The sequence below is a fragment of the Lagenorhynchus albirostris genome, chromosome 16 (assembly GCF_949774975.1).
Source record: "Lagenorhynchus albirostris chromosome 16, mLagAlb1.1, whole genome shotgun sequence".
In the NCBI taxonomy this organism is placed as follows: domain Eukaryota; kingdom Metazoa; phylum Chordata; class Mammalia; order Artiodactyla; family Delphinidae; genus Lagenorhynchus; species Lagenorhynchus albirostris.
In genome coordinates, this window is record NC_083110.1 from 2,450,758 (window position 1) to 2,556,065 (window position 105,308).

A 105,308-nucleotide genomic window follows, 5' to 3' on the forward strand; every position below is an offset into this window, starting at 1 on the left:
AAGTCATACTCTCCTAAGAATCACCTTACCTACTTCCAGAGACGGCTGAGGTCACGTGACTACGTCACAAACTGTGGAACCAAACAGGTTAACCTGCATTCGGTCTAACAGACGTTCCCTGGAGAAGCTTAGACGCTCCAGTGGTGCTTTATTTTGAACCAGGTTGGGAGCGCATCGTCTGTCCTTCCTTCCTAGACCCCATAGCAAAGACCTCCCACCTGCCACAGTGGCAGGACCTGCGCGGACAGGGGTCCCAGCAGTCACGGGATGCAGGGAGGCCACCTGCCTCCCAGCCTCTGCCAGGCCTGTGCTGGCCGCCCCTCCCCTGCGAACCTCGCACTGGGCCCCTTCCTGGTCGCCAGTAACGGCCAGCTTCTCAATGAGCCCGTCCAGTGGGGACCCGCCGGCCCTCAGACCCAGGGAGGTACGGTGCCTGGTGAGGTCACTCCACATCCCATCCAAGGGTGAGGGCCGGGTCCCTGCAGGTTTTCCTAATCAGTGCTGCCTGTCACTCTGTCCCTCCACCTTCCCTGGAAAGGGAAGAGACACTGCTCTCAACCTGAGAGCTGGTGCAGTCGCCGCAGCCTCCGCTAGAACCCAGCTGAACTGCTGTCCCCTCAGTCATTTCTCAGAAACCAGGTGGCCACCGTCTTGAGTTCAGAGCACTGAGATGGTGTAATTACTCTGTAATCACTTGGCGATGTGAAGTCACCTGCTACTGGTCACGGCAGCGCCTCTTGTGTTCAATCAGAGTGACACACAGCCCGGGAGAGGGCGGACCGCCAGGCTGGGGGACAGGCACGACGTGTCTGATGGCAGAGGCACTTGCAATACAACTGAGCACTCACGGGGGGGGGACCAGGCCTCCGTCCATGTGTCTACCAGTCAACACTCTTAGCTGAATTCCTCTTCTAAACTGCTCACGGGCTCATGCTGCTAGAACAGTCGAGATCGTGTACGTGGGATTATACGAGAAATCAAGACTCAAAAAAGGAGCCTGGATTTTTGTCCCTGACCTTTTCAACAAACTCACGTATTAACAAAGAGTCAACATCTAAATAGACTTTTATTTTTTTTCTTTTACTTATTTGGACAGAAAAGAAAATTCATCAGCTTTCGTTAGAGTCTCCCTAAGTGTTGGAGACGCGTTAAACTCGGAAATAGTGGACCTTGTAGAAAAGCATCACAAATTAAAAATAGATTTCTCCACGTGGTAAAAGTGCTTCCAATCCAATTAAAGGACACGGCGAAGGTGTGTTGAGACGCGATTTAAAATTTGGCCTACGATCCGTGGCGGCGGATTAAAACCACAGGCGAGGTGACCGTCATGACCCCGGGGACAGAAATTGAGTTGGGAGCATGCCGCCAGCAACACTTGTAATTAACTGAGTGACAAGGAAGAACGTCCCAAAGCCTGAGTAGAGTAGGTTTGCATCTGTAAAAATAAGGGGGCGACATAAACTGGGTCCAAGGGGGATCACGTAACTCTAGGAATGACTTGCTTCTTATCTGCGGGGACAGCCAGACCAGCCGACCACCCTGGCCGAGGTCTCCCAGGGAGACCTGTGGACCTCGGTTCAGAAAAGGCCCAAGTGTTCTGGGCAGTAAGCAAAGCCCTTGCTGCCAGCTGCTCGTCACATAGGCCTTTCTGGCTGGCGGTGAGCAGGCCCCGGGCCCGCGGGAATCAGGCCCAGCCAAGCTGGTACAGGCGGGTTTGCCAATGCCCACCACAGCGCTCTGAGGGGTGCTGTGAGGCTGGCAGACGCCGCCCGGTGACCATGCGAGGGACAGAGTTAGCCAGTGGTCATCCGCAGAGACATTCTGGTGTCTCAGCCATGCTGTGTGTTTTCCAGAACAGATAGTTCTGCTAATGGTGACAGAGCTCAAGGCCCGCAGGCCCCCGTGCTCTGATGGAGGCGAGGTGGCCTCTCTGGCCCAGGTCTAGGCCTGTGATCATATGCGAGGAGCCACGACGGGGTGGGGTGAGAGGGGGAGGGCAGAAAAGAAGAGGGATATCTCCTTTTACAGAAGATCTGAAGCAACAGTAAGAAAATAACCTGAAGACATATTTAAAAACAAAAAGCAGCCTCACACTTCGCTGTCATCCTATCGCCGTTGTCCCTTTCTCCCTGTCCACCAGCCACGCAGGGATGGGCAGGAAGGCCGCGTGGACGTATCAGAGGGCCCCGCTCCCCACGCCGTCGCTGCCTTTTAATGGCGCCGGGTTGTGTTTCTTCTTCTACGAGCCCCGTTCTAAGCTGCCTGCGCGGGGCAAACGCTGGAAAACCCTCCGGGCTCCCGCACACACCTGAGCGGTCCCGGCTGCGCAGAGCCCACCCGGCTCGCTTCCCGCCCCCTGCAGGCACGGCGAGACGCGGACCACGGCACGGATGTCTCTCCACCTTCACCGAGCAGAGCGCGCTCCGGCTCATCTCATCCCATCCCTGGCGCCCCTGGTGGCAGCAGCCCTCCCAGGTCCCCTGTGCTAAGTGGGCTCTCCCGCGGCCTCCGGGGGGTCGTGAGGGTGCCCTCCATGGCCCCCCGCTGGTGGCACGGAGGGTCTGGTTCAGGGCCACACCTGCCGGGTGCTCGCTCCGAGGCGGTGGCCGCTCTCCGGAGGGAGGCCGTGCTCTTCTTTGCGTGGAAAGCGGGATGACGCCATCCTCTGACCAGGTCCGTCCTGGTCCCTCCAGAGGCCCCGAGCACCCCTCCCGGGCCGCAGCCCCACGCAGGGCGTCTCCGGGTCTCTGGCCGGCGGGTCGGACGTCAGGCTCCCCCTCCCCTCCCTGGACCTGGTCCTTACCTAACCTGGGCCACGCCCCTGGCATCAGAGGCTTGGAGAAGTGTCCTCCAGGCCCAGCAGCTCTCGCACGAGTCTCTCCCCGAACTGGGCCCGGCTGTACCTCTTCACGTGGTAGGCCTCCGACATCTTGTACAGGATGTAGGCGTTATTGATGGCAATGCTTATGGCAAACCAGAACACCTGTTGCCAGGTCTTGTTTGGTTTATGAGAAATGAAATACCTACGAGGACACAACGGCAAGAAAGTCTGGCTCAGACGGTGCCCGGGGACCCGGTGCAGGAGAGACATCCCCAAAAGGCCTCATCGGGGTCAGCGAGATGCTGCAGGGGACGCGGCGTGGGAATCCGGCTGTGGGGAGGGGCAGCCTCGCTCTGAGGCTCGGTCACGTGAACCGTACTTGAACGTGCAAACAACCCCTATCAAAGATCAGGTGGGAGGAGGCGGGTCACCACAGGGGACACCGAGACCAGGAGCCGGGCCTCTGCGGTGCAGCCCGGAGCTCTGGCGGGAACCGGGCCTAGGGGCTCCCCTGCTCGCCGAGGGCCCTGCGCAACTGCGGCACAGCCCAAGCCATCTCGCGCCGCGTCCGCCCGCAGCTCTGTGCGTGTCTCTTCACCACGCCCGCCTGCCCTCAATGGAGGCCTCCTCTGCCCCGAGGCGGAGGACGGCGCTCCCCCCGGACCGCCAACTCAGAACCCATCCCTGCACCGCGCCCTCCGTCTGCACGTGTGTCTCTGCACCCCGGGGGCCAGGAGCCTCGGCACCACCGAGACGCCCAGCCAGGGCGGCCACGGATGTCCATTCGCTCAATCGTGCCGATTCCCCTGGAGCCACTGCGCAGGCCCGCGAGGTGCCAAGCACGCTGCAGGCTCCGCGGAGCCCGTCCAGTGACTCCCTGGGCAGCGGGGCTCCCTCTTACACCCGGGCTTTCCCAGGAGACCCAGGTCCATGTGCTGCCCTCCCCGCCCATAAGCAGCCCCGGAGACGTCCGTGGCCCTCAAGGAGGGCTGAGAAAATGCCCACCACCTTTGGGGTTAGTGCAACCCTGTTTCAGGCTGTGAGGCTCAGGCCCAGTCATTTCATAGGCAGACCGAGGTTCAAAGGCAATCACTTTTTCCCTCCTGTTGTGGACACAGGAGCTCGCCCCGAGACAGCAGGGGGCCGTGTACATGCACACCGTGCGGGCACTTGACGACGACCCCACACCTGAGACCGCGCCCGCACGCGAAAGAGCTCCGTAACCAGTGCCGGAAAACACGCGGCCCGGCCCGACGGCGCCCAGGGCCCAGAGGGTGTGGGGTGAAGGCCAGCGGCTGGGCCGGGGGGGAGGGGCAGAGAGGGCACTGGTGCAGGAGGTGGGGGGCTGGGCGGGCCAGGCCGCGGGCCCAGGATTTTCTCTCTCGGGCTCTCCCGTTGTCAGCTCTGAACCTGGGGAGACTGACCGCCCAGCAGCCGCTCTGCTCTCGGCGGCGAGGCCTCCCGTGCCGGGCGCCGGCTCACTTACTTGCTGTACTTGTCATCGTACTTGCAGATGTAGCTGAGGTGGGCGGCGAAGGCCTCCACGGCCAGGGGGCAGGGGATCTCCCCACTCCTCCTCTTGATGATCACTCCTGCGGGAAACAGACGGGACATCCCCTCTGAGCCGCCCCCCGCAGACCCCCGTGCAAAATGCGCCCCCTCCCCCCTGCCTGCTCGTCAAATAGACGGCAGGGGACGAGATGGAGGAAAACCACCACCAACACCGCCACTGCAGCTTCAGGGGAGTGCAGGACACCAGGCCACGGCAGGGCCACGGCACGGGGGCACGGCATGGGCCACGGCATGGGCCACAGCAGGGGAGGAGATGGAGGGGAACCACCACCAACACCGCCACCGCAGCTTCAGGGGAGTGCGGGACACCGGGCCACGGCACGGGCCACGGCAGGGCCCGCTGCACCCGATGGGGCCTTGAGAGCAGAAGGGGAGCTCAGGACCCACCTTCCCCCTCCCTCCCTCCCTCCCCCGGGCTTCAACCCCTCCCTCCAGGGTCTGAGCGGGGTGGGAGGAGGTGGCCACCAAGGTCAGGGAGCCGGGGGTCCCTTCCACCTGCCCCACCGCCCCCATCAAGGCAGAGGGTGGCACTAGAGGCTCAGGAGAGGCAGGAGCTGCCCCGACCCCAGGCTCTTCCACGCCTCGCGCCGCGCACAGAGTGCTTCACACCCAGCCGCCCCTGGCGCTCCCTCTCTCACACGCTTTCAAACGCCTCTTCCTCCCAAATACACGTGGAACCGCGTCCCAGGGCCACTCGCCAAGGTCACGGCAAGATTCAAACGGCCCACTGACCGGGCATGAGAAGCAAGAGGTCATCAGTCCTCTTCAGCCTGCTGCCCAACAACCTGTTTTCCAAGACCTGCCCCGCCCACCTGGGTGGACGTCCACTGCGCCCACGGAGGTGACGCGGGGGCGGGAAGGACGCTCCTGCGAGCGAGGTCGGGATTACAGAGCGCTTCCTCCGCGCAGCCCGCCCCCCATCCGCGCAGCCCGCCCCCATCCGCGCAGCCCGCCTCCATCCCCGCTGCCCGCAGAACGGTGTGATAGCAGAACAGCGCCATTCAAAGGGCTGTGGGTTTTCAGCACTACTTAAACAGGCGTAACTGAAGTAAAAATGGTCACACGGGTCCATCTGCTGAGGCTGAGCCCTGAGCCGGGATCTTTTTTGTCTCCCACCCCGCTCCTCCAGTACTGAATTTTTGCACTGAAGGAGCACCTGGACATCTTGTGAGAGACTGAGAAGCCAGGCCCCGCCCCTAGAGCTGTGGTCTGGGGAAGCCCGGGGCAGGACCCGGGCAACACACTTCCTAAAACCTCCAAAGCTCAGAGGATCTCCGTGCCCAGCCAGAGGGTCCTGCGCCCTGGTTGCTTAGGGATCCTTTCCCCACTCAGAGAGACGTTCTATGGTCGGGTGATGCAGACGCACGTGCATCCTCCAAGGCTGGGCTCCTGCCCAGAGGGTCCTGGGCCCTGGTTGCTTAGGGACCCTTTTCCCGCTCAGAGAGACGTTCTGTGGTCGGGTGATGCAGACGCACGTGCATCCTCCAAGGCTGGGCTCCTGCCTCCAAGGAGGGCTGTGTCTCTGCGGCACCCTTCCTGAGGGGACCTGTGCTGGTGTCTTTGCTCACCACCCCGCCCGACCTCAAGTCCAAGTGGGCAAACACCCCAGTTTCACACCCCGGCCCAGGCACATGGCCTTGGGAGGTTTCCCACCTCCAGCTCCATTTTAATTTGCCCGACTTTCGACCACAGCCTCCTCTGGGACTAAGGAGGCGCCCGTAGGGCTCCCCGGAGTTCACGTATGTATGAGCAGATCAGACTATCCCATAAGGAAATAAAACCCCCTCCGTTCTTTTCCCAGAGGAAGAGGACAACTCACTCCAAGTCACCCGGGCTCCCAGCGGGTCAGGCCCACTGTCCGCGGGCCTCGGCCAGCGCCGTGCCCCTGGGGCTGCCCGCCTGCAGCTCCGGCTGCCACCTTCTGCACAGCCAGGGCCGCCGCTGTCCCAGCACACCCAGCCGTGCCAGGCCTGCTTTCCTTCTCCGTTTCCCTCCCATCCCTTCGAATGTTTTAACTCAGCATGAGGATTGCAGCTGGAAATCTCAGGGGACTGGTCGCAAAATCCAGGTGTGCGTCAGTCTCTTGAGCATTTCCCCAAGTTCACAAACCAGTCCACGCTCCTCTCTGCTGACGTTTCGGATTTTAGATACTATTCGAGCTGCAAAGGGTAAGACTGCTGTCCTATAGTACCCTTTTCTGAGGACTGAAAAGCTTTAGACATTGGAAATACTGACAAGAGGTGATGTGACATTTATTGTGTCCTCTGGCATCATAACCAGGAATGCCGTGCTCTCCTGGGCGCACCTGTACATTTACAGCCGTGTGGGGGACCCTCTGCGCACAGCTTTATTCCACGTGTCTACCTCTGTGACACTGTAGGTCCACGTGGGCCTATGAGAGAACCACGTTGTCTTCATGTTCCAGTGAGTTCTGTCTTCTGCCTTCCCCAGGCTTTTTCTGGCTGGGCTGACCTTCTTTCCGTCCTTCTGTAAGTCTGAATGAATGAGTCAAGACCTGACTCACAGACCCATGCAGACATTCCACACTCACATTAGCCTCATGGAAACTGAACCCTAAGTGGGCAAAGACGGAGATGGCAACGAGACGGTAGACTCAACATGGATTCTAGAAGAAACGCAAAAGGATGTGGTTCTCAACGGGGATGTCCCTGGATGAATGGAAGCCTGCATGTGCCCACCGTCTCTGAAAGAGGGCTCATTTCCCCTTAGAACCTGGAGTAAAGAATAATAAATCAATCCCTAAAATGTTCATAACTAGTTACATGTTGCTAAAATTCGAAATTCTGCTCATGTTCTAGAAGAGCAAATACGGTCACGGTAGAAGACGGTATAAAGCTGAGATGCAGCCTTTAGAATACAGGAGACTTTGTCATCTGGGTGACGTGTAAAGTAAGTAGGGAATAAAAGAATTATCTGATAAATGGTTCAGGTACACAGGTGGGGCTGCTTGGTCAACCGACCTTTGCCGCTTAACGAAAAAAACCATCGTAGCAGCCCGACTGGTGCCGTGACCAAAATAAATTCCAAGTGGATGGTTGCGAAGAGCGCAAAATCACCCTATGAAACAACCAGGTGAACTGCACTTGCCTGGCCTTGGGACACAGCCGGGGCTTTTAGGCATGAGAGCAAATAACATGATCAACAGCTGTGCCTATGCGGAAATGAAAAACGCTTTTGATGTTAAAATTACTGGCCATAAATAAAAGCAAAAGGAAAACAAATGAAGAAAAATGTCTGCTATAGGCATAAAATCTGCTTTCAATTTCGGAAGACAGATACTTCCAATGAAAAATTGACAAGAACATGAAGAAAGCATTGAAAATTAGCTGAAAACACAGGAAAAGATGTTCAATCCCACCAACAGTCACCGCAATTTATACTTAAAATTCTGCAGCATTTTCAGCCATCATATTGACAAATTTAGAAAAGAAAAACAACTAGTGTTGACAAAGCAGGAGGAATAACCCACTGCAACGGCAGTAAGTACAGGCTTTTGGCAACACAGCATCAAGAGCCTTAAAAACGTTCAGACCCTCTGGCCCCGCCGTCCAACTTTTAGATTTACCTGGAGGAAGTGATCAAAGATGTACCTGAAGATTTACATATGAAGATCTTCACTACATCATTCTTCATATTATGAAAAAAGGATCATTCATAGGGGCCAAGATAAAGAAATTATGACACATCTAAGGATGGAGTACGAGGTGCTTTTTATTATTATTATTTTTTGCAGGCCTCTCACTGTTGTGGCCTCTCCCGTTAGCGGAGCACAGGCTCCGGACGCGCAGGCTCAGCGGCCATGGCTCACGGGCCCAGCTGCTCCGCGGCATGTGGGATCTTCCCGGACCGGGGCACGAACCCGTGTCCTCTGCATCGGCAGGCGGACTCTCAGCCACTGCGCCACCAGGGAAGCCCACGAGGTGCTTTTTAAAAATCATGTCTTTGAAGTACATCGAAAGGAAAACTACCTCCTTCATTAAGAAACGAGGCCCTAGGATGTGGGCCAGGAGAAGGACTCCCGGTGGGGTGCGTGCCGGCCACACGGCCTCCGCTCTGAGCCCCTGGGCCGCACCCAGGGTCTCCTCTCACCCGCCGGGCTCCCAGTGTCCACAGGCCCTGGGGGTGCCCAGGGGCCTGGCGGTGGGGGTCAGTCTGTGGCCAGGCTGTGGACACACTCCATGGGATTTTCAAGGGCGACTAGGATTGGGGACTGCATGATGTATAATAGAGTACGTACTTTAGAAAACTACCACGGAATTGAACACAAATACCAGTTTCGGCGTATTTAAAAATCCCCCCTCCCAATTTTCTCATCTAGCCTCAACAGCCTCCCGCCTCCTTCCCTTGGCGCCTGATTTAAGGGTTCTCAGGTGTGTCATCTTCAGTCCTAGTGCAGGCTTCTCCCTAACCTCCCCAGGTGCGGTCTTTTCTCTGCTACCTCATTTCACCCAGCTCAGACAGGTGCGAAGTCCTTGCTTCGGGACATCGTTTCAGAGACTATCATTTAACATAACTTGGTGGGAAGCAGCTCCCATGCCCTATGCCCACACCTGTTCCTAGAGACACTCTGGCCCCAAGGCCCCAACCGCAAGAGAGCCGAAGTCCAATTCAAACTGGCCTTCAGCTGACAAGGTCAATTCCAAACCTCTCCTCTAAGTGCCCTTGACACAGCACTCGGGGGGGGGGGGCGCTTTCTCCACCCCCTACACGTAAGTAGGGTAATGACACCCACGTGCTTGAGTCCCTCGATTGCAATCCCCACTGAAATGTAACACAACTTAGGTGTGTGTGGGGGGGGTGAAGGATGGGAATAAATGAACAAGAGGCACTAAATACACACCCACATACCACATACACGCACACATACCACGCACACGCAGACACACACACACACATCGCACACCCCTGAGCTCCTTGGCAGTGTTCCTTTAATAGAGAAGAGGAAAGACGGCTTAACGTAAAGGAACACGAGGGACTCTTCAAATACACTACGCAACGATAAATATTTTTGTAAAGGGTCCCTTTGTCACTGCAATTTCCTTTTCTGTTGTTTAATCGTGTTTGAGCTGTAGGTTACCTTAAATATAGGCTCCTTGCTAAATGAATCCCCTTGTTAGCAATGGATTTTAAATCCCAAGGAAAATCAATGATACCAGCTGAACCCCCCAAAAACCCAACGCTAGCGATTAACTTCTAAGGAAGACATCTCAAAGATAAGAATGGTTGACTATTCCCCCGCCTCCCATCAGAACAGATTTTTCACAGAATCCTAGATGATGATCATGTAAATACCGTTCAAACGGAGCCTATTAATCACACCGCGTACGACCTGGGGGACCTGCAAATGCCAGCCTCACGGCTTCTGTTGACGGCTGGCAAGTCCCAGGCAGCGGACAGCCTGCGGGCCCAGGAAGCGCTTGCCGCCCCGTGAAGGGCAGCAGCCGTCACCCTGCGGCCCAGAGCCGAAGAGGGGCAGGGGTCACCCGACGCCAGAGCTCACCCACACCCCTGCCCCGGCGCCCACCGCGTGCCTACCTTGCTGCACGGGCGAGTAGGCATTGGTCAGGAAGCGGAAGTGCCCCTTGTTGTACCAGCAGATCAGGGACATGCTCCCCTTCGTTCGGATGCTGTGCTGGCCCCGGGCGGGCGGCAAGGCCGGGCTGTTCAGCATGGAGGGCGGCAGGCCGGTGCAGTCACTCTTCCTGGGGCTGAGCAGCCCGCAGCAGTAGATCCCTGCGGGGACACGGACCGCACGGCCTCAGGGCGGCTCCCCCCGACCCCCCGGGCTCGGCCCTCGGGGGCCCCCCTAGAAGAGATGGTGAAGTCCGGGGGCTTTCATCCCAGATGTGCCGCCGCCCCCAACTTCCGGACGTACTAAGATCGCAGGGAAGAGCTAACGCAAGCAGGGCGTCGGCAGTAGCAACGGCAGCTCTCGCGGCCAGAGGGCTGGCTACCTGCCAGCACAGGGCTGAGCCCGAGGACCCAACCTCTCACCTGCTTCTAAAAACTTGTGAGCACATGCGATGCACCAGAACTGCAGGCTCCCGGCTGGGCGGGCAGAGACGGGCATCATTAGCACAGATCTGTCTGCCATCTAAGCCTGACCCAGCTAATCACCCCGCCCCCTCACCAAGACTCGCTGGGCACCCGGGCAGCCCCGGTCCCGTGCAGCCAAGTGAAAGGCAGAGGAGGCAGGGAGTCCTCACAGGACACGCGCTACACGGGGTCCTGCCTGTGCTGTACGCCAGGCCCCTGGGGGGGGCGGGGCTTCCTGGGGGGCCTCAACGCCCAGCACGTTCCACGGGGCAGGAGACCCTCCAGGCAGAGACCAGCAGGAACAAGGAGGCTTCTCTAAATTCCACCGGGACTCAAGGTCTTTCCCAGCCCTCCCTGCTCGTGGTCTCCGGCTCTCCCTGAGCCCAGGAAGCCGTGGGGAAGCCCGCCCCTCCCCACACCCGCGGGGAGGGGGACGTGAAGGGACACTTTGACTGAAGGCCCGCGAGCAGTCCGCCCCTCCGGGCTCACTGACACTATGGGCACATGTCCCAGGCCCATGCGCTCCTCTCCACTGCATCCCTCCCAATGGTGGAAGGACGGCTGATGACTTCCTGTCCTCCTTGCCGCCCCAGGAGCAGCAGTGGGTGAAGAATAACACCCGCGGGGGGTGGGGGGGCAGGCCCCGTCTTGCTGCCAGAAAAAAGAGGGCTCCCTGCGGCTCCCATCTCTGCAGATCCAACTACCCAGACTCCGCTGGCCTTGAGATTTAAGAAGAACGTGCCTTCCAAACGGGGAAGAGGATTAGACGAATGGGGATAACGTTTTAAATCGCCCATCGGGCTCGGTGAACCCACCCACCCAAAGGGCAGCTGCATTCTCCTAACAGGGGAGGAAGGGAATCCAGCAGCACACGAGTTTACTTATGAAAACAGCCAATCTTGCGCGAGTATCCTTCCTGGCTGTTGTTTTACAGAGCAGTCTCCGTGCGCCCGGGAGGGACAGCCAGACTCTCAGCTGGGACTCCTGTCTTCAACCCTGGCCGCCCTGCCCGTTAGACGCCCCTGGGGGCACCAGGCCAGACAAGGCAGTCAGAGTCCCTGCGGATGGGGGGCAGCCATCCGTGAGCAACGTGGAGACAGCCTCCCCGCGTGTCAGTCATCACAGGGGAAGCCCAGGAGGTCGTGTGGGAGGGCTCACAGCCTCAGATGCTTCTAACAAACAGGCGAAGAAATCTCTGTCTGCTCTCGGAAAACTTCAAATTCCATGTCTAATTATTTTCTTCCCACTGGAAGATTCTCCTCCATCCTCCGCTAATTCCCCGTGCGGGGAGGGCCCAGGCCAGCGGCCCAGCTCTCAGGGAAGCCTCTGGCGTCCTCACTCAGCACCCCACCAGCCCACATGCTGCAAACGGGTCCTGACTATGTCATGCGGCTCTTGGCCCAGGAGACAGGGACACCCACGGTGTGGGGCAGGGAGCGGGCCTGCAGGGCACACGGATGCTGTGGGGGGCAGTTCTGGGAACCCCGGCGGCCATGCACGTGACACTCACCCTGGGACCCGCACGAGCGGGCCAGCGGGTCACCCCACGCTCTGACACGGGCACCCATTGTGCTGGGTTAAAGTGCGTCAGCGCCAGTTTTCTCCAACTTGACTCCACGGCCCCTCTTCACATAGTCTGACCTCTCCACACGGAATTCTCTCAACAATTAAGCCCTGAGCCCCGTTGGGACCAGCCTTACAGATGAGTAAGACGCAGCCCAGGCCGGCAAGAGCACAGGGTCCAGGCTGAGGCCGTAGGTTGGAAGCTGTGGGCTCCCCATTACTTGAGAGGGTTTGCTTTTTTTCTTTTTTTTGGCTGCGTCAGGTCTTAGTTGTGGCACACAGGCTTCTCTCTAGTTGCAGCATGCAGGCTCTCTAGTTGAGGTATGTGGGCTCAGTAGTTGTGCATGGGCTTAGCTGTCCTGCAGCAGGTGGGATCTTAGTTCCCCGACCAGGGACTGAACCCACATCCCCTGCATTGGAAGGCGGATTCCTTACCACTGGACCAGCAGGGAAGTCCAGAGGAGGTTTGGTTTTAAGGGCAGACATCAGATCTGTTGCTAAGCAACAGGTCTGCAATTCCAGCGTCTGGAGTAGCTGAGTGGGGGCTTTCTGTGTTTCTCCCGAGTGGACTGGATATAAATCCCAGATGTAGGATGAAGTGAAGGCAGATACAACCTGCCATGGGGCTTCCTGACTCGGCCCAGGTCTGTCTCTATAGCCCCATTTCTGCCAGAGCCCTGGAAGGCTTGCCCAGTCTTTGCAACAAACGAACCAGGCATCTTAGCACTGAGGGGAACTAACACCTTTCTGAGGCCCGTTGTACTGCTGCCTGTATTAATGCACACAATTCTCTGCCCAGCTGGAAGGGGCCACATTACAGACTGGGGTGGGGAGTTCAGACTTCCTAAGAGTCTTAGTAGGAGCTGTGCCTTGGTGCTGCGGATTTAACATTTGTGTCCGCTGCACCCCAAATTCCTATAGCCGAAAACCTAATGCCTGAAGTGATGGTATTTGGAGGTGGGTCTTTGGGAGGTGCGTAGGTCATGAGGGTGGAGCCCTCATGAATGGGATTAGTGCCCTTATAAAAGAGGCCCTACAGAGCTCCCTAGCCCCTCCACCATGCGAGGACACAGGGAGAAGTCTGCAACCTGGAAGAGGGTCCTCACCCGACCACATTGGCACCCCGATCTTGGACATCCAGCCTCCAGAACTGTGAGCAGTGAATTCCTATTTAGAGGAACTATAAAAAGGATTTATAGGGTGGTCTATAAACCACCCACTCTGTGGTACTTTGTTACAGCAGCCCGAATGGACTAAAACACTAGGAAGACTCCTCGGATGGCCATGGCCTTACCACAAAGGACACAAAGAGATGTGCCTGGAAGACCTGAACTGACCTGTCCCCCAGACCACGAGTCTGGTCTCCCTCCAGACCTCCAGTGCCCAGCAGGGTGCAGGCAGCCGGCAGGTTGGCATGACCTGTCCCCCCGGGGGAGGGCCTCCCCGCCCGGCATCCTGTGCTCTGTGCTGCCCGCCACACGCCTGCGTCCCCAGCCTTGCCCACCACTTCTCGGGGGCGGGGGACTGCGCTCAGACTCGCTCCCCACTTGCCAAACCTTGCTTTTCAAACTCCTCAAACAGGGTCAGGCTGGTGATGCTGGGCCCCGTGAAGATGATGTAGTTCTTCCCGGCCGCGGTCCGGCACAGGCTCCTGGCCACCATGCTGTGCAGCTGTGGCTTGTTCTTCAGCGCGTCCAGCCCATCAGGGCCCCCGCCTTCCTTCAGGTGGACGTAAATCTGCATCAGAAACGCACAAGGGTCAGTGAGCTCACAGAAAGGTCGGGCAGGGGTCCAACCATTCTGGAAGCACAGGCTTCCGTCTCCAGGCCGGGTGTGTGCGAAAGCCACTCCTCCCCGGGCTTCCGGTTCCACAGTCCCCACTGATCCCAGCATCTCCCTGGCCCACAGAGGCCACCAGTCACTCCCAAGGCTGCCCATCAGCTGGTGCCTCAGCCCCAGACTCTGCAATTTAGAAATGTCAAGGTAAAGAAGGGAAAGGTCAAACTGTTACAAGTAATGAATCTGGCAGCTGGGATCAAAAGCAAACACATCCCCCCATTCGGAAGCACAGGAGTCAGTTCACAGTAAACAGAAGTAAAGGCTACTTCACCTGTAAGAGAGAAATATATCCGTGCACATTCTGTTTGAATACAGCTTTTTAATTCACAGAGCACATCCACAATTACCCCCTTACTCTTTACAGTAATCACCGTGTGGGCAGAAGGGGTAATACTGACTTCGTACTGCAGAGGAGGGGACAGGATCAGGGATTTAAAACTCACCTGACGTCCCAGGACCAGCAAGGATATGCTGCAACTAGTACACAATAATTTTAAATTCTGTCCGTGAACATCCTTGAGGAACATCATCTAAGAGGTGGGTGCAGGAAGTGGGAACGGAGTCAAGAAGCGTGTGGTCCTCCCTACGGCTGACTGAGCCACGCAGAATTATCATATGGGTATTAACCACTGACCTCCTTCAGGGAGAACAGCTCTTCTCATGGAATGTTCTGGGTGCCTTTGCTGGCAGCGGTTCACAGACAGTGTGCCCGTGACACTGATCAGGGACCCTGACTGTCCTCCGAGGCACAGAATTGCTGAGTGCAGGCCCGTCCGTGCAGACTGAGCACAGCCGAGGGCGGGCACAGGGAGGACCGGCAAGTCCACGGTACCGCCCTCGGGCAAACGACTGCGGACAGTCATTCGCAAAATACAGTGTCTCGGGTTCCTGAGGCAGACGAACAGCAGGCGGTGTAGGTCCTTCTCTAAAAGCAGCTCATCCTCCAAGGTTAATTCTGTCCCGAATACTCATCTGAGACGTCCCCAGGGAGGACCGACTTGCCCGCAGCCCAGCAGGCAACAGCGGGATCATGCAGCAGGACCCCAGCACTTCATTTTGGGGTCTTTACGCCTTCACCACCTCATTCCCAGGAGGAACCTCTCTGATAGAGAGTAAAACACCGACACAGAGAAGCCAATCGTCTTGGCCACGTGTCACGCGAGGTTGCGACCGAGCAAGGACATTTCCTCAGAACCCGCCTGCTCTCCTTCAGCAAAGCCCAGTCCTGCGGCTCCCACCACGGGTCCTGCACCAAGGCCAGCTCCGACTCACGGCCCCTCCCAGGTACCCTGCCTGATCTGCTAGCACTGCCACGCTGGGCACTGTGTCCCCAAGCCTACCTGGGGACAGCTAGTTTTGTCCCGTGTGTCCCTCGAAAAGCAATCACCTGGCTACACACACCCAGGATTCTCACCAGGGAATAGAAGGTGTGCTGCTGGAAACTCTCAGGCCAACCCTGATGACACCCCACGTGGCTTCCAAAGTCCCCCCGAGAGACGGGCAGACCGTGGCATACGCGGCCCGAGGCAGGCAATATGTCGTAGGATGAAATGCAAAATCCTACAGCCAAGTTCAAAAACTTAACTGCATCTAGTACAGGATGCAAGAAACGTGACTTAGCAAGAATACTTTTGGAAAACAAACACTAAGCCCTTGGAGATGGCCACCTGCAGGCCTCAGGTACCATGACTGGCCTAAGTGATCATGACCCGCATTAAAAACCAGGGTGGTGAGCATCTCATCCTTCCCTGGTCAGGCGTAAAGAGAAGGGTGGTGGTCGGCATGTTAGTTTGCTAGGGCTGCCATGACAAAGAACCACAGAGGAGCACAGAGGACTCCAAGAACTTTGCTTTGGCTAGAGAGCTGTGTCATGGAATGATGAAGAGCTTTCTAAGGCAAAACCAAGATGAATGTATACAAACAGAAAACAGATCTGCAAGCATCAGAGCCCTTACTAACACTCAGAGCTGTCCAAACACTGAACGGGTGGCCTCAGAGAGGCTCCAGGACAAGCTGGTGGCCGCTCGGGAGGTCTGAGCTTCAAGTACAGGGGGTGTATGCCAGTGTCGGAGGACGGTTCAGAACCACACAGATGCCAAGTTCAGGTGCCCCAACAAAGCGGCACATAAGACCCTGGAGCCAGCAAGGCTAAACGTGGCCATCGCAGGGCGAGCGACACCTAAAGCATAACCTTGCCCTGGAGCCAGCAAGGCTAAACGTGGCCATCGCAGGGCGGGCGACACCTGAAGCATAACCTTGCCCTGGAGCCAGCAAGGCTAAACGTGGCCATTGCAGGGCGGGCGACACCTGAAGCGTAACCTTGCCCTGCGTCAGTCCTAACAGCAAAGGGTGTCGGAGTCTAAATTCAGAGAACACCGCTTCTCTCCTGGATCTAATAATACCCTGGAGAGCATCACGTCTTTCTCACCAACCGCTTTCCCAGCTGAGGCACTGCGTGAGCCAGGGCCTTATAAACTCGTTTCCAGCAATAAAGCCAGTGTTTTGGAAGGTGGGTTATCCAGGCTCCCGGATATGAGATGCTTTCAAAACATCACCCCCCCTGGATTTCCAGACCCGACTCAGCTGCACAGACTGGTGTCCTCCCCCGTCCCGCCCCCGCCCTCTTTGGAAGCGTGGATGTCCTCGGGGTCGGCGGGTGGGGAAGGGGTGGCACGCAGGGGCGGTGAGGACCTGCCACAGTCCCTGTTGGGACAAGGCTGGGAAGGGAACCGGGGCGCCCGGTCAGGGGACAGTGGATCCCTCACACGGCCCCGAGGGACTGGCCGCTTCTGCTCATCACAAGACATGCACCAAGGTATGTGGGCCAGGAACTGAAGGCAAGGGAGGACCGTCCTGTCTCAGACTCACCCATCAGGGCAGAAGAGGGCCGAGGCACCAGCTCCCACTTAGCAGTGATGTGCAGCCCTCCCCAGGACCCAGAGCTGCGAGACATCCCCCGAGGTCGTGTCTCAAAGTACCTCCCCTACTTGCCAGGCCACGGGCAAGGTGACGCGTGCCCCCTTCAGGGCAAACGTCGTCACTCTGCAAAACAGTGTGGCGTCGGGACTGCGTTGTGACTTTCGTGGGCCCTTTTGCTTCCACGGGCCTCTTCCTCCATGAAAAAGTATTTGAAATTATATTTTACAAGTGCATTGGCATACAGAGAAGTATTACACGTCGAAGCACTTCCTGCAACTTACAAGTTCGTTATTTTGTCCCTTCTGATTTTAAGAGAAACAGAAACACCGTCGCAGGCCCCTGAAGTGCTGTGGGCCTCGGCACTGATCCCGTCGTGCTGTGGAGCCGTCGGCCCCGGGCGGGTGGGCAAGGGAGGAACACACGAAGGCCGTGAAGCGGTGGCCCGGGCGGCAGGTGGTGCGGGTGGGATGCGCGGGCCCTGGCGTGGTGGCGCTGAGGGCCGTCCGGGCAGCAGCCACGCACACAGGAAGGTGGAAAGAGGAGACGGTCGGGCGGGCAGATACAGGGGAAGAGTCGGCGCCTGGGGGTGCCAGGGGCTGAGCCGGGCCCCTGGGTCGCCAGCATTGGGGGGCGGGCCGCGGAGGAGGGGCTCACAGGGAGGCGTCGGGGGGATGGGGGGAGGGCACCCGGAAGAGGAGGGAGGGCTCAGGAAGGCCCAACAGCCCGGCTGGAAAGCAGTGACCGGGGGGGGGGGACACCCGAGGACGCTGGTGACTCCTCCAAGGCCACGGGGCTCGACACAGAACTGAAACAGAAATGCTGTTTCTAACTACACGTTATTTAAAATCCGGTCTAAAGGACGATTTCTACCTTCACACACACAACTGTCCTCTCCTCACGCAACTCATTCAGTATTTCTGGACAGATATCCACACTCAAATGTAGACACGTTGTGCACTTGCCGCCTCTTTTCTGCTGGGTCACGAGTCACCACAAGCCAAGTGGCTCATACAACACCCGCCGGCACTCCGGCTCTGCAGGGCACCGTCAAGGTTCTGCTCCGGGTACTTCAGGGCTGCAATCAATCAGCATCGCTGGCTGTGTGCGCCCCGTCCCCGGCTGGCCGAGCCGGGGGGGCTCTCAGTTCCTAGAGGCCCCTGCCCTCTCCCCCCAGGGGCCCGTCCATCCTCAGAGCCGGCAGTGGAGACTCTCCCTTGGGTTGAGTCCCTCCTGTGCTGCACGTCCCTTTGCCAAGGAGAGCCCTGTTCCCTTTAAAGGCTCACCTCGTTAGGTCAGGTCCACCTGGGATCATCTCCTTTTTAAAGTCAGCGGGTTTAGGACCATAATTATACCCGCAAAATCAAATTCCCTCCACAGCAACACCTAGATCAGCGTTTGAGTGAAGAGCTGGGGCCATTACACGGGGGCAGGAATCTGTGGGCGTCTTCAATTCCGCCTGCCACCCACGGGGGCACAGCGTTTCAACAGCCATGTGCCTATGCACCTGACGGACCCAAACACCACAGCTGATGAAGGCAACGCTCCCCCATCTCAGTAATAAACCCAGCAGGGTGCTGATGATGTCATAAAGTTGTTGATGTAAAAGTAAAGTGGATGATGTCAACTTTATTCCCTGAAAATAGACTGATTCCATGTACAACGTACGGAGACCAGCAGTGAGACCTCCCTACCCAAACACCCCACACGGGTGAGGGTTTGGGAGTGTTCATCACTGCTGGGAACGCTGCCTTGGTACAATCTTTGTGTGCGCGTGTGCGTGTGCGTGTGTGTGTGCGCGTGCGCGTGTGCGTGTGTGCATGTAGATACGTTGACTATACCCTTAAATGGCTATTTTTATATGTTGCAAGTATAGATAATTTGAGATTTTTGTTTTGCATGCTAAACACTCAAGTCAATTTAATAAAAAAAGACAAGCTAAATATAATTATAGAAGAGCCCCCCCATCAGGGTTACCCAAGCATAGGCCCACGTGGAACTCTTATCTACTCCCGAGACAGCCCCACCTCAGTTAGCGCTTGTTAATATGCACTGCATTAAGCCCACACCTGGAGGTGATGACAGCCTCTTCGCTGGGATAACACATTTCTCCAAAAGCCATGACGTGTGGTGGTGTTACAGGACCATCTCAGATGACTTAGCTTCGTATGCCCACACAGGCAAGTCTGAACACTGGTGTTTCCCCAGATTCCAGCCAGTCCCTTCCCAAGGAGTAGACACTCAGCTGCTGCATCAGGAGAAGGGGAGAGGTATGGGGTCAGACGCCTGCCTGTTCCTATTAGGAAACCTGGAAGAAGCCTGAGGCCAAAGACTGGCACCAATAGGAGTCCAAGGAGGGTCTTGAATTATGGCACTCGTACTAGAAGGTAAGGTGAGTTTATGTTTGAAGTGAATACAGGGCTTCCCGGGTGGCGCAGTGGTTGAGAGTCCGCCTGCCGATGCAGGGGACGCGGGTTCGTGCCCCGGTCCGGGAAGATCCCACGTGCCGCGGAGCGGCTGGGCCCGTGAGCCATGGCCGCGGAGCCTGCGCGTCCGGAGCCTGTGCTCCGCAACGGGAGAGGCCACAACAGTGAGGCCCGCGTACCGCAAATAATAATAATAATAATAATAATAAAGTGAATATAAAATAGGGTCTAAACAGGGACTTCCCTGGCGGTCTGGTGGTTAAGCCTTCTTCGCCTTCCAATGCAGGGGGCACGAGTTCAATCCCTGGTCGGGGAGCTAAGATCCCACATGCCTCGGGGCCAAAAATAACAAAACATAAAACAGAAGCAGTATTGTAACAAATTCAATAAAGACTTTAAAAATGGTCCACGTCAAAAAGTCTTTAAAATATATATATATATGATCTACAAAAATAGTAACCTCAAAAGTCCCAGCTGAGGGGCACGGTTTCCAATGAAGTGTTAAACTGGGCAGTCAAAAGGCCACACAAGGACTCAACCTGCCTGACCAGCGCCGCTGGGTGAGCCTGGTCCAGCTCCCACTGGTCTGGGTTTGCTTTGACTGAATAACTTTAGCTGGTCTAAGATGTGAACCTGTAACCCTGAGTTGGATGAATGAATCTACGACTCTATGAAAAAAGTCATAAGCTCCCATGGAATCTTACCCCAACTACACGCCATTGCTCCAACTGCTGAAGACAGGCGGCCGATCGTGTGCAGATTTGAAAGCCCGCCTTAGACAATCCCATCACACCCCGACAGAGGCAGCCCCACTGAGCACCCCCACACACCCATACACCGCGCTGGCGGCCAAGGAAACGCCACACGCCTAAATGTGTAATTGCTGCCTCGTTGGCTTTTCAAACTTTCTCTCTCTCCGTCCACGCACGCAGAGAACACCATCACTGTACAACAGCCCCTCCTCCAGCAGGGAGGGGCACGGGGGGGCTCCCATCACTGCGTAAAATGGAATGTGCGGTTGAGACCGTTCCCCTCTGAGCTACAAGCTCGTTTGACAAGTGTCGTTAGGGCAGAAAAATGCATCTTTCAGTTGCCAAGCTTTTCACTTTGCCTGCAAAAAAGTTCTTCTTCCTCCTAGGATTTATTAACTTTTTCATATACAGATTTAGAAAGAGAAGGAAGAAAATTTATTGATATATCATACGGTATTACATTTTGCCCCAGGATGTTATTACTAATGTTGTGTATTTTTTATTGACATCGTAACAGAAAGAATCTTAGGAAACATGGAGTACAGTGGTAACGCCTTGGGAGATGCCTGCACCACGTGACTGTCTATCTCAGCCCTACTTCTGAAATGCCCCAAGACCTCGAGAGGTGGGACCTAGTTCATCACCGCCTCCCCCAAAAGAACACTGGTGACAGCTGCCGTCACGGATGGACTCAAGGGTCATGAAGATGCACCAGCTGACGCCTCCACTAAGCTGTCCCTGGGCTTTGCTGGTCTTGACCACTGGCCCTACTTCTCTCGCAGAACAGACGAGAATCGGGCTTTTCCATGGCTGGTGGAGGGCATACCTGGGGACGGGGAAGTCATTCGTCGGGGACTACGGTGCACAGAGCAGGTGTAGGCTGTAATCCCAGCAGTGGGGCAACAGCACAGGAGTGCAGGGGCCGCACTCATGGAAACCACGCGGAACAAGCACGTGGAGATGGGTGGGGCTGTCACCCATGCGGGGGGACGGCCACGCGTGAGAGCCATCAGGCTTAAAGGATGCTCACTCCTCTCGCGAGGAACGGAGTCTGCCACCAGGAGACGATGAGGGCAGAAGCCCTGGATTCGATGGGCAAAGCCTCTGCCATTTAGCGGCTTATGTGATTTGGGGCCAGTTACTTAATTGCTCTGAGCCTTGATTTCCTCATTTGTAAGGATAGTACTACTCTCTGTACCTCGCAAGGCCACTGTCTTTACGTGCAAGTCGTGTGCACAGAAGTGATTTTTTTTTTATGGCAAAGCTCCATATCTGTGCTGTAACCTCTAGATACATGGGGCTGTTTTAATTTAAATTAGCTGAAATTAAGTACAATGAAAAACTCAATTCCTCAGTCACACTGGTCAGGTACGCACCAGTCACGTGTGGCTAGTGGCTGCCATGGTGGGGCCCACGGGCACAGGACGTTCCATCCTCACGGAAAGTTCCACTGGACGTGCTGCCTTACGCCATCCTTGGCTCACCAGCCTGGTTTTCCAGCAAAGTCTCCATGCCATCACCTTGTGGATGGTTTTTACTACCAGTGTTTTCTCAGGTCACCTCTCGCCACGACCACGGCCAGGAAGGGCTTGCGCACTGAGACCGTTCTCTACCCCGTCTTCTCCAGCACCTTCGGTACTACAGGCCCTTACAAGAACCTTGCTTTGTCTTATCCCAAAGCTCAAATAATCGGTGAGTCCGTCTTTCAAAATGACGGATTGCGGAGGAAACTCTAATTCGAAAAGATACATGCACCCCAATGTTCAGAGCAGCTCTATTTACAACAGCCAAGACATGGAAACAACCTAAACGTCCATCGACAGATGAATGGATAAAGAAGAGGTTGTACCTATATACAATGGAATACTACTCAGGGACTTCCCTGGTGGTGCAGTGGTTAAGAATCCGCCTGCCAATGAAGGGGACACGGGTTCGAGCCCCGGTCCGGGAAGATCCCACATGCCGCGGAACAACTAAGCCTGCACACCACAACTACTGAGCCTGTGCTCTAGAGCCCACGAGCCACAACTACTGAGACCGCGAGCCACAACTACTGAAGCCTGCACGCCTAGAGCCCACGCTCTGCAACAAGAGAAGCCACAGCAATGAGAAGCCCACGCACCGCAACGAAGAGCAGCCCCCGCTCGCCACAACTGGAGAAAGCCCGCGCGCAGCAACGAACACCCAATGCAGCCAAAAATAAATAAATAAATTTAAAAAAAAAGAATGCTTTCTTAAAAAAGAAAAAAAAGAAACACTACTCAGCCATAAAGAAGAATGAAATAATGCCATTTGCAGCAACATGGATGGACCTAGAGATTATCATACTAAGTGAAGTAAGTCAGACAGAGAAAGACAAATATCATATGATGTTGCTTATATATGGAATCTAAAAAAAGGATACAAATGAACTTATTTACAAAATAGAAAGAGACTCACAGACATAGAAAACAAACTTATGGTTACCAAAGGGGAAAGAGGGGGAGGGATAAATTAGGGATAAATTATACATACTACTATATATAAAATAGATGAACAACAGGGACCAACTGTATAGCACAGGGAACTACATTCAATATATTGTAATAAACCATAACAGAAAAGAATATGAAAAAGAATAGATATATAATGGAATCACTTTGCTGTGCTAACACAACATTGCAAATCAACCAACTATACTTCAATAAAAAACAACAACGGATTGGAGGAGAAGGTGGCTCTGCACCCCTCACATGAGTGTAGTTCCTTGGGGAGAGGGCCAGGGTTTCATCTGATCCAGTTAGTGCCTGACGCACCTACACGGCACCTACATCCTTTACTGTCTCTCCTTCCCTATACGGTAAGAAGGGCTGGGCAAACTAAACCGTTCCACAGCATGAGGAAGGGATTAGCGCTCAGCCACTTGCTCAAGGACACTCAGGTCTGTGACAGATGTCCTGTGCCCCGGCCAGTTCCATCCTGGGACACAGCCACATTCAACCTGGACAGGATTGAAGCCAGCATCCCGGCCACTGCACAATTAAACAGATGGGTGTATGCGCTGCCCAGTTTTTGATTCCACAAGCAGAATTCACTCTTGTTAATTAATTCCCTTCTGAGCCTCATTTTTCAAGCTAATCCGGTTAGTTTTAGGTCAGGAGCAATTCACTGGTACACAAAAAAATTAAAAGTCAAATAAGGAAAAAAAAAAAACCTTCAGTGCAAAATCCTCAAGTTCTTTCAATATAAAAAGCATGTCTCAAAATAAGGGAGATCAGTGACAATTTGAGGCTAGAACATCAATCACACAACAATCAAGTTGGGTAAGAAACAGAGACTTGGTTTCTGTCTAAAGGGAGAAAAGTTATCTCCCTGGGGACAGACCATACCCTAGTGGTCCAGAGGGTGGGCTCCGGGGTTGGGAAGGCTGGGTTTAATCCCAGGTCTGTCCCTTTAGGCTGAGACTTCGGACGAGGTAGCGAATCTCTCTGGGCTTTGGCTGCCTTACCGTGAAACAGAGGCAGGAGCACCCCTACCTCCCAAGACGGCTGTGAACAGAAAATGAGCACTGCACGTAGAGTGCTTAGTTGTGGAGCCTGGCCCGCGGCAAGCGCTCCACGGATGCAAACTGTCATTTTCTGAACTGCAGAAGCAGCTCATAATCTACTGATTAGACTGAAGGGAGGAAAAGGCTCCCAGAGCAGCTGGTCCAGCCACACCAAGTGTGCGGCCCCTCACAGATGCTCCCAGGGTCTCCTGGACACCGCCGGTGATGTGCATGGGGTCAGGCGGCAGGGTCCCCTGGCCTGGGGGCTCCATTTGGCTTCCGGCTTCTGAAGCCCAGTGTCTCTGGCGTAGGTGCACTCACTGAGCGGTAGGACCACGCTCGCCATTTAGAACGGCTCTGCCCCCGCTCGGCACCCAGCACTCAACCCTCTAGAGACTGTCCAGTTGTCCTCTGCAGGCAGAGCACCGGCCCCTAACTAAAGCTCCCGCACGGGCCTTCCAGGCCTCTGCTCTGTGCCCCACTCTGCCCGGTGCTCTCCCAGCCGCCACCTCCGGCACGGGGACCCTGGGTCTCACACTGCAGAGGCAGGCAGCCTATTTCAACACATTCAAATGGGAGAATTCGGCGCTTTTGACCATACCGGCTTTTTTTTTTTTCATTAGTAGACTCTTTTCTTTCTTCCCCAAAGAGTCTCAGGGCTGCACATAACCACCGTAGGTCAACACAGCATTAACTAAACTGTGCTCGTTTTCCCCACTTCATTCTCAATCTTTCTGACATGGTAGAGACAGAACAGTCTCTACAGAGAGAGTTTCCTGTGCCCATGGAAGGGTCACAGGCTTCCAAGGTGAGGGACCTCAGTGTCGCCGACTAAGAACCCACGGACGCCCGGTGACATGGCTTCCCCTGAAACTGGACACGCCCTCTTCTGTACAAACCCCTCCTTGCACCCCTCAGCTCACTGGGAGCCATGGACGAGGGCACAGGCGGGGACCTCAGCTCACAGGCGGCACGGGCCGGAGGACCTGCTGGGGTCGGGGCAGCTCTCGGCAGGCCTGTGACTCACCGAGAACATTCGCTCCAGTGTACCACGTGCCTCTGATCTGGAAACGGCGGCGGGCTTGCAAAAAGAAGGCATCAGCCGCGGTCTCAGAGCACAGAGCTTTGTACCCGAGGAGCAAGCGCGTCTCGGGATGGCCAGAGCCTCACGTCACCAGTGATTCCCCCACCTGCTCGTTCCACTGCCATCAAAACCTGGGGTCACAAAGCCTAAAGATCCTCCAGGGGACCCGCGACAGGTACTCCAGGCCGTGGGCGCCTCCGTCAGCCTCGAGGATTCTCCACTGTGGACAGAAACGCCGCGGATCACCTGATTCTCCTGAAATGGACACTTCAAAGGCGAGTCACAGAAACACTCCGATGGGTGTCAAAGACGCCCGCCCGTGTTTGAAAGAAGATACTGCATGGGCACGCACTGGCCCCGAGCCGGGTCACCGGGTGTCTCCTCTCCCTCCCTGAAGGGGTCCTGGGAGCGGAGACCGCGGAGTAGGGGGCCAGCCAGCCCTGTGGCTCACATCCCTGCCTCCATCTATCATCGCCTGGAGATCTGGGGTAAATGACTCAATCTCTTCGGTTTTCCCAGGTGTAAAGTAAGGACAGCAAGACGCTTGTCAAGGTTGCGTCCTCTCAGTGGCCATGCTCAGGGCTGGCCTGTGGCGAGTGACACTGGCTCTCACCTGTCAACCTCAATCCCTGCCTGCACGGTCCACCTTGCCCTCTGGGGCACCCGGGAGCCTTTCTTAGCCCCACAGGCGCCACCCTACAGCCTCACAACATTCCACACACCCCTCACACGCAGGTCACACTGTACTCAGGGATATTTTTTAACTTGCTTTTTTATTGAAGTGTAGTTGACTTCCAGTGCTGTGTTCATTTCTGCTGTACAGCACAGTGACTCAGTTATACACACATATACATTCTTTTTCATATTCTTTTCCATGATGGTTTATCACAGGATACTGAATATGGTTCCCTGTGCCGTACAGTAGGACCCTGTTGTGTACCCATTCTATATGTAATAGTGTGTACCTGCTGACCCCAAACTCCCAATCCTTCCCTCTCCCGCCCTCCCTCCCCCTTGGCAACCACAAGTCTGTTCCCCATGTCTGTGAGGCTGTTTCTGTTTCATAGATGACGTCAGTTGTGTCATACTTTAGATTCCACATATAAGTGATATCATATGGTATTTGTCTTTCTCTGTCTGACTTACTTCACTTAGCATGATAATCTCTAGGCCCATCCCTGTTGCTGCAAATGGCATCATTTCACTCTTTTTTATGGCTGAGTAGTATTCCATTGTATCTATTACTCGTGAATATTTTTCATACTTCCATCTCTCCTATGAGGGAGGCCATTAGGGCTCCATTCACTTCTGGGTCTTCAGTGCTGAGCGCAATGCTAATCCCATAAAGTGTGGTTGGAAAACAACCTGCACTTAGGTTTTCCTTTGTAGACGTCTTGTTTTCCCATCTATTTTGTAAACTCCTTGATTATAGGGATGTCTCTGACTTCAGAAGAAAAAAAAAAAAAGCTGGCAAGCCCCTTAGGCTCTAGAGAGGGAAGGCTGAAGAAGCCGTGGTCCCTGCCCTCCAGGAAGCCAGGGAGTCTCAGACACAAACAGGCTGTGTGAGTTAGGTGGTAGCGGAAATCCCTCTGCAGTGGAACCAGCGGGATGGAGACAGAGATACAGAGAGAGGTCTATCCATCTATCCATCTAGCAAGAGATAGAGGTATTTATTTCAAGAAACTGATTGTGTGATTACGGAGGTTCGTTAAGTCCAAAATCTGCAAGACAGCCTGGCAGCCTGGAGACCCAGGGCAGAGCTGCAGTTCGTATCCAAGGCCGTCTGCTGGCAGAACTGCCTCTCCTTTCAGTGAGGTCAGGCTTTTTCTACTTAGGCCTTCAACTGATTGGATGAGGCCCACCCACACGAGGGAGGGCACTCTGCTTTACTCAAAGTCCACTGATCTAAATGTTGTCACCTAAAAATACCTCCCCCAGGACATCCAGAATAGTGTTTGACCAAATATCTGGGTGCTGTGGCCCAGCCAAATTGGCACGAAATTACCCATCACGCCCTCCGAGCCCTGCTAACGTCAGAGGGTAAAGCCAGAAAGGCCGGGTCAGAAAAGAGGTGAAGCAGAGCAGGCATTCACGGGCACCCCGCAACCGCCCCCTTCCCCTCCCCCCCCACACCAGAGCCACCTGACAACAGACTGCCCGAGAACACTACACGTGACTGCAAGCACCTCTCCTGCACGGAACGCAGACGGCCCACGCTGGGACCAAAGGCCGAGCACATACCCTGTCCCGGCCACTCACCTGCCCGTAACTAGGAGTCCCAAAGGCACAGCAGGTAGAGCAGCCTGACCAGGGGGAGTGGGACCAGAGTTGAACATTCAACCAGACCAGGTGCCAGGTGACCCCGCCTCCGAGCTCCAGAAGCATCTATAGTGTACCTGGAGGATGCCTTTGCTCGGGGGGAATTCACGCTTTCTGTGTGATCGTGTATCATCCCGCGGCTAAGAGAGATGCTCCCAGCTGTTGGGGATGCTGAAAAAGTTCTGGAAATGGATAGTGACGACGGTTGCACAACACTGTGATGTATTTAATGCCACTTAAAGGTAAATTTCACGTACGTACATTTCACCACAATAATAAAAAAAAAGATACGCTCCTTCAGGATAGGCCCACAAGATACAATACAAATTTCATCCCTCAAAGTCCTCGAATGAGTTTGCCAGATTACCTCAGACTCGTGGCCCCAGTCCTACAGGCAGCAGTCTCCTTCCCAGGGCAGTGTGGCTGGCCTCATTTGATGGTTCCTCGGCCCTGAGCACTGCAGGCTGCCATCGTCACATGCTGATTCGGTATTCAGCGTTCGGTGCAGGGGGAGACCCCAAGGTAGACACCTTGGACCCGAGGGCTTTTGTGGTGAGTAGGCCTGCAGGGAAGCTCTACAAGCCAAGTGGGGGACCGGCCCCACCACGATCAAGGCGTCTTATACAAGATTCTGGAAGGAGGGCTGGAGGAGAGAGCTGAGGACAGACGAGGCAGCACCACCTCATCACACGGGACAGCATCTCCACGCGGGTGTGACTCTCTCTGCAGTGACTGCACCTCCTCTGATGGCTTCTTCCTCCTGGAAGAACTCCCTCCCTCCCTCTTGCACCCCCAGAAGTGAAACACATTAACTCCTTCATTTTCAGGGCGACACAGTTCACCTCTTCTCCCACACACCTCCCTACCGTCTCCTCATGGGTTAGATCACCCAGGACTCTTAACCACTTTCATCTGATTCTGAGATTCCCCTTCAGATAAATTCAAGAGTAGAGAACCTATAAAAGTACTGAAAATACCGGGGTTCCTCTGGACACCCTTCCCGTTAGCAGCAGTGTCTGTCGAACTGTGGGTTTTCCTTCCTCGCTCGGGTGCCCTTAGAGAAGCACTCACCACTTCTGAGGCTGGAGCTCCTGGTCAGCTCTCACAATGACCTTTACTGGGACCACTTGAGAAACCACGACCCAATCTGGAATGTTTTTTCCCTCACTTAAACCTTGATCTAGAATCTTTCAAGCGGAGCTAATCCCCAATGCGGCCCTACCTCAGAAGCATGCAGTCCAGTCAGCAAACCTTACAGTCTTGGCCGAATGACACTATAAAGCCAAAGCCAGGCCATGGGTCTCCTGGAATCCACTGTCCCTTCCAGGTATCAGCTGTGTCCATGACAGGGTAACAGGAGGAAAGTTATCTGGTCAGCTTTGCAGACCCTAACTGGCAGGTGCCGGGGCAATTCTGTTACTGTGTCACACACAACAGCAAAGCCTCAGTGGCCCGCTATCACTTTTATGAGTTCATGGTTTCAGGACTCGGCGATCCAGCCAGGACATCTGTCCATGGTCAGGGCAGAGAGGCCAGAGGAGAACCATGCACACGCCCTTTCCAACCCCTTCATGCGCCACATCTGCCGGCCTCCCATCGGCCAGCCTCAGACCTGCTACCAGCGGGAGGGCAGCAGGGGGCGAAGGGCCACTTGGGCAGCAGGATGGCCACAGCCTCTTTAGGCTCAGCAACCGGGATCCTCCAGTGGAAAGTTATTTAGAAGAAGAATTTATTTGACAAACTAAAATGAAGAAAATGGGCTCGTGTACACCATCCCACAGGTGATGTTAAAGAAGAGAAGAATCACAGACCCTTGCAGTAGAAGGGGCCTCACTGATTAAGGCCCCCCATCCTTTCACTCTACAGCTAAGGACACTAAGATCCAGGACAATTTGGGAGCCGGCTTAGTTCACACAGGAAGTAGCAGAGCTGGGCTTGTAGCTGGCCCCCAGGACTGAGGAGGGGGTCCCTAAACATTAGCAGCGCTGAGCCAACTCATCTGGGAAACAGGTATGCACACCACTGCCCCCTGTACCTCAAGGCTGGTGTGAGAACAGAGGAGATGCAGGTGTGAAAGCTCGGGGGTGGGAGGCTCCCCCTGCCCCTCGCCCCATGGCTGGATCTGCCTGGGCCACTGCCTAACCAGGATTAGGGTCTGGGGGACCAAGACAAGGGCCAGGATGCTAAAAGGACAACCGTCCCCAGGCCGTGTGGGTCCTTCTCAGACAGAGGTGTCCCTCCCTGCTTTGCTGCCACCACAAACACCTTCATCTCGACCAACGAACCGGGGAGGCCACGGAAGTCCTCGCTCCACCTGCCACGGGACAGCCTGCAGTCAAGGGTAGGTACCCCTTCAGCACTTGCGTGCACGGGGCTTCCAGTCACCTCGGCGGAGGCCAGACTGCTTGGGACCGGGAGCTGCCAGCTTCCATCCTGACTTCTAAATTCAAACCCTTAAGCTGCACAAAGCTTCCTAGGATCAGAGAGTTTTAGAAATAAAAGGAAATTTCAAGGTACCATCCGAACCTTTTATCTGACAGATGGGGATTTTATAGGTTTCACAGAAACTAGGAGGAACCCGCACAGAGAGGAAGAGAGAGAGAGAGAGAGAGGGGGGCCTTGCAGGTAATGGTCGTGACTCCTCGCTACTCGTTAAGTTTACAGTAAAAAGGAAGTGGTGGGCTTCCCTGGTGGCGCGGTGGTTGAGAGTCCGCCTGCCGATGCAGGGGACACGGGTTCGTGCCCCGGTCCGGGAGGATCCCACATGCCGCGGAGCGGCTGGGCCCGTGAGCCATGGCCGCTGAGCCTGCGCGTCCGGAGCCTGTGCTCCGCAACGGGAGAGGCCACGACAGTGAGAGGCCCGCGTACCAAAAAAAATAAAAATAAAAAAGGCAGTGGTGCCAGATGCACACAGAAGCCACGTGAGCACATTCCTTCAGAGCCCGCACAGGCAGAGCCCTGGGAAGGCAGAGCCATGACTTTGTACCCCGGTGCCTGGCACGACGCTGCAGGCCACAGCACTCAGCAGTAAGTATTTATTCAAAGGATGACTGAATGTCATATATATACAGGGAAACGGGCTCCCCTGTCCCCAGGGCAGTGTCACTGTAAAAGATACTATAGCGATGGCAGGGGTTGTGTGGGGAGGGAGGGCCCAGGCTGTACGTCCAGAGTGTTTCCCGCTCTGGGGTGGGTCTGTCTAGCAACAGCCTGAAGCCTGTGCGTGAGCCCAGCTGGAGAGCCTGGGCCCAGCCCGACCTGAAGCCCCCCGGCCTGCGGGGCAGGGCGGGCTGCTGCTTGGGGCACATGCACCTTCCTTGCCACGGCTCGAGCACATGCGGCACGGAGATGCTCAGCTGAACCTCCCTATGAATCCTTCCCTGGCTCGGGGGAGGGGGGAGGAGGTGTGCAAAGCCCCTGCGCCTTGGGCCTGGGGCTGCAGCCGGGCAGGGCAGTGAGGGCCGCCGAGTGGTCTGAGCGGCAGGGCGGGAGGAACCAGCCCAGCCGGGGTCCGCTTCGCCAGCCCCATCTCTCCCTTCCGTGCGCCCCGCACCCTGCCGCTCCGGCAGCTCGGCGGCACCTGACACTGTTCCCGCAGCAGAGCTCGGCCACCTCTGCAGGGCAGAGCCAGGGAGCAGGCAGCAAGGCCGGCTCAGAGGGCCGGGCTCCTGATGCCGTTGCAGGCCTCTGAAGAAGGTGTCCTTAGGACAGAGCCCCGGCGGGGTCTGGGGGGTGTTTCTGGGGCGTCACACGGCGCGCTCTCGAGAGCCATGGCAGCGACCTCTGTGCCCAGCATTCTGGTGAAGCCTCTGGCTGACACTGTAAGGGCCTGAGCCCTGATCGGTATTTACGGCTGTTGTTTAACCCCAGGGGCCGGAGTGGGCAGGAAGAACGTGCAGCGGACAGCGCCAGCTAGCCCCGTGTCCCAGCAAGGAAGAGAGCAGCGCAGCCCAGCCTAAGCTGCGGCATCTAGTGAGGCGCAGTGAAAAGGGTAAGTGGGCAAGTTCACCGGTTACCAAATCCTCCCTCGGCCTCCAGGGCCAGCCCAGGGCTCACCTGGATGATGAAGCCAGTGGAAGAGCACTGCCGGACCCAGAGGCTGAATTTCCGCTTTTTCCTCTTCCGCAGCTCCCGCTCTGTGCACGTGGCAATGAACACAGGGTCCTCATCAATCAGGGGTTCGTGTAGCACCTGCCGGGAAAGAAAAAGCAGAGATTCTCATGGAAGCCAGCGTGAGCGCAGGGTGGGTCTTCAGGTCTGGGCTCAAATCTAGTCTCTGCCTTTGACCAGCTGTGTGACCTTGGCTAAGTTACTTTACCTCTCTGATCCTGAGTCCCCTTGAGCCTCCTCCAGTCTCCTCATCTGTCTATACCAGTGTTTGGGGGAGGATTAAATGAGAAACTGGCACTTAGCAGGTATTTAGTAAATGGAAATCATCATGACAGTTGTTATTATTGGCCTAAGGTCCTCAGTCCAAACTCTCACTTGGGAGAGGGACCTCCAGCAGGGGTCCTGACTTCCAGCTGGACATGCCTGGTGGGGACACCCACTTCCTTTCAAGGAAGACCTTTCCACTGATGGACGCTCCAACCGTTCACTGACGTAAAGGTGACCTTCATCTAACCTAAACCTACCGACCCAACTTCACACGATTCCTTAGGTTCTTTAGGTTTTCCGGACAGCTCTCATGCTGGCCCATGGCCTTCTTTTTCCCAGGCTAAACATTCTCTTTTTAAAAACTCTTCCTGAAATGACCCAGTTCCCTCATTGCCACGACCGAGCCTCTGGCTCTCCTCTGGGTCATCACGTCCTTTCTGACGTGGGACTCCCCAGGCAATTTTTAAACTTACTTCACCTATTTCCACTTCTACATGGCACGGTGACAGGACTTTTTCAATGACAAGACAATTAAGTAAAAAGAAATGGCATAAAAACAGGTTCCAGGGGTTCCCCAAGTTTTGTTTCTTCAAGCTAAAGCTTTTGGGGGGACTTCTGGGTAAATTTTAGGAAGCTGCTACACTTCCCTTCCAGTCCAGTTTCAAGCTTCCTTACGGATTGGTACGTACATGTGTGGTTCACTGAAATGAAGAATGCTGGAAGTACTATGATTCCAAGAACTCTTCACAATACTCCAGATCGGGGCTGGCCCACTGCCCGCTGTGAATGAAGTTTTCCCAGAACCCGCCGTGCCCCTCACTGACGTGCTGTCAGTAGCTGCTTTTGGGCTACAAGGTCCCAACACAGACCACACGGCCCCCAAAGTCTAATACCTGGCCACTGACAGAAAAAGCGTGCCAATGCCCGCTCTCCATCAGGGCCTTTCAACTTGAATGAACAAACTAGTCACCTGGGAATCTTATGAAATGTGGGTTCTGTTTCGGAAAGCTTGGGGCAGGGCCTGAGTTTCTGCATTCCCAGCGAGCTCCCAGGTGATGTCAGAAAGTGGCCTGACAAGGGCAGAACAGGGGATAACACTGACCGAGTGTGAGATGGGCAGTGGCCTTCCACTCTCCCATCAACGTTACCTCGAATTCCACTTAATAAATAACGGCCCTGCAGTGTTGGGTCTTAGGTGTGCATACCAGCCCCTCCAGTGCTCTGTTGCTGGAAGCGGGGGGCCTTAAGCCCGGCCTCCCCTGCCTTGAGCTCACGAAGGGGAGGCTGGAGAGGCTGACCTCGTGCCCGGTTCCGTGCGGCTCCCCAAACCTTCAAAGCCCACGTGGAACCACTGCAGCAGGATGGCCACGTCCCACACACGGAGGGGTGGGCGGGTGGAGTGGGGAGTGAGGAAGATGCGGCCCTCTCTCTGCTCTCCAGAAAGCCAACGTCCTCTACTCCACCTGCACTTATCACAGAATCCCGTTCAAGTTTCTATTTAATCACATGCTCCACCGAAGCAAAAGAGCCAGCAGGAACGCCTGGCCTTCCATGGCTTCTCCTCTTTTCTACCCTCATTACAGGCATGTGGAACGGGTCACAGCTGAGCGCAGCACGGGGTAGGGCGCTCTTCAGAGCTCCGAAAACTGCCCCCTCCTCTGCCAGGCTGTCGTCGGCCAGCACTGCTGTCGCCCAGCTGTGTGTTCTGAGTCCCTCCCGGGTATGATGAGCTCAGGCTGGGGGGGCAGCGGTTATGCAGGGGAGACACGGCAGCCATGTATTGACTTCCGCAATCCCTCCCCCAACCCTCCTTTAACTAATCTGCCCCCGGGCTTGAGGAGACGCAGCATCTCCCCATTTGGTAGCTGTGTATAAACACTCGTGCCTGGGCGCACCCCACTGCTGGGGTTACTGATGGAGTCTGGGGACTCTGTAAGCTCATCCCAAAGGGTCCCATTTGCTGGAATAAAAAGGCTCCAGAGACTGCAGGGCAGAGGGTGCTGTGTGCCGTGTGCCCAGGTGCGGTGTGTGTGTGGCGGCGATGCAGAGCTGTTCCCCGGAGCCTGGAGCGGAGTCTGCTGGGGGATGGGACGGGGACTGTCCCACTGGTCTCAACAGGCAGAGTGAAGACCGGTCAATGGAGCCCTGAGGCCTCGGGGTGGAGGACTGCCACTTGAAAACACACCTTCTCCTAGGATGGAATGTTCCAGAGCCAACAGGGATTTCAGAAAAGGAGAAGCTGGAAAGCCAGGAAACCTTGAGGGTTTCCTTTATTTTACTTAACGAAGACGTATATGACCCTGATGTTTCTATGTGTAAGAACGAGGCAGCCTCTGCGGCAGCGAGGCAGAGAGGCCAAGGGCGTGCGCGTGTGTGCCCAGAGTCGCCGCTCGACGGCCCGCGTTGGCGGGACCGCCAGCCCACAGGAAGGCCTGAGCATGCTCCAATCCACGCTGCAGTTTCTGGTCTCACGTCCTTTGGCTGGCCCTCCTCACGCAGAGCTGGCTCAATGGGGCCCAGAGTCGGGAGGAAGAGGAAATTCCAGGTGATGACCAGCGCACTGGAAAGCCAGTCCCAGGGACTCGGACTTCCCCTCTGCCTCGTGTTCCTGTCTGGTGGGTGGACTCTACTGGGTACTGTTTGCCCCCCAGACCCCCTTTCCATCTTCCTACCCTGCACTGTGTCCTGGTGGCCAACCTCTTATAAACCGCACACCCCAGGGCCCTGCCCCCAGCACCTGGCTTGTGTGGCCACGAGGGAGGGATGAACAAGAGATGCGAGCCCTGCCTGCCTGCCCACGCCGTCGCCACAGGCTCACGGTGGCTTCCCGCTGCTGCCAGCCCAGGTGTTCGCCACCCTGGCGATGCCCCTAAACCCTGACTGTCCACAGTCCCTGCTTCCAATTCTCTGCAACTGCCCTTCTGGAACATAGCATTTGTTTCCTGCTGGGATCCTGACCGACCTTTAGAGCACGGGATGGAAAATGGTAGCAACAAGAGCACATAAGTTTGCAAATACAAAGGTAAAAATAAAAATTAAATACAAAGTAAAATTTTAAAAAGAAAAAGCGAAGTGGGGGGAACAAAAAAACCCAACGTGAGCAGAGAGCCGCGAGCCCTTCCCCAGACTAAATCTCACGTCAGCCCCTCTTTTCTCGTCTCAACAACTGGACGCAAAGAAAAGACGTGGGCGGCAAGAATAAAGTGACCGTCTCTCGAGGGTCTCCCCTCGCACCCATCTGAGCCGTACGACGCAGGAGGGCAGAGCTGCCGCCCCAGACACCCGCCCCCCTCACGGCACCCATGTCTGGGGTTGGGAAGGGGTGAGCCCACACAGCTCAGAATTCGCTAGTGGGTGCTGCAGTGTGCCCACCGGCTAAACGGACCCTGGGGACACGCACAGAGGCATGGCGATCGCCCGGGACGCAGGTCTCAGGTGTCTGATGCTGCAGTTCCAGAGGGATCAGACCGCCCGGGGCCGGCACACGGCAGGCACACACAGACATGGGTGTAATCACGGCTACAGCTCGTCTAGGGGCTGGAAGGGCCTGGGCAGCCTTATCTTTAGGCTGTTGAATATCAATCATCCAGGGAGTTGCTTGCTCGACTCTGGGAAGATGCTTAGTCTTAGTGAGCTCACAGCCCTCCAGCAGCTCTTCAAATGTTTGATGCCAAGGATGGCCAGAATATTGGTTTTTCCCCTTGCATCCCAGCTGGTCTCATTTTCAACCAAGCAAATATTCAGTGACACACACAAGAAAACCACGCCCAGCCCTGAACTTGGTCCTGCAGGTCCTGTTATAAGGCAGGGCGTGTGCCCCCGAAGACCCCACCTCCTGGTAAGAAGGAAGGTGAGTGACAAGACAAAACGGCATTCGTTGCCCTATAAATAGTTGGGGGTTCGGGAAGCCTGGAGTCACACGGGGACCTGGAGATGGGAAACCTGCAAAGCCAGAGAGGAGGGAACACCTCCCAGGAGTCAGAAGGCGCATCACAGACACCTGGAGACCCTCATGAGCCGGCACACTCACAGGACAGCAGAGCAGAGGCAGGAGGTCCGTGCAGGGACCGCGGACCTGACACAGGACATTATCTTCCCCACAGAAACCCTGTGCTTTCCAGCTGTGCAGAGAAGGGAATTAGGAGAGGATCTCAAAGAGAACAGCGAAAAGAACCTGAGGCTCGTGGCGAAGGCCTTTAAGGAAAAGCACAAGGAAAAGTAGTTGGGTGGGTGGTTCTTTAAAGGTACAAACAAAAGAGAAGTAAGATTTTGTCTCCGTATGGAACAGGTCAAAAGGAACTGGGCTCACGTGGGCCAAGAACCTCCTGATGTTGTCCTTAGAGAAGTTTCTAGGAAGAGCCACCTCCTCAGTTTCCCGACCCGCAGAGCAACTTTGAGGACGATTCTGAGACTGTCTCACCACAGCCAAGTGCGATTGCCTCAGCCAACCAGAAGGCCGGGGCTGGGGAGCTGAGACACACACAGCCTCCATTTAGGAAGCGAGGAAGGTGAGGGGCCGTAACAGTCAGGGCCGGGGCTCTGTCACCTCCAGTCCAAAGGCGCCCCGCGCCAGGGGACCTCAGCACCTGAGCCACTCCGAAGGCCTGAGGACGGCTGCAACCCCAGGTTCGTTCCCTTCACCCCCTAGAAGGCCTCTCGCCTCCTTTCACCACCAGCAGATGAGCACGTACTCGGAGGGTACAAGAAAATTAACATTACCCTGAGCAAACCATCATTTACAAAGAAAGTGCAATTAAAGGAGACGGAGGGGCTTCCCTGGTGGTGCAGTGGTTGGGAGTCCGCCTGCCGATGCAGGGGACGCAGGTTCGTGCCCCGGTCCGGGAAGATCCCACATGCCGCAGAGCGGCTGGGCCCGTGAGCCATGGCCGCTGAGCCTGCACGTCCGGAGCCTGTGCTCCGCAACGGGAGAGGCCACAGCAGTGAGAGACCCGCGTACCGCAAAAAAAAAAAAGAAAAAGAGAAGGGAAACTGCATCTCGGAGCAAAAAGCTGAATGTGGGCTGGAGCTGTCCCTCCAACAGCTCCCTCTGATTGGATGGGGATGGATGGGCTGGTGGCCTGGGGGACGAGCAGGGATACCCCGGAGGTGACCTCGGGGTCAAGGCAGGATGGGAGGGTGCCAAGGGCACCACCCACCGTTTCCCCAAACACTGCCACCCCTGAAGGCCCGGCCCTGGCTGACGGCCTCACCTGGGTTTGAGAAGGCCTGAAGGCGGCGTCGAAGCCATTCTGCAGGGAGTCCAGGAAGGGCTGGACCTTGTAGAGGCCGTGTGTGGTCTGGCTGGAGCGGAAGGCCACGACGTGGAAGTACTTGAGGATCTTCTCGAAGCGGGCCTGGCTCATGACCAAGGCAAGGCTGCGGTTGCTGTAGAAGCCGCCGCTCCAGATGCTGAGGACGGACTCGCAGTGGGAGGTGCTGGTGGAGATCACGTAGCCCAGGAACGCCTTCATCTCCGGCAGCGTCACGTCCACCCAGGCCCCGTCGCTCCCGAACCGCTCCTGGAACTTCTTGGCGTACAGGTTGGTCTGCACCACCATGTTCTTGAGGACGTTGTCAGGGACGAAAAGCTGGAAGAAGTCCACGGCACTGGCGCTGGGCGGCATCTTCCGGATGGGACCTGGACAGGCAGGCCAAGCGCCACTGCTACAGCCACTGGGTCCCCTCGAGGCCTCCGCCCGAGCGCCACCTTCCCTCCCGACTCCCTCCAGGGAGGAGCCCGAACACGCGCCCCGAAGCGTCCTGCTCTCCACCCCTCCCCCGACAGGACACGCCGCCCCGCTTCCCCACTGCGCCCTGCACTCGGCCCCGCCTCAGACCAGAAACACCATCGGAGAGAAAGGCCCGCGGGGTAGGAGGGTGGAGGGCCCCCACCAGAGACACAGCGAATTCGGAACAGAGGAGCTCGGCGTGGCGCTCTGGCTCTCGTCTCCTTGTAAGTTAAGGTGACTTTGGAAATAAGAATCCTTTCACCACTCGGGGCCCGAAAGATTCCGTTCAAGCGAGACGGCAACCTATTAGATACTGTCTGGGTGGTGATTCTTAATTATTAGTAAATAAATCTGAAGGGTCTTGTTTAGATAATTTCACCAATGCAATGAAAACCTCACAGTTTTTTACAAATGCAAGGACAGCCTTTTGAAACACACACACACACACACACACACACACACACACACACACACACACATCCTTAAAGAGACATGGCTTTCAACTCCATGTAAGCCAGGCTAACAGCATGTAGAGACTTGAAGGGGACAAGCTTTGCTTCTACTGCATCCTCATAGTGACTTCTAATAAAAGCTGTGCACGTTCTTTGGAAGCTTAAACTCACCCCCAGCCCACCCCCAACTTTCCTCTACGACTGAATTAGGCAGTCTCTGAAAAACAACTTTTCTACAGCAAAATTAAGACTGACAGTGTACATGAGGCAACCCAGGTCTTAAACGCAGATGGACAGATCTGGGACGTGCAACCCTAAATTTACTGCTCGCTAACTGCACGGCCTTGGATAGATTTCTTCATCTCTCCCGTTCATAAAATGGGCACAGTAATAGCTGCTTTGCCAGGCTGTCGTCTGGGGCAGGCTGAACGGGGGACGCAGGGGATGCCCCGCGCACAGTGCCTGGCCCTACGGAGGTACCTACAACTGGGTAACCTTTACTGAGACGTTATCCACAGAAATCCATTGACGGCGGGCTGAGGGCTTTAGAATGCTCTAACTGCCCTCATTTTACAGAAGAAGAAACCAAGGCCCAGAGAGCAAAGCGGCCACCATGTTCTCTCTCACCAGTCGTTTCTTGGAAGGGCTCCAGGCGGTCCTGGTGCCACGGGCACCGCCCTGGCTGACCTGACAATGAGGCCGGGAAGGCGGCTCCACGGCCGCCCGGACTGAAATCATTTTATTTCCGCGAACCTTGCAGTAGGTGAAGCCATAAATTATTCAGGGGTAGCTTTCAAAAAGGAGGAAAGCCAGCATTTTAATGGCTACATCATGCTGAGTAAGCAGAATGAAATGTTCTCTTCCAAAAGTTATGTTTAAAGTCATTTTGCCTCTCAGACCATTTCAAAATGAATTCACACAGGGGCCTGGCCAACCGCTTAATGAAGAAACCGGGAAGTAGCTGATACCCTCTTATAAACTCACACAGCCGTCTCCCTCCCCTCCCTCCTCACGGCCACCCACCCCATCGTGTCACCACGCCGCTTCTTCAAGGCCCCATCGCCACCACCCACCTGGTTCCCTCGGCCTCCAGGGGATCAAACCCAGGATGTGGCAGCAGGCCTGCAGCCTGGGGGGCCCCGAAAGTCACTCAGAGACTCCCCAGCCCACCGCATGCGAGGAAACCCTAACCCCCCTTCTCAGCAGCGGCTACAAAAGCAGATGTGCTGTTTGGAAAGGGGACGGTCACTCGAGGGTGGCAGGGAACCACCATTCAGTGAAAAACGTCGTGGTGATCCTGGGAACAGAAAGGAATGCGACCGGTATTCCCTCCCCAGACGTTCTCGATGGGGTGAGGGGAGCAGGCCACGGAGAGTGACCCAGTGACGTCAGGCTGGGGAAGGCTGTGCCCACGAGGGGACCCCGAGTCCAGGGCCTGGGGACAGGGTCCGGGAGGCTCCCTGAAGGGGCCACGCGAGCTGGGCTTCATGGGTGGAAAGTCATCAGCCCGTGGGGCGGGGCTGCAGACGTTGCAGAGTATTTCGGGCAGAGAGAACATCTCGTGCAAAGGCCCCGGGAGGAGGGTAAGCGGCTCGAGGCGTCGAGGGGCACGGGACCTGGGCTGGCACCGGGGCCGGGCCAGTGAAGCACCGTGAGCATGACGGACCACACCTCCGGGGGTCCTCGCTGCCGCAGAGTGGGGGAGGTCTGGGCAGCTCCTGAAGTCACTGAGACCCGGCGGGGACCCAACGGAGCGGGAAGCGTGGCCACGGCCCATCCCTGTGCTTCTCGGGCTCCTCCCCTGGTCCCCCTGCAGGTGTGCTGGGCACGGGCACGGACTACAGGCGAGGGGGCAGCGGGGGCGGCCGGAGCCCGGGAGCCTCCACGCAGAAGCGGCCACATCCGCTGGCCACTTCTCCTGGCACCGGGACTGGTACGCAGGCTGATACCGTAAGCTAACGGTGTCTGGACCGAAACCCCAGGCCCCCACTGCGCCCCCACCCTCCACTCCTCCCCACCGGCCCCCTGGTTACCTGGGCCAGACACCTGGACCACCGTGGGTCCTGCGCCTCCTGCAGCCCACGCCCACCCCTGCGGCACATCCTGACACCCTCACCGCCACACCGTGCCCACCAACCAGCGCATGCAGCCCGCCCTCCCACGCGGCCGCCACCTCTGGGCTGGACGATTAAAGCAGCCTCCCGCACGGGCGTCCCCCCTCCCCAAATAACTGACAGCAACAGGGAAGTTATTTTAAAGACACAAACCGGATCACAGTACCCCCTGCGTGAGGAAAACGCCCCCACGAGCGCCCACTGCACTTTAAGCAGAGCCACATTCCTCCCCAAGCGCTCAGGGTTCAGGGCCCTGCGTGCCCCACCCCCAGACTCGCCTGGGCCGCGCTGCATGCCGGGCAGGTGGAGCTGGTGTCAGGCCTGGGCCCCGGCATCTCTCCCCACCACAGGCCCTGCGTCCACGCAGGCCCGTCTGCGGGGACGAAGCCCTCCTGGCCTCTGGATTCACTGAGCATCCCCGGTGGGCTTTCCTGCCCACCCAACTGCAAGCTGACCAGCGCCGGGCTTCTCAGTCTCCCCACTTGGTCTCCCCGCTTATGTTCATCAGCCTACGGTGGTTTTCTTAGGGACTGACACTTGCTGTGGCCTGCCTCTGCTGCCCCACCCTCAGAGGTCGAGGCCGTCGTATCACCCTGCCACCTCGGAGCCCAGTACACGGTATGTTCATCACATTCCCGCTGATGGTGGATGGAACGTGAGTGGCAGGGAGGAAGAAGCCACGCCCGCCAATGAGAAGGGGCATTGGTGCTGAGCCCCCTAGGCAGGGTCTGGTGTCTGGACAGCAGCCCCCTGTGCTAATGCCTGGTGGAGAGGCCAGGTCAGCCAGCAGCTTCTGTGTGCAACAGGAGGCCCGAGTGGGCGGGCAGGGTGGGGCAGAGCTGGTACACCCCTGGCTGCACCTCCCTGAGGACACCAAGCTGGGGTGGCCAGGTGAGCCCTGGGTGGGAAACACTTGGTCACGGACAGCATGTGGGAAGGGGCGCGTCACAGACACCTACCAGGTGCCCAGCTTCGGTGAGCTGGCTTGGGGTCTTGTTGGGTTTCATTTCCTCCCTCCCTCCCTTCCTGGATTGAGGGAAACCACTGCAGAACTCCCCCGGCCCTTCTGCGTCTTCTGATGCCTTTTCCCCCTTCCCTGTCCACAGCTGCTGGCTGTGTGACCTTAGGCAGGCCACATAACCTCTCTGTGCCTCAGTTTCCTTACCAATCCGATTGGAGTAATAACCACCCTAGAGTGAGTGGAAGTCAGACAATGGCCGGTCCCGGCCAGTCCGCCCTGAGGCCCGCTGGGGTGTGGGTCCCGGTCCCCAAGGAGCTTCTCCAGCTGCTCCCTTCCCTCCACGCACTGCACCACCCAGACTCGAGGCAGCGGGCACCCCGCGTGTGGCACTGACCCCCACCTCTGCCCTGTCTGGAAGAAGAGGCTGGCTTCGCGTGCTTTCGAAAGCATAGCCGTTTGGAGACTGAAGCGTCTGTTTAGAGATGAGATGGGCAGTTTGCATACATTGGCACTTTGGGGTACAAACAGTCAGCAGTTTTGCGACATGTATGAGGAACACAGTATTTCGAATTAACGGTTTAAAAATTAAAAAAAAACTTATCTCCAGGTCAAATCAAACGGTATAAAAATATAATGGGAGGACTTCCCTGGTGGCGCAGGGGTTAAGAATCCGCCTGCCAATGCAGGGGACATGGGTTTGAGCCCTGGTCCGGGAAGATGCCACATGCCGCGGAGCAACTAAGCCCACGTGCCACAACTACTGAAGCCCACACGCCTAGAACCTGTGCTCTGCAACAAGAGAAGCCACCGCAATGAGAAGCCCGCGCACCACAACGAAGAGTAGCCCCCGTTGCCGCAACTGGAGAAAGCCTGCGTGCAGCAACAAAGACCCAATGCAGCCAAAAAAAATTAATAAATTAATAAAAAATATAACGGGAACATCCTGCATCATCACAAAAATATTCCCCTCACTGGAGACACTGAAAAACCTTAAGGCAACAGTCCATAAATGGGTAACGCAGAAGACAGGCGGACCCGTTGTTCTCATTGCCAGCTGCAGCTGATCTTCATCTTCGGTGGACGTAATCGTCCTGTCTCTCGCATCCTTCTCTCCTTCCCCCGGTGGCTGATAGGCAGGACAAGCCAGCTGTCTGACAAACACTTGAGGTCTAAGTCTCCACTGCAGGAGGCAGCCAGGCGGCCACGGGAGAGCTCTAAAGCCTCTTCCCTTGCGTAACTTTTGCTCACAGCTAAGTGACAGGTAACAAATGCAATTCACAGCCGGATCAAGGGGTCTCCAGGCAGGGGTAGGAGTCCCGGCTGTGTTCCCAACATCCCTGGATGTGTGGCAGGGGGAAGGGGGATACCCTGCCCTATGTCACTGGGCGGCTGTAGGCAGCACCAAGGCTCCCCTTCTGTTTAGGCCTGATCTGCAACGCTTACCAACATACGGAAATGAGCTCAGATCAGTGCTACAGTCCCCTAAATGGTGTCTTCCAACAGAGGAACATCTAAGGCGTTAGCCGTTAGAAAACCTGCAGAAACCTGGCCGGAAAACCCCAAGAATGGCACCAGTCACGTAACGTATCAACTGTGGGGCTTCCTCGTTAGGGACGCGTAACAGTAAACTGTGCACGTGTGTGCGTGTGCGTGCGTGTGGTCTTCCTCGAGCTGACGCAGCACAGTGGTTGGCAAAGCAGTTGACCACACAAAGAAAACAGTTTTGGCGCCGGGCACCTGAGTTGATGCCGTTCACAGCGAACAGACCATAGAATAGCAGCGTGGAGTCCCTACAGAAAGAGGCCAGTGGGCTAATGGAGACACTAAATCCAGAACCTTGACTAGACGTCATGTGGCAAAGCGCAGGTACACAGAGAAGGGGTGACATGCACCCGAGCCCGACGTGTCACCTTCAGAAACACTCACTGTATGAGGCCCATACACACACGTAAGAAAGCCCTATTTCACACGAAACGTTAAGATTTCTGTGTGACAGCCAACTCGAGTTCCTCCACCTGAAGTCAACCTGCTCCAAGGGGTCTCCTGGGAGCGCTCTGCCGGGCAGAGGTGGCCGTGCCCATCTCCACGTGCACTGAACTAAGACAGCCCTGGAGAGAAAGGACGGCAGTGCCCGCTCCCCTGGGCCCGGGGAACCCCCCAGCCCGACCGTGTCCTCTCTGTCTGGAGCAGCGGTGTCTCTACAGTCGAGCTCACATGCACAAACTATTCTTTGGACTCCGTTCGTGAAGAGAGATCAGGTCAGACATGTTTGTACAGACGGAACAGGAATTCCTCCCCCTCCGACCAGATCTGGTTCTCAGCGTGAGTAGCAAGGTGATGACGCCACAGAGCAGATGCAGAGGTCACACGAACGACAGATGTCACTGTAACTGACTGCTTTATCGGCAGTAGCCCAAAGGCCAGGAGGCAACAAGGCTATTCTGCGACAATTTGTGAGTCTGTGAGTCCTGCCATGCCCAGTGTGCTGTGGCCTTCAACAGTCCACGCTACTGAGAAAGCCTGGACCAGGCTCCCCCTGCACCCACCCTCCCCCCAGGCTCATTCCCGACCCACCACCCGCCCTGGACCAGGCTCATCCCACTAAGATACTTGGGCACCAACACACAGCTTCCACTCTCCCTTAGCGCTGGGGGGTGGGGTGGTGGTAAGGGTGGAGGAAGAGCTGCGCACAGCTGGGGCTGGGGCTGGGGCTGGATCTCTGGGCCTGGCTCTGGGTCTCTGGGTCTGGGTCTCGGTCTGGGGCTGGGTCTCTGGGGCTGGGGCTGGGTCTGCGTCTCTGGGGCTGGGGCTGGGTCTCTGGGTCTCTGGGTCTGGGTCTGGGTCTCCGGGGCTGGGGCTGGGTCTCTGGGGCTGGGTCTAGGGCTGGGTCTGGGTCTGGGTCTCTGGGGTTGGGTCTGGGTCTGGGTCTCTGGGGCTGGGGCTGGGTCTCTGGGTCTGGGTCTCTGGGGCTGGGTCTGGGGCTGGGTCTCTGGGGTTGGTGCTGGGGCTGGGTCTCTGGGTCTGGGTCTGGGTCTCTGGGGCTGGGGCTGGGGCTGGGGCTGGGTCTCTGGGGCTGGGTCTGGGTCTGGGTCTGGGTCTGGGTCTGGGTCTGGGTCTGGGTCTCTGGGGCTGGGGCTGGGTCTCTGGGGCTGGGGCTGGGTCTCTGGGGCTGGGGCTGGGTCTGGGTCTCTGGGGTTGGTGCTGGGTCTGGGTCTCTGGGGCTGGGGCTGGGGCTGGGTCTCTGGGGCTGGGTCTCTGGGGTTGGTGCTGGGGCTGGGTCTCTGGGTCTGGGTCTGGGTCTCTGGGTCTAGGGGTGGGTCTGGGGCTGGGTCTCTGGGGCTGGGTCGGGAGCTGCCCTGCTCCAGGCTCTCGTCTACCTGAACCTCCGGGAAGCTGCTGTTTCTCTGGGTCTCAGCTTCTTATTGGTAACTTGCATCATCTCCCTTCCAAGACTAACGAAACAACAAGACGATGATGTAAGTTATCTTGAGGAATGTCAATAATCGCATAAAAGTCTCATATCGTCATTCTGAAATAGCTGCTGTCCAGACACGCTGAGGACAGCCCGTACTGGGCCCAGGTCCCCATGACTCGCCAGGCGTGGGACCTTGGGCACATTGCTTAACCTCTCTGTCTTGGTCTGTTTGGGCTGCTACAACAGAATACCACAGGCAGGGGCTCAAACAACAGAAATGTACTTGTCACAGTTCCGGAGGCCAAAAGTGCAGGGTCAGATCAAGTGCAGGCAGATTCGATGTCCGGCGAGGTGACGGCCGCCTTCTGGTTCATAGGGGGCTGTTTCCTCGCTGTGTTCCCATATGGGGAGGGGACCAGGGAGCTCTCTGGGTCTCTTTTATAAGGCACACATCCCATCACGAGGGCTCCACCCTCATGACCTGAGCACCTCCCAACACCATCACACTGGGCGTTAGGTTTCAGCGTATGAATCTGGGGGGCACAAACGCTCAGTCTACAGCACTGTGATCTGCAGTCTCCAAGTCGGTAAAGGGAAGATAACAGTATGAAATTCAGGGTTTGGGTGAGGATGAAGTGGGGCGACGTAGGTCAGGAGCCTAAGGTGCGTCGCACACGCCCGACGCCCAGTAACAGCGCCTCGCCACCTGCGGACGGCATCCGTGAACCCCGCATCCCCGGCCCCTGTCCCTCTTCCAGGAGCTCGCGTACCAGATGGCTGTGACAGAACAGCAGGCTTGGCGACCACACTTTGTGTTTCATTTAGACACCGTGTCTATTTTTCACACGAGGCTGTATTTTGAAAGCTCTGCTTGGGTACAGAAAGGACAGAAGGACACTTTCCCACTTGGGGAGCACCTGATGGGGGAGGGACGTGGTGGTGACGAGCAGTCCAAGGCCTGCCCACCTCCAGCCCCAGTTCGTGCAGAGTGGCCAGGGAGGATGGGCCACCCGGATGCCGAGTTAACGTCCCCCATCGCTTCCCAGATCTTCCCTGATGCCAACACACCCACTGCAGCTATTCAGCCCCAGTCGCATCGGGTCCGTGCCCGACTTCCATCCACCCGGGACACTGTTTATTCCTCAGGCTCCTTCCCCAGACCTACCTCCTCCCGTTCATGAGGGCTCAGCTGAGGCCACTGAGGTCCCCAACTTGCTGCCAGCCCTGGCCAGTTCCAGGTAGCATGGCAACCTCACCCGCACCCCCCAGACCACCCTGGACCACGCTAGTCCCTCCTCCACGAGAGGTGACAGAAGCGGACCACGCCGTCAGGCGCCGGGGCAGAAGCAGTGAAAAGGATGTCACCACCCTAGGCTTCTAGAAGGGCGCCCTTGACAGGACAGAAGACCCTGAGGCGCTGGTGGAGGGTCTTCTTGGCATCGAGCACCACGGCAGGCGTGTAACTGGCAGTATTTTCCTCTTGCAACGGTCAACCAAGGAGGCACTGGGCTGCCCACCTCGCAGCTGTGGAGGCTCAGGCTCACGGGAACAACTCGTGTGAGGTCACCTGACCTGGGGAAAGACGCGCCGGAGAACCTCGCTCCGATGCCACTGCGCACGGGGGCACAGACGCCCCACACGGTGGGTCCCTCTGGCTTTGTGGTTGCTTGCGACCCTCCACGTACGTGATGAAGCTCTGACCGTGAGGATGGCTGTGAGACAGCGGCTGATCAGGAGAAAGGAGGGAAAGCTGGAAGCCAACCACCGGCACGCACGTGGGCTTGGGAGGTCTCCTCGTGGCTGAAGGAGATCCGCAGAAAGAACTGTGTGCTGCTGACGTGAAACGGCCCCTCCCTGAACGCCGGCGGGGGTGTACCAACAGGAAGTCGTGGATACTGTTAGGATCCTGTCGGGGAAGTCAGGGTGATTCTGTCACTTACGGTGACTCCCGGGAGAGAGGGTAACAGAAGGGGTGCGTGCAGGGTCCACGGGCGGGGGTCTGTCTCTTCTGTTCCCTGTTGCACCTTCACCGCCTAGAACACCGTCTGGCCCACGGGAGGTGCTCAGCAGATACCTTGTCAGGTGAGTGATGAATGAATGAGGGAACGAGGGAGTGAAAGAGAAACGGCTCTTTAGGATTTGAGGGCAGTAAACAGAGGAGGTCAAGAGCATCGAGGGTTGGGGTTATGGAACCCGATGAAGGAGGGGGAAGACAAAGGGGCAGGTCCTGGAGCCGGGGACCCTTACCAGGCACCTGTGTGTGCGTGCATGCAGTGTGTGTATGTAGCCAAAGAGGTGAGGGACCCGGGCCTCACATTCCTCAGGACCCTAGATGTGGCCCTTTGTGCTTACCTACACATGAGATTAAATACGTGGCTACGGAGACACACACGCTGGGCCGCGCACAGAAAATGCGCCGTTTTGGGAATCCTGTCTCGGCACTGAAAAAATGCCGGGAGCCTGAAGAAGCAGACAAACCAGAAGCAAGTGGCGCAGGCTGGCCCCGAGCCCTGCAACATCGCAGCCACAGGCCAGAGAGGACGAGTCTGGAGAATCCAGAGGCCCTGCAAGGCCCCCCGGGAAACGGTCCGGCCCTTGCCAAGCCAAATGAGAAAGTAACGGTCACGCGGCAGCCTGCCCCAGACAGCGGGCCTCGGAAGGTCAAACCTGGACCTCCTCTCCGGGGCCCAGCCCGGCCTGAGCAGCAGTTGGTCAAGGATGTATATGGACATGATGGCCGGTAGATCACCGATGGGCGGGGGTGGGCGGGGACAGCTGGTCCGTGCTCTGCTGGCCCCTACATTCCAGGCACTGCTGGCTCCCAGGCTCCCCTCCCCAGAGGGCAGCGGGCTCCGCCTGGTCCGTGCACGCAGATGGGGAGGTGGGTGGCACTGGACTCCCTCTGCAGGCAGACCTGCAGGACATGGGTGATAGCCCCCCACCCTGGTTCTCTTGGGCAACGCCCCAACACACACACACACACACACACACACACACACACACACACTCTCTCTCTCTCTCTCTCTCTCTCTCTCTCTCTCTCTCTCCTGGCTTAGAATCACTGGTGCGATCCATTACCCCCTCTTACAGACTCATCAGTCACTTGAGGCCACACAGCCCAGGTCTGCAGACCCGCACACCGTCCTCCTCCTTCTCCACCGTCAGCCCCTCTGGATTTACTCTGAGCGTCTGCGTGTGCTGGGGACAAGGGGGTGCTGCAGAGTAGCTGGGGTTAGGAGGAAGCCGCAACAGCACAGGGCTGTAGCTTCTAGTATCCCAGGGCCCCGCGGCGCCCCACAGACGGACAGACAGCCAGTGCCGGCCCTGACTCAGCGCAAATGAAGGCACAGGAGCCGCTTGGTCCCCGGATGCTGAGGCGATCCCTCTAATTCCCTGCACACCCGCCCACACCCTGGCGGGAGAGAGAACGCAGGAGATAAGGAAAGGGGTGCTGGGATGGAGAACCAGGCCCTGAGGCGGGGGGAGGGAGAAAAAGCCTGGGCAAGTGAGGGACAGCAGCACGGGCCCGGGGTCCCCGCTCTCGGCGTGGAGGCCGGGCGGGGACGGGCAGGACGCTGCAGGTGCAGACGCGGAGGGCGACCCCGGAGACGCTGTGGGCCCAGGCTGACCCCGTCCCGCCGGTCACCCCGTGGCCTCCAAGACAGATGGCACGTCCGCCTCACTTTCCCACCAGGAAACAAGGACCAGAGACGGTCACGGTCACAGTGAGTGAGCTGGGGTGACTCCGGCCTCTGGCCTGCTGGTAGCCTTTCCCCTTTCAGGCCACACTCCGGAGCCCAACTCCACAAACGCTGCCCAGGGAGATATTCATATATTTATCAGTAAGTAGAAATAAATCACGTTTATTTTACTTAACAAAGACCTATATGACCCTGATGTTTCTACGTGTAAGCACAAGGCCGCCTCTGCGGCAGTGAGGCAGAGAGGCTGAGGGTTCGCGTGTGTTTGCCCAGAGCTGCCCCTCGATGGCCCATGTTGGCGGGACCGCCAGCTTCGGCCCAGGGGGCGGCCCTTGGCGAAGGCTGTGTCACCAGGACCTCCTTTCCCCTTCTGGGTCTGGGTGGGGCTGGGCGCCCACAGACCCCGACCTGGGACCGAGCCCTCTCCCTTCACCAGGAGCTCCACCATCACCTGATCAAACCCACGTCCGGGCACCAGTGCCCGGCTGTCCACGGCAGCACGAGCTTGGACAAGTGTCCGCCGTTTTAAACTGCAGTTTGTTTTCCAACACAAATGCTATTCTTGTCCCCCATCTCGTGGCAATGTTATTTTTTCCTCAGCTTTAAATCATGCAGTTTCAGGATGAAGTTTGTACGAAAATTATCGGTAGGACAAATTACCCGGATGAGACCTGCTCTAGAAACACGATCACCTGTGCATCGTGGGCCACTCTGCCTGGAAGGCCCACCTGCTGCCGTGGGCCCAGCCCCTGGCCACTGGAAGGACAACCAGCGACGCCTGAATTCTAAAGGATTCAGGGACGTTTAAGAAATACTTGGTCGTGCTCGCTTCGGCAGCACATATACTAAAAAATTGGAACGATACAGAGAAGATTAGCATGGCCCCTGCTCAAAGATGACACGCAAATTCGTGAAGCGTTCCATACTTTTAGAAACTAACACACCATCGTAAACAAGTATACTCTAATAAAGAAGTAAAAAAAAAAAAGATACAAGGAAATAAAAATTTTAAATAAAAATTACTCAAAACCACCACCCCCCCCCAAAAAAATAGAACTCAGGCTTACCGGACCTACTGCGTCACAATCTGCACTTCTACAATCTCCCCATGTACTTGTGTACCCATGAATAGTTGAAAGGTACATTTCTACCTCGACATGTCTTTTCTGTCTGAGAAATACACACATTTTATCCAATTTGATATAAATAAAACACTCAAAAATGCAGGAAAAAAAAAAAAGACTTAGTCTTTGAGGAACAGAAGGCGCAAAGGTGACCGCCACTGAGGCCCGGCTTCAGAGAACTTGAGAACAGAAACCCAGAGCCAGTTGTCTCGTGCCCAACAGGTCTGTTCAAGCTGGACAGTAGTCAGATTATTCCTTCAGGAGGGGAGCCTCTGAGGTACATCCTTTAATTCCACAACGTACCTAAGTTTGAGGTGTCCGGTATGGGGAGGGGACCTTCATTTAGGGCTGGTGATGTGCCCAGAGCTGCACTGGAGACTCACGTATGTTAGCACCACATTTCTAAGGAAGTTTTACAGATGAGGAAGAAGAGACACAGACCTCGGGCCAACTGTTGAAGGTCAGAGCCCGAGCGTGAGCCCTAGTTGCCTCCTGACTCCATGCCGCTGCCCCGTCACGGAAGCACGCCTCCCACCACAGCGCCCCAAGTGCCACCCAGCCTCGCACCAGCTCCCTGGGCACCGAGCACGAGGACGCGGGCTGGGGGGACGGAAGGCAGTAACAGGTCCCGTTGTGGGGCAGCCCTCCCCAGCCAAGGTGAGTGAGCTCTATCACCTAAGCGTCTCATAACAGAGGAGCGGGTCTTCCAGGCAGGCGAAGGCCCACGGCGCACAGGCAGCTGCACCTGTAACGTTGTGAGCCCAGGAAGAGCAGGTGCTCTCAGTTCAGTGTGCCCTCCGACACGTCACACCACTCAGACCGCGGAGACCCAGCACTTTTGGAGCTACTGCGTTGTTTAGATTTCCTTCCTGTTAAGGGTGACTCCACACCAGAAAGGCCAAGTGCAAAGCACATACACGATTCCTCATTTTCATGCATAAAGATAAAAAACTAGAGTGAATAATCAACAGTGAAAGCAGTTAGGAGACCCAGAACACTATAAACCACACCTAGCAAATGCCCTACGTGTCTTCCCCACCACCGTCCCCCGTTGTCCTCTCATTTGGTAAGGAGCTCGCCCCACATACGTGCTAAGAGCACAGAATGCACCTTTCCAATGGTAGCCCTTCCAATTGGAGCAGATGCAGAAAGGCTGTCCTCCTCCTATAGAAACTCGGATTACGTCATATCTTCCTTAGAGAGATGCTCTCTGCAACAGACTCCGCTGGCTAAATGTCGACGGGGATGAAGTTAGTACTCCACTCACCCCTGTTCATAACCAGACGCCAATCAGCATACACGACGCACAGGTCCCTTCCAGAGAGCCTCACTGTGGTCAGCCGGGTGAGGATGGCCTGCAGCAGGTGGCCTAGGGCCTCCCGGCACCTCCTGCCGGCCCGGCCTTTCTCCATGGTGCGTCTCCCACCCCCGTCTGTCCCTCACGACTCCAGCTCTGCAGCTCTGCCAGGATCTTATTAGAGAACTGAAGTTCCAGCGGAGAACACCTTCAGGTATGACGCTTCCCACGGGGGTTTTCATTTTAGTAAAGGCTTTAGTGACTATCAAAGGCTTCAACTTCCTAAATCACTCCAGTGGCAGAGTGGCTAGTAGGTATGGAGAATGACACAAAGTGGGGCTAAGATCTGTAGCCTTTGTATCGCCCAGGGTGTGTCCAAAACCCATCTGCACAGGTGCCACCCGACACCCAGCACATACACGGGCGCTCACCTCCCCAGGAGTGAACAGAAGAGGACCTCACCCTCCACTTCAGCATAGGTGTCAATCCCTGTCCAGAGCTCGTGTCAATTCCAGTAGTTAGCAGCTGCCTGTACACATGTTAAGGAGGATTCTGAAGCCCTGTCTGGGGCTGGGGGAAGGTGGTGCTGACTCACAAGCAATGCTTGCTGTGGGGGCAGGTGGCCAGGGGCAGGGCCGCCATTATAAGCGATTTCCATTTTTCATACTTTTCTGAATGTGATTTCTGGGACTAATGGATATAATTAAATATATGGCCTTTAAAATTAGAAAAAGAAGAGCAAATGACATTTTAAAGACTGGGCACTTGAGGTCCTGGTGTCCTTCTACCCTTCCTTTCAAGGCAAAGGGTTGGTTTCACTTGTAAAGCTAGAGTGGGATTAGGGGGTTTCTAGAATCCTTTCTACAGTGATACTCTGTGCATCACGGCCTATCTGCCTCGAGCACCAACTTCTACTCCTTAGACAGGAGGCCACATGAGCAGGAGAGAAGTTGAGCCCCAGGCCCCCCTTCTAAAGCCCGCGGCCCCCAGGCTCCAGCTCACTGCCTACAGCACTCCCACTGGGCGGCGAGGGGCAGAGGGCCCTGGGGCCAGAGCTCTTCAGAGGCTTCCAGAGACTTCCAGCCCCTTTTTCCTCTTTGGGATTCCACCTCCCCGACCTAAGTTTCTAAGAAGGAATTAGCGAGCGGACAAGCCAAAACACCCAACTTATGGAGACTGAATGCAGTCCAGACCTCAGGGGGTAAATTTTTTATGGAAAAATATAAGAATCCCTCAAAAGTTAACATGGTAGTCAAACACCTGCTTGTGCTTGCCACTGGTTACAGATACTCCTCTTTGTAACCAAGGGTGTTGTTTGTCAAGACTTGGGGAAGAAAAGGCAGCCTGAGCAGATGTTGGCAAAATGCTAACGCAAGAGCCCCAGCAGGAGCGGGTGTAGCAATGAGGGGAGAGGCGGGGAAGCTCCGCACCCCAGACTCTTGTCTTCCAAGCAGCTGTGCGCTGCTCCCCAAATCAGAAAGCAGGTTTCCAGGTTGACATTTCCACGCTGGACGCCGGAGATGCACTAAGGAGAAAAACTCTCCATCCTCGCAACCCCTTACATGTGAGAGAGATGGCCGCTCGGGCTGGGCTTTGAGTTTTCATCTAGCTTTCCCTTCCTGTTTGTGTGTTTTAAATACAGACAAGGGCTTCCCTGGTGGCGCAGTGGTTGAGAGTCCGCCTGCCGATGCAGGGGACGCGGGTTTGTGCCCCGGTCCGGGAGGATCCCATATGCCGCGGAGCGGCTGGGCCCGTGAGCCATGGCCGCTGAGCCTGTGCGTCCGGAGCCTGTGCTCCGCAACGGGAGAGACCACGACAGTGAGAGGCCTGCGTACCGCAAAAAAAAAAAAAATAATTATATATATATATATATATATATATATATATATATACACACACACACACATATACACACAGACACACAAAGAACCTCACAATGAAATAGCAAAACATCCAGGAGGATGTGAGCAGACCTAAGCAAGAGAGGGCGTCTCTCTTCCCTTTTCCAAACAGGCACCAGTGTCAGAAGCCGTCGTGGGCGCTTCTACATGAGACTTCTTTTTCATCCTCCCACGACCATGGGGGGTTGAGAGTGAAGCCTCCGGCACCAGCAGCGCAGGGGTGAATCTGCCACTTGTTAGCTGTGTGACCTTGAATGCGATGCCTCCTCCGTGGGCCTCAGGCCACCTACCTCACTGAGCTGTTGTGAGGATTAAATGAGTTAGCACTTACCAGGATGCACTCAGGAACCATGGGTCACTCCTCCTCTTGCTGTTGTTATTATTTTCATGGTCGAGCCACAGTCTCTTGATGTGACATGGAATCAATGGAGAGCAGAGCGTGGGCAGAGGGCCGTGGGATGGCCAAGCTGTACAGACTCCTTCCCTTCTAAGGAGGCATCGTTCCAAAGGAACACTTTACAGAGGAGAAGCTTTGTGTAGTTTTATTATTCTTTTTTTAAAAAAAATTTATTTATTTTTATTTATTTATTTTTGGCTGCGTTGGGTCTTCCTTGCTGCATGCGGGCTTTCTCTAGTTGCGGCAAGCAGGGGCTACTCTTCGTTGCGGTGTGCAGGCTTCTCATTGCAGTGGCTTCTCTTGTTGTGGAGCATGGGCTCTAGGCGCGCGGGCTTCAGTAGTTATGGCATGTGGGCTCAGTAGTTGTGGCTCGTGGGCTCTAGAGCGCAGGCTCAGTAGTTGTGGCGCATGGGCTTAGTTGCTCCGCGGCATGTGGGATCTTCCCGGACCGGGGCTCGAACCCGTGTCCCCTGCATCGGCAGGGGGATTCTCAACCACTGCGCCACCAGGGAAACCCTATTATTCTTTTATTATTTATTCTTCGCTAAGGTGAGAATCCCAAGCCACCCAGGAGGCAGGCAGCTCCCACCAAACCTGGAGCTGGCCTGAGTGTCTACGAGAGGCCTTACCTTCCTGGACTCAGCCCGCCCGACCTGCTCCATCCACTGGCCAGGGTTCTTACACTTTGAGGTCCTGGGTGACTACAGAAAATATAACGATCATCCAAACCAGCAGTTCTATTTACAAGTGGGCAATCTGAGGGCCCGGGCCCTGGTTTCCCCTCTGGCGGCCCCTGCGCTCTGCAGAGCGGCCCGAGGGCCGTCACTGTCATCGTTCAACGGTCTGTTTGCGTCACCGTTACTGAGAATTCTTATTCTAACCCCAAGGACTACTTTCGGCACACACTGCAGGGCCGGGGCCTGCTGCCTGCTGGCTGGCGCGGGCATCACGGGAGAGCTCCGACACTAGGGGGCAGAGCAGGGGCGGGGCAGCACGTGGAGACGGATGGGCCCCCGGCCAGCTGCACCGCCCACGAGCGGCCTGATGCCAGGCAAATATTCGTCTGCAGAATAAAGGGGTTGGACTGAGACCACCTAAGGTTCTTTCCAGCTCTTTCAAAAACATAATTGCTGTCCACAGCCAAGAAGCAGGCCCTACGAAATCTCCAGAGACAGAACGTTGATTATTGCCTCCTTGGAAAGTGGAGGCAAGGAGTATGCAGGGGTAGGGGAGCGACAGCTGACAGATAAGGCGTTTCTCCTTGAGATGATGATGTTCTGAAGCTGTGACGATGGCTGCGCGTATTTGCGGCCGTCCTAAAAACCACTGAATTGTCTACTGGAAATGGGTGAACTGTATGGTACGTAAAATATATCTCAAAAAAGCTGTTATCCCCCAGAAAAAAAAGAAGCCGGCTCTGACTTCATTGCTACTGCTCCTGCTGGAAGAAGGGGACATCCCCTCTCCCTCACAGGGCCATCAAGACGGTATCCGAACAGTTCTGAGCGCAGTGCCTGGTGCAGCCCACGTGCTCCGTGCACAGCAGCCAGTGGGGAAGGGCCTGCTCCTACAGGGAGGGCCCTTCTCCCAGGGAAATCTTAGAAGGGAGGTGAGGAGCTGCCCTGCCTTTGGCATGAGGTCAGTCCTCCCGGGCCAGACCAGCCCCTTCCTAATCGCAGGTGCACACAGCCCCCTGCCGCGGGAGGAGAGCCTAAGCGCGCAGGTGCACACAGCCCCCTGCCGCGGGAGGAGAGCCTCAGCGCGCACACAGCCCCCTGCCGCGGGAGGAGAGCCTAAGCGCGCAGGTGCAAGGTGCTGAGTGTGGATCCCTGTGAAGCAAGTTCCTTGAGATAAAGGGGGCGAAGCTCATCTCCCACAGCAGAGAGGGACCAAAGTCCTGCAGACAACTCAGTCTGGACGCTAAAGCTGTGTGCCGCTGGGGCTTGTGGAATCGGAGAAGCGAATGGCGGCTGCAGAAGTGGAGAAGCAATGGCAATCGGTGTGAAATGCTGCCGCCGACGGTGCCAGGCATGTGAGGAGAAGCAGCTGTGGTGCTGATGATGCCAGCAACGCAAGGAGGATGACCCGGTTCCCAGAGATGGAAGGGTCTCGCCAGGGCAGCTCTGCCCGGGAGTGGATCTCTCGACCGCAGACCCTGGCCGAGCACCGAGCCGACCAACTGCTGCTCCTGGCCCTGCAAAGTCTCCGAGGATGCTCTGCACAAATAGGGCCCGGGGGCTGCAGTCAGGCAGAGCTGACCATCAAACAGAGCCCTGGGCAGGGCACATAACCCAACAGAGCCTCGGTTTCCCCGTCTGTAAAATGGGGATGATTGGAGTATCTGCCCCCAAGAGTAACCACGAGGATAAAATTAAACACTGCGCAGAAAGCACAGCGCAGCAGCTGGTACACACTAAAACTGGAAGCAGCACCAGCTACTGCTGTTGATGCTGCCTGCCCAGCGCTGACACGGGGCATGTGCCTCTCGACACTGACACGATGATGAGACTCAAGCCTCTTCCCTAAAGACCAGTGAGGCCGAATGAGGACGCACCCCCGGCTTGATCGGAGTGTGAGGAGGAGGGATGCTACAGCCAGAGACTGAAGATTTAAAAATGCAGATTCCTCATCAAGGTCCCATTGTGGGTGTCCATCCCAAGTCTAAGGCCAGGAACTCATCAGGAGAGCACATCACCGGGTAACGAGAGCACTTTCGCTTTTGGGGATCAAGGGCAACGGAAGTTAATTTGGGGACACCTTGTTTTGGCACATGGGTTTCCGACTATGATTTTAAGCCACCACACACGAAGCGATATTCCTACCTTCCACTACCTCTCGGTAGGGCCAGGATCTAATACAGCACTAAGGAATCACATCATCTCCTGTGCAGGGATTATTAAAAAAAGGGTCCTCTGGTGGTCCTTTCACTCATGAGACATGCTGTCAAGTTGATGCTGTCTGCAATGGGGGCAAAACAGGGTCCCCCACCCCATGGCCACACCTGCCATTCCATCTCTCTCTCGACATTCAAAACCCTCCCAGTCACCTGGAGTCATGCGGCTCGTTCAGATCTGCTCCCCTACGTCCCCAAAGCATGCTTCAGAGTCGGGGAAGAAACGGCACGGGGGGCCCGCGGGGAGCCAGGGTATCTCCCGAGGCTGTGCCGTTCTCCGCAGGAAGATGCTGCTTCTCTCTTAACCTCCCTTGGAACACTGCCCTGCTCCTCGCCTGCTCTACAAACCCCGGGGGGCAAAAATCCCCGTCAAGCTCCGCCCTGAGCACGAGGCTTCCCCGCAGCCGCCGGATCTCGGCGCGGCCACCGCCCCCAAGACCACGATGCCCGTGCGGAACGAGGCCCGCAGGCGGCCCATCTCCTCCGTCAACCCCGAGACGGGGGCCGATTTTATCCTCCTTTGTGGATGAAGACAAGAGAGACAACCCAAGGAGACAGCCGTCGCCCGAGGTCCTGCTGTGATATCCGCACGAGACAGTAAGGCCGCCCGAGGACCAGTGGGCGCGCGTCCACAAACCGCCGCCCACGCCCCACGGCCTCCCGCGCTCACCCCGGCGGCTACGCTCCAAGCTGGCAGCTCCACGTGCGCCCGCGACCCAACCTGCCCGACCCCGGCTCCTCCCCTCCCCGCCCCCTACCTGCCCCGGGACGGTCGTTCGGGCCACCGGAGCCCTCCGTCCACCCCAGCCCTCTGTCCACCCCCTGCCTCTCCCAAGGCAGGCCGTGCAGCTACACACCCTGAACGACGTCTCCCCCAGGCCCCTGCGCAGCCCCTCAGGCCACGACTGCCCAGCCTTCTCGCAGCTCCTCCCCCAGCCTGCCATCACGCTTCTGCTGGCGTGACCCCCGCCCCCAACCTCGCAGCCCTACGTGAAATGCCGTGGGCCACCGGCCGCACTGCCTGCAGAGGACAGGTCACCGACCCTCCGTGAAACGTTTCTTATTGTCTTCAAATTAAAAACAAAAAACCAAAACAACAACCACTTCTTCCTCTGGATTCTCAGCCCTGCCCAGTGCGTCCTGTGAGCCCGGAGCCTGTCACGGGGAAGCTCCTCAGCCCTGTAGGTTTCGATGCGGGGTCACCTCTGGTTGTTCAAGAAGCCCCCATTCACAGCCCCCGTGTGTCCCCTGCACAGGCAGAAATGCAGCACAGGGCGCCTTCCTGACCTCAGACACAGCCTGGGCCGCCCTGTGCGCACAGCCCCGCAGGCATCCCCAGGCTGGGGGGAGCGGATCTCCCCAGGTCCACAGGCCATCCTGGGCCAGCCTGTATTCTGCCTATTCTGTCCTTCGTTCTAATTCTGAATCTAAACCATACCAGCTCCTTACTAAGCAACTGAATCGGGGTCAGGAGAGACAGGTACTCTCGGTAAAGGTGACTTTATTATTGGCTCAGAAATAATGAATCCTGGAAATGAGGTTCCAAGTAAGGTCATTTCAAAATATGAATGTCTTGTCTTTTTCGTCCATGCCTCTACTCCTTCCCATTTAGAAATTTAAAAATTTTACACGAAGGACACTCTACGCACATGCACACATATATATACTACCTGTCTGCTAAACTACAAATTTTATTTAAAAATTAAAAGTTCTTCCAGCTCCATGTTCTAAAAAAAAAATCCAGCATCAAAAAATAGAAGAAAATGGTAAATGCATGTTTCCAAAGTTCGGTGAGGTTCTTCAGAGCCCCTAAGGTAGTAGGGACAGATGACGTTGGCTTAGAGTTAGTTGTTCAGTCGTAACCTCGAACTCACTTCTTCTAAGGCCATGATTTTTAGGTGGGTTTAAGGAGGAAAGTCTCTACAGTGATGCTGAACATTCTCCCAACTCAGGCTTCCTCTCCGAAAATCCCCTCCTGCTTTGGAACATAATCCAATAACAGGACAAAACACCATGTTGGAAATTGGAACTACATTTGTAACATATTTCACAGAGATAATATCTAAATATATAAAGAGTTCTTACCAAATCAAGAACAAAAATGATAACCACCTCAAAGGAACACCCACAAAGGACTGAACAGTAGGCATAAAACAAAAGGCCAATAAGTAAATGAATTCATGTTTAACAACACAAGTAAGCAGATGAATTAACCACTGGTGATGAGGCATCATTTATTTTTATCAAGCTATCGAAGGTTTTTTTTTAAAAAGGATAACGGCCATAATCAGCATGAGAAAATGGGCACTCACGCTTCCGATGGGAGTGAAATTTGGCGTCTGTCATCAAAGACCTTCTGTTCCACTGATGTATCCCAGGTAGGTGATCAGACAGGGAGATGAAGACATTCGGTATAAGGATGCTCACCACAGCACTGATTATAAAAGTGAAAATCTGTACAAACCCTATACGTTCAGATAAGCTCATCTTTAAATTAAACATAGACACACACACACACATCCAGGTATGTGGAAAGATATTTACCAAAATGTGGGAATGTTGGGTATTTTTCTTTTTGCTTATTTGTATTCTCTAACTTTCCCTATAATAACCCAGCCCTCCTTGTGCACTCGGAAAGGGGTGGGCGCAGAAATCGACTCTGACTCGGCACACGGTACCCATCGGAGACGGCCTGGACCATCTCCCGCCTTGCTCATCCTGCCTTCACTTCAATGGAAGTCAAGCTTTCTTTTCCAAAATCCCTTTTGCATCAGGAAGAGGGGTACAAGTTATTTTAAAGATTCGTTTCATTTTTTTCTGCCATGTAAAAGCTGTGGGTCTGGCCCTTTAAAATACTGCTTAAAATTCTCCCTTAAAAAACAAGGCGATTACTTGCCAAGCCCCTGCTGCAGGAAGGAAACCTTGTAACTACCCAGCATCTGTCTCTCAATTCAAAGGCAAGGCTCCACAGCCAGGAGACACTGTGATTCAGAGAACAAGAGGACCGCGTGAGCTATGGGGGAATCTACACCCGAATCCTGAAATACCATGTGCGGGAGACTAAAACTTCAAACCTAAGGCTGGGTGTGAGTACATCACATGAGCAAAAAAGAAAGAAAAGCAGGCCTCTTTCATTGGGTACATTACGCTGCTGGGCAAAATAAAAGGCAGCAATTGTAACTGCCACCTTTGCAAAGAGCAAAGTTGAGTTCAGTGACTAAAAACGTGTTTACTCAACAATAGTCCTTTAACTAGAGTAAGGAAGAGTGAGTAAGCCACGATGCCTAGAAAGTCAGCAGGCTCTGGACCAGCAGTGCTATTTTTGGAAACACCTCTTTAGAGCAATGTTCAGCACTAAAAGGGGGAAGGAAGATGGGGAAGCACCTCTGGGTACAGAGACTTGTGTTAAGGACATGAAACGCTATTTCCTATAATCACAAAAATGCCCATTTTACAGATGAGGAAACTGAGGTAAAGTGGCACCATGGCGTAATGGGAGAGTCCAGCGGACCTGAGATCCTGCCCCAAGGTCCTGTGTAGGCTTGCACGAATCACTTCTAGCCTCTCACTTTCCATTTCTTTATTTGTAAACTGTGGATAATAAGACTACCTGCCATATCTGTGAAGCTGAACTGAGGGCACATATGGCAACTTTCTGGCAGAGTGCCCAGCACACGGCGGGTGCTCAGCAGATGGAAAACACTAGGAGGAGGGTTTATACTTGGCCCAAGGACCCCAGGCCTACATGCCAGAGGGCGGATCTGAACTTGGGTCCTTCTCTCCCCAGAGTCCCTGCACACAATCTCTCTGCACTGTTTCCCTCAGAACCCCTCTCCCTCCCCGTCTCCCACTTGTGAAACCTACATCTCACCAAACTCTCCGGTCAAAACATCACAAGTACTAACACACGTTCCCTCTTTTGACTACTTTAGTTTCTTGTTTTTATTAACATGATAATTCAATAATAATCTCAAACTGAATCTTAATGGTTGCATGATCCAATGTTCCTCCAACTGTCATCTGCATGTCTCAGATCCTCTTTCCAAAAAGTATTCCCCCCGAAAAAATCAGGAATCTTCCTATCCACACAGCAAACCAGTTTCTTTGAAAGTCAAGAAGCTTTTTCAACAGCTTGACTGGACACGAAGGTGTTTTCGCCTGGAACGGACGAGGATGCCGCCGGTCCCTCAGGTTCCACCACCATTGTTGCTTGGTCCAGAGCCTCACCTGCCATCGGCACCTTGCTGTCCTCACGCCTGGGTTTCCGCTCCCGTCACTGCTCACCCTGGCAGCCCACGTGGCCTTTTGTCCCCAAGGCACAAGCATGCACGGTGCCTTCGATAGGAAGGTGCTTTCGTCGGGGAAGCCAGGAATGGAGGCAAAAGCCAGGTATAGCCAGCTGATGGCTGCCAGGCTCTGAGCAGTGAGCTCTCAAACACCCACAGAGCTCGGCCCCTTCAAAGGCCCACCAGTCCCAGATGCTGGCTCTGTGCTGCCCCCAAACTCACGCATGTGGGTCTCTCAAGAGACAGCGAGATGGTACAGGACCACCGGCCAGAGAGCTCCCCACCAAACGCCAACGGGAGAAAGTTTAAATGGAGGCCAGCATCCTTGCAGTGAAGTGACCACAGCATCTGGCATTTAAAGAGCCCTTAACACCTCGCACGTGCTTTCATAACAGACTCATCTCCTCGGGTGACCAACCGCCCAGTTTGCCCAGGACTGTCCTAGTTTTAGCACTGAAAGTCCTGGGTCCCAGGAAACCCCTCAGTCTCACGCAAACCTGGACGGCTGGTCACCCTGTGACCCTTATGGCAGCAAATGAATCAACCAACTCCGTGAGGTCCGGGATGCCCAGATCCCAACAGCCGGAGCTCCACCTGGCCATCACCAGCTCCACCTGTTCAGTCCAGAACAAGTGCTCACAGACGGTAAACTATGGGCCTGGCACTCACGGCTCTTCTCTTTACGTTATTGCTTTGAAAAACCTCCCACTTGTGGAAAACCTTGGAATTCCATCACTAGGACTTCACTGCTTTGGGTCAAGACCCTTGTGTCTTGATAAAAATTAAAATACTTCAAAATGCTCAGGAAGAGAAACAAATCATTAGCGTTAACACCTAGACAGAAAGATTCTTTCTTAAATGTCTTTTAACCGGGAGAAAGGAGGAAGGGGAAGAAACGTTTCTAAGAGGCTGAGATCGTGTGGGACCTGGGCCCCCAACATGAATTCCAGCCATCTCGCCACATTGCAGGTTCGCGCACCACCAGCCTTAAGTGGAACAGCCCAGAGACATTCTCCATTTAGCTTATATCTGCTCTCTCCTTTTTTTTTTTTTTTTTTGCGGTACGCGGGCCTCTCACCGTTGTGGCCTCTCCCGTTGCGGAGCACAGGCTCCGGACGCGCAGGCTCATTGGCCATGGCTCACGGGCCCAGCCGCTCCGCGGCATGTGGGATCTTCCCGGACCGGGGCACGAACCCGTGTCCCCTGCATCGGCAGGTGGACTCTCAACCACTGCGCCAACAGGGAAGCCCTATATCTGCTCTCTTATCTCAAAGCGGCACTAAGAGAGATTTAGGACCCACAGGCCTATTTCTCCAAATTCCTTCTGCTTCTCAGATACATTCGCTTCACTGAATACTGAAATGTGTGAAGAGCAGCCATCAAACCTGAATGTGCTGGAAACCTCGGGGCACCTGCCATGCTGCCGGGTCGGGGGTCTGGGCGTTGGACCTGGATTTCAACCAGCTCCCGGGTGATGCCCGGCCTGGGAGGCGCCAGGACGTGGATCAGGGAGCAGGCAGGAAGCAGAGTTCTGCCCCTTGAATCATGGCCAATGACCAAATATTTCCCCAATTCTATTCAAAAGAGGAGTGACTCAGGTAGGAGTTTAGGTGACTGAGTTGCAGTTACCAAGTTCAGGGAACACAGTTTGCAGTGTGTCCTCTGGGGGTGGCAGATGTTCCCCAGGGAATCTGTGAGATGGGAGAAGACGGGCCACAGGCAGAAATGAAAAGACGGACAAGCATGTCCCCACGTCACCAGGCCCCTCAGCACGTGCCTCAGGAGTCAGACACACAGTCGAGAACAGGTCCTCAAAAACAGAGAAGGTCAAAGTCATTTACAACACCCAGATCCACTGACTTCTCTTTAAACACAGTCCTAGGGCTGCCTACGTGCCCGGCGGCAGCCCTCCCAACCCGGGGAATGGCCGGGAGGACCTGTGGCCGCCCCGGGCTCTGGTGAGTCAGGTCCCCAAGTGGGAAAGGAGGGGCCTGGTTGGAGAGAGGAAGAGACGGAGTTGGGGGGACCTCAGGCCAGGGTTCCTGTTCTGGCCCCTCCAGCCAGGGAGCCCGGGAAGACACCGGCCTGGGGCGTGGGCCCAATTGCAGGGAGCGCGGCCGAGTGGGCCTGGCCCTCCAGCCACGCATCCTCCCCGCACATGTCGGTACCGAAAGCGCCACGTTTCCAGGGCTTCCGGCGAGCTTTCTGCTGCAGTGCAAACCCCTTGGAGATTCTGCGAGAGCGAAGACATTTCTCCGTATAAACATACACATGCACACTCACATGTAAAACTTTCCATAAAATATGAAGGGGTCCAAGGACTCCCCAAACCCCGTCTATGGACCTGTGAGCTCAGGTGTCCAGCATCTCTGCAGGCAGGCAGGCGGGGCCTTGTCCTTCCTTGGGCACTGCAGACACAGCACCTTCAGAAGGGCTGTGAAAATGCTCAAGCCCTGGAAAAGGTTTTACTGACTCCGTAAAACAGAAAGAGGACTGAAAAATCCAGTCAGTAAACGTTTCGTTAAAACATGTAAAGTGTGGCCTTGTGTCAATTGGTCAACAGCAACCTGACTCCTATTACTTAGAATTCCCAGGTGACTCGATGTGGAGAGCGGGACCTGTCTGCCATCATTTGGGATGGGACCTGAGAACACTACCCTGTCCCAAAGTGAGCCCGCCTAGGGCAGGAGGGCATCACCCATCCCTTTTATAAAGATGGACACTGGGGTCCAGGGGAGGGGGGAAGGGCAGAAAATAAAGCACAGCTTTGGAGTTCGCAGTGACTGCCAGGTTGGGATGCTCCCAACTGACCATAAACAAGGCTCCGGAACAGACAAGGTGGGACATGCACAGGCGGCGTCCACACCATAAAATAACCGAACGCCCCAGGCTCCATCTGCCACGGCGGCCACTGTTGCTTTATGCTGCAAACCCGGCCCACGATCACCCTCCACCTTCTACATAAAGGTGACCGAGATGCTCTGTCACTGATGAGTCTGGACATCTCCCGGTCGAGAACTGGCCGCGGCTTGGTGTCCTCAACCTGCCTTAGAATCACCCAGCAGAAGCCCAGACCCCGTGCAGAGCCCTCCTGATGCCTCTGACCTCTCACCTGAGGCCCTGGGGTGCTCCCCTCCCATCCCAGCCCCGCCCCGCCAAAGCAAACTACACCGATCCAGGTTTATTAGCCAGTGGTATTCCTGGCTGTCTCTGCCAGTGACCTCCGACAAGGAGAGGGCAAACCTAGTCTAAGGCTGGGTGTCCCAGCCTTGCCCTCAGCTGCCGGCGCGCTCCCACGCCGCCCAGCCTCTCCGCGCTCAGAGTCACCCAGGGGCTTAGCAGGGCCCAGTGGCCGTTTCTCCACCCCCATTTCATACTGACGGGTCGGGTACTGGGCTCAGTCCTTCAGGAGAGCACAGGGCACGTGGCCGAGGATGGAGTTTGCCTGGGCATTTGTGTGACTGGGGGCGGGGGCTGCTGACGGGAGGCATCTGGAACGAAGCAGAAGGGGGTTCGTGACCGCAGCTCAAAAGTGAGGGTCCGAGACAGGGTCCTGACTCACTCTCGTATTTAGTCATCAAAACATTTAGGAAGGATTCAGAAACCGCATATGGTACCACTGTTTAGCACTTTTCCAATTTTGCCCCCCTCATCTTTTTCCCCAGCAAAAAATACGTTTGCTCTCTCCTTGCCCACAGGGATGTAACAGAGGCCTTACAGGCGGACTGCGTCTCAGACAGCAACATTATAAAATGGTACATACTGTGGGGTAACCCACCTATGACGTTAGTATCAGTGAAAAGTGTAACACGCTACGCAAATGTAACACCGACTATTGCCCGTCAACATCTGACGGGCTAAGTCCTAACATGCTTTTCTCCTTGTACCAGAACAGTGTCCAAGACCCAACTGTGTGATGCCGAGAGGACAAAGAACTGTATTTTGGTCATCCATAAAATACGGCTCCGACAGTGTTTTTGGTGCAGTTAAGAGAATGCGCTATTTCCAAGAGAAACAAACCTCATCCTCACCATCTCTAACAGCCAATAAATAGAACGGGCTTTACAATTATGGAGCGCCCCCAAATGCCTGGCGCCAATCCTCGTTACAGCATTAAACAAAAATGAAGCCACGAACGGCAGGCCTTTCTTCCAGGCTACGCGGCAGCCCAAGCCTGCCCCAGGGAATGGGCCGCAGGGAGCCAGACACAGTTGTCCTGCTGGGCATTCGCTCATTTAATGATGTGGTTAAGCAGAAGATGAAAGGAGCGGATGATGAAATGGACTTTTTACTGGAAAAGGCAGGACTGACGCTTCCCAGGACCATGAAGCTTCATTCCCAGATCTCAAGCCCAAATGAAAATCTGACCTGCTTTGAATCTTTTCTTTTAAAGGGCCTGGGTGAGCTCCCCTGGTGCTGAGTCCAGAGGAACAGCTGGCCCTCCCCAGGCCTCAGGGCGGAACAAGGGCCAGGAGGCAGGTGCTGGCCGGCGGGAGCAGGTGAGGGATTTGGTCCCGATTCTGGGACAGGTGAGGACCCTTCTGATCGTGGGCAGGAAGGGGGCTGCTAAAGGTGTCCCTGCCCACAGGCTTCTCCATTTCACATACATCAGTAACAATCTGAACAACAGAAGAGTACTCATAGGGTCCCAGAGTTTATTTTGCCATAAACTCCCTCCCCCTCAAAAACAAACAAAAAACAAACAAAAAAACCCTCAACCACTTTAACATTAAAAAAAAAAAAGGGAGAAAGGACGAACTCTCAATCAAGGACACATTATGAGACCATGACCCCAGGGTCCTGACTCATTTTCTTTTCACTGTGGACCAACAGGAACTTCCCTGTTGACCAGCAGTGGTCTGCAGGCTGGCACTCGGGAGTCCTCGGTGTAAGCAACAGATCCTGCTTCCTACCACCTTGAATGGTCTTTGGGACGGTTTGGGCGCACCCACACCCTGCCCTGCAGGGAGCTGTGCAGCCAGACCCAGCTCTGCGCCCAAAGCCGAACCTCCCTGAGCCTCTGCGCTCGTATCTGTGAAATGAGGGATTCCCAACGCATGCTGAACACCCGACTCCGCGCCCAGCACACAAGCGACAGCTCCTCTCCCCTTGGTTGTACCCAAGCCGGGTGCATTTCACACTAGCTCCGCAGCCGGGAATGCTTGGTGGGGCCCCAGCTGGGGTCAAGCAACAGATGACTACATCTACCGGGCAAAGAGGATCCGTATCTGCATCGGCATCAAAGCCGGGTCCGCACCAGCATCCTCCCTCTCTTCACATGCCCTGCATCCTGAAAGATCGAGCAGAGAGAAGGCAACGGCCACTTAACAGCCACCAGGGTCTCCCATCAAAGGGCTCGAGGCATCATTGAAAAACTCTGCTCTTGTGGTGTCTGCGGACTGCAGCAAGGCGTAAAGAGGAGAGGACTCAGAAACGAGAGAAGATGAGCCTTACTTGGTCTTGGGCACCTGCTCCAGGTGGCCTCAGCACCTCCTGACCCCTATTCCACAGGCATGGCACTGAGAGGTGTGGGGGAGCCAGGTGTCACCGGGGATCGACCCTGCAGAGGAAGCCCTGCGGCCACCGGGATGCCCGTGGCCGCCTCTGCCCACGCCCTAGGGGCCTAGGGCTGGGATTACCCCCCAGTCTGTCCCACTAGGTGGGAGCAGCCCAGCCGATGAGGCGGAGGGCTCTGATGGCTGCTGTTTCAACCTAAAGTGTCAAGTGTTGTTTAATTCCAGGCAGCTCTTTCCCCCTCCAAAGTCAGTTAAAAAGCACCCAGAGCTCTGTCACTTTCACTCAAGGAGCCCTGGAGGGCAACGTGGCGGAGGAGGAAAAGGCGGCTCTCGGGGCTCTCAGGGGACACGGGAGGGTCTGGTCCTGGGGCACAGACTGGCTGCTTCCAGCGTCCGCCACCAGCTGGGGACAGAGCTCAGCAGAGAGGCTACCCATTAGGGTCCCACACAGCCCGCTCTGCTTAGAAACCCAGGTGGCTTTTAAAGGCTTTGCTGCCCCTGGCCGTGGGGTCCTGCCCTGGCACCCAGCACCCAGGGCCCCGAGCTCCTAGCCCTCCTTTCTCTCTCATCCCCAGCTGGGCTGTGGACCCTCCATAATCCCCTTCTCCTATTCCAACCCTACCTATGACTCCCCAAAGGACCAGCCCACATCCTTTACCCAGGTTTTCAGCGAAACATGCTATTATCTTTTTATCTCCCTGGAGACTACCCACCCCTTGGTCAGGATTATTCCCAAAGCACCAAGGTAAGGTGCCCCTCCCACCCGTGAACCGGGCAAGCACGCTTGGTGACCCTGCCCATCGCCCTCACCAGCCCTGGTGTGGTTTCCCTTAGAGCTTCCACAGGGCCCAGGCCTGAGCCAGCCCTGCCGCTGCATTCGGGGCAGTGTTTCTGAGCGCCGGCAGGGGAAGATGCTCCCTTCGTCTGTTCCCGCCCCCCTCCTCTTCCGCCCCCTTGCCCCCCCCCATGCCCTCCCCTACCACTCACCCCCTCCCCTCCCCAAGCATCTCTGCCTGAACTCCTCATTCCCCCCCTCCTCTCTCCTCACTTCTCCCCCCTCCCTGATCTGCCACCCCTGTGGGGCACTCCATCCTAGGGACCTGCAGACCTGTCTCTGCATGGAGTACTGCTGTGCCTTTGCAGCAGGGGCAGGTTCGGGACACCCCCAGGAGCACACGCTCCCGAGGTCCTCTGGGACTGGTAAGCTCCACAGGTACTCCAGGAAGCCCCATGGATGCTGAGGTCAGCATACCTGAGGGGCATCACAGGAAGCCCCTGGGTGCACCTAGCCCACCCATGGACCACTGAGAGCCTCCATCCTTTAAACCAGGACAGAGCCACCCGTGGGCCATGTGAGGATGAGAGGATTAGTGTAACCACTAATGAGGTACTTAAGTAAACCATCACTCAAGTTTTAAACTCAGAAGGGTGCCTTGAAACTTCACGCACCTGGGGGCCACGGGGGTTTGGGGTCACACCTCGGGGTTCTTCCTACGGTGACAGCTGAGAGGCACGCTGGTGCCACCAAGAGGGCGTTCCATTTGTTCAGGCTGAATCGTCAGCTCTCTACGGCCCAATGCCGGGTGCTGGGAATAGACACGCTAATGAGATCTACAGCTAGCCGGCCACCCACACCGGTACGCTCACGTGAAAGCTTCAACCTGGCCGCGGCGGTTGAAATCCCCCGGCCACCATCCCAGCTCAGGAAGCTGTAAGGAGGGAGAGGACGCCCAGCTGTCAAGCTGTGATGGTTTGCCAAGTGCTCTGCTACCCTCACGGGCCAACTTGTCCAATTTAAGTTTAGGACACTGTTCCCCTAACTGTGGAATCTAAAGCAAAAACTCACCAATTGCACTTACATAGAAAACATTAAAAATTTTACAACGTGAAGTTCTACAGCATAACAAAACCAGTAATCTAGAATCGAGTGCTGCTTTGACACCTCCAAATTAATCCAGGCTTCAAATTCTTAGTTTTTCACCTTGAAGGTGACATTTTTGCGAAAGAAGATGAATCTTTAAATGGCAAACTCGCCTAGGCAACAGAGGGTATTAAAGAATATTTACCAAATTCATTCCTAAGAACAACGATATAAAAATAATTTTAATTACCCAGAGATGTCGCTGCCATAAAAATAGCTCCAGGATAACATTCTTAGGAAGCCTCCCCCAGAACACATGGGTACACGCACATGCAAAACTCGGCTGAGCTGGGACTCTTCCGTTACATGTTACCGACCAAGTGACAACTAAGACACGTAAAGAAGGTCAGGGTCCTCAAGGAAGAGCGACAGCCCCGTAGCTTCAGAGCTGGATGGTATTTTCCCTGCGAGACCTGCCTCCTGCAGAGCTGAGATGTCTCATCTCAACCCTGGGAGGCCAGCCTCCCTGCCTTGCTTTCTCATCTGCCTTTTGCATCTCCTTGCTGATGGTCTAGTCATCGGCTGGACTTAACAAAACAAAGTACCACAGCCTGGGAGCCTTAGACAACAGGAATTTATTGTCTCTCAGTTCTGGAAGCTAGGAGTCCAAGGTCAAGGTGTCTGCAGGGGTGGTTTCTCCTGAGGCCTCTCTCCTTGGCTTGTGGCGGCCGTCTTCCCCCTGTGTCCCCAGGGGGCCTCCCTCTGTGCGTGTCTGTGTCCTGATCTCTTCCTATAAGCACCAGTGACATTGGATGAGGGCCCAGCCTAATGACCTCACTTCAATGAAATCACCTTTAAAGGCCCTATCTCTGAACACAGCCACATTCTGCGGTCCTAGGACTCCAACGTACAAATTGAGGGAGGGGACATAATCAGCCCATAACAGAGGGAGGGGCTACCTAGCAGAGTAGTGCTCAGGACAGGGCTGGAAGCAGAGGTCTCCCCAGCAGAGCAGACCACAAGCTCTCAGAGGGCAGAGCCAGCCCAAGGCCCCTGCGTGGCTGGCACCCGACTCCACTCCCACGGTTCCTAGTCCTGGGTTTTCCGGGGCTGAAGACCTTGAGCCTCGGTCCTCAGCACTGCCTCATCCAGGAGGACTTAAAACCCAGCAGTGGGCCAGCGGGGAGTCCCCCGGCAAAACTCACGTGGGAGAAATCGGAGAGGAAGGGCGGGCTGCACAGGGCTCTGATGAGAGCTCGGGATGAGACCTGATTCTCTGCTCAGACGACGGGGAAGGACAGACACAAGAACACACAGAATCTTCTCCCCACACAATGAAGCGTCTCTTCCAAAGTCAAGTCGGTTACTCGGCAAGCCTGACAGGTTACGAAGGTGCATCTCGCCCGTTAGCAAGGACACACCAACAGAGGCTAGGCAGGTTTAGCAAATTTAAATACAGGACGCCTACTTCACTTTGAATTTCAGATAAACAACAGCAATGTTTTCATACAAGTATGCCCCATGCCGTATTTGGGGCAAACTTACACTCAAAAAACTGATTCACTGTTTATTTGAAATTCAAGTTGACCTGGCATCCTGTGTTCTATCTGGCAGCCCTCCTGCAAAAGAATAGCCCTCCCAGCTTTGCCGACGGCCACGTGGCATCTTCTCAGGAGCCAACTACTCAGAGAGCTGCAGGTCCTGCCCGGGGATGCCCAGGGGAGCAGGTCTTCTCAGGAGGGCTCCACAGCAGGGATAACCTTGGCCCCTCTTCCAGAGCCCCTCCCACTGGCCCGGTGATGCCGGAACATGCTCACCTCATAGGGGAAAGTGGTTAAGCCCACCTCCTTCATACCTGGGAACTCAGCCATAACGGCCAACGCACACCAGGCCTTGCGGTCTGGTTCTCAGACAGCTGTTACCAACACCACTACCACCATCACCAGTGACAACGATATTAACAAGGACACGGGGGAGGCCGAGGGTGACTCAACTGCAGCATGTCAGGAGACCCTGCTGACGTCAGCTCCACCCGGCGTCAAGCCAAGCTTTTGGGAAAATGATGCATCTTTCTTCCGTCAACACTGCTGACGATTCCTCCAAAGCTCAGTCCCTAAGGTCAGATCGTTCGATCCATCAGGGCACGTGGTTGATTCTAGTTTCAAGACACATCCATCGCGGCCTGCACCCCTCCAGCCCCGCTCTTCAGGTTACTGCGTGGCCAGATCCTACACCTGCCCCAGAGCATCTCTTTAAAAGTTGTGTTGGGCCCGGCTACTCTTTGCTGAAAACACCCCAAAGGTTCCCCATCTCACTCCAGTTAAAGCCATGCCCCTCCGACGGCCAGCAAGACCCTCCGTGATCCGCCTCCAGCCCGTCCCGCTGGGACTGCCTGTCCTCCGCACCGTCACCCACTCTCAGCAACTCGGCCTTCCTCCCCTCCAGGCACACCTCCACCTGGGGCCTTACACTGGCCGCTCCCCTGCCTGCCCGGGAAGGATATCCACCTCCCTCACCTTTGCTCCAATCTCACCTTCTCCACGGGGCCTAATCCCGTCCGCCCTACTGAACCGTGCAGCGGACTGCCGTCCCCTGCTCCAGCACCCCCGAGCCCCCTAATCCTGTCCACTGCTTCTTTCCTAATGTTTCCATTCTAACACACCATCTGTTCGCCCTGGTTATCGCTAACTGTCTGTCTCCCCCTCAAGAACGTATACCCCACACAGGCAGGAATCTGTCTTGTTCGCTGACGAATTCTAAGAGCCTAGAACAGTGACTGAAACACAGATGTGCTCAATAAACACTTGTCTACTTCACTGTCCACCGCATGGACACGGGAGACCAGGAACAGGAAAAGGGCCAACACTTCCTGGGCGCCTTGTTACATGCAGGCACCATGGAAGGGGCTTTACAAACGCTGGACAGGTCAGGCGGGGTGAGGGGCCTCCAGTTCCCACATGAGAAACCTGCCTCCGAGGGGGTCACTTGGCTACCAAGGCACACGGTTGGGAATTCGGGCGAGACGCGAAAGCCCAGGCGATTCCATCATCCCGAGAGGCGTGTGCTGTCTGCCGTCACCGGGGAAGCATCGCTGTCCCCGCAGCACTCACGCTGTCCCTCCCGCCTCGTGCCTGACATTTAGCAGCAGGGGCAGCCCCGTGCAGACTGTCGGGCAGGGACTGCCACGTCCACCTTTCGGGAGGCTGTGGGATGTGAGGAAAGGATGCTGGCTTTGGCCCCCAGGTCACAGGCCACCCGCGGCCGTGGGGTGCACACAACGCCCACGAGACGCGGCCCGCGCCCAGCCCGTGGGGCACGTGAACGTCCATGTCCTCGGCATTCGGGAGAAGCCCAGTGACTGCCGGCTGGCACTGAGGTAGCTCTTCTCACAGGGAACTCCTGGCCTGGCACGGGGAGGACCTCAGTGCCTGCGGCCTGGGGACAGAAGGGCGAGGAGCAGACCCTTCACAGGCCAAGTTCAAGGGCAGAGAGGGGCCGTGGTGCTGGGAGGGGCTTGTCGGAGCTGAGGGCCTGCCACGGTCAGGCCGGGGAGCTGCCCAGGGTGCCGGGATCCAGCGCGAGGTATCTTCTTTCTGAACGTGGGGACGGCAGCCAGAGCAGGGAGGAAAAGAAGTGTATAGAGTTTCCGCTCTCCCCTGACTTCCGGAGGGTTAAAGAAACACGGAAAACACGTCGGCATCAGTAAGTAACCAGGTTTCACACGCTTCCTCCTCTTCTGATCAGGATTTCTGCTGCCCGGGCATCTCCCGAACTAGAGGCCTTGGGCATCTGCACGGCCGGCAGTGCCCAGGCAGCAAACACCTGCCGACCCCAGACAAGGCGGGAGAGCCACCTGGACGGAAGTGTGATGCGGAGGGGCCTGAGGAAGGGGGACCAAGGGCCGGAACTGCCTTACAGTGTAAGAGAGCAGGACCCCAGCCACAGAGCCCCTGCCAGGAGTGATGGCTGATAGAAGCAGGGGCGTCTGCCAAACAGGGCATCCAGCCTAAACCTGTGAATTCTCAGACTTGCCCGGTCTTTCCTGAAAAAAGAAATGCTTGTGCCAAACATTACCCAACATATTCTACGTCCACACTTCTCACAAGCAACGCTGTCCAGACGAACGGATTCTAAAGGAAACCGACACCCACGCGCACACCTGACTGGTCCCCCGAAGGGAGTGAGCCTGGGAGGCCTGTAGAAACTGCCCACGTGGCCCAGAGTTTCTCCTCTTCATCCTCAAGAAAGGCCTGGGAAGGGTTCAGGGGACAGGCAGAGCAGGGGGAGGGGACGAACACTGTCGGAGGACTGGCTAAGGGTCAGACACAGACACTTTACAAACATGTTATGCCTTCCGACGAGGCGGTGAGGACCCACTATGTCCCCACTCTACAGATTAGAAGACTGAGGCTCAGGTTAAATTACTTTGCCACGTGAGTTACCAGAGGCTGGGAAGTCTGAGAACTCAAACATTTGGCTGGACTCACAGCAGACTTGGGAACTTCGGCTCAAGAAGTCCTTTACACTCTCAAGCTTCACCCAGTAGGAAGCCAGAAGCTGCCCAGGCGCCTGATAAGCTACGGCCGAGGCTGGTACACGGGCTGGCTGAAGGTCGCGGAGCCCGGCCGGGACAAGACCGGAAAACGGGCCACCTTCTCTTGGCTCTGAGGAACTAGTCCTTTAATCTCCACGTAGAAAGCGTGGAAAATAGGTCAAAATAATTTTAAGCGAGGCTAAAAGTCCAAAACTGAAAGTCTTTTACGGTAGCAAGAACAACGTTTAATAGGCCTCCATTATGTAACATTTGGCCCAGCTGAACACCCGTCCCTCCGGCCAAAGGCCACTTCAAGCCACTGCTCACATGGCCATGACTTTGGTGTTCCAGAATGAGGGTCTTCAGGGAGACTCCTGCCCTTAATGGCTTCTTGTCTTCATCCCAGCAACTACCAGACCAAGTCCTTGTTAGAAAGTTAAGGAATGAGAGATTAGGATTGACATACATACACCACCATGTGTAGAATAGATAGCTAGTGGGAAGCTGCTGTATAGCACAGGGTGCTCTGTGATGACCTAGATGGGTGGGATGGGGGGTGGGAGGGAGGGAGGCCCAAGAGGGAGGGGCTATATGTATACATACAGCTGATTCACTTCACTGTACAGCAGAAACTAACACAGCGTTGTAAAGCAATCATATACTCCCCCCCCACCAATAAAAGAGAAAGAAATCTCCCCCCCCTAAAAAAGAAAGAAAGTTTGAGGAATGGAAGCCCTGAACATGAATCTCGTTGGAAAGCCACCCACCTCCTCGCTGTTTCCTCCAAAGCACCCACGTTTGTAGCCGTGGGGATGGCAGAGCAGCACAGGACAGCACGAGCCAACATTCAAGGGCATGCTCACTGCGTGCCAGGCCTCTTCTCGCGGAAAGACCAAGCAGCCGAGTTAGACCCCTGCTTCCAGCACTACTGCTTATGGTACACATCCCTTAACCTCGCAAAGCCTGTTTCATTTGTATAATGGGGATAACAATACTTACCCAAGTGTGCAATAAAATATTTTAAATGCTACCCAATAAACCTTTATTCTTTTCCTTCAGATAGTCTTTGACGTTTCTCTTTGAAAGAACACGGTGACTCCGACACGGCCCTTACCCATCCCCACCAGGCCCCTCCGGTGCGGAGACCCACAGGCTCCGGGGGGAGGGGAGCCTGCCCCCTCCTTTTCCTGCCTCACGCTGGAGGGACCGCCCTGGAGCCCCAGTTGCAGGAGGCCTGAGGACACCTGTGGACCTGGGAGGACGGTCAGCCTCACCTGTGTGCTCACCTAGATTCCCAGGCTCCACAGGTAGAGAAACAGCTGGAGAACAGGCGAGGCTTCCTGCCCCTGAGCCTGAGAGAACAAGCAGGAGGTCCTGCAGGTGTCAGCCGTGGACGTGTCAGCTGCCTTCTCTCTACCACCCAGGCCCACAAGCCCACAGAGAAAGACAGTCGCCCTTCCAAGGGTCTCACAGCACAGGGAGTATGGTGACCCAGAAGAAAGAGAACACTCACTCAGGGAGAGAGAGCTGCTGGCAGATACAGATGTCAACTTGAATTTTAATTAAAATAGTCATAATAGCACTCAAAGAGATGCAACGGCAACACACACGGGGGAAAAAAAGATTTCCTGTAACTATAAAACATGATTTCCCCACTAAACAACTCTTCAGGCAAAGAGAACGAGAAGGTGGTCGCAGATGATCCCTTGAATCACTGACTCAGAAGATTGAGTCCAAGAAATAAAGCAGAAAAGCCCAAGTATGAAGAAATGAAAAGCATAAGGGACAGGCTATGAGACTTTCAAGCTACATCCTGAGACAGAGAGAGAGAAAAGGACAGATGAAGGACAGGCAGTACAGGGCACCCAGCTCTGGACATAAGGGATAAGACAAGGGCCACATGCCAGTTAAGTTTCTAAATCTAAGGATAAAGAAAAAAAAAAAGACTGTTCTTCAGGCAGAACGAACTCGTACCTAAAAAGGAAACAGAACATGGAGATGGACACGAACTGGCTATGGACGATGTCAGAGCAGCCCGGATGGTGAGAGAACGTCTGGGAACCACGGGACTTGAAAATGGCTCCCCAGGCATCAAAATAAAGGCTCCTCAGCTATCACGATAAAAGGAAAGGTCTTTGAAGACAAGAATTCAGAGTATATACCACTAGGCACCAGGCACCACAGCAGAGGAAAAACAAGGAAGGAAAAGCTCTAACAACAAATGGAACAGAACAAGACTCCGTGGAGCAAAGAGGAGCGAAAACTGATGACTAACGAGCTGAACGGTCTTGGCCTTGGCAAGGCTGAAGGCCGATGCCTGCGTCAGTGTCATTTCTGACCCCCTGAAGTAATGGGTGATCGACACCATTTAGTCAGGTAGGTTCTCATCACGCCTAAGCAGTACAGCCATCTCAGGCACAAGGCCCAGGACATGCCATTCAGATTGGTTATTAATATCTGAGTATTCACTTTCACTACAATTAAGCATTCTAGATATAACTCAGGCTGAAAATATAAACTTATAAGCTTTCTATGGTGGAATTCTATAAGTTAAAGTACAAATGTATATTTACTGGTATGAGTAAAATGTTGCAGTAATTAAAGACTGGAATAGCTGACCATTTTATTTAAAAAAAAGTAGTAAGATTAAGAGCTTTCAAATACTTAAATCAAGAAACAGAATGACAGTTAATACAAACATTACACGTACGTAGTCCAGATAACTTTAGAAAAAATATCTGTCCTTCAGAACTGAGTCATAAAATTTCAGTAATGACAGAAGGCAGAAAAACAGTTTAGATTATATCAAAATTATAATCTGTGTAGAATTATTTCAGGCACTAGCTTTCATAAGACTAAAGCAAACAGCCCTTGAGAACTTAATGTAATTTTATAATCATTCAATTTCATTCAGGCTATGAGTATTTCAAGAAAAAGTCCTATTTGTGAATTCTTCACCTAGTGAACATGAATTAAAATCAGAAAGTCAACTCTGCCAGCTTAAAAATTCAGGAACAGAAAAAAATTCCACAATCATTTATGACAACATCTACAATAAATCACTTTCAATCTATGAAAAATAATAGAGTATGAAGAAAAGAAAGTGTTACAGAATAATTTTGTTTCCATTAGTCAAGTTTTAAAATAACCTTACAAGAGTGCCCTTTAAGAAGACAACGTCTTGTAGTTTTAAGCCTATGGAAACTAACGCTACACTCAAAGTGTCTGTTACCATGAGGGTAATAACTACCATTTTCAGTAGTCAGAAGATGAAGAACTGTTGAATCACCCAAACTATGAATCCTAGTTACGAAGTTCCTCCTGGAAAATGTGATTCTGAAGATCTGTTCCCCTGAATTAATGTGCTCCTTCTGCTCTCTTGCACGTGTGAAGGTTGCAAACACATCCAGAGGCCTCTGAACGCCGAAAGCCTACAGTGGTGAGGGAGTTACCCCCGGTCCTGCCTTTCTGGCTGGCCTGCAGAATCCTGGGTCACCAGGCTGACGTGTCACAAGAGCGTAAGTGTTCTTTACGTGATACGAATCGTCTCCTCGGGAAGACGCCAAAATCCACGCACATATCCATGCTCGTATACCAAAATTCGAGGTGCAGACAGAAATTCAGAAATGATTTTGTTATCGTGGAGGAAAAACACACTGTTCCACTGCCACGTTCCCAGTTTTTCCTCAAGGGACTGCAGGAGGTAGCAATTGCAGGCGGAAATATTAGAAGTAAAAATTACAAGTGAGGCAACATCTGAAGTTTACTCCTAAAAAATACTCAAAGAATACCTGTAAGCAGTCAACCAAGGTTTAGTTCGTGGGATTTTGCCAATGACATTGCATCACCCCACAGACTGACCAAGTCCTCAAGTCTAGGAGATGAAAAGAAGGTAAGTCTCTACCTTCAAGAGCTACTGTGAGGGAGGAAGGTGCATGGTCACTGGCACAAGTCCCTGTGCTGGCAGACACGACCACCTTGCCCCTTCCCTAGCCCAACAGGAAGTGAACACAAGTGTCCACAGGTGCGCAGTGGTGCAGCTACAGGTACAGGAAAGCCACCGACAGCATGAGAAATGGCTATTCCTGTACTATACTGTCAACCTCTTGAATTTTGACACCTAAAATGTTTAATAAAATATAAATGCTTTTTTAAAAGAACAAAACTTCAGACTGTGTCTTTATCCTAGAAGTTCATTCTACAGTTGGCTTCAGTCCTGCCTTAGGCAAATGTTTAGCCATTTGGACAAAATGGGCAAAAAAGTGAACAAACATTTCTACAATATACAAATATATGAACGGCCAACAAGCACATGAAAAGATGCTCAACATCACTAATCATTAAGGAAATGCAAATCAAAACCACAATGAGATACCACCTCCCACTCATTAGCATGGCTACTACCAAAAAAACAAAACACAGGACTTCCCTGGCGGTCCTGGTGGTGGAGACTTCGCCTTCCAATGCAGGGTGTGTGGGTCTGATCCCTGGTCGGGGAGCTAAGATCCCACATGCCTCACGGCCAAAAACCAAAACATACAACAGAAGCAATATTGTAACAAATTCAATAAAGACTTTAATAATGGTCCACATTAAAAAAAAATCTGAAAAAAAAAAGTGATACATTGCTGGCGGCCACCCACTTTGTAAAACATTTTGTCAGTTCCTCAGAAAGTTAAACAGAGAGTTACCATACAACCCAGCAATTCCATTCCTAGCTACATACTCAAGAAAAATGAAAACTATGCCCACACTAAAACTTGTACGTGAAGGGTTTGGCTTTATTCATAGTAGCAAAAAAGTGAAAACAGTCCAAATGTTCATCACCTGATGAGTAAACAAAATGTGGTATATACATCAGTTCAATGGAATATTATTCAGCCTTTAAAACGAATGAAATTATGACACATGCAACAACATGGATGAACCTTGGAAACATTATGCTAATGGTAAGAAACCAGTCACAAATCACCACATACTGTATGATTTCACTTATATGAAACTTCCAGAACAGGCACATCTATAGAGACAGAAAGTAAATTAGCCGTTGCCTAAGGCTCGGGGTGATGGCTAAAGGTTTCTTTTGGGGATGATGAAAATGTTCTAAAACTGACTGTTCACACAATTGGGAATACATTAAGAGCCACTAAATTGTACACATAAAATGGGTAAATTGTATGGCATGTGAATTATATCTCAATAAAGTTCTTATCCCCAAAATGGAAAGAACTTCCATATTTATTGCATAAAAAAAGAATAAACAACTTGATCAAAACACCAAAAACAGGGAAAAGAGTAAGAAAAAAAGTGAATTAAATAATATGGAAGGAATAAAATCATGCTTGTTTGTCATCATTTTAAGTGTGTTCAGGGACTTCCCTAGTGGTCCAGTGGTTAAGACTTTGCCTTCCAATGCAGCGGGTGCAAGTTTGATCCCTGGTCAGGGAGCTAAGATCCAACATGTCTTGTGGCCAAAACATAAAGAACAGAGGCAATATTGTAAGAAATTCAATAAAGACTTTAAAAATGGTCCGCCTAAAAAAAATCTTTAAAAAAATTTTTTAAAAAACTAAATAAAATGGAAAAAAAAACAGTGTGTACAGACTGATTTCTCCAACTAAAGAGTCTAGCATGTTGTGTCAAAAATATATCCATCTACATGCTGTCTGTGAAACACAAATAGGGGCAATAAGGGGTTGGAAACAATGCACCAGGCAAGGAGATACCTGGCAAATGCAACGGAGAAGAAAGCAGGAAAGGCAAATTAACAGCCAACAAGCTGGATTTAAAGTTAAAGGTACTAAGTAAGATGAAAAGGGACATTATTACAGGCACTCTTAGGTGGGAAGATATAAAAGGTATAAGTACTCACGCACCAAACAACACGGCAGCTAAAGACTCCTAAATATGCAAGCATATGGTAAAAACTCAGCTCTTCAAACGGGAATATCTACTAGACAGAAAAAAGAAAAACAGAGAGGATAGAGAAACAGACAGACACCCTTACTTCCCTCAAATAAAAAATACATTTTTTCTTACCTATGTATGCCACGTTTGTAAAGATTAACTAGATATCTGGCAACAAAGAAAACCTTTACAAACCTTTCAAATTAAAGGTTTAAAGGACAGCCCTTTGATCACAATCCAATAAAATCAGAATTAAATAATCAGGTAACAAAAACTCTTAACTACTTAGAAATTAAGAAATATACTCTTAGGTCAAAGAAGAAATCAAAAGGAGGAATGGACAAAATTTGAAAGCAATGGAAAGGATACCAAAACTTACAGAATACACCAGAAGGTATACTCTAAGGATATTTTCGTGTCAAATGCCTTCAATACTAAAGAGTCTTTAAAATAAAAAACTATGTACTCATCTAAACCAATTAGAAAAGGACAGCTCAATAAATCAAAAGAAAGAAGTTATAACAAAGATAAATTTTTAAATTAAAACGTAACAGGGACAAATAAACTCAAAGCTAATTTTTGGGTTTTTTTAGGAGGAGGGCCGCACCACGCAGCTGGCGGGATCTTAGTTCCCCGACCAGGGCTCGAACCTGGGCCCCCGGCAGTGGAAGCTTGGAGTGCTAACCACTGGACCGCCAGGAAGTCCCTCAAAGCTGATTCTTTGAAAAGACCAATAATACAGAAAAACCTCACATGCCCAATTAAGGGTAAGAGAGAGAAGGTGGGTGATGGGGGGAGAGGAAAAGTGGAGAAAGTGAAGGAAGGAGGGGAAGGAGAGGAGGGGATAGGGGAGAGAGAGGATGTACAAACACAGAAGACCAGGGGTGAGAACAGACACATAAAAGCAAGTGCAGATTACGAAAGCAAATCCGAAAGAACCATTTTGCAAAACTGCATGGAATTTTACATTAACAAATTTGAAAACCTAGAATAGATGATTTCCTAAGAAAACATAAATCATCAAAATGATTCAAGACGTGGAAAATTCAGAAGTACTGGGATCAGACAGGTTCACAGCTGAGCTGTATCTAACGCATAATTCCACCGCTGAATGGCAACAGGCAATTAAACAATAATAAGCCAATTCATTTTGTGAAGCTGAGCATTATTTTAATACTGAGAGAGATGGGGGGGGAACAATGAACAAATCTGGCTTAGGATGGATTAGCTACAGAAACACTAAACTAATACCAGCAAACAACGGAATTCAGCCATCTATCAAAGAGACCGACTTGGATATATTCCAGGAAAGTAAGGGAATCTCAATACCAGGAAATCAGTGAAATCTACTTCGTCCATAAATTAAATGTGAATAAAAAATAGGACCACAGCCATAAATGCATTTTGATAAAAATAAAGCCATTTGCTAAAAGTTTGGCAGTCATTCCTTATAAAAATAAACTAAGCTAGGAATAGAAGGAAGTTTCTGATGAAGTATTCTTGAATGAGAAGAGCATAATACAAAGTATACAAAGTGAGTCTGTATTTGTCAAACCGTGACCCCAAAACTCCTACACATGATGTATATGCACAAATGTGTTTGCGAATGAGCAACAAGTAGTCAACACAGACGACAGGGAGGCAGGCAGTGAGGAGAATTCTAACAAGAAAGGGTGAAACAGGACTGCAGTTAAACCCCATGTATGATATTAATGCATGTAAATAAAATTAGACAGTTCATGTGTATAATTTTTAAAAGACTGCACAGTATGAAAACTACCAAGAAAAGAAGTTTTCCTTTTCATTTTAACTCCACAACCATCACTGACTTTTTTTTTTTTATTCCCAGTAACAAGTTTAGGGTAAGATGATCTGTTGTCAGTATCGCCTTTAGCTGGACTCCTTAACGGAAACGGGAATCGGCTGCAGGTCAGAACGTAGGCACAGCTGTGATCCTTCTATGCAGAGCGATCCCGCGTGCCCAGCTCCTGATATCCCTTCCCGGGGGAGACACTCTGGAGCCGGTGAGAAGCAGGTATCTGAGCAAACCATCCTTGGCCTCCCTTGGTGCCGTGCGCCGGTCACATTTACGGATCTACAGAAGTGCTGGTCCTGGCAGCTCCCACAGCACCAGGATGCCCTTCTTACGACAGCACCCACCATACGGGTCACAAGTCTTGGAGCACTTCCTGTCTTCAGGGCTGGGCACCATGCTTTCCTTATCCATTTCTCAAGCCCCAGCTGCTGACACAGTGCCTGGCCCATCACAGGCCACATGAATGAAGTGTATTCAAAAGAAGAGATGACGTCTGAACTCAAGAGCTTTTCTTTTGGGGGCCGTTTAACTTTAGCTTTCCAGGCAGCTGTACTTAAACGTTTTCCAGCCCTGCTGCCAATGACCTGCTGGGGTGAAAGAATGTTGGCACACCCCAGGGGGCACATGGCTTTGGCTGGTCCTTTGGCAGCAGGGACACTGGGAATTGCTCTTAGGAGCCCAGCAAGACAGTGGGGAGGGTACTTCACCGAGTGCCTCCTCTGTCAGACCACATAGGATCTCGTTGGGTGCCTGGAGCTGCCCTGCAGGAGGCAGCGCTTTGGATGCTGAGCTGGGACAGGTCCCCCTCCCTCCCAGCAAAGCGTCTCACGTGGAGTCTGGGCTGTACCCTGGCAGCCGGCCACTCCAGCTTCCCTGATGGAATCTGCCGTCTCCCTGAACTTAGCGTCATCTTTTCAAAATCTTTCTATTTCTTCTCTGCCAAACTTCTTGAAGACAATGAGTCTATAAACGTGTGATACACGCTGTGAATTTACACTTGCTGATTTTTACCTAAAATTCACCTCTTCCAATCTTAAACGCCTTCTCACTGGAGTCATCGCCAATTTCCAATTATGTAATTTTCTAGATTCCACTGGAATTCTGAAGGCATGTCCCCTCAGGTGAAATACCTGTGGTCCAGTTTCTCAGCTAGCCAAGGAAGCCTGACTGGGAATTTTGCTGAAATACAATAGTGCTAAGAGCAAACCAAATGGAAACATTTTTATGTACCTCAAACGCTGGGGCCCAAGGAAAGCAAGCATCATTACAGGCAGATGAGGAAGAAGGGGTAGATTTTTTCAAATGTGAATTCTAAAGTGAAGGTCTACTCACTCACAGAACCTCGGCACCTTTACTCAGCACACCCCACTGACACAGCGGGGGTCCCAGGGAAGCTTCTTTAAGATACTACTGATTCTCCACTTCCCCAAATGTAGAAGGAGCTCACGTAAGCAAGCCCTTCATTAACCACTCTCTAAATGATTCCACTTGTTTCTATTTTTTTCTTCCCAGAAAATTATCCTTTATCCCAATCCCTTATATTCTCTTTGTAACTCTGTCTTCCAAACTTGAGAAAACAGGTCTCCTCCCTCTCTGGTTCTTCTAAAGTAATTAAATTTTTAATCGCCTTTGCCACGTCAGCTTTTTGGTGGCTCTGAGACAACAATACTGCATTCACCTACTGGTTTCCTCTCCACCATGGGAAAGAGGATGGGGCCCAGCAGAGCCGAGGACACTAACTGCTTCTCACCGATGTCTATCATCTGCCCGTGGAGTCTCTCTCCCCATCCCGCCTGGGTTCCACCAGATGAAGGCCCTCGACAGATGGGAGAGGGATCCTGAAACACCTCCCAGGGTGCCCCGCGACCGAGGGCTGCCAGAGAGGGTGGGGAGGCCAGCTGGGTGGGTTCCGGGGCCTCTCCCTCCGGCTTCCAAGAGAGCCTCCTGGTTTTGTCCTCAGGTTTCTGGTTGCTAAAAAGTTTTGAAAACCTTCTAAGTAGCACAATAGCCATCCATTTTGGCCACACAGGAAAAAAGTAGTTTAAAGGAATGAGAATCAGCTACCTGGAATGAAGCTCCAGCTCTGTGCTTTCCCGCATGTCTCTACTGATTCTCGGTGCGGAGCTCCACTGGGTCCCCTGCCCGAGACTGCAGGGCGAGCACGCAGCAGAGCCCAGGCCCTTTACCCTGGGCATGCTCGCTCCCACCAGAAACCGACCCCCAAGCCCCTTTCAAACCCTCTACCACTTCAAAACATCAACGTGCGATGAATAACTGCGTCTAGAATACTCCGTGCACGTTGCTTACCTGCGTCATCTCACCTGTTCCAAAGTTACAATGGGAACTTCACGGAGAGAATGCAAATAATTCATTTTTTTTCTCTAGGCTTTTTTTCCCACAGTCTCCCCTCGTGAATCCTGTATAGATGATCAGCGAGAGCCCTGCTGGTCTGAATTCGCTTCCCCCATCCGTCTCTGTTCTTCAACATCTGCGCAAATAGGACTCTGCTGGCTCCTGTAAAACCCGCCCTCCACCGCATGCCCCTGCCAAGAGGGAAGTTCATTTCTTCATAAATTTAGTCCATGACAGATACGACTGATCCACAGGTGGCTGTGCTCCGAATGCTGATTCAGACACAAGGTCCTCTCATCTGCTGGCCCCAGCATCTCTGACGTGTGGCCCAGAGGAGCCTTCCTCCTGGTCAGGCCCGAGCATGGGGTCCACACTTTGCCTCATCTTCCATTGCCCAGAACCCAGGCATCGGCCCTTCTCGCTGCACGGGGTGGGGGTGGGGGTGGGGCGTTGGAAAATTAGGTGCAGCCAAAGCCTGGGATGAGAGTCAATGGGTGAGACAGATTTGGAGAATGACAATGGTCTTCAACTCAGAGCCCCCTGCAAGGGACTTATTTTTAATTAGTTGATCTGACCGGCATATACCATGGTTCACATTCATGCTTAAGTATGATGCTTACTTGTACCCTAATCAAAGGGACCAGTCCATACTATGTCACTTAACCTCTCTGTGACTCAGTTTCCTCATGTTGAAAATAGGAAAAATAGGGCTTCTCTGGTGGCGCAGTGGTTGAGAGTCCGCCTGCCGATGCAGGGGACACGGGTTCGTGCCCTGGTCCGGGAAGATCCCACGTGCCGCGGAGCGGCTGGTCCCGTGAGCCATGGCCTCTGAGCCTGCGCGTCTGGAGCCTGTGCTCCGCAACAGGAGAGGCCGCAACAGTGAGAGGCCCGCGTACCGCAAAAAAAATAAAAATAAAAAAATAAAGGAAAAATAATAGTCCTGACCTCACAGGGTTGTTATGAGGGTTACATAGGTTAGAAAGCGCTCAGGACGCTATCTTGCACACAGTAAGTGATACACGGCGTTTGTTAAACAATTAAGCTGTACAAGGAGCTGGTTCCCTGCAAATTCCTAACACAGTCCTGTCTTGGAGGTCTCCAGCTACTAGAAAGTGGGCAGGTTGTAGAAGCCCAGGGCTGGAGTGTTTCCCAGAGGCCAACGAGTTCAGTCTTCCATCCAGGATGGAAATCCCTGTTAAACACATCCTAGACTTGCTTCAGTGCCTTCCTGGGAAGGAACTCATTCCCCATCCACGCTTCCACAATTTAGATGTTAAAAACGCACAGGTCCTTGTAAACATTTATTCACCGACACCAATTCCCACCCCCATTAAAAAAATCTACTTCCGCATCCATCTAGTCCTTTGTTCATTCATTCATCCAACAGAACTTGAGGAATTACCATGTTCTAACCATGACCAAGACATCCAAGGTCTCAGCCCTGGGAAAGAGTTAGCTTATATGGGTGCTAAAAGGGACCAGAGGGAAGACAGTGATTTTAGGTTCTTGGAGGCAGTGACATTTGAACCAAGACCACCAATGACCAACAAGCAAGGGCTGCTATTCGAGTATTGGGAAGAACATTCCAGGTGAAGGTCTGGCAGGCACAAAGGCTCTGAGATGGACAGGTCACGTGGCAAGAGAGTGCTGTAGGACAGGTACCCAAAGGAACGTGGGACAGGAAGGCTAGCAGGCCCTGCGAAGGACTTGGGAATTCCCTTTGGCTTGAAGTTGAAGCCACTGAAAGGTTTTAAGTAGAGAAGTGAGTGGATGAGCTCTGGTTTGTAAAGATCACTCTTCTTCCACAGCCAATGGGAAGAGAGATAGAAGCAGGGGGCGGGGCATCAACAAAACTGGAGTCTGGGAATCCCAGCAGATGAAGGCTCCAATGCCTTGACCAATGAGTGATGTTGCCTTGGTTAAAGTTGGAGGCAATGGCAAGGATATAAGAAGAGAAAGAATTTGTGGTTCTAATTGTTTTAATAAACTGATTTATTAAATACACACCTAATATTTAGTATGCATTTAATAAATCAAAAAACGTATGGCCAGACAGTCATACTTCTGTAGTAATTCTTCCTGGAATTCACAAACAAGGGGAAGAAAGTTCTTTATACCATGTGCCAATCCAGGCAGAGCGTCCTTTTACGTTACAGGATATTTTAGGTATCCTATTGTTCTTGTAGCATGACATTCTCCCCCTCACCCTAAGTTAATATTGATACTATATATCCTTTGGCCATAAAGGTTTTACCACACTGACTCTGGTTGTCATTCATATACCCTCTTCCTTCCTTAAAGAAAAACCCCCAGTGCCTCTCCATGGATTCCACCCTCTCTAAGCACTTATTTCTCGCCAAACCTGCCAAATTCCCCTCACTGGGGGATCCAGCATTTGCTGGGTAAATCCGTACCCATGCCTGGACTTCAACTTCAGATTCCAGCTACAGTTTTCTTGCAATGGTAACAATGACAAACATCAAATTTCAAGCCATTTTCACTAAGGCCTCAAGTAAAGATGCTCAGCTCAAGGGAGAGTGGGGCTGCCCATAGGCAAAGATGGCAGAGCTTCTTTCCACCTTCCACCCCAGCCTCTGCCTAAGTTGCTCCCTTGTTTGAGATGCCTTTTTCCTTCCTTTTCACCTGATTCATTTTTATTCCTCAAGATGCAGCTTCGGGGCCACCTCTGCCAGAGGATTAGGTGCAACCCAGCTGGATCAGGTGAGGTACCTCTGGAATCCCGTCTAAATGCAGGTTTACTTTGATCACAGACTCTTACCTCTTTTTCTTCGCTTTGTCTCTCCTACTGGACCCCAGGAGACATGCCTTACTTACCCCAGCAGGGTTCAACATGCTTGCTGAACGAATACATGGCGCATCTCATACACCACTGGCGCATGTATAAACGGAAAACCATTTGGCAGCATCTACTGCAGCAGTGGTTCTCCGCTGCAGATGACTTTGCTCCCCAAGGGACACTTGTTAGTGCCCGGAGAGAAGTTTGTTTGTCACGACTAGAGGAAGGCATGCTGTTGGCTTTCAGCGGGCAGAGGCCAGGAGGGCTGCTGAGTAGCCTTCAACGCACAGGACAGCCTCTGCGACAAAGGATCCCCCCGGCCCGTGGTGTCTACGGCGCCAAGGCTGAAACGACTCACCTGTTCTATGACCCAGAGATCCTACTCCTAGGTATATATGCCCCAGGGAAATTATGTATATGTCTATCAAAAACATGCTCAAGAATATTGGTAGCTTTATTCATAAAAGCCTGAAAACAGTCCAAAAGTCCACTGTTAGGATAATAGATAACAAACTGTAGTATTTATACAATGGAATGCTACAAGGCGAAATAAAAAAGACTGTAAAAATAAGACTTGGATATGGGCTTCTCTGCTGGCCCAGTGGTTGAGAGTCCGCCTGCCGATGCAGGGGACACGGGTTCGTGCCCCGGTCTGGGAAGATCCCACATGCCGTGGAGCGGCTGGGCCCGTGAGCCAGGGCGGCTGAGCCTGCACGTCCGGAGCCTGTGCTCCGCAACGGGAGAGGCCACAGCAGTGAGAGGCCCGGGTACCACAATGAAAAAAGTACTAGGTACTGACTGGGAAGGGGCTGGAGGGACTCTACCTTGACCTGGGGAGCTGCAGGGCTGTGCTGCACACAGTGACTCGTGTGCTGTGTGTGTCACACCTCAGTAAGCTTTATTACAGGGAACACCCTCTCAGGGCCACACTACCAGCAGGAATCACACGTTGGTTTGCTGCCTGAGAAGCCAGACTTTCTAATGGACTTTCTGGTACACTGCTGGCCAGGGTGTAAGCAGCTGCGTTTCCAGAATGCTATTGCACAAGAGAGATCAAAAATGTTAAAATGTACAAAATCCTTATTCAACTCTGCTTTGATCATTTTATGCTAAGGAATATATTAAAGACGAGCACACAAACTTAAACTTCAAGAATATTTATCACAGCAGAATAAATATAAATAAATATATGTAAACAGGGAGGGGGGCAATGAACCCAAAGCCCACCCAAAGGGAACTGGTTCATTAAAACGACACTTTAAAATTGAAATGGAAAAGGTTTACGATATATTAATTAGAACTAAAAAGCAGGTCACCGATAATATGTAACCTAAGATTTATGAAGGGTACACTCAATGAGTTAACTGTGATTATCTCTGAGTAATGGGATTTTTAAAAATTTTACCGTTTTTCTTCTTGGTTTTTTTCCTAAAATGAACATATATTACTTGTTAATAAGAAAAAAATATACTCACAGCTCTTAAAAATAAAGGTGAGTGTTACACTGTAAAACTGAGTACTAGACCACACTAAACTCCCAGGGTGCTGGTGTATTCAAAGCCCTGCTCCCCGCAGAGGAGCTCTGACCTCCCATTACCATGGTTCAGGGGAGCAGGGATTAAATCAGAAGCTAGATAAAATCCTAGGTCTTCTGTTTCAGTCCCGGACTGTGGGACTGAAATCCCACTGAAATACACAAATCCATACCTGCATTAAGCCTCACAGGACTATATATGTTTCCAGAAAAGGGAACGGCAAATCCACGTATAAACGTGAAAACCAATATAAATATTTTTGACTGGAAAGAATTCTAGGTGAAAAACAAACACACAAACAAAAAAAACCCAACCCACTACCTTTCCTGGATTATCAAGTCTGAGCAGTTAGACGGTGGTGATCACTTAACCAAGGTAATCTCGTTACCCCCAGACGCTGGCAGAAAAGCCCCATCTGTCTTTCTCTGTGAAGTGGAGAAGAGAACTCCCACACAGAGTACCTGTGCCAATTCAGTGCGATAATGCATGAAAAAGCAAGTTACAGATGCAAACTGTAGGTTATTATACTCCTCATGAGCTCAAGTTTCCCCACCACAGGAGAAGACTCCTAGGAAGAGAGCAAAACACCTCTCCCAGGAAGCTCCCTTCTCGGAAAGCTGCCTGGCTGCGCACGCGCTTGAGTATTAGGTAGCACTGCATGCGATTTATCTCATAGCTCACCATGATCTGAGCTCCCCCCGGAGCCACAGAGCTAAAGGTGGGAGCAGCTGCGTACCTGACACCAGAGGGGCCCAGTATCTTAGCTGACAAATCCCACTACGGTAGAAGGTCTCGGTTTAATTCTGGTTTTAAGAGAAAGGTGCTTCTCTTCTTCCTTGTTAGTCAAAAAGACTCTAAACCAAATAAACCAACAACAAACTCTAAAGATAAAACATTTCACAGTGTTAATTATCAATGCCATACGTCCCCCCCCCATCTTCTCAAGGTCACACCTCCCCACTGCATGATGACAGAGGGTGGCTGACATGGGCCATGGGAAGACAACTCCTGTGAAGTCCACGCTCTCATGGAAAAAGTAAATAGCTCAGATCCCAGCCTCCCACAACAAAGGACCCACAAAGCCAAACAGAAGAAGCCTCCGAGCATCTGTCAATCTGCCTGTTCCTTTGCCTCCTCAGAAAGAACGAATCACAAGACTGCTCAGAAAGGGCAGGAGCTCCCAAAGCAGCTGAATTTCATGCTGTTTCCAAAGAGTGCGCTTGCATGGTTATTTGCACGGTGGGCAGACGAGGCTGACAGCTTGAGGGGGCTATTTTAGGGGGATACCCTGCGAGTCTGGTTAGAAGACAGTCCTGGGCCCTGAGCTCCCAGCAACCACTTTCTGCCTCCAGGCAGACCCCTCCACCCACCAGGGGTTAAAATGACCCACACAGGGTCTCTGTACTTAAACCATCCCAAGAGGACCCAGCGGGAGGAGAGAGAAGGGAAGGGGGTGAGAGAGAGCACCTCCCCACCCATAAGTGCACTTCTGGAGAGCCTCCCTAAGTGCACTTAGGGAGCTAAATACACTGAAAAAAACAGAACGAAGAGGCTGAGAAGACAACCTTAACCACAGAAATGCTTCCTCCTCCCTCCCCTCCTCCGGGGCATCCAATGTCTCCCTACTGTGTACTCTCCCTCCCACGCCCGGCCAAAAGCAGCTCTGAATGCAGATCAAAGGCGGCTCTGAAGGCAGATCAAAGGCACAGTGGTGCCCAGCGTCTCTCTCCTACACAGGGACTCTCTGAAAAGGGTTCCGGGTCATCAAGAGGGCTCCCAGACAGCGGTCATAACCTCTTTCTGATAGAAGAAACCAGGCTCAGCACAAGCGATAACGCATTTTCACTTAAGACAGTCACATGCATACACACCTATTTCCATACAGACGCCTACGTGGTTTTTCACAGCAGGAGGCAGGCAGGAAGCCTGTTCCATGAGTCTAGAATCCTTTGCTTTCCTCATCTGATTCTAGCAGCAACAGCAATTTCCATTAGGGGTTTTCTTTGATGAGGGCTGATTACAGGTCAAAATGCCACCCTCTGGCTTGGTCTCCTTCCCACCGTACCAGCCCAGTGAGATCCATCAACAAACTGGGAAACAAAGATGGAGGGAGGTGCAGGCTGCGTTCCTTAAAAGCGGGGAGCACACTCTGGCTGGAGCGTCTGAGCTACTGGACTTGGTAAACTTTGCAGGCTGACCCTTCTTTGCTCAGGGCATCCAGGATGCAGCTCTCAGGCCTCTTAACACACCTCTCTCTCCGCACCGGTAAGGCACAAGGATTTTCTCTCACCAGCAGCGTATTTCTGCACCTATTTTCAGCCCCCGTAAACCCTATTCCATTGTTTCAGGGGACCTGAATTCTTACTTAATAAACCATCAATGTCATTCCTCCACCGCTACCCCAAATTCCCTCAGGGAGAAGGCGCTGCAAGGAAGAAGAAAGTTCTTAACTAGGGCTGTGCTCCTACACAAAATAGGAAAGCAAAAATAGGTATAAATATACCATCAAATAACCACTAAGGTCTCTGCTTATAGTGCTTGACTGCGATTCTCAGGTCCAGGTGTGAACTCAGTGGACATGTGAAGGAAGCAGAACTTGAACCTAACGCCAACTGACACACGATGCTGCTCTTCCTGACCGTTTGTGCTGCAGTGGCTAAACTGCTCTGCTGCAGAACTTCTCCCATTTATAGGTTACTAAGAAACATAATATTGCTTTAAAATTTCAGTGTGTTCAGCCTCCTCAAAGCAGCATACTTATGAATCTTATTCATAACCAGGCTGAACCCAACACAATTTCCCTGTTTTCTCCTGAGACAGGGGAAACGCCGCATCCTCCCAAGCAGACACGCATCACAAGTGTTCCAAGATCAAAAACTGGATCACAGACACTCACTGCATAACGCCTGCCAAACCAGGGCTCTGGGTAGGTACAAATTCTTAAGAGCCGATATGAAAAACAGCTGTCTGGGGCTGGAAGACTTTATGACGTTTTGGAAAATATGGGGGGGGGGTGTGAAAGGATTTATACAGAGTGATGTGACTGAAAACTCCCACACTCTTAATCAAAGCCCAAATAAGAACCTGCTTTTAAATGTACCCACCTCCAACACTGCACAGCTAACCTGGACTCTGGAGGCCCAGCTGTAGCTTAGCATATCCACACTGCAGCCTGACTGCTGGAGGCTTGCAGACCACTCCTTGCTGCGAGTCCAGCCAGCCCTGGCAGCAGGCTGCAGCCTGATGTCCTGATCTGAGTCCAGCCACCAGCCAGGGGTCCCTTGGTCCTGTCCTCCTATGGGCTGTGTTCCCGACCAGTCAAACAGTAATCGGGGAGAGCCACGGGGAGAGCCACAGGGTAAGCCGCAGCTCACCCAGCATCATGCCCACTGCGGCCACTCCCTGGTCGTCAGCATCACCGGCTGCTTGCCATTCCACCCATGAAAACAGTGTGCAGAAACCAGGGGCTGCCACGGAAGGCGGCGCAGAGCAAGGAACAAAAGCATCAGAGGACAAGTGCAAATGGCTGGCCTCCAGCTCCGGGAGAGAGCAGAGGCTAACGAGCTTCCGCGGGGAAAGTGGAGATATTTTAAAACCACCTCCCAAGAAAGGAGGCAGCAAAGAGGACCTCAAGCAGCCAGAGCTGCCAGCCCTTCTCCAGGTATCAGGGGCTGGTCTATGACCGTAACAGTAAGCAGGACACACGTGAAAGTGCCTTCCGGTGCAAAAGCATACGCCTTGATGCTGCCCAACTGGTCCTTTCACTCTTCCCTGTTTTTCGCAAGAGATTCTCAACGGCACGGACACGGAAAGTTTCTCAGATTAACTGCAGAAAACTAAAGCCCAGTGAAGACGCCATGCGTGGCCTCTCAGCCCTCCCAGGGCCTCGCTCCAACCGCTACCTGCCCCACCCCTGGCGCCCGGGTAAGGCTTGCTCTGGGGCCAGCAACGCAAAATGACTCCCCCGCCCCAAGACAGGCCAGGTTTTCAGGATCCCCTCAGACTAGGAGAACCTAACTCTGACCCACCCCCCAGGGGCGAGTGGCTTCTGGTGCGGGACGCGGGGACACTCCCAGCACGTGAGGGTACACTCCCCCGTGCTGCCGCGGCCTCGCCTCATCCTGTCCACCCACGAGGAACTCGGCGGAGCCCGGCACGCTGCCGCAGCCTCGTGTGTTTCCTGAAACGCACAGCTGCCACCCGCAAGCCGACCCGTGGAGCGTCGGGAATTCTCGCGCCCCCGCCCCCGGGCCGCGCCTTACCGCCGGTGCCCTCGAAGCGCGGGGCCGGGCGGTCCCGCAGCGTGGCGCTCCAGCCCGCGCCAGCCTCGTCCTCCTCCGACTCCTGCGCGGCGACGGCGGGGGCGCCGGGGCCCCGCGCGGGGCCGGGGCGCTCGGCTTCGTCGTCCGAGGATCCGGCCGAGGAGGAGCGCGAGGCGGCCGACGTGCTGTAGAAGGGGTTCCCGCTGCTGTCCGGGCCCGACTCGCCGAACACGTCGTCCGAGATGTGCAGGCTCTCGTAGCGCGCGCGGGCCGCCTCGAGCAGCGCCGGCGCCCTCCTCCGCGCGCCCCCGCCGCCCTCGGCCATGGCCCCGGCCGCCGCCCGCGCGCCGGCCCCCCACAGCGCCTCCCAGCCGCACGCGCCGGGCCCCGGGCCCGCGCCGCGGCCCGCCGTCCCCCACCAGCGCAGCCCGCAGCACAGCGCCCGCCGCCCCGCGCCCGGCCGGCCCGCCGTCTTGGCCGCCTCGGGCCCAGCGCCCGGGGAAGCGCCTCGGAGCTCGGGCGCCGCGGGCTGCGGGCCGCGGCGGGAAGCAGAGGTTGCGGCCCGGACCAGGCGCCGCCGCTCCCGTCGCCGCTGCGTCTCCTCTGCGCCCGCCGCTTCGCCGCGCGCCCTACCCGCAGCGGCTACCCGCGCTCCCCGGCCAACCTTCCCGGGCGCGAGCCGCCAGAGGCGGGCCCCGCCTCCTCGCGCCTCCAGCCTGCCGGCCAATGGGGAGCCAGACCCGGGCCGGGCGAGAAGGACTGGGCGGGCCCTGCGCCGGGAACGCCCCTCCGTCCGCCCCACCGGGGCGGGGCGAGGCGAGCGGGCGAGGCGAGGGGCCGGGGAGGCGGGCAGGGGGCGGGCAGGAGGCGGGCGGCGGCTCCGGCCAGTCCCCTCGCCTGTCGGGACGCGCCGCCCGGGACGGCCACCGCAGGCCCTTCGCTGCCCCTGGGGGAAAAGGGAGGAACCAAGTGGGCCTCCCTGAGGAGGACGCAGTGTGCTCTTCCGCCGCCCGAGCCCGCTGAGGGTGTGCGGACCCTCTGCGCTCACGTTCCCTTCCGCAGTAGGCGCCCTGCACCGGGCGCCGGGGAGCTGTCCGCCCCGGTGGTTCTGAATCAGGCGCTGCGGAAACGCTCCAGGTAGGCGGAGGGTCACAATTCCCCGGCTGCTTCTGCGCTGCCCGTGGGTCACGGCGGGCTGCGCCGCTTGCTCCTATAAATACAAGGGCTGTCCGGCTTCCGGGAACCTTGCTGCGATTAGGAGCCGGCCCCGCCGGTCCATTTCTGGGGTCAGTCTCCCTTCGTACCCCTGTAATTTGAGGGTGGCGGCATCGGCAGTTAGGTAGATAGTCATTCGTCATCGTCTTTGACGTTTGACATCTTTTAAATTCAACATATTCACTACCACCAAAATATTGATTACTCTAACACCGCTATTTCAGTATCTCCTTCCCTCAGACATTTGACACACTCGTCTGTTAAAATATAGCACAATCACCCGGGCTTCAGGGCTCTGATAAATAGAACAGAAAGGTTCCAACTGCCCCTCTTCCATGGACAGGAGTGTGTAGCGGTCATCCTGTTGATGGTGGTACATAGGATCCGTCTGTCTTGTCTTCTTGCGCCCCCTCTCCCTCCCACAAATAGTGCAATAAGTCACACTGATGTTAATTGGGTCATAAAGTCACTATCACTCTGAAATAAAATAAATCCACAGCAATGTGAGGGCTTACAAATCCTACCGGGTATTAGCTAAATAATTACACAAAATGGAAAGGCATTTTGCAATTTCTAAGCAGGCATAAAGGATAAAGATGTGGGGACCATTCTGCCATCAACTGAGGTCAGTTCTGTCAGGCAGGCAATTTCTGTTCCTGACCTCTCTTCCCAGTCCCCATGTTTCCTCCTCCCAAACCAGAGCCACTGTACAGGCAGAACTTCATGAAAATCACCGAAAGACAACATATAAGAAGGAAGGGATTCACATAACATGGCTTGCTTTATGGATTGACTGACAAATGAGAAGTGTTTGCAAAGCATTTCAACTCCCTTGGAAGAATTATGCCACAGAAAAGAACTGATTTCCAACCTATCTATATACTGTGCCAACCAGCCAAAGAGTTTGAAGAAGGTATGTACAGGTCCTCAGGCTTACCACAAAGGGTCATGTGAAGCATAGACCGCAGATGCAAGGAGCAAAATAAGACTCCATACCTCGAGTACAAATCCTGCAATTAGAAATTGTGTAAGACTCCTGTGAGATTTCATGTTATCTATGAAAAATAATTGAATAGGATCCAGAGAGGTGGATTCTATGGGAAAGAATTCCTCCTTCTCTTCTTCAGGTAGCCAATAAAAGAGTCAGCAGCTAAGGCAAGTGTGTGTTTTTAAAACAATGGATTGCTTTGCTACCCCTAGGAAGCACAGAACAGAGCAGTGAGAGTCACATGGATGGACACAGCCTTCCATTGTCCTTAATTTGCATTTGTATGGTACTAATTCCAAGGAAATGCCGGGCCTTTGTGCATTCCTGACCTCAAAGTGCTTGTAGCTCACACAGCATGTAACAGTGGGAAGAGGATTATTTGGTCACAAAAGACCAAATTTCCAAATCAAATTGTTACCCCAAAGCTTGTCAAATAAAAATTAGATGACTAGTCCTGTTTAGAATCAATGTTTAGCATGTTACTTTGTTTAACCCAGTAAAGTAAAAACCTAGAAAAGTAAAAATATTCCAACCTTTAAAGACAGTGGCTGCTTCTCATTGTGGAGGGAAGAGAGGAAAGGAAGAAAACAATTGGAAAACAAAAGGCAAAAAAACTTTCCCATCTGCCTGGCAACTTCCTACTTGAAGCTACCATGATGATTCTACATCATTAACTTTTATAAGTAACATATTTGTGAGGATAATTACAGAACCAATGTGACACTAAGATCTTTTAATTTTGAGTCATTTGAAAACATCTTCCAAATAATATAACGTTGTAATATAATTAAGTAATTGTAGGTTAATATTGAGCTTTTGGTTTATAGTCTTCTCAAAGAGCTCCAGGTAGCAAAAGCAGTTCATTTGTGTAGGAGATTCCTTAGGTTTTGTTAAACCAGGGGTTCGTACTTTTATGCACCTGGGGCCAGTAGCCGTATTTCATTGAGTCTAGGCCTCCTTTCGTGGTATAGTACACTTTTGTTGTACGTATCACCACGAAAGAAAAAAATGCTACCATTTAAGCTATGATACAGTGTTTTATTTTCCCTAATAATTTAAATTTAAGCATATCAAAAACACCTCTTTGATAATTATTTATAGTATCAAATCTAAATACAGATACAGATTTTTATCATGTAGCACTCTAATGAGCACATAAAAATACGTTAAAATAATTGGTTAGCATTTTCCTAAAACTTCATCTCACTAGTCTTATTTACTTTCTCACTGAGAGTTTTCAATGCCCAGGTTTTCCCCACGGGTATGTTCCTCTGAGCCACCCAGAGCCTCTGTCACACCACACTTCCTATAGAAGTGCCTTGAGGTCATCCAAGTTGCTGCCCTCTGTTCTGCATGGCTTAATGCTGGTATTTGTTTGTTTGTCTTATCCAAGGTTTTCATACAATAACCAGCTTTATTTTCCTTCTTTAATTGGTCATCAAAAGGTCCTCAGCCTAAAGTACCGAGGGGAATAGACAGCCAGGCATGCCCTGGAATCGTAACCTTGCTGACACAGGCTCAGGCTACGTAGGAATTCCCACTTGCCCACCACCAACTACAAGACGATTCCTGATGTTTGAGATGTGAAATGTGAGAGAGAGAGAGAGAAAAAAGTGGGTATCTTAGAATAATAAAATATGGTGTATATTTCTTCCTGTCGGTACTTTTACAATTTTTATTTTGCAAATGGCCAAGCTGCTGCAGGGAATGGAAACGCACCAGAGACTGGCCTGGCCAGCCCCACACTTCACAGGCCAAGTCAGGCTTGGGCAGTCTGTGTGTTGCTGGGTCACCGTGGGCAGAGAAGGCAGAGATAGAGTCGGGGCAGCTGCTGCCTCTCCCCACATTGCGTTCATCACCCAATAGGAGGGGGCTGGAGCTGAAAAGGAGCTCCTGGAACTGACAGGAAGGAAGAGCCACAGCTGCTGAACCATGGCCAGTATGTGGGGGGAGGAGGTTGAAGGCCAGTGTACGTGGCAAGCTGTGACTTTTGGGGTCATATCTGACATAGGGACCTAAGGATTAACCTTGCTCAAAATGATTTTATATGAAGAATTTAACTAGGAGTCAACCCAAAGAGGCAGAGAAAGAATGATACAGGGTAACACGATAGGAAACTATGGGGAAAAAATCCCTTTCTGGGATTGAGATGCCCTGACATTTCCGTTGCTTGCTTGCTTGATTGACTGATTCATTCATTCATTCACTAATTCATCAAAAATGTACTGAGAACCTACTATGGACCAAGCCCTCTTCTAAGCACTGAGAATAAATCAGAAAAAAAAATCTGTTTTTATAGCACTTACATTCAAGTAGAGGGGGAGAAGAGAAACAAATAAACAAATAAATATGTAATACATCAGTTGTTGATAAGGGGTAAAAAGTAGAGGGACAGAGATCATGGTGATTGTGGTGGTGGTGATAATGGTGTGTGTGTGTGTGTGTGTGTGGTGGCAGACGTTGCTCTGGTAGAAGACACTGGGGCATATCCTTGAGAGAGCAAGTCCAGTGCATTCAGGAAAAGGACACAAGTGCAAAGTCCCCGAGGTGGGCGCACACTAGCTGTACTCAGTGAGCACTAAGGAGGCTGGTGCAGCTGAGGCAGAGAGCGCTGAGGGAAGTGTAGGAGACGAAACTGCAGAGGAAGTTGGCTGTTAAATCTTGTAAGACTGGATTTTGAGTGAAATGGGGAGCCACTGGTGAGCTGAAAGCAGAGAAGTAACAAGATCTGACTTGTATTTTAAATGGATCGCTCTAGCTGCTGAGTGGAAGATAAACAGGAACAGAGCAAAGATGGAATCCGGAAGACCAGTTAGGATACCACTGCAATAGTCCAAGACGTATAAAAAGGGTGTTACGGAACAGAGTGGTAGTGATGGAGGTGATGAGAACTGCTCAGACTGAGAATATATTTTGGAGGTAGAACCCACAGCTTTTATGGAAGAGTTAAAAGCAGACAGTGAAAGAGATGAGTCGATAATGATTCCATAGTTTTTTACTTGAGCTACTGCAAGAGCAGCAGGATTGCAGGGAAAGAATAAGAACCTGGTTTTGAACGCGTCGGATTTAACGCATCTAAGTGGATCAGGAAAGCAGGCAATTGAAGAGAGGAACCTGGAATTCAAGGCTCCGGCCTGGACTGGAGCTAGAAATGTGGGCGTCATCAGTAGGTCGGTGGTAGATAGTGGACAAGACCACCCAAGGATTAGGAAGTCTGAGGGGCACACTCATATTTATTGATTTATTTAAGCTTTGCATTTTATTTTTTTTAATTAATTTTTATTGGGGGATAGTTGCTTTACAATGTTGTGTTAGTTTCTACTGCACAGCAAAATGAATCAGACATACACATACATTTATCCCCTCCCTTTTGGACTTCCTTCCCATTCAGGTCACCACAAGTGCATCAAGTAGAGTTCCCTGTGGTATACAGTATGTTCTCATTAGTTATCTATTTTATACATAGTATCAATAGTGTATATGTGTCAATCCCAGTCTCCCACACACTCATATTTAGACATGAGGGAAATGAGAAGAAACCACCAAAGGAGACTGAGAATTCAGAAACCAGAGGCAAAGCAAAGTTTTAGAGGCTAAGCGTGTATTCTGAGGAAGGTGTAACTGCCAAATGCTGCTGAGAGATCTAGTAAGATGAGGGCTGAGAATTAATCACTGGGTTTGACAACGAGGGGATGAAACTGTGATTGGAGCGGATTTCAGAAAATGAGAGAAGAAATTTGGGTGTTGAGTAAAGACAAAGTTTGAGGAATTTTGCTGCAAAGAGAGGAGAGAAAAGGGAGGTGGCAAAGGTGGGTTTGGGATTGGAGAAGAGATTTCTTAAAATCAAGAGAAATTTGAACAGTTGTGGACATGATTCAGTAGAAAGGATACAAGGGAGATGCTGGAGAGAGAGGGAGCAGTGACTAAACGAAGCCCTTGGTTGTTCGAATGGTGATGGGCTGGAATGCAGAAGCAGAGGGGTTGGTCTTCTCTCAGAAGGGAGTGAAGGCCCCGTGCAGGTAGATTTGGTGAGAGTCTGTGGGTGTTTTTTCCTTACTGATTGGATTTTCTCAGTGCAGTCATCAGAAGGGTGATCAGCTATGTCTGAGGAAGGGGTTGGTCCTCAATCTTGGCTGTACACAAGAGTCACCAGGAGAATTTTAAAAGCACGTTCATAGGGCTTCCCTGGTGGCGCAGTGGTTGAGAGTCCGCCTGCTGATGCAGGGGACAGGGGTTCGTGCCCCAGTCTGGGAAGATCCCACGTGCCGCGGAGCGGATGGGCCCGTGAGCCATGGCCGCTGAGCCTGCGCGTCCGGAGCCTGTGCTCCGCAACGGGAGAGGCCACAGCGGTGAGAGGCCCGGGTACGGCAAAAGAAAAAAAAAAAAAAAGCACATTCATAGCAAGGCCCCCTGTTCTATCTACACAATTAAATCAGATTTTCTGGAGTTGGGGCCTGGGCACTGGTGCTTTTTACAGGCTTCCAGGTGATTCAAAGATGTGGCCAGAGTTGAGGATCCCACGGTTGGGGGTTTGAGGAAAGAAGGTGTGAAATAATTCTCTAGGGGCGCAGGGACTCAGTCGACTAGAGATATACAGTTGGGTTTGTGGTCGAGAATTTACTGTGAAACCTGCCAGCATGGTTGTATTTTTCTCCAACTACGTTCAGCTGCCAGGAAGAGACACGGGGTTGACAGACTGCTGGGTTTTACCCAGGTGGGATTTTGCCAGGTGTGTGTGATGGAGGGTGACAGCACGAGAGTGATTTTAATGACAGACCTGGAATCTATCAAGTGAGAATTTGGGGAAAGATTAAGGGACATTAAAAAGGAGTTGGGTAAATGGCTTTTTAATCACAGGAATTTTTTTCTCTTCTGAGTGGTTTAGATCATTAATATTTCCACAAAATAATTTAAGGCAGCTAGACCCCTGCAAAGCATCACAAACAACTCTGATCAGTGTTTCCACCTACCTTTTATTCCCAGGGTTTGAAATAAATTTTTTTCCACAAGTGAACATATGAGACATTTAGAGAAAAGAAAAATAAAATACAAATTGGAAGTTAGCTTTTCACATTCTTAGAAAATGGTATAGTTATGGAGTCAGGGCTGAGTCCAAAGCCCTTCCCACAATTTTCTACTTTTGTCTAGTTCCTTTCCCTTCTCCTCTGGAGACATTTTTCCGTTTTTTAGCACACCCACCCCCCACCACCAAGAACAACTTGTTCTCCGACCAAAGAAAGAGATCTGATATGAACACCATCCCTAAAACTCATTTGCTTTTAAAGGAGAAACTGCAGTGAGACGTTAGTGTTTAACACAAGATAGTGAAGCACTTAGTAGTAGAAACTCAGATATGCTAAGAAACAGGGAGAGATGCTCCCTGGAAGAGAGGGGACCTTCTCCACGTTCCTAAATTCACAAACCTATAGCGGATGCCGACACAACTCAAAGTGTAAACTGGCGTTGCAGGGTCAGATGCTGTCTGGATTACTGAACTGATATGTCGTTGTAAACTCAATGTTAAAGCACCTCTGTCCCTCAGGCTTCCTACAGTGAGAGGGACCAGAGGATGATTCTTACGAGGGTGTCTGTGAAAGGCCAAGCGCCTACAAAAGCACGTAGCGGACCTGAACCATCACCTAAGTAGGATGTAAGCTGCGTTCTAATCGCAGGAGGCAGAGAAGAAACACTCATGTCAGGGCTTCCATCGAATTTACTGCAACCTCCCATCGCTTCTCTATCTTCATCTGCAGTAATCTTTTGTAAGCATTCATGTAGGGATTAATAATGCCCTTGGTCACAATAAGCAACTCAATTATCAGAAAACCTTTAACGTTTCTTCTAATTGCTAAAGCAGAAGAGCTAACAGAACTTAGAAGATTTTCAACAAGGTTTAAACAAAAAGGATTTTCCACTTCGTTCTAATTAGGTCAACACAGATATCACTTTCCCATAACATCCGAAGCAGTTGATATTTTTCCGAGATACCTTTTGGCTCTTTTAGAAAGATAAAAACAGAGGTCCATAAAAATGATAATCAACTGTCATGTATGCCTTCTGAATACCAGGAAATGTGCTGAGTGGTTCACCTGGAGTATCTAATTTAATCCTCAGGACAGACCCTGTGAGGTCAGTATTCTCATTACTCTCATTTTTTGTTAACAAAATAATGGTTAACCCTTTAATTATTACACTTATATGTACAATTCCAGTTTATGAGTGCAAAATAAGTCATTCTTTAGACGTTCAGCTATATTTAAAGTAGCACATTTTATAACTTTTGCAGCACTTAAAAATGCAAAGAACATCCTAAAATGACAATAAGCTTCCATTAATATTTACATAAAAACGAGAACATAAATTATTGGCAGAGTTGCGAGAAACAGATGTGCTCTTGCAATTTGACTCAGATTTTTTTTTTTTTTTTTTTTTGCGGTACGCGGGCCTCTCACTGCTGTGGCCTCTCCCACTGCGGAGCACAGGCTCCGGACGCGCAGGCTCAGCGGCCATGGCTCACGGGCCCAGCCGCTCCGCGGCATGTGGGATCTTCCCGGACCAGGGCATGAACCCGTGTCCCCTGCATCGGCAGGCGGACTCCCAACCACTGCGCCACCCTGGAAGCCCTTGACTCAGATTTTTAGGAGAGCGGTAAGACACAGAGCAATAGAAAATGAGGTGTATCAACTGTTCCCGTTCTTCAACCAGGTCACCTGACTTTGGAGCAAGTGGCTCAAAGAATCGACTCAGAAGAAAGAAAAAGGAATCTACATCGAGAGGTTCATAGCGCATTATTCATAATGGTCGCAAGCTGGAAACACCCAACGCCGTTCAATAAAGACGATAGACCAGGAGACTTCCCTAGTGGTCCAGTGATTAAGACTCCGCACTCCCACTGCAGGGGGCACGTCCCACGTGCCTTCAGTGCAGCCAAAAAAGACAAAGAAAAACAAAAAAAGACAATAGACCAGACTCTAGTGTTAATACCGAGAAGTGCATGCATGTAATGGGTCTCACATACTGATTGTAAGTGTGAATTCGGTACATCAAAAAAGGAAAAAGAAAATAAAGTAGCATACTGTTTCTCTTTTCCTTATAAAATATCAACATAGAGAGTGTTTCTTTGAGTCACAAACAAAATGACTTTTGTTGTATCAGAAAAGACATATTGAATACATACAATGGACTATTATTCAACCATAAAAAGAGGGAAACCTTGCCATTTTCAACAACATGGATGGATCCCGAAGGCACCATGCGAACTGAAATAAGTCAGACAAATACCCCGTGATCTCACTTATATGTGGCATCCTAAAAACCGCCACCACCAACAACAGAAAAAAAAAAAAAAAAAAACCCCAAACAGCAACAACTGAATTCACAGACACAGAGAACAGAGGCACGGGGGTGGCGGTGGATGAAACAGGTGAAGGAGGAAGGTGGTCAAAAGGTACAAACTTCCAGTTATAAAATAAATAAAATCTGGGGATGTGATGTGCAGCCTGGTGACCATAATTAATAACACTATATTGTATATTTGAAAGTTGCCAAGAGGGTAGATCTTAAAATTTCTTGTGAAAATATTGTAACTATGGATGACAAAACTGATGCTTAGAGAGGTGATTTTCCACGGCCATACAGGTAATCTATGAGGGAGTCAGAATTAGAACTCAGACCGTCCAATTCCAGCCTGAATTCTGTTTGACTGTAACCTGCTCCAACCCCACTTCCGTCTGGGGACAAGCTGCAGTACCTAAACCACAGTGGCCGTGCATGAGGGGTGACTGCTGGCTTTGATTATTTATATGCAGGGTGGAAGGGCTGCCTCGTATGTTCTGCTCCTTCCTCTGCCCAGGAAAGTATCCATCCTTCAAACCATCAGTATTAATTGTTGTTCAGAGATGAATTACGCTTCAGGGGTCACACACAGTGTACTATGTCGTCCATATTTCTTTCAGAAAACCTAAATAGCATTCGCTTGGCGACAAGGAGGAATGACGAGGGGCGCGGGGCAGGGGAGGATGTTCAGAAGGGCTCCCGGAGGTATTTCTGGACCAGTAACGATCACTAGCCCTTATGTTACTCTTGGCGTCATTTTGCTGATTCTTGAAATATATCAGTTTGCCCTAAGATCACGTGGCCCCTCATAATAATCAAAAGCTGCTAGGGTGGCTCAACATGTTACCCCATATGCTGTGATTCTGCAGTTTGAATGTATTTCTCGGGCCCTTTCCTGAACATGCTGTTTTAAGGGGAACAGTGACAGGTGGGCAGACATGTGACAAGTGACATTATCAGGTGGGAGGGCACCTAGGACACTGACGGGAAGGAGAAGCCCGTGCTCCCTGCTGACCTGAGCATTTCCCAGGAACGCCTGCACCCTCTGCAGCTGAGACCTCTGCTCTCAGGCTCCTGCCCAGCCAGGGCCAACAGGGCTCTTGCTAAGGGCCCTTTGTTTGACCCAAGAAGAAACACCAATCAAGACTTCTCCTCCTTTCATCTTCTGGCTTTGTCTCCCTGGCCAGAGACTTGGCCGAAGCACCCATTTGGGCTTCTAGGCTGAGGCAAGAGGCCACATACAGAGCGAATAACGTTAGGCAAGTGTTGAACTGCACCGAACCTTGATTGTAACACCTGAAAGGTGGGGAATGTGTGAGGACTAATTAAGACAATGCTGAATTGTTATCATGGAATTGAGGAAAAGCTCTTGAATGCAGTGCATTCCATCTTACCCAAATAGTGGGCAAATCATATTGAATTTTATATATGTAGATATAGAAATGTGTACATATGTAAATTAACACATAAATACATTTAATATGTGTATTTATATTTAGCTTGAGCTGCAGCACTACCCTCCTGAGCAATGGAGGAAGGGCAGGTTTTTGCGGTGATTCACCAAATGGTCCGACCCAACAGAAAGGCCAGCCTTGCACCACGTTATAGGGGAAAGCCTGGGGATTGGGAGGGGACCGAAAATACTGAGTAAAGAGAGTCAATTAGTCTTGAAAAAACACCAACCCACCACGGCAGTAAAGCATTGGACATATTTCTTTAGTTTCAACTCCAGTGACCAAAGCCTGAAGGTCCTTGGGGAAGGGCAATGGAGAGAGAGGCAGGGTGGAATTCATGGTGGGCAACACTTGGAGTTGCACAGGGCCCTGCCTCCAAAAGGCCCGGCTCCCAGAACCCCCCACCCCCAGAAGGGCCCACCTCCAAAAGGCTCCACTCCCAGAAGGGCCCGCCCCCAGATAGGCCCCACCCTCGGAAGGACACCACGCTAGATTTAATGCTCTGCTGTCCCTTGAAGTTCTTAGTAATTTTATTTTATATTATTTTATTTATTTATTTATTTGCCGTACGCGGGCCTCTCACTGCTGTGGCCTCTCCCGTTGTGGAGCATAGGCTCCGGACACACAGGCTCAGCGGCCATGGCTCACGGGCCCAGCCGCTCCGCGGCATGTGGGATCTTTCCGGACCGGGGCACGAACCCACGTCCCCTGCATTGGCAGGCGGACTCTCAAACTGCGCCACCAGGGAAGCCCAGTAATTTTATTTTTGAACTTGTGTTTTGTGAGTGAAGTGGATGGGACAACGGAGCACGTACGTGAGCAGAGGAGACGGCCCACGTGTATGTTCATGGTTTCTTACCTTCTCATTAGCATAGAGCGGTCGCCCTGCCTGTGAGCACAGCATTGAAGTGGACATGCTATGCTCATTGACGCTCAAAGTGAGTACAAGGTAAGCACTCACGTCGATGACCACCCACCCTTTCCCTGCAAACCACAGCTTGCTTTAAACACAGAAAGAAGGCAATGGCCTTTTGCGAACAAACAAGCACCTGTCTTACTCACGTTATTTCTCTGTTAACCGACCACTAAAGCTGAAAATAGTGACATAGAAGGAAAGGGACAGAAAAGCAGCCTCCTGTTTCTGAACTGTTCATCTGTTCCTTATTCAACAGTACGATGATGGGTAGGAGGGTTGGTAACAGATGTGTGTGTCAAGTGGAATGAGCTAGGCTTGTGCAGGATTTCCACTGTTCTGGTGAGAACAAGATACTTGTGCACCTACCAGCTGTGAAATAGGAACTGAGTCCCCATACAAATTATTTACAACTGGCATTGTCCAATATAAAGATGAATGGTAAAATTCGTGTGAATAATTAAATTATTCACTTATATCGGCATTAAATAGCAAATATAAACTACCATCCACAACAAGGAGAGACCATGGAGGACAGGAGCCTTCTGCTTTACTACCTTTAACAATGCTTTGTTCAAGCATTTGAGCAAAGACTCCAACATTTTCATGTTGCACTGGGCCTACAAATTATGTAGCGAGCCCTGGGAACACCTGTGCAGTGTCTGGAAGGCCCAGTGGGGTAAATGTCATGAACCTCCTGCCCTGACACAGTAGCATAACACAAGCTCCCCCAAACTGAAGCAAAACTTTAGGGTAGGGCTTCCCTGGTGGTGCAGTGGTGAGAGTCCGTCTGCCGATGCGGGGGACACGGGTTTGTGCCCAGGTCCGGGAGGATCCCATGTGCCACGGAGCGGCTGAGCCCGTGGGCCATGGCCACTGAGCCTGCGCGTCCAGAGCCTGTGCTCCGCAACGGGAGAGGCCACAGCAGTGAGAGGCCTGCGTACCGCAAAAAACAAACAAACAAAAACTTTAGGGTAAAAAGGGGGGCTCCTCAAATTGAAAGAGACCATTTCTGAAACACAGCTGTATTCATTTGCTCTGGCTGCCATAACAAAGTACCACAGACTGGATGGCTTAGACATTTACTTTCTCACAGCTCTGGAGGCTGGAAGTCCAAGATCAAGGTGTCAGTAGGATTGATTTCTTCTGAGGCGCTCTCCTCCGCTGGTCCATGGCCATCCTCTCCCTGTGTCATCAAATGGCTGTCCTTTGGACTGTATCGTCTGTGTCCAAATCTCCTTATCGTATTGGATCAGGGCCTACCCTAATGACTCCAGTTTACATTAATCACCTCTTTAAAGGCCCTCTCTCCAACTACCGTCACATTTTGAGTTCCTGGGGGTTAAGGCTTCAACATATGAAGTTGGGGGGACACAACCGAGCCCATGACAACCGGCAAACCTGGATTCAATAAAGAAATTTACACATTTAAAAAGAAGTAAAATCGTATTTTTTGTGCCCCTTAGTTGATGGACTGAGATGTATTTGCAGCCTTGCAGTGAAACATTCTTTGGAATGAACAATAGAGCTTCCATGTAATTCCACACATCTGCAGTCAGAACAGACCCCGAGGCTTCCTAATTTGGGGTTTGGCCACTCTCTGTTCAGTGGCAACAGAGACTTGGGGCTTTTCTTTTGTTCTAGCAGAAAATCAGCAGGAAGAGGAATTAAGCACTTAGACATCTCGGTGGTGTCTGCTTTTCATCATACTCTATTCAGCCATCAAAACCTAATTAAGTTCTTGGCGTCACAGAGGAGGGATGATGTTAGTCATATGTCATTGGCCACAATGTGCCTTTTCAAAATTATTGTTACTATTTGTGTTATTTTTAGGAATAAGAGACAAGCTTTCTCTTAGCTCAGGTTGCTATAATAAAAATTACTGTAGATTGAGTAAGTTAAACGACAGACATCTATTTCTCACAATTCTGGAGGCTGGGAAGTCCAAGATCAAGGTACCAGCCAATTTCACGTCTGTCTGAGGGCCCGCTTCCTGGTTCATAGTGCCCATCTTCTCACTATCCCCTCACATGGTGGAAGGGGTGATGGATCTCTCTGGGGTCTCTTTTATGAAGGCACTAATCCTTTTCAGGCTGGCCCCACCCTCGTGGTACAAGCACCTCCCAAAGGCCCCACCTCCCAACACCATCACCTTGGGCATTAGGTTTCAACATAGGAATTCTGGCGGGGACACAAGCATTCAATCTATAGCAGGATTCATCTTCTATGTCTAAGGCACTAGTAATTGGCAAAATTAACCATTCCCCCACAGCCTTTGAAGAGAGAGCCATTCTCCACTTTGTCTTCCTTGAGAGCTTTTTTCCAGGGGGAATCCTGAAAAATTCAAAAAGGATTCAGAAGAAACCCACTGACAGCTGGCTGAATCATTCTTCCTAGTAGAGCAGAATTTATCCTAAAACAGGTTCATCTTGGATATCCAGGCAAAGAGACTTTGCTTTAAAATCATCTCAAATTATGTTTTGTTATTATGAATACTAATAACTGTAATAGCAATACGACGCACCAGGTACTGCTGTGCACCTGAGCTACTCTCTCAGCGTCCTCACCATAGCCCGCTGACAGTGACGCTGTTCTCATCTCCAGATTAAGGATGAGTACTAAGTCCTGGCAGAAGTCCCACGACTCTCCCCAAATCACGTCACTACCAAGGAGACGACTGGCTCTGCACCCACTTTGATTCCGGAGCCTGTGTTGGCACACATGGGCTACACTAGCTGTTCAGGCCATGGGGCTGCTGATAGGGGCAGAGGGGAGACAGCAAACTCCTGGGGCCACCCTTTTCCCCACACCCTGGCCGTGACTGTCTGAGTTGGGGGTGAGGTCTGGATGCAGAAAGGGGTGTATTTCAGGGAGCAGATGTGGCGGCAAAGGGGCTCACAGAATGGACACAGGGAACCAGGACTGGGGAAAACGTCTATAGACTGGGTCTATAGAGCAGAGGTCTCCAAACGGTCGTGACTGCGTGCCTTTCGTTCTCAAAAAAAGATTTTTTTTTTGAGAACATACCAGCAATGTAAGCATATTTATTTATGGATGCACACTTATTTACAAGTTATAAACTTATACGGCTGCACTAAATTACTATGTGCGTTATAAATGGTATACAAAAGATAAACACTTAAAAGGATGACATGGAAAATTAAATACAAATAAAACTTCTAATATTTTCTTCCTGCTCCATACCAGACTATCTTTCAAACCTCACTTGGGAGAACACTTTTCAAAAGAGAAGTAGGGCACTTCGATTTTTACCATTAAATCCCAGGATTAATATGGAAAG

At 52.9% G+C, this 105,308-nt stretch overlaps 1 protein-coding gene and 1 non-coding gene across 2 annotated transcripts; one reads left to right on the forward strand and one right to left on the reverse strand.

The window, feature by feature from the left end:
* Positions 1–1,174: 1,174 nt before the first annotated feature.
* Positions 1,175–90,427, reverse strand: PGBD5 (piggyBac transposable element derived 5). Its single transcript, XM_060126499.1, has 8 exons — positions 90,103–90,427; positions 36,463–36,890; positions 30,932–31,066; positions 13,570–13,750; positions 9,950–10,147; positions 4,308–4,413; positions 2,804–3,023; positions 1,175–1,435 (listed from the first exon to the last, which is right to left on the reverse strand). Exons 1-7 carry the CDS (start codon positions 90,425–90,427, stop codon positions 2,828–2,830), a joined length of 1,569 nt encoding a protein of 522 aa, XP_059982482.1. The 3' UTR covers positions 1,175–1,435; positions 2,804–2,827.
* LOC132507672 (U6 spliceosomal RNA) lies at positions 48,446–48,554 on the forward strand. The gene has a single exon (XR_009536251.1). It is a non-coding gene; the product is annotated as a U6 spliceosomal RNA (small nuclear RNA).
* Positions 90,428–105,308: the final 14,881 nt, after the last annotated feature.

What these genes read in the sequence shown, in the direction of transcription:
- PGBD5 (XM_060126499.1), bottom strand. Translation starts at nt 90,427, where the DNA reads ATGGCCGAGGGCGGCGGGGGCGCGCGGAGGAGGGCGCCGGCGCTGCTC. An exon ending in TCAGGCCTTCTCAAACCCAG is followed by an intron (nt 31,067 to 36,462) that starts GTGAGGCCGTCA and finishes CTTTCCCGGCAG; the next exon opens with GTGCTACACGAACCCCTGAT. An exon ending in TGAGGAGTTTGAAAAGCAAG is followed by an intron (nt 10,148 to 13,569) that starts GTTTGGCAAGTG and finishes GTGTCCCCGCAG; the next exon opens with GGATCTACTGCTGCGGGCTG.